The sequence below is a fragment of the Stegodyphus dumicola genome, chromosome 9, assembly GCF_044657685.1.
Source record: "Stegodyphus dumicola isolate Sdum_Otavi_A_Nest chromosome 9, ASM4465768v1".
NCBI classification, from domain to species: Eukaryota; Metazoa; Arthropoda; class Arachnida; order Araneae; family Eresidae; genus Stegodyphus; species Stegodyphus dumicola.
Genome location: NC_140776.1, coordinates 84175175 through 84312210, shown reverse-complemented (window position 1 = coordinate 84312210; position 137036 = coordinate 84175175). Strand labels below are relative to the sequence as shown.

General features: G+C 33.4%; 2 protein-coding genes across 3 annotated transcripts; one reads left to right on the top strand and one right to left on the bottom strand.

The window, feature by feature from the left end:
• Nucleotides 1–29813: 29813 nt before the first annotated feature.
• LOC118179475 (ubiquitin-conjugating enzyme E2 Q1) lies at nt 29814–122782 on the bottom strand. Of its 2 annotated transcripts, XM_085823704.1 has the most exons (10): nt 122382–122782; nt 104490–104594; nt 98278–98379; nt 94202–94287; nt 93734–93909; nt 87552–87703; nt 82905–83012; nt 67340–67435; nt 59320–59386; nt 29814–30382 (listed from the first exon to the last, which is right to left on the bottom strand). In XM_085823704.1, the coding sequence occupies exons 1-10, from the start codon at nt 122541–122543 to the stop codon at nt 30351–30353; spliced, it is 1086 nt and encodes a 361-aa protein (XP_085679830.1). In that variant the 5' UTR covers nt 122544–122782; the 3' UTR covers nt 29814–30350. The 2 variants fall into 2 exon arrangements, with proteins under 2 accessions (XP_085679830.1, XP_085679831.1); XM_085823705.1 differs by lacking the exon at nt 67340–67435.
• A 3564-nt stretch (nt 122783–126346) lies between these two features.
• On the top strand, nt 126347–128428 carry LOC146995401 (THAP domain-containing protein 10-like). The gene is made up of 2 exons (XM_085824528.1): nt 126347–126598; nt 128269–128428. The coding sequence occupies exons 1-2, from the start codon at nt 126446–126448 to the stop codon at nt 128314–128316; spliced, it is 201 nt and encodes a 66-aa protein (XP_085680654.1). The 5' UTR covers nt 126347–126445; the 3' UTR covers nt 128317–128428.
• Nucleotides 128429–137036: the final 8608 nt, after the last annotated feature.

The window sequence follows — 137036 nt, the reverse complement described above, 5'->3', positions numbered from 1 at the left end:
AACACACAGACATTCAGAAAGTAGAAAGGTCATGATAAAGAAAAGTCTGTTTGAACAGATGACAGTATGCAAGAGGGAAAAATGCTTTTCCGCATTGCAGATTGTGAAGGAGAAAGAATAAGAAAACGAGTTACATTATGAACTAACAAAAGATTCCTCACATTCAGTGTATTTTATAGCTACGTGTCCCCATCCACCACCCCAAAACTTTACTCTAGATTACAAAAGAAAAGAAAACAGAAGTCATATTATAATAAAACGGAAAAGAGTTATACTATAATAAAATTATCAAGAAAGCCTGTTGATCAAGAAATAGCCCAATGATCTCATAGTTAAATTCAGTTTCTTTTTTATTTTGGATATTTATGAACATGTCAAGTATATTCCTGTTGTCTGCGTATTAGTAAAAAGTGTCCAGTTTTTTTACATTTATGTATATATATAAATATAAAAAAACTGGACACTTTTTATATTTATCCTTATATATATAAGGATAATTTATAAACATATAATTTTTATAAAATATCAAAAGCTGTCTCTCCCCTCTCTTTTTTTGTCTGCTCACCTTCCTCAGAACTTTACACATATATATAACTTTGGTCTCTTTATAGCATAACACTAATAAAAAAAATTTAAAAAAAAAAAAAAAAAAAAGATTGGCCTCCCCATAACAGTTAGGAGAGGAGGAAAAAAACCACCATACTTATCTTAAAAGGAGTAATCTGTTTATTGAAATTTTTAATACAGAAAAACTTCTACTGCAAATAAGATGCCTGTTACATAAATTACTATTTTTTTAAAAATTTTTATTACTTGAAACAAGTGTGAAGAAACATGAACATTTTTAAACCCTTCAAAGGAGACCTCTTTAAGAATTTATAGTTTTCAGGAACTCGTATGCTGGCCAGAATAGAAAGAAATACCACGTGATGAAAACATTAGTTGCAAGCCTCGTGCACAGGCAATCAGTGAAATAAAAGCATATTTGTCTTGAATAATTACGTCTACTTTAAAAAATATGCGTACAAGATTCCACATGGCGTCAATTTAAGATGAAATAATATCATAGTAGATACTTCCTTCCTCCATATTTGGGCTTTGTCATTTTGAACAGCTTATTTTTAAATATAATATTTTATGTTTTACATATCCTTAATTTCAGAGCACAAATTCGTAAACTAGAAGGCCTATCGTAACTGCTTAGCTTAAAACTGTTTCGGGTATTAAACTGAAATCTGAGTACCAAAATCAGATTATAATTTTCATTTAAAATTTATGATTTTATAAGTCTTAAAATTCCTTTATAGTTCTTAAATTTTTAAATAGTTTTCAACATTTTAAAACTTTTATGGCAAACTCTTTGAGTTATTAAACTGCAATCTGAAGTTTTCAAATTGCAGTATTTCATTTGTGTTCATTTGTGTAATTAAACGTTACACATTCATTCAAGTTTGAGATGACGTCATTTACAGCAGGACTAGTATTTAAATAGCCAACTTAAATAAGAAAAGTATGTTTGAGACTAATTATTCAGAAATCTGGGAAATCGGATCTATTTAAACATCAAAAAAGAAATTATCAAATAAGCGTATGCTTTTTTAATAATTACTGAATGTTTAAATGCATAACGTAAAATAAATTCTTTATAACTTTCTCCTAAAAGCTTGCATAACATTTATACAGTCATTTAGAATTTTTCCATGTCAGGAAACTAAAGAAATCCGGAATGCTCTCGCCGGGATTCGAACTCCAGAACCTCCTGATTATGCATCGGACGTGCTTCCAATTACACCACGAAGTCATGCGGATAGGAGGGAGAAAATACCTAATGCATTTAACACTGCTTATCGGTAATTTTTGGAGAAATAAAATATTTGTAATATTACATTTTATGCAGATAAAAACTGTTTGGGCTTAACTGTAAGGAACTATCGCATTCCTCCATATATGTGCGCATGTTATGTAAATGGTTAACAAGTCAGCTTGCAGATGGAAGGTCCGTGTTCGAATTCTACCGAAAACGGCAAGTTGATTTTTCATGTTTATATACTTCCAAAAACCTAGTAAGCTCTTACATACTCACATGCTAAATGTAAAAGACTGGGAATATAAAAGAATATTAACATAAATATCAGATTTTGATCGTTATTTATATTAATATTTCATTTTACTTGGTTTCTCAAGGAGTATAAGAAATTATGTTTAGAGTACACAAACAAAATTTCTTTTCATTTTTTTTTTTTTTTTTTTATGTTCAACGTAATTTTTGTTTTACAAATACTAGAATAATTAGCAAAACTCTATTTTGAAGACCACCTAAGCCTGCGATGAGTAATACTAATCAATAACAAACGAACTAAAAAAATAATCTTCCGTTGAATGTTTTCCTTAATTCTGCTGTTAACAACGAGTTGGAAAATTAGCAGCACAAACGATTTCAATTGCAATTGTACACACATTATCCACATCTATCAGTTACGCTTTGAGTTGGTAGAATGAAGATCGCTCCGCTTCTCCGCACCAGTTAAAATCTTACTAGCTCGAAATAAGGCACCCGTTCTGCAGCTTCGAACTTCCGAGTAGACAAGGAGAGAAAATGTGTCAACGTAGCAAAATGCGCCAATGGCGAAACTCGGACGATTCTATTCTCAAAAAGAGTAAGTAATTCTACCCCAAAAGCAGGTACAGATGGACTGTTCCTATGTTAAAGACGTCGACGGAATATACTCTCGAAACTGATCGTCTTCATTATTGCTATGAATTGAACTGATAATTTGTTCTAAAATTAATTTTTTCAGGCTATAACAAGTGATAGTGTGTTTTAGCGTTGTTGTAAACTATATACCTGGGTTTTATATTGAATTGTATGCACACTATTTATTTTTTCTGTTAATCTAATTCCCCCTCAAGAGGAAGGCCAAAAAATTGAAGTTCGATCCTTCAGATTCTGTCTAAGAACAGAATAGAACGTTTTTAAATTACTTTAGTCCTACATCAGAGTTTCTCACATTCTTTTACGCTCTACAATCCAAAGGACTACGCATATATACAGATTATGATGCTCGCGCCATCCAAACAATATAGTTTTGACGCTGGCTGCCGTACCGCTGACCCCGAGTTCAAATCTCGGAGAAGATATAGAGAGGGCATTCGTAAATGTTTAGCGTCTGCGCGCCATAGGGGCACTCAAAATATACAGCAAGCCAAAAGTCTTTCAAATGGCTTAGTGGTAGAGGACGATTGGAACCCCTCCCCCCCCGCGTAATCTCCTTCCAAATTGGGCGGAACTGGGCAAAGTCGTAATATACAAGGCTCACGCCTACGACAGACGCAATCTTGCCCCTGCCACAATAAAATTTATGGGCTTGTCCTGATTAGGTCGGAAAGTGAGACCAGCCACAACAACGCGATATTCGTTATAACGACCGTTCCATTGCAATAACCGCAGCAAAATGTCTCCGTCTGATGAGAATATTAAATCAATTTTCATCATAGTGACCAATCGTTACAATGCCTTATTTCTTCAGGACGTGAAGGGTCGTTATAAAGAGCGTCAACTGTATTTTACTGTGTCATAAAAATATTTCAGGTCTCCACAAGTGACATGTAATGCTTGGATTGTTTTGCAGTTCCAGCCAAAACTATGAACGGTTTAGAGAAAAGTATTGCAAAAATTTACAGTTTAAGATAAGTTACATGGCACATAGAGCTCTGTAATGAGAATCGTAAAAGCTTCGAAAATACCGTCGTTTTGTCACACGAAAAAGCAGTCGAAAGCCTTGTAACTTAGCAATTTTTAGAATCATGAAATCGAACGAAAAAGTCCAACCGTGATACTGCGAGTTGAACTGGAACTCAAATCATTCGAAGAATACTTTTCGCAAGCTTTAATATGAAACGATGTCCACTTAACTACGGTATTTCGAATGTAAACAAACCCGTCTTGTAGCCAAATACCTCATAGATGAGTTTGTAGTGACATTAAGTTAATTGGAAAAGCCGGAGAGATGAAAAATTAGCAACGCCTTCGCCGGGAATCGAACCGCGGACCTCTGGTGTACCGGCCCAGCGTGCAGAACCACTACATCACGAAGGCATGCTAGTAAGGTGGGAGAGAAACCTTATATACTCCCCTTTCAAAGGGCGATTGGGGTTTTCAGGGGACCCACTCGCCAAATCTTGGGTGTGGAGAAACCTCATCCAACACCCAACCGAACTAAAGTTCGGACGCCACTATAGAGACATTAGATTAATTGGAAAAGCAGGAGAGATGAAAAATCATCAAATGCCTTCGCCAGGAATCGAACCGAGGACCTCTGGAATACCGGCCGAGCGTGGAGAAGCAAAAAAGTATTTTAATCCTAAAAGCTAGAATGTTTGCTTTGCTCTGTGACAGAAAGAATTATAAATCGTAATGCATCAAAATATCATAAAGAAATATACAAAACCATACATAGTAAATATAACATTTCACTCTTGAAAATCTCAAGCATAAAAAAAATATATATATACTCTAAAAAAGGGGGGACAAGAGTTCCCGCCCAAACTACAATCTCAGCCCATTGGCCTATGCAGATTAGATTGTTTTATTACCCACCTACGTCACACGACGAGAAAGAAGGTTGGTAGGAAACGAAGGGGATTTGCACCCTTTTCAAATCTTTTACGCGACGCAAAGGACGGCACCTCCCAGGTCAGTTTTTTCGTTTCTTTTGTTTTATGTTTTTGGTCCTAATAAGACCCAACGGCGTTTGTTTTCTTGCAAGTTTAATTGCATATTAATTTGATTACAGTACCATTATCTTTATAAAAGTTTTTTCTTCTTTAAGCTATGCAGGACCAGCCCGTACGTTATTGTATTTTTGACTAATAGTAGACCGCTATTTATTTTATTTTGATTTTAATTTTAAATTGCTCGGAGTTGCATTTACCTTTTTTAACACCTTAATGTGTTTTTCTGCGGACGCGTCGGGAAAAAGGAACAGAGAATTGAAGCTCCAAAAAAGATTTATTCGGGACAATTCATGTTTTTTTATAAAAAAATTTTAATCGTCAAACAAGAGCTTCAATGGTCTGTTTCGGGGAAACGCGTAATGGTATTTAGCCTAGTTCGACACTCAATCATTTTTCCCTTGAAAAGCCTGGTTGAGGGTACGAGTGTGTTAATTTACCATTTTCCGCTTTGTAATTATTGTATTTTTGTAATTTTGCAATTTATCTTTTCATTATAATTTTTGCATTTTATGTTTTAATATTTTTTCCGTCAATCTATTTTTATGTGTATTAACTTTTCACATATCACAACGGTCAGATTAGTTTTTTTCGTGCATTCGCATGTCTTCCAACATTAATTTTAAGAGTTTTTTCGCGTGTAAGCAGTTTTTTTCCAGATTAATATTTTTTATTTTTATTTATTTATTTTTTATTATTATTTTTTTTTTAATTTCTTCTTTGTTAATATTTTAGTAATACAGCCTTGAACTATTTCGTGGAGCTACAGCTCCTGGTAACTTTTTAGCAAGATCGCTGCAATGTTTCTACCTACTATTATTTCATATCTTTTTGCAGCATTATGCGCAAAAAATTTTTAAGACCAAATAGGTCTTACTAGTTAGCTTTACAATTTCTGTTTCAATTATATATATATATATCTTTTCAACAGGAAAGAATGTACAGTATGTACCAGTTTAAAGCATACAGTCAATCATAAAATTATTTAGATTACGGTACACGTGGGCTACCTGCCTAAGAGAAGGGATGCCTCCGTGGAGGGTCTTTTAAGTAGAAGCAGGTTCGCACTCATATTACGCAATGGAAGAAAATCAAGAAAACTCCCATGCAGCCAACCTGTTCGCCTATAAATAAAAAGTTTGAACCTGCGTTGAATTGTTAGTTTTCAGTTTTTTACACATTGTCGGCAAGTGGGACGGCACCAAATAAGGAAACTGCAGAAGATACTGCTTTTTGAATTGGCAAACTCCGGGAAATTTATTTTTAAACTTCAAATTTCACAGCAGTGGCAGATATTTTGTACTTGGCAGTTGCTGCATTAAAACACAAGATAATATTCTGAAAATTAGGAAAAGTTATTTCTTCTCTTTCTTCCCATCTCTCATAAATCATAAATTATAACTATCAACACAAAGTAACTTTTTAATTTAATCATCTTACTTTTTTATACGAAAAACTAAGCGGAATAATTAGTTCCGTTGTCGGTATAATGAAATATGTCATTTCTTTAGTTTTTATACAAATTTATATAACTACAGTCTCTTTAATAAAAGAAAGACCGTATTTGCTCGCATATTTTTGCTCGTTTACTTATATATTACCCTCATATCTTAATACAAAGCGGTGAATTTTTTTTAAATATTCACATAATCCCTTTCTTTAAAGGCGTTTAGAAAGCGAGCTTCTCTAAATTGTAAAATGGATTCGTCCACGTAGTGACTGTTTTCATCTGATTCGTGGATTTTGGGTGCATGGACTCTGATTGATGAAGCAGTTACAATGAGGAAATTCTAGAAAGCGGGAATATCTAATGCTATTGATCGTACTGAAGATCATTGCACGACAGACTGACAATGACTATGACGATGACAACAGTAAGGATGGCAAACTCTAACAGACACCACAGACAGAAATTCCAGCAGCACTGAATGTGATAAGGGCTAAGGAGTATCAATGGAGTAATAAAGAGCAAGCGAAATTCAAGATACGGAAAAGCAGAAATGAAAACGTCTTATTAGATATTTTAATGTTAATACTGGTATCCATTCTTATTTAAAAATAGGTTTCTTTTAAATAAATTAATATTGTGATAATTACCGGTAGTTTATACATCAATACTTTTCATATGTTACGTTCTCACTGTAACCATGCCCTTGGGAAAACAAATTATTCGCATAATTTTACCCTCCTGATTTTCGTACAATAAAATTAGTAAAAGAAAAGGGGGAGGGAATATACCTCCTGATTTTTGTACAATAAAATTAGTAAAAGAAAATGGGGAGGGAATATGCAAGCAAATACGGTATTAACATTTCTGTCTCAAATAACTCTTCCTTTAATGAACTATTCACGATTCAGATTTATAAAACTCAAAAGCAAAATGAGATTTTATACAAAATTCTCACTGCAATCATCAAAGCATATGATTATGTCGTAGATACCATGTTACAATTTCTGAAAATTGCTAAAGCGGAATACACTCGGCTCATTTACTCCAGCGTTTATACATCGTCACGAGAGTTGTGCGTGACTGACATAGAAGGTATCTAAAATACGAAAATTCTCGTGACCCTAGAAAGCTCCCGAAGGTCGATCATCTTCTGGCCGTGGGTTAGGTCGGCCTTGGAATCTTCTCCCAACCGTTATATGTAACCTTAGGTCTATTAATGGGTTGTATGTCGACCTTTACCTTGGAATAAAAGGCGCAGTCGGCCCCGAATCGACCTTCAAACCTTCATCGGCGACCTAGATTATAGGACGATCTGATTTTTCAAGCCGCGAGCAGCCGGGACTTGAGCTCGTTGGGAATGGTCCGTAACAAGCCCAAGGTATCTACATGCACCTCTGTATTAAACCTGAACTTGAGTGTCTACTTGATGATACAGCTTCCGCGTAAATTAAGTGGGCCGAGGAGATTTCACTTTCGCGATGGAAACCTATTTCCTACTTTTGTAGTAAAATTTCTAAACGTGACTGTTATCCCAGTTTGAGGTTAGGGTGTCTCCATCTGACGAAAAGGGGCTACGGGGCACTGGAAGATTTCAAAAAGATGTCACGATTATTCAAGGTATTTAGAACGGAGCAAAGAAAGACCTCAAATCTCAATTCAGTGAAATAGATCAGTTGTCCACCTAACTTATAATTAATGGAAACAAAAAGTTTCGAATATCTAAAAAAGAACTGATATTATTTTTGAATTATCGACCTCACTGTTCTAAATTCACATAGTACTAAATCAAAAAAGCATTTTAATACAGATTAAGGCAATGCGGAGGAAGTTACAACTGTTGAACACATGTACAAAGAAAAGAACTACGAGTTTTTACAGCTGAGTTAGAGTCCATTGGCTAAGCACCTACGGGCATCCAGATTTACATTATAAAAAACTATTGCATTATCATTTCGTCAAAAAATTTGATCAGCTCCAAACTTAACCCTACCAGCCACTTTCTTCTTCTGCATAACGAACTAGATAAAATATTTCTCAAAGCCATTCGACTCTCCTTCATCAATATAGCCATTACAAGAATTACTTCCCTAATGTCTTCCAGAGCCACGACCTCACAATGATATTAGATGTCATTGAGCTTATTATGGCATGAGAAAGGTCCAGAAAAGCACTTCCACTAACGAATAAACGTACCTAATGTATGATCATCATAAATCCTATATGCAATGATAGCCCATACCTTTCCTTACACAAAATTTCTAACAAAAACTGGTTATAACTATTGTTACTTCCTTTGATATTGGAGAAATAACATAGAAGTCAATACTGTTTCTTCAGTATAAAAGGAAGAATTAAAAACTTCCTTCTACATGTACAGAATTGAATAATGTAATATTTCTAAATTAAAAACATGCAAACCTCTGAGTTTTACTTACGGCATATTAAAAAGAGCATTTAAACGTAAAATCAATGCACAACTAATATAAAATTTACACCCTTGGATTTAATTTGGATCTCCAACCTTAAAACCATACATTTTTGCCTTAGCATTATGATGGAAACCCCATAGCCTGAGCGAGGGCCAAATAAACAATGCCACAAACGTAACATAATTAGACAAGAAATATATTCATAAATCCTGTATACAATGGTTAGCCCATACCTTTTTCTACCCAAAATTAGTATCCAAACCATTCTCTAACACAAAATTGATTAAATTTTAGGGCGCCAACAAATGACGCAATAAAATTCTTAAGTTAAAGCAAATTCATCAGTCTTTATTTATATATTTATATGAAACATACATATATACATAGTTATTCGCCCTTAAATCAACAGTGAAAATACTGACAAAGAATCTAGATTTTAAAATATGTATTTTTAGTCTGTTTTATATCATATATTTCCATTTTCTCCTACAACAATTAGCAACTAATTAAACAGGGAGCTGAACAAAAATCTAAAAGTTTAAATTGTGTTTTAAACATGCAATAACAAATTTGGAAATTACTTGGTGTAAACATTTGAACAGTAAACACGATTTGCTGCATTCATTACTAAGACACATATTAAATATGGATTCTATGATTTAAGGAATCGATTCTTCTTCAAGTGGCCGACATTGTGTTTTTACTGTCTTAACAACAAACAATGCATTATTCCACTAACACCGTACTTTTAGGCTGCAGAAAAAAAATGATTTTCTTATTTCCATCATACAGCCACTTATTCGTAATGCAGAACTAGCCATGACTTGCAAGAGGTTTTGTTAAATGGAACGGCAAGTTAATCTTAAATATTGAAATACACAGATAAAATTGCAAAATTCATCAAGTGAAAAATTATTATATTCTTGAATTTTGCATTACATCAATTAACAGTAGAAGTGCAGAGTTTTAAAACAAAATTATTTAATAGAATTGTGTGGGGTGGGGGGAAGTCCTGGGGTTATCAAAAGAAAATTGCTTGCAACCTTCTGTAGAGTTTTTAGAATCAATTACAGAATATGTTCAAAAAGATAACGTTAACTGCGACGCCAGAAAGGAATTCACGAAACGAATATTTCATTTGCCCACTGCAAATTTAATAATTCATAAATTCCCAATTAAATGTTGCTTACATTAGTAACAGAAAATTATTAAAATATCGTGTTGTTAAAAAATTATTTGTGAATTTTATTTGAAAATTTATTTACTTAAATTAAAATTAAATTGAAAAAAAATGTTAATTTTTTTAAATAAAATTTGCTTCACCATTTCATTTTCGAAACAGAGAGCTTTTTTGGACCAATGATTAATGCTTGTTATAAACAAATTTCTTACGCACATTTAACAAAAATGCTAATTATTCGTGCGGGAAATTTTTCAGTATAAATTATATTCAATCCGCTCAATCTATCCCATATATAATCATTAAACTCCTTGCTTGATCTTTTTTAATGATCTTTAAAAAAAAAAAAAGAGTCACAGGTTTCACTGCATAAGTAAACGGGGGGGGGGAAATCCGAAATGTTTCAGATTTTAAATTACGTCCAAAGGGGCGTTTTTTAACATTTTCATTTTGTATGTTACATTTATTTATTAAATATCACGTTCTTCGCATTTAAACCACAAAATTCAGTTCAATAGCAATAATATTGCAAAATAGTTTTAAAATGAGCATATCTTTAGAATTTCCGATACAGAGACTCACGCGCTGGAGATAAAAACGTTTTTTCTGTACAACGTTGCCATTGCTCGCTTTGAAATCCTTGAGTTTGTTAATCAAAAATTCGTTAAAGTTTTACAAAATAGGAAATCGATAATCAAACAAATTCCAAATTTCAAATTTGGTCTTCCACATGCCCATATTCGCAGGAGGATTACGTAATTCAAAATTTGATGGCTCAGTGTACCGTTGTTTTATATCGCAATGCGAGAAATATACATACATTTATGCAGATTTTTCATTATATAATTTTTTAAATATAACACAGGGCGATAATACTTTGTGGCAACAGTTTGAAAAGTGATTCGCCGTTTGTAGTGAATAGACGCAAAACCGTAAAACGAAAACAATAGTCATTCAGAGACAAAGCCCCTTTGGACTAAAAAGGAATTTTAGTACAGAAATGATTACTGTATCCCCGATCGTTGATTTCTTTTAGAAAACCAAACTGGGGGGGGGGAATCTGAAAGGTTTCAGATTTTAAATTAAGTCCAAAGGGGCGTTTTTTTTTTAACGTTTTGTGAGTTACCTTTATAACGTTTAACTTAATTAATCAATTCTTCAGGGCAAGTCGAGAACGATATCGCAATTTCTATTTAAAAAATTAAAAAAAAAAAAAAAAAAAAAAAAAACCGCAAATTTTGAAATTAAATATCTAGGCCAATTTAATCATTTAAAACACTTCTGCTAGTGATTGGTTTGGTTTGGTTTATTTAACTATGGTAAAGCACACTAGGGCTATCTGCCTAAGGGGAGGGATGCCTTCGTGGAGGACTTTCTAAGGCAAACTAGCTCGTATACACGTTACACATGGGGAAAACCACGAAAACGACCATGCGGCCAGCCTGTTCGCGGGATTCGAACCTCGGGCCGAACTACCAGTATTCAGCGACTTTAGCGCTCGGCCGCTGGTGGGCCTTCTGTTATTGAAGATAGGTGATAACGACCAATATATATACATACGCTTGGTATTACTGATTGCTACTAAAAAGAGAGGTACGTAACTAAATGTTTTAGCAGTCCCGTATACAAAATTGATCGTTTTAAGTCGGAAAATACATACATACATACGTATGTACAGATGTCAGGCTAAAAATTCATTTTGAATCCATTTTACAATCCGTTTTGGAATAAGTCCTTTATTCTGTCCGTACGTATAGACATCACGCGAAAAAATCGTCCAAATGGATTCGAGAACTGTCAAAATTGTATGTTATGTATTGTGCAACTGTGTGTACTTCCGTTGAAATATTGATACCTGAAATTTTTCGTGATTATCTTTCCTTTACTTCGTACAAGGAAAAGACAGGAATTTTAATACCAACATAACACAATTTACAGCAATGCGTTAAACTAAACAACCTCATTAAAGCGCATTTTCCCTTTGAATAGTAATTAAAAATAATATATGCGGAAGGACAGAAACACATCTGTTAAGAATTTTACAACGTACTGCCCCCTCCAAATTAAATGCGCACACATTGCAAACTGTTACTGTATACTAAAACCGTTAATGATTATTAGAAAATTTGCTTATTATTTGAATATTAAAATAAAATTTTTTGTTTAAATGTCTCTAGGAAAGGGAATAGTTAAATACATCAGTCGAAAAAGAGACAAAGAAGTAAATTTCCGTAGTTATTTGAAATTGTGAACTTCTTTTCTAAGCAACTATACTATTTACAATACTATGATGCACTTACAAGAATATTAATTATGCGATTTTTGAACTATTCAACAAAAATTAATGAAATTCGAGACTTATAGCAATCACATAATCATATAAATTGGTTCTTTTATGTCAAATAAATCTGAAATTTCAGCTAAAAACTAGACTATTTCGCCAAATATTAAATAGTGAAAGGGCATTGAAACGTATTAGAATATTTTTAGCGGAATGTGCAAATCGACGAGCACCATGAATGTCCTCCTGGCCTTGGAGTGGCGTTGAACTGCACTGAACTAGAAGGTCACCTAGGCGCGTCTTCTGAAACTGTATCAACAATTATTCGTGTTTATGAACTACACGGTCACCAGTCTTCAAATTTGGAGCTCTGGATATCGAACTGGACCATTTGGGGTCTACAGAAAAGCATTTCTGGGACACCGCACTACAAGAAGGACGCGAGGACACGGTAAAACACCGATATGTAAAAGCGGTCGGTTATCCGCATAAATGAGATCAAGGAAGAATAGAATAGCCAACAATTTTTGTTATCAAAAGCAAAATGAAGTCATTGTAACTACACTATTTTCACACCGCTTTCCGAAAGTAGTACGCAGGGACGTCGATAAGTATAGATCTGATAATCGAAGGTTTTTCGAAATATTTGAGGTCAGTGCTTGATAAAAATGATGTCAACAAGATAGTTATAGAAAAGCACTATTTAAACAAATAACTTTTTTCCCACATTAAGGTCTCCAGTTAAAAACGATTTGAAATGAATTACTTACTATACAAAATTTCTGTGTTAGTTTAAAATAAAACATTGTTATGCCTTAAAATAATTCTGAATTAACAATGAAGAATTTTATGCATTAATACATTTATTACATATTTACAAAAGCTTCTTTTAAAAGAAAAAAATTCTCTAAGTTTCCAAGTACATAAAACTTTATTTTAATACAAAAAATTTGAAAATTAAAATAAATTAATAATAATAATAACTGCGAAGATGATTAAAATAATGCAATGAACGAGAAGATTTATGTAAATGCGCATATCAGAAAGAGAAGTAAGAAATAATTTATCGAAATCTTTCTTAAATATTAAAAATTGACAATTTAATTCACTTAAAATACCAATAATTATTGATTACGAATACTAAATTTCCTCGTGAAACATACCTAGGATTTAAAATTAGCCCTCTTTTTTATAATTCTGATGAAATCAGAAAAGCGAAAACAATGCACAACGCACAAAATTTATATATATATGTTATTATTTCCACCGAAGAATGCTGAAAGAATCAAAATAATCAATTGTTCTTTAAGATAAGTTTTTATTAAAAAAAATGTAACATGAAAGGATAAGAATTATTTCCTTCTTCACACACACACACACACACACACACACGAAAAAAAAAAAAAAAAATTCCAAATTAAGGCTTCCAGATGCCCATATTCGGTGGAAGATTACGTTATTCAAATTTTGAGGGCTCTAAGTACCATTGTTTTATCACAATGGAAGAAACATACATACATTTATGCTGATTCTTCATTATTTTATTTCTTTAAATGTAACATAGGGAGAGAATATTTGGTGGCAACAACCTGAAAAGTGAATTGACGCAAAATGGCAAAACGAAATTAAGATTCTTTCTGGACAAATTATCCCTTCGGAATAAAATAAATAAATAAATAAAAATTTTAAAAAATCTGAAAGCGTTCAGATTTTACATTACGCCCATGTTTTGTATGTTACCTTTATTTATTGAATATCATATTCTTCGCGGTTAAACCATAAAATTCCGTTCGCAAAATAATTTTAAAATAAGTATATCGTTACAATTTCTGATACACAGTGTCGCACGTTGGAGATAAAAATGTTTCTCCCCCCCCCGTACAGTGCTGCCATTCCTTGCTTTGAAATCTTTAAGTTTCTTAATCAAAAATTCTTTGATGTCTGACAAAATATGAAATAGATCATAAAATAAATTCCAAATTAGGGCTTCCAGATGACCAAATTCGCTGGAGGATTACGTTATTCAAAATTTGATGGCTCTAAGTATCGTTGTTTTATCAAGATGCGAGAAACATACATATATTTACGTATATTCTTCATTACTTAATTTCTTTAAATATAATACTAGGGCTGTAATAGTTAGTGGCAACAGTTTGAAAAGTGAATCGATGCAAAATGCCAAAACGAAATAATTGTCCTTCTGGGCTAAAAATTGATGTTTATCATTTCCATCGTCATAAGAAGAATACTGAAAGAATCCAAATAATTAGTGAATCGTTCAGAAATGTTTTTATATATATATTTTTAATGTAATTTAAGAAAGAAGAACGAACTAAAAAAGACCTGTGCGGTCAAGAAAGGATAAGAATTACTTCCTAATTTATTTGAATGAAAAATTACAGCGGTTATCTTTTCAAAATTTCAGTATTCTAATATTCAATTTAAACTTTTTTCAACACGTTTTCACTGTTGCCAATGAAATGTTTCTATCTTTTCCTTCAAAATTTAAATGTTCGTTTATGAATCCCTATTTATGTTATCTTATTATTATTAAGGTTAGTTTATCTGAATATGCAAAGCACACAAGGTCTATTAAGGCGATGGGTGCCTTCGTGGAAAACGTTCTAAGGAAAACGTGCTTGTATTCACATTACACATAAAAAAAAACAACGGAAACTAACCACACAGACAGCCTGTTAGCCTGCGTTCGAACCCGAGATTAAATTTACAAGTATTCAGCAGCCTTTAAGCACTCTACCACTGATGAAAACATTCTTATTAAGTTCTTTTTTGTTCCGAAATGGCGAATTGAGGATATATCTTTTTCTTATGATGATTATTGGGACTATGCACATAACATACAGAAAGGACTGTGGCCACAGCCATTGACGATTGTCTGGAATGTCACAGGAAACTATAATTTTGATGGTGTAATGCACTTTTTAATAATTAAATACACTTCTTTTTTAATATTTTATTTATTTATTTTATTACAGATAACAGCCTTAGAAATGTCTGCATTTGCTCAAATGCTTGAGTGTAAAGTTCAAGAACAGTACTGAAAATTTAAATGATTAGAATAGGCACGGCGATTAAGCACATATAGTTTTGCCATTTTGAGAGGGAAGAGGAACAAATGCTATTGGAGTAGTGAGCCTGCTTCAGACAGTATTAATTATTTATTTCTCTTATCGTAATTGTTAGTGTTATTTTACACTTCTAATTAATCAAGGTAAAACAAAACTGCTTACCTTGTCCCAATGGGTTCTGCCAGGGCCACTGGTTGAAATTGATTTCCTCTTTCTATCTCCATAAATCCTTTGAAGGGAATAATCCATAAAGTGATAAATATATTCTTTACACAAACAATACTTTTATGAAGACGCAAACGGGTTACTGAATATTTATATAATAAAAAAAGGTTTAAATTTGGCACTACGCAGCCAGTGGCGTAAATAAGGGTATGCAAGGAATGCAGTCGCATAGGGGCCCGAAGGGTTAGGGGCCCATGAATGTCCTGCTGAACTACATTTACATATTTAAACTTAAAACACGAATAAAAATCATGTATTCGAGTAGTTTAGTGTACCAAAAAGTTTTCTTAAAAGTGTGTGTGTGTGTATGTGATTATGGGAAAGCCTCGAGGGCTATCTGCCTAAAGGGAAGAATGCCTTTGTGGAGCACTTTCTGAGGGAAAGTGACTCGTATACACGTTACGCATGGGGAAAACCACGAAAACGCCCATGCAGCCAGCCCGTTCGCGGGATTCGAACATCGGACCGAACTACAAGTGTTCAGCGACTTTACCGCTCTTTCTTAAAAGAAAGGAGGCAAAATTTTACCATACATATTTTCTAAAAGAATGGTATGTTCAAATAGTTTCCTTTATAAAATTTATGATGAAACTGTTTTATATTTAACAAACGTATCATTTACATTACAAAAGTTCTTATTTATGACTTGTATATTATTGCATAAGTCATGTTCGTAAGCTCAGTTGATCACAAAGCGCTATATATTAGTGCAATTTCCTTTTTGTACCTTTACCTATCATTTTGTCTGTCAGTTTATAACATAACCAGTTATTTACTAAAAACTTGGATTGGCGCAGATTTTATATAGAAATTCGAAATATACTTGCATGTAGAACCTACTGGATTTTACTTAAAAATCTCTGCAAATCTAGACTTTCTTCTCCTCTTTTTTTTAAACACAGTAAATTTAGTGGGGAAGGGGGCATGAAAACTTTTTGCACAGGGGCCCAAGACTTCTAGCTACGCCACTGTACGCAGCATGTGACTTCTCCGTTCCGAGTTCTCGTGCGATCTCTGAGCGAGAGTTCATAGTTCGAGATCATGTCACTCAGCCATCGGATCTCAGCAACAGTTGAGTTGCAACATCCTCCGTCCCCGAAGGACAATTGCTGTAATTGTCCTTATTACATTCCAGCTCCACTGGATATAGTAGTTTCACTAGTCTTTTAATCATATGGCCATTGGTCAAGCGGACAGCACAGGCTCTCACCTTGCCATCTTCTTCTAGGAAAGATTTCCATTATGATGCTCATTTTCCACATCAGACAGAAGATTCATTAGACAAAATTATTTCTTTCACAGTTGAGCAAAAAAGTTTTTTAATTTTATATTTTATTCATAGACTTCATTTTTAAATTGATAAACAATTTAATTGCATTAAAGTGTCACATATTTGTAACTTGATAAAAGTTTAGCACAAATTCAGTATGTATTTTAAAGTACTTCACAACATTTTCTGTTTCTTTCAGATTTAAAAAAAAAAAAAAAAAAAAAAAAAAAAAAAAAAAACTGTGTTAAAAATGTGTAAGTTTATATTTAATACAGTAGATAATAAACTGAAACCATAAAAACAAAACATTCAACAAGGTGACATATTTTTTCCTTTAAATAACAACAAATTAAAATAGTTAAATAATATATGGCTATTTCACAAAATATTTTATATGCGAATGTACTGTACATTATTTACATGAATAATATTATTAACATGCATTAGCGACATCTGACACATTCAAAACATCAGATGGCCTCCAATATTTTAAATCGAGTCCTTTATAACGGTACCAACATCATTATACTTAGGAAATAGAGCTGGTTAATTTTAACACCATTAAATGCTACAATGTATTACATGTTACAAATATAGATTACTGATTTCAAGAGAAGTTAAAATTTACTGTATTACCATGATTGTTATTAGTGATACTTTGATCCAGTATTTATGGTGTCACATACACTGAATGTGTACTCATAATTAAACAAGTTAATAATCATTACTGGATATCTAGTAATATAATTTCATCACTGTATATAACACGTAACAACTGCTAATGCCTAATTGAAACTTTCTAAATATTTTATGAAATAGATCTCCATTAGCTAAAGTATTTTTCAAAATATACTTCACTTGATAAAACATTCACTTCCCAGTGGCGAAAAAATTAACATACATACATATTAATAATACTTAGAAAAAACCCTTTAGCCAGGTATATATTTCATAGCAGCCATCCCTTGAATGCTTTTTTGAGGTAAACATTCAACTTGATTTGAAAAATATGTTACTTTTTAAAAAATTTTCTTTCTTCTCCTATCTTGATATATCTTCTACAACAGGGATTTTCAACCAAGGGAGCTTCAGGGGGAAGAACATGGTCAGCCTTTTATTTATATGTAAAGTATTTAGTTTTAGTTCATGAATATCAAAATCTACTTTTGTTCAAGTTTTGGCACTTATCAACATTTTCTACACGTGTTGTTTAATTTATAAAACAAGTTGAAACATAGTCTGAATCTAAATAAATGTATATGCATTTTTCAAGAGTTGGAGAGGGGGGAAGGATTTTCTAGCAGTGGCGAAAGAGATGCATGGGGCAGAATGAATAGGCTGTTTTATTATTTTTAATACATCTATGTTATAGTATTTATTATAATTAAAGCCATGCCTTTCAGATACTTTTATAATTGATGAATCAAAGTAATATCCTTTTAATCTTCATTCAAAAATCGTAAATACTGTATTTGCCAGCATATAAGACGCACTTTGTTTCCTAAATTTGGTCTCAAAAAAGTTACCTGCGTCTTATACGTGAAGGTAATTGCATTCAATAATTGTTTATTTGGCTTTTACGAAACGTGAGAACTAAAAGAAACCACGCTATTGAAACTTTTTTTTCCTTGTGTGTGGCCGTCTAAATAAGGGTGAGTCTTATATGCCGTCAAATACGGTAATTCATCTAAAATGTGTACGTAGGAAGTATTTTTGTGTTTTTTGTGAAAGGGTAGGCCATAAAGTACTGTACTTCCTTTGTATTCTCAGATTAGTCATGCTACAGTAACATTTATGTTCTCAAAACCTGTGCACCGTATTATCATTTTCCAGGTTACAACTTTAGTTTGACTAAAAAGAAAAATGAATTCATAAAAGTTTTATTGCACAGAACTTATAAGTTCACAAAATGTTGAGTAGATACTAAAAATTAAGAAGAGTTGAAAACAGCAAAAATAATACTATGCAACCAACTCCAGAAACCCCATGTTGGTGTTTAATGATCTTTTGCACATTTTGATTCATAAAGATTGGACAAGTTTCACAAAGATTTAAGAATATTTGCATAGACAGTTATGCCTGTATTAGCTAATTCTGTTTCAAAGTCATCAGACATCATGTCAGTAAGAACTGCATGTTACAATTCAGAAATATTCAAGAAACACAATTAGGTGTTTATCATGTTTCAAAATTAGCAAAGCTTTTCAATAAAAAAGAAATATTTAAAGTAAATTGCCAAGGGTTTCTTATTTCAACAATAATGCTTACTCACACGAATAAAGAAATAGCGGTACTGTTCTGTTATCGGGATCAAGTTCAGAAATGTATGTGTTCATTGTATGCATAAGTACAAAGATATCTGTGCATACAAATACACATATAAGCACATACATACCAACACACGTTCATATATTTCTAAATCCAGTCCCTTGATAACAGAACAGTACCAAAATAACTGTTCCTGCTTTTGCTCAGTAGCCGAGGAAGCGTATTCCTTGGATGTACGAATTGTAAACTTTTCTATACTTTACTTTTTATAGCTAATAAATAAAGCTTTTTTTTTTTTCAGATTTTCAATTTTTTCTTTTTCGCTTATAATTAAAAACAGATTTTAATAGCAGTAAACTGAAAATAAAAGAAGCAACGTACTGCTTTTTACAATAATGTACAAATAAAGCAGTAATTGGAAAATTCAGAACTATGGATTTTTACTTGACTCTTAATCTATACAATCCCCTCATGGTAATGGTAAAAAGCATGGAAAAAAAAGAGGGGAATGAGACTGTAAGCTGTTAAACTATTGGAGTTATAGAAAAGTATAGTTAGTTTTTTGCTAATGCGTGGGCCTTCAGCCCACTTCAGGATCAATATAGGGATCAAACCTTACTACTGCATCACATAACAACTATATCGTTGGAAATTTGGATCATTAGATATGTTTTGTATTTCCTAATTCGAATTACAGTATAGATATTTATAGGGCATTCAGTACGATTTGAGGTACATTATGAATGCAGGTGCTACCAGGATAAAAAAACATTTATATTTTCTGCTACGCTGATGACCACTACACATTTCAAGAGTAATATCAACATGGTAGTTACAGATATGGCACTGTTTGACTTTTGTTTTTACTTATCAGAGATTAGCAAATAAGGCATAGTTTGAAATTATTATACACATAATGTGATTTCAAAAAATTAAATTAGTAATTATTAAAAAGACACACAAATTCTGTTTCAAAAGCAAAACAACGTGAGTTGCTTATTACGTGAGTAAATTACAATGTGAGTAAATTATGAATTCCGAGTCTCAGTTTGGCCATGCTTGATCTGTACATAAAGTATATTGCATATAATTATAAAAAAAAACTTCTAAGAAACAGTATATTCTTAATTTGTTTTCAGAATATGTTCTGAAAATTATTCAGATTTTCGAAGTTTTCAAAAAAGAACACTTTTTTTTCACTTTCATACAATATATAAATTGCTATTTCAGTGTCGATGAAGTACAGTCAAAAGTCGTAAATTCGGACACCCATAATCCGGAATGATCTATAATCCAGACCTCAAAGCTACAAACTTTCTGCGCAAGCGTCGCTTTGACGCATACGCATAGGCGTTTACGTGCGCGCGTAAGACCTTTACGGCTGCGAATATGCTTGTGCGCATGCTCATAAAACGTTTCCACATGCGCGTTTAATGCATAACGGACGGTGTAAGCTAAGCTAAAATTATCTAATTCAGTTAATGTTGCAGATTGCGTTGTTCCTTAATCTTCGAATTAGATCCGTCTAAATCTTATTATTTTTTTGCAGACTGTTAGAGCACTTTTATAAAAGTAAGCTTAAACTTTCGATTATATCAAATAGAATTTCCGATATATATTTGTTAACATGTAAAGAATCTAAAGCGAAAGTATGTTTCGAAATCCGAAATCTGTTTATGAATTTCACGCTGCTCGGCGGGGGGAACGCCGCGGCGCGCAATGAATTGGAAGTTGATCTGTCAGCACTTTCCTTATCTTCAGGGCAGATGTTTTTATTTTATTTGGCTTATAATTCATTACCAAATGTAGTATTTCATCTCGATGTGCTCCGACTTTGATATGATTTAAAACAAGTTCCTCGTCATTATAATTCGCTTTCGATACTGAAGAAAGTGACAGAGGTTATTGAAAACGAAAAAATTTCGATTGACAAATTAGTCGGTATTCACGACACAGCAATTATAGGACTTGAACAGCGGAACTTTGCAACTAAACAAGAAATTACGTCTGTTTAATAGAATTAAAGAGAAAGTATTATCACATGAAACGAAGCAACTTAAACAACTTACATTGAAAGAAATGTTTAATAAAGTAAACAAATAAATATTAAGCTTTTTCTCTTTGCAAATTTTGATACCCTTTAGATCATAATTGTTCTTTATTTCATTAATTACGGTTTCATATTTTTAATTTTGTAATTTCTGCATGCCATCTTACCAGATTTAAACTGATGATCTATAATCCGGAAAAATCGATAATCCGGAATCGCCGAAGTCCCGACGAGTCCGGATTAATGTCTTTTGACTGTATCAGACTTTCAATACTCAGCTACATAAATTTCTATCCATAAAAAGTATTTTCTTACTTTTTCATCAGCAACTAATAACAGATTTTATTTTAGATATAAAAAATGCACTCAGATATATATGTTCTGCTTTACCACTCAGAAATAATACTTAAGGAATTTTGTGGCATGGGCTATACTTTCACATCATTGTGAGTTTTTTAACTTTTATAATATGATCACTTTTTATCTGGTTGCATGTGTAGTCTTCCTTTTATTTTTTGTTTATTATCTGTCTTTAAAATATATTGAACTAGCATTCTCTACAATGATAAATCTCTACAATGATTATGAAAATGAATATTTAGACAAAATAATGCATAAGACAATTAACATTATGTAACATTACAAAACTAATTCTAGAATGGCTACTATGTGGAAGGTTATCAAATACTGCATGTTTAAAGTAAAAAGTAGAAGCATATTTCTATTGTAGTTATATTTGAACTGAATAATATGAGATTATAGTATAGTTAGTTATACGACAATATCTGAAATAATATTTTCACAAGCATACACATAATGTTTCAATACTTGGGTTTTCAAAGCAGAAAAAGTTATAAAATAATACACATCCAGAAATAAGTGTCAAAAGTAGCTAGTTATCTGATACATACACTGAAGTGACAAAAGTCATGGGATAGCAATATGCAAATATACAGATAGCAGTAGTATCGCGTAGAAAATGTATAAATGCGAAGTGCTTTGGCAGGGCTTTCATTTGTGTTCAAATTATTCATGTGAAGAGGCTTTGACGTGATTATGGCCGCGCGACGAGAATTAACAGACTTTGAATTCGGAATGGTAGTTGGAGCTAGATGCATGGGTCATTCCATTTTGGGGGGGGGCCCACCAGCGGTCGAGCGGTAAAGTCGCTGAACACTGATAGTTCGGTCCGAGGTTCGAACCCCGCGAACGGGCTGGCTGCATGGGTGTTTTCGTGGTTTTCCCCATGTGTTACGTGTATACGATCCAGTTTCCTTTAGAAAGTCCTCCACGAAGGCATCCCTCCCCTTAGGCAGATAGCCCTAGTGTGCTTTGCCATAATTAAATACACCATTCCATTTTGGATATCGTTAGGGAATTGAACATTCCGAGATCCACAGTGTCAAGAGTATCTAATTTCAGGCATAACATCCCACCATGGACAGAGCAGTGGCCGACAACCTGCACTTAACGTCCGAGACCAGCGACGTCTGTCTAGAGTTGTCAATGTTCACAGAAAGCAAGCAACACTGCGTCAAATTACCACAGAAATCAATGTGGGACGTACGAGGGACGTGTCCCATAGGACAGTGCGGCAAAATTTGTCTTCCTTGGGCTATGCCAGCAGAAGACCGACTCGAGTGCCTTTACTGACAGCACGACATCGCCTGCAGCGACTCTCGTGAGCATATCAGTTGGTCTCTAAATGAATGGAAAACCGTGGCTTGGTCAGATGAGTCACGATTTCAGTTGGTAAGAGCTGATGGTAGGGTTCGAGTGTGGCGCAGACCCCACGAAGCCATGGACCCAAGTTGTCAACAAGGCACTGTTCAAGCTGGTGGTGGTTTCATAATGGTCTGGACTGTTTTTACATGGCATGGACTCGGTCCTCTGGTGCAACTGAACCGATCATTGACTGGAAATGGATACCTTCAGCTACTTGGAGATCACTTACAGCCATTCATGGACTTCACGTACTCAAACAACAATGGGATTTTTATGGATGACAATGCGCCATATCACCGGGCCACAATTGTTCGCGTTTGGTTAGAAGAGCATTCTGGACAATTCCAGCGAATGATCTGGCCACCTAGATCGCCCGACATGAATCCAATCGAACATTTAAGGGACATCATCGAGAGGTCAGTTCATGCCCAAAAACCTGCACCGTCAATACTTTCACAATTATGGACATCTATAGAGGCAGCATGGCTCAATATTCCTGCAGGGAATTCCAACGACTTGCTGAGTCCATGCCACGTCGAGTTGCTGCACTTCGCCGGGCATGAGGAGGAGGAACGACATGCCATGAGCCATGAGGAGGACCGACAAAATATTAGGAGGTATCCCATGACTTTTGTCACTTCAGTGTATGTAGATCATATCAGCAGGAATGTGATATATTAATACATATATAAAATCGGATCGAAAAGTAATTGCCCTGTGTTTTCGCAATAGACGCACATTACTCGACTTTTAATGCTAATTTAGCAACATAACAGAACAAAATTAGGAATCAGATACCAAACAAATATAAACACATCTTAATCCCGTTTTCCCCCATGTATTTTCCTTTTCTCCCTAGCACCTATTCCCCACATGATATTTACTTCCGTTGGCATAATGAAATGTCGCCCATATCCTTAAAGGAGCCAAGTTGGCGCAACCAAGGTTGTTCTCCGAACCTTATCCGGTATGTTATCTATCCTTTTGGCATCTTTTACCAAATCTTCACTTTCTATCAAAAATGTATCATTTGACCTATTTCGTATATATCACAATACACTGGTGTGCAAAAATTAAGGACGAGACGGTTTTTTCAATATAACTTTGTACAAAAGCTTTCCAAATCAACACATTTAATACCGTAAGATCCCCAATACGTAAGGACATGAGTAATGTAAGCAACACCTACTAAAAGAGAAATCAGAGGGATAAAAAGAAGCTTTATTGAAAAATTAGCATGGATTCCAATGCGACTGAAGGCCGAAACATCCCTGTGATGGGTGTCCAGCAAGAAACATCCGGTCTTTAATAGGGGATATGATCTTCCCTGACTGCTAGGCAGGTTTCACAGCGTCTGCCCATGCTGAGAATGAGGGTGTCAATGAGTTGTTGAGGCATTGCTGCCCATTCGTCTTGCAGCGCCAATCGAAGCTCCGGAATCGTTACTGGTGGTAAGGTACGAGCTGCCAAGCGTCTGCCTAGAAAATCCCATACATGCTCGATGGGATTGAGATCCGGAGATCGCGCCGGCCAATCCATACGTTCAATATCCTCACTCTCTAAGAGCTGTTCGGCAGCTATTGTGCGATGACATGGTGCATTGTTGTCCATGAAAAGGAACTAGGGACCCATAGCGCCTCTAAAAAGACGCACATATGGAAGAAGAATCTCGTTACAATAACGGGTCCCGTTGAATGAACCTGCGTCGAAGATGTGAAGGTCTGTACGACTACCAAGCATGATGCCTCCCCAAACGAGAACACCGCCACCTCCATACCTGCCCCTTTCAATGATGTTCGAGGGATGATTGCGGCTTTCCCGCTCTCTCCAGATGAGTATGCGATGAGAATCGCTACTCAGACTGAATCTGCTCTCATCTGTAAAGAGTACTCGTCCCCATTCATTGTCTCTCCAATTCCGGTGTTCTCGGCACCACAGAGAACGCCTTCTCTGATGGGCAGGCGTTAGAGGTACACACCGTACAGGATGTCGTGCAAACAGACCACCACCGTGCGATCTTCTGGCCACGGTAAAACGCGATATCGGTCGTCCATTCGCCTGTGTCGTGTGTCTAGCGATTTCTCCCGCTGTCTGCCGCCTGTTTCTTCTGGCCTGTAAGGCAATATACCGGTCATCTGCGGGTGTGGTTTCTCGTGGACGACCACTACTAAACCCCCGGATAGCTGTTCCTGTAGTTTAAAATTGTCTCCCAAGTCGTGAAACGATGCTGTGAGCAATTCCGAATTCTGCAGCCTCACTTGTCACACTGCGGCCTTCCTCCAACTTCCCAATGATTCGACCTCGGGTAAAAGCATACAGATGTCGTCTAACAGATTGATTATTCGCCATTTCTCGCTGAGGCAGCAACTCGGTGTGATTTTAACTGCTATACGGCGTGCAATCTCTTTGCCAGAAATACTGATCTTACACCGACAACATGCTTTATACTACTCAGACACTCCCCCATTACGTCTACCTGCATATCTGCGCATGTGCTACCATACATCACCTTACTTAATCTCCTGATTGGTATTTCTGTTCGCTCTGCCTCTTCGTTCAGCTGATATGCTAATTTTTCGACTTCGTCCTTAATTTTTGCACACCAGTGTACTTGAGAACAAATCTTGTAAAAAATCTTCTTCATTCCATACTTTTTGTAAAGTTGTTTCATTTGTTTTCCACTTCCGTATGTTAAATCCACCTTCTTTCAGTATGCGTTTAATATGTTTCGATTCCTCGAATCCTTCAGATTCTTCATCTGCTCCAGCGATTAAGTCATCAACATACATATTTTCAGTTAGCATGGAAAATACGTTTGGATACTGTCACTTGTGTCTTAACTGTGACTTGTATTTGTCAGCGTGTACATTAAGAGTTGCTCTAAGAAGAAACTGACTAAATGTTGCTCCAAAAATTACCCTTGTCATACAAGGAGCCTTTATTTTGGTTCCATTTAATTCACCATCCTTCCATAGAAACTTGACCGTGTTTCTGTCTTCATCAGCAAGATAAATCTACAAGAATGCTTGTTCGATGTCAGCTGTAAACGCAGTTCGATTTTGGCGGAACTTAAGGAGCAATTCGAGTATGTCTGGACACATCTTGGGACTTGAATGTAAAAATTCATTTAACGACAAGCAATTCTCCGCATGTTACGAAGCGTCCAAAACCACATGGAGTTTTGCAGTTTCCTTGTTTTCTTTTATAACGGCTTGATGTGACATAAAATACGTTTTTGGTCCAATTTCAATGTTAGTCTCTTCGGCGATTCCTTCTTTTAAGTACTTATCAATTACTTCGCGATATCTGTCATAGAACTGTTGATTATTCTGAAATCTAGGACTTAAACTCTTAAATCTAATTTTAGCAATCTCGAAGCTCGTTTGAATTATGATTCCAGGGAAGGCGAACAATATAACGATTGTTTTCAAATTTCACAGATCTTTTGAAATTATCGAAAACTAAATTATCTCCTAATTCCAGTTCTTTATCCGAATCGTAATTTATCCCAATAGATTCTTCAGCAAATTAGACAGTGATTTGTTCTGTGTATCTTTATTATTATGAACCACAACCTTCACAGTATTCACATTTAGTTGGTGAAATTCCGTAAGCCCTTTCTGGTCCAACCCAATTTTGTTTCAACTGCTAGTAAGCAATTAGTCTGTGAACCTTACCTGTAACTATTTTCCAATAAAAATCCGCTCCTATCAGCAAAGAAATTTTCGGCGTTTTATTCCCTTGTCCCCATTCATCGGAAAGTTGTATGCCCCGTTTTTTAAATAAGATTAACTATTTCATTTCTAGGGGAATGAATATGTGATCCATTAATGGCAGGAGTAATTAGTTTCTATTTTGATTTCATATCGATACTTCGAATTACGCAAAATCAGACCGGTTTTTTAACATTCTGCGCTTCAGATGTCGTGAACCGAAAAAAAATATTTTAATTTTTTCTTCTCCAATAACGGGGAGTTTTAATTTCTTACAGATGTCCTCTCTAATAAATGTTCGCTGCGATCCTAAATCAAACAGCACGCGAACGCTTTGCTGGCGCCAATTGTCTGTGTTTATAATTTCAGCTCGTGCTGTCAGAAGAAATGTATTATTTACTGCTGCGCAATTGGAAACAGAAGAGACTACTGCCCCTTGGACGGGCCTCTTGTCTGACGCGTTCGTTTCGTCAGAGTATCACTGTATGATGACGTCGATCACAAATACCATAAGTTAGTTTCGATTTGCAGTTCCTCACTAAATGATACCTTTTAAGACACACGAAACAATTTCCACTTCGCTTTAACGCTTCCTTTTTTCCTGGCACAGTCTTTTGACATGATTCTGACGTTTGATTTTCAGAACAGAATATACAGCTATTAGAAAGTGATGTGCTTAACACTGCCTGCTGAAGGAATTCTACTCTTATTATAATCCCTATTTCTTTCGTTGTCTTGAAAACGTTCTCGAAACTGCCGCTTGTTTTCAAAACGGGATTTCCAGTCAGTGACTTCAGAATCTGTTGACTTAATTAAAAATCTTGTACGTTCTCGACTTTCTATTTCTTTTCTTAGAAAATTTAGCAAATTCGTAATTATTGTCTGGTTATCATCTTCATATTTCCTATTAAATTCTAGTGCTAAATCATTCGGAATCACCTTTATTAATATCAGGTAGAATAAGGTACTGTACGTACATACAATAAGGTGACGTTACTGTACAAATCTGGTAATATATTACACGATTCTAATCCTGTAATTTGTACTTCCCAACGATCATATAATTTTGTCATATCGCAAGACCTTTTAACCGGAGTCAAGAGGTAATAAATTGTTCATGTGGGTATCTATTATTAGTTCTTTGCGTCCGAAACGATACTTTAATATTTTCACAGCCTTTTCGTAATTCTCCGCTGTTAATGTCAACCCTTCTATTGCAGTGTCTGCATCGGAAGTAAGAATTGACTTTAAATAATTACATTTATTTACTGCATGTAGACTTTCATTTTCATGTACAGCTGTCTCAAATCGTGCCCAAAACCCGGGCCAACTGCACACATCCTTTCCGAAAAATGTTTCCAGGGCCAATTTGGGGAATTTAATTATGTTTTGAGATTCAGTAACAGTTCTACATGAAGTAGAATTAACACTATATGGCTTAGCATCTAAATACCTTTTCGCGCATAATTTCCAAACAATAAATTTTACCCTTATACTCTTCTCTAGAAATTATTCAATCTTCTTAATGTGTTACATCAATTAAACTTTCAATATCATTATCTGCTAAGATTAGTTCTTCTTCTTTACTAATTAACTGAGCAACCGTTTCTTTAATTACATATTTATCTCCTTCATTAGCAATTTCTGTTTCTATCTTATTTATCAGCCTCGTAACTAGCAGATCGTTTCTAAATTTCTAATTCAACCCAGTGGTCCCACGTTATGGCGCCACAATATTAATTATTTATTTCGCATATCATTACTGTTAGTGTTATTTTACACTTCTAATTAATCAAGGTAAAACAAAACTGCTTACCTTGTCCCAATGGGTTTTGCCAGGGCCACTGGTTGAAATTGATCTCTTCTTCCCATCTCCATAAATCCTTTTCCCATAAAATGCTAAATACATTCTTTACACAAACATATTTTAATGAAGACGCAGGCAGGTTACAGAATATTTACATAATAAAAAGGGTTTAAATTTGGCACGACGCAGCGTGCGACTTCTCTGTTCCGAGTTTTCGTGAGCGATAGTTCATAGTTCGGGATAACGTCACTCAGCAACAGTTGAGTTGCAACAGGCACAACCACAGAATTAAAACGATAAGTGCTATCTTTACAAAATTTTACCCGTGTACTCCTCTAGACCTGATTAGGCTGCCCACCTTTTTTTTTTTTTTTTTTTCTGTTGAAATTCCAAGTCTAAAAAGGTAGCGTGCCAGAAAGGGTTAAGCCCTAACAATTTCAACTAAGAGATACAGTAAATTAGCCTAGAATATAGAGCTTAAGTTCATTTGAAATCATATGTCAATTACTTGAATGAAAATAAAGTTGCAATTAAAAGTAAACAAGAACAGTTATTACTTTTAATGAAACTATTTTTACCCAATACAGATCATTACATACTACAGCAAAACTATGTAAAGAATACAAAAACTATTTATTTTCCCTTTATAATTTTAAGAAAAAAAATGCAGTTTATACAATAACATTCAGCATAAAGATAATAAAAAATATTTTAAAAATAAATTTCATATTTTATTTTAGAAAGACTCATACAAAATTTAAAAAAAATCATTTTAGATAAAATTGTATCTAATAACGAAAATGAGATTCTTTCTGATTAACCGCCCCCCCCCTCCTGAAAAGCATTCATGAGCCAATGCATCAACAATCAACAAAATAGTAATGTAGCACCTCATGACACTGCCAAAATGTATTTATGTGGAAATTCAGGTATACGTAGGTGCGCAGCCCTCCAAATTTGACAAACATTGTAAAAAGGAGTGTTTACTTTTTTCATTGAATACCTTCCCCCTCCTTGTAACAAACTGCAATGGGACGATGGAGTTTACTAACTGACGAAAACGGAAGCATTGAACTTCTTCAGAAATATTTCATTTTGCCTAACAGTAGAAAATGTACAAATTCACATTCCATAAAAATGTACCTCTTAGATGATCGAATTTTATGGAAATGCAATGTGAAAAATTGCAAGCAATGCAGGATTAGAAGTTAGAATGCAGGATGCTGAATTTGTACAGTTCTCTGATGTTTTTCAAAGTGAAAACAGATAGCCATGTTCATGGACAGAGCAGCAGACAAAAATTATACAACTATTTATTGGAAAAACATTAGTATTTTATTTTTCATGTTTTTATGCTTTTTTAAAAATTTTTATTGACTGATTCTCTTTTATGGAATTCTTAGTGCACCGTTATTTTTAAAATAGTTGTTGCTTTTTGTGTATTAAGTACCAACTAGTATGTGGATAATCAGAAATTACCGAAAATTACGCACAGAAGCATATTAACTTCAAATGGGAGGGAGGGAGGCCATGACCTGAACAGTTAAGTACATGTAATTATATACAATTGAATTTATAAATAAGAAAAACAACACTTTTTAAAAGAGAAAACATTTTATTGAATATACACTGCATTATACTTTTAATGTGCCTGAAAAGTCAACTTTTTACAATGCACATTAAGACTTTTGGCAAATATGTTGCTTCTTTCTTATACAATATACAAGTATAACAAATCACAATATGAAACCTAAGACACTTGAAAAAAAAAATAATAATAAGTGCAATCAGAATGCAATTATAATTTATATTTAATTGGCATTGTTAAGAGGAACAAATCAATAATTTAGCCAAATAATTATATTTTAAATTCTGACTTTTGCTATGTTTCTTTGAAAAAAATCCTGGCTTTCTGCTACTTAGCATTACTTTATTGCAAACTACAACTGGCTTCATTGGATGAGTACTCTCATGTCCATCACAGGTGAACACATTGCTGCAGAAGTTAAGAGTGCCCATTAGAATAAGCACTTCTGAACAGTCCTCAGTATTAAAAAAGATGTCAAACGGAAGGACTAATGCTAAAGTTGCATGTTACAAAAAGTCCTGGCTTAATACATATATCTTCATTTTCAGCCATCTTCTTTCGGTGGAGTAAACCAACCTAAAATATAAATTGATTAAGGATTGAAATAATCATAAATCAATTCATAATTTTCTAATAAAATGAAAAAGTTTTATACAATATAAAAAAGGAGCCAGGTTTCTCAAATAACTTTTAATAAAACTACAGATGCTAAGCATTATGGCTATTGATATAAATGTTGTAATGATTGAATTATAAAATATAAAAAATTAAAATTTTAAAAATGCAAAGTTAATATACTAATCCACCTTTTCATTATCATTTGCAAATATTTAAGAAAAGATTTAGAAGTTTCAACATCTATGCACAGTAACAGTTCTATTATTTCACGAACAATCAGCTGAGGACAATATACCATTCTAACTTTAAACACAAATTTTTAAGCGATGTATATCCAGATTTAAAATTTTCAACATCTGGCATAAAAGAATTAATTCCAATACATTTCTTCCCAAGGTTTTCAAAGTTCTAGTAGCTTGGTATTTTCACGTTTCATTACATTTTCTTTGATAGATGATGCTATATTTGTTTTTTACCTTGCTCTGTCCATCAGTTTCTACATAAATACTTGTTGCTTCTCCCACATTTGTAATTCCCCCCCCCCCCTTAACTTTTGAAGAAAAGTAACCTATGTCTGATTGGCTGCCCTCAAAACCAACAGAATTTTATTCAAAATCTCATGCTGCATTTTTTGGCACAATTTTAAAATGATCTGAATGCATATTGCTGCATTCTACTTTAACCCTCTGAGCGTTATGACCGAGTTTATCCGGTCACCAGAAGTTTTGCTACTTGGCATATATTAGCTTACAATTTAAGATATTTTGCTTTCTTATACTTTCTTTAGTAATATAAATATCTTAATGAACGTAAGTTTATGAAAACACAGACTAAAATAAGTTATTATAAAAACTCAATTAATAAATGCTGTTTAAATACCTGTCTTCATGATGGATCTAAAATTCTGTACCGCTCAGAGGGTTAATAATGCTGTTGAAATACATATTGTTATGAAATGTAAAGGCGCGGTAAGATGGCTTCCCCGCAAAGCAGTTTTAGGGTTGCCATAAAATAGCAAGGATGGCAGGGTTGCCACATTTGGCAAGAAATCGCCCATTTGGCGACAAAATTGGCGATATACCATGGACGGTTGGAGAACCTTCTGGAACGAATTCTTACCGGTTTACCCCAGAATGTTACCGAACACAAGCCGAAAGCTATATAAACTCTGCTGGTCCGCAGTCAGTAAGTGTGTCTCCGAGAGTGTGCCTCGTCTAGCGAGCCGTGCGGAGTCGGTCGAGTTGACAGCCGGGCAACGAATGCCAACCTAAAATATAAATTGATTAAGTGCATCAAAGAGTCTCTTAGTGTATTGCGGTTAGTGCATCGTCGAGAGAGAGTGTTGAACTCCGGGAACGACTGAACCGAGAGTCAGGAGCTGTGCTCTGTGTGTCGTCAAGAGCATCGCGAGTTGTAGCGTGGAGTCTCGAAAGTAAATGGAGTTCTGAGAACGACCAAGCAGAGTCGGGTGCTTTGCAGGAAGCTGTCTCCACCGTGATAGCCTGACAACCTAAAGGCTGTGTCGCTGATCGTGTCAGCGTGTTTATAGTAGTTCATCGACGACTGTAAAACGTGTTTTGGGGCTGTCCTGACAATATTGTCTAAATAAAGTGTGTTTCGATACTTCATCAAGTGTCGTCGTTATTCACTCCAAATCTACAAACCCCATACAAACATGAAGGAAGAAAATAATGTAACAACTGGTGTCAGAAGTCAGAAAAAAAAAAAAAAATGCAACAATAGGCTTCATATGACACTCCTTTCAAAATTGTTTCCACTGTGGCTGGAGTGTTGCTTAGTTCAAAAGGCATTACATCAAACTTAAAACTTTTAGTCCTTGACTGGTAATAAATACAGTCTTCATCTGATCTACAGGATCTAGTTCCTTTGCCACTCTTCAAATCAGAATGGAAAATCGTTTGTTTCTTGCTAGTGTGATAGCTGTAGATTCTAGGCAAAGAGTAACTGTCTTTCTTTGTAATAGCATTTAGATATTTGCAGTGAGTAGAAAATCGTGCACAGCCCTTTTCTCTTATAAATTAAGGTGATGCAAAAAGACCAGATGAAGGCTCAATACTATTATTGTCCTACATCTCCTTCAGAAGTTGTTAACTTCCTCTTGTTTTGGCAAAAGGAAGGTACCAAGGAAATTGCTTAAAAGATGGATGGCTTTCAATGTTGTGTCACATTCATGCAACCAGTTTTACCAGAAAAAGTTGAAGAAACAACTGCTGTGTGATGGTTCATAATACACTCTTAGGAGGAGAAAAAAAAAAAAAAAAAAGGATGCACCAAGGAGTTATCCGAATGGGACGAAAATCGGTAAAAGTGATGTACATGTACAGAAAAACAAATTCTTGCAGTTTGAGAAAAATTGGATGATTCATTGAAGTGACAGAGCTTCACAAAGTGAAAAAGTCAGTAACACGTTTGTCCACCTCGGCCCTTATGCAAGCAGTTATTTGGCTTGGCATCGATTGATAGAGGTTGCGGATGTCCTCCTGATGGATATTGAACCAAATTCTATCCAAATGGCGCGTTAAATCGTTGACATCCTGAGCTGGTTGGAGGTCCCTGCCCATAATGCTCCAAACGTACTCAATAGGAGAGAGATCCGGCAACCTTGCTGGCCGAGGTATGTTTGGCAAGCACTAAGGCAAGCAGTAGAAACATGTGTAGTGTGGGAGCGGGCATTATCTTGCTGAAATATAAGCCCAGGGTGGCGTGACATGAAGGGCAACATGATGGGCTTTAGAACTTTGTCGATGTACCACTGTGCTGTAAGGTTGCGACAAATGACAACCAAAGGGGTCTTACTATGAAATGAAATGGCATCCCAGACCATCACTCCTGATTGTCGGCCTGTCTGCTGGAAGGCAGTCAGGTTGGTATCACACCGCTGTCCGGGGCATCTCCAGACTTGCCTTTGCTGGTCATCGGGGCTCAGTTCAAAGCAGGACTCATCACTGAAGACTATTCTACTCTAATCAGTGACATTCCAGTGTGAATGAGCCGACACCACTGCAAACAGATTTGATGCTGTACAGAGGTCAATGGTAGTCGGTGCAAGGGGCGCTGTTACCTCAGCCCCCTTTCTGTGAGCTGTCTATGAATGGTCCTTGCAGTCACTGAAGCACTAGTTGCATGTACAATCGATGATAATGATGCATCTGGGGCTTTGAGTGCCGCTCTGACGATTGCTCTGTTTTCATGTTCTGTCATTTCTCGAGGCCTACTGTTTCCTTCTTGACGCTGTGTGCAGCCATATTTCACCCATTTCTGCCAACATCGCCTAATAGTGACATCGCTCCTGCTCAAATGTCAAGCTACTCGCCGATAAAACCAACTGGCGTCTTTGAGCCAACTACATGACCTCTCTCAAATTCTGACATCTGCACATATCGTCCGTGCACCTGTATGCGAGGCATAGTTACTGTCTACCAGAGTACACGGAATGAAATTCGTGAAGAATTTATGACCAGGAATCGTAATTTCTCCTCTTAAATATCCTGCCAGTTGCGCAGATCAGATGCGCTGTAGCGACAATCATTCATTCATTGGCAGCCAAAATGTAAAATTTCGCATTTTCCGTCAAAACCTGTATGCATATCAGTTTTGTCTAATTTGCTTTATATCTGCTCGGTGCGTCGTTTTTTTTTTTTTTTTTTTTTTTTTTTTTTTTTTTTTTTGTCTAAGAGTGTAGAATGAATGCATACAGAACCAATGATAGCTTGATAAAATTAATTTTAACAAAAGAAACACTTTACAGTTCTGGATCTTTCCACAAAAAGATTCATACAGCTTTTTGCAGTATCATAATTAGCATTTGCAGTAATCAATAACAATCAGTAGTTACACTTCAGACTACTAAGAACGTTAAACACAATGCAATACAAAGTGCATCTAAAGGGCTGTTCACACTGGGGTTTATTTGAGCTATCGCAGACATCTAACACTACCGATGCTGCTTCACAATCAGTTTACCTTTATAGCAGAGAGAGTTGAAAAATCTAAATATAGATATAATGGAGCTACTCGACATATAGAACCGACTCCGCTAGCACAGATGAATCGCCCTTAAAAGGGCAAGCTCTCAGATCTCAATACTCAGAATTCAGCTCGGAATTAACAATAATAAAACTGATGCTGCCTCTGGTCTTAGATAGTTTCCCCACTACTACCGAGAAATCTCTCGTGCTCCTTCTCGAAAATACTGGAAGGCATATGAGGGCCAGATATAGTTGCAGTTAGTTACATAAACATTTATTCAATAACAATACCAATTACAATTATACAAAATGTCATTAAAGCGAAAGTGATCAGGACCACTGAACAGTATCCAAAAGAGGACTTTGTAGAAGCTGGTTCATCAGATGAAGACAAACAGTAATGGAGGCTCTGGAGGATTTGTGACAACTCGAGGTGATATTACTTATTAACACAAAATTCGCACTGGAGTCATAGACTCACTTGCAAGCTTCTGGCAACAGCGAAGACACTTGACATGTATAGATCCCTTCCCATTTCTGAGCAAGCAAAAGGAATCGTTGTCTTCTGTGACCGAAAGGCAGCTCTACAGGCAATCCTGGATTTGAAGCTCCCAGATCACCAACGGAATCCACTTTTGCCTAAACGAGTTTCAACAGATAAATAATGTCTGCATTCTTCAATGGTTGCCAGCACACTTCAACATCACAGGTAATGAGAATGCAGATACACTGGGAAAAGAGGCTCAATATCTCAACAGTAATAATAATGTAAATGTCCCCCTTTCAGATGCAAATGCCATGGCCAAATACAGATTCAAGGAACTTTCAATGGTGGTGTGGCTATAGCGAACGTGGTCAGAGTAGACACATCTTTTTCTCAGAACAGATAAAGGGTGCAGATAAATAAGTAAATAAATACTTTAAAAAATCAGAAATATAATTTAAAACAGTATTTTACACGGCAAATCTCTTTTAAGTGGGACAACTTTTTTTTACTGAAGTTTTCTGTTTTTGCACTCGATTATCAAATTACAAGGATAAATACATTTTTGCCAATCAAATTTAACTATTTATATTTAAATTGTTACGATATTATAGTGCAAATGCATTTTAAACATAGCAAAATGTAATAAAAATAAAAACCTTTAGAGAAATATTTAAAAATTAATAGTAACAGCATAATGAAGGGTATGAACAAATTTTAGGGATTTGTGTGGGAGTCAAATAAATATTAGAACAGGTGCAGTTGCCATAAAATTAATTAGTTTCATTAATGTAAGTAAAAATAAATACTAGAAGTAAAATATACAAAACAGATACAAGTAAATAAAAGAAAAACAAATACAAGTTAATAAATACTAACTAACTTTTATTATAAAGGCATAAATATCATTTACCATTGAATTTTGTCCAACCTAGTTACTAAACTTTATATATTTTAGAGATTTTTCTAAATTGTTTGATGTTTCGAATTCTTTCATCCAATTTTGCATATGCTTTTTTTCCTTTTTATTGCAGGGTCGCCTAATTCTCCGGCTTTCAAATTAAAGACACTTTTTGTGTTTCTTCTTTTAGTATTTTAACTAATTAGTGCACATTAGGCTGGTTTCTGACAGTGATTGCATTTAATTTGGAATAGCACCCTTTAACAGAATTATTTGTCCTATGACACTGTCCATATACGTTCCATACTTTAAGGGGCATATTTGGGTTGTTCATGCACTGCTCGACAAAATAATCCATGAATGTGGTAAGTTTGTCAATGCTAAAAGCTTTTCCCCATACAAAGCTCTAAGCATCATGTTTTCTATTGGAAAGTAAGCTAATGCAGAAATCATTCTACATACATTTCTTATATCTTTGTTCTCTTTATATTCCTTTACTAGACCCATTTCTTGTATCTTACGCCACAAACATTGATTAAAATGAAAGTCACAACCGGAAATAGTCAAACTGGGAAATTCCAACATACAGCTATTGATGGCTGCGGCTTCAAAATCCAATTTTGTAATGTCCGGCTTCTGTTTAGGACACCCAATGTTTCATTTCCAGAAACAATGCACTGGAAGTAAGTTGTTTGTCTCTTATCAGGCAGAAATGCAAAAAGTGCTGGATAAATGTTGGTCTCAGTTGATGTACTCCTTAAGTCGGCGTGTATTGCATACTTGCCAGCCTTACCTTACACATAAAAAACATTTTTATTATTTGCATCATTTAACCACTTGCGCTATGACTAAAATTCACGGTTGCGGTGTTGTGTGCTACAATATAACAAGCGGTAAAGTGTCTCATTTACGCCGCTCCGCATCTGCGAGTACAATCCAGATCTGTAACTCAAGAAATAAACAATCTCGTTGTTAGGCGGCGTGTGCACCATGTTATTTTCATTTTTGCGATAAATGCCTATCGACATGGTGTTCACATCACTCGCGGTTTGATACAAAAGCATCTCGACGTGTGTGGCAGGTCTTTTTAGCACAAGTGGTTAAGAAAACAAAAACAAACAAAAAAAAAAAAAAAAAAAAAAAGACCCTTTAATCATTTAATCAGTTTTTGTACATATGTTATGAACAGTGGCAGATTTTGCTTTTGTTAAGAAAGAAACTTCATAATTTTGTTCATAGCAATTGCCACGTAGGAATGTTTTCGCTAATAAAAATTTTTCTAATGTGTCATCACTAACATTAGATCTAAATTTAGTCCTCGTTTTTGGAACAAAACTGAAAATCCTCTCACACTCTGCATTACTATGGAGAACTGTCAAGATGGGCAACATAATTCAAGACAGTTCACTATATTTTAAAATTCCATCAGCACCTTTCAGTTTTCCAATTAAACTCCAGTGGATGTCAATCCTAGATGATTTTATAACTTCATCCAAGTTTTCTAATTGTAAACTGCAAAATTGCGACTGCAATATTTATCAGTGGCAACATCAATATCATCATCTTTCACAACTAAATGAAGTAACGCAGGAAATCTGTTCAAAAAGTACCTTATATCAGAAAAAAATGCATTTGCTAGAGCAGAAACATCAGCAACTTTAGCATGCAAAATCACTTCATCATTGACTGGAAATTTATGTGGTATATAATCACATGCTCAACAGAAGTAACTTCTAAGATGAAGATAAAACTTATTTTTGTCTTCTTCTCAAAGTTCTTCCACTACTTTTGTAGTTGCAGCTCCTATTACCAAATCATCTTTATTCTGATTTTCTATTTCACCATAAATCACACCATATATAGAATTACAAGGCAAAACACAGACTGGTTTTACAAACTTTGATAAAAATGTCTTAAAACACATCATAAGTCCTTGATTGCAAAACATGAATTTATGAAATTCTGCTTTGTAGAACCGTGTTAAAAACATCGAAAGATGTCAAAATGAATTGTAAAAAAAATCTGATGTGTACACCACATGACTTCCTTGTACGGAATATTAAATTATATGCTTTTTTTTTTCATTTCATTTAAACTTATGGGACTGAATTAAATCTACTTTGTTGACAGCGCATAAACCACAGTAGAATAAATGCAGTCTTTAAAATTCACTATATTTGTTTAGCATAGCCACACTCTGGTGCTAGGTTCACTTAATATTTCGTTCATATTATAACTCAGAATGCACAAAATTTACATCATTTGAAAAATTATCTAACTGTTACCACATGTTCTGTTCAAATACTATAATAAAGCTAGAACGAATATAAAAGAAATTAAGCAAACAAACAAAAAAAGAAACAGTTTTTCACAGACAATTGAGTATTTCTCATTCAATTAATTCAGTTCTCACTTTGCGACAAGGCAAAAATACATAAAAAAAAAATATCTGTATTAAAAATTGTGAAGTAAATCTTAAACACTTATTTCATCGAAAAAAATTCCAGAAAGGATCAGGCATGATTTAATTCACAATAATAAATGAATGTGTTATCTTTGTTGTTGCGAAGCTTAGTCTCTCTAGATAGGCAACAAATCTACTATTCTGCTGTTTCAAATGTAAACAAATATGTCCGCCATGTTATTTAAAACTTAACCGCACTTAAACAGCTTTTAAATTGCTGATAATTGTAAAAATATTGCTTCCAGATTTACGAAAGGCATAAAAACTTTAACTGGAAGATAAAAACAACATAATTCAATCATTTTTAAAGCAAAAAATGTACAATTTACAAACGTATAAAAGTAAAGAAACTGCGATCACTGAGCCGAGTAACAGAGTGAATATATATATACGAGGGCTATCCAGAAAGTAGATTACGTTTTGGAATAAAAAAATAAACAAAGTATATGAAACAAATTTTATTATATACAGATGAAAGCCACACTCAAATACTACTTTTCTACATAGTCACCATACAAATTAAGGCATTTATCGTAGCGATGTACGAGCTTGGAAATTCCTTCGTCGAAAAATTCGGCCGCCTGCGCCTTCAACCACTTCGTTACCTCTTCTTGTTTTTCGCTGATGATTTCGTGCAACAAACTTCGCGAAATTTGTGGAAAACTCAAAGAAAGTTCCGTTATTGTGAAATTTCGATTTTCACGGACTTTAGCATCGACTTTTTCGAGAAGTTCGGCGGTCACTATGCTTGGTCTCCCACTTCGATCTTCGTCGTGAACATTGGTTCGGCCATTTTGAAATCTTATGACCCACTGACGCACTCCACCTTCAGTGATAATGTTGTCCCCATACACTTCACGAAGCTGCCGATAGATTTCTATCGGTTTACAGTTTTTTGCAGTCAGAAACCTTATTACTGAGCGCACCTCGCGGGATTTTCAATTAACGCAGACATTTCAAACCGTCACAGTATCTGAACGGAGCACAGCACGAACCTCTCACTAGCACGGCTAGATGCAGACTGAGCTGCGCAACGCTCTGACCCCAAGATGGCCGCGCTAGCCCCGCCTCTAGCGGACACAGACGGAAACGTAATCTACTTCCTGGATGGCCCTCGTATAAATATATTTACATATGTTTGGTGTGGGCGATTGCAACCAAAATACGAGGTGCACATCTACATGTTATAGCAGTCCTATATACAAAATTTCAACGTTCTGAGGCTACTCGTTTTTGAGTTATGCGAGATACGTACGTACGTTCATACAGATGACATGAATAATTCTCTTCAGAATTCATTTTAAAGCAGTTTTATAATTTTTTTTGGAGGAAAAGAGTCTTTTATTCTGTCCTTACGCACAGATGTCATGTAAAAACATTGTTAAATTAAATTTCAATAGCGGTGAAAATGGATATTTTCGTTGAAATATGCTGCCTGAAACTTTTCGCGATTACAATACTTCTTTTTTACTTCGTACAAGGAAGTAAAAAAGCAAAAAGCTTTGTTAAGGTCCGAAGAAAAAAAAACATAAATATTTGTTCTTCACAAGATAAACCTAACAACAGTAATTGGAAACTGTTTCGTGTGTTGAGCATTTTTTTTATTTTGAGAAAAATTTATATCAGTTTTACGCTTATATTTTGCAGTATTATTTTGAGAACTGCCAGTTTAATTGCTTGAATGGTTCAGAAATTACTTTATTTTTCTCACCTATTTTTAACAATGGAAGTAGTAACTACATCTCCATTTACTTTAGGTATTTTATAACTTTCAGTAGAGTCTTATAGTAACTCTCGAAGCATATACTTCTTCTTTAAAAAATGCAAGAAGTGGGTTCCATTGATCGAGGATTCTAGAGAAGCATTTCTTTAAAGACAGCCAGCATGTACACACACGTTTCAAAATTTTTCTCATTTCAGCATTATGCAGCTGTTGGAACTGTTTCAATTTTTCCTTCGTTTTAGAACTCCTTTCAAGATAATATCAATAATAAATATCAGCAATGTGTTCATTTAAATTTATTCATAAAGAAGCTGCCCCTTTTTCAGCTGCTAAATTTAACAAATGACAGGTGCAGGAGTGTTTGTGGGATCCCAAAAAATCCTGAAACTTTTACAGACATACTACTGACATTTTGAAGTTTCGAGAAGGGGGGATAGAAATGAAAAATTACAATTATGAAGTATTGAATGACCTAATTATAAAAGTTCAATGAATTACTTTTTTTGCAAAATTAATAACCATAAATTTTCAAACATATAAACTACTACATTTTATGTAAATATTTTAAATTACCTGAATTAATTCTTTAAAACAAAATTATCTAATTTCTGCTGCTTTTTTTTATTTTCTGATGTTTGTGGGCTTGTCTTTCTTTTGTGGTAAACTTCATAATTGCAGGAAGGTTGACTTTTATTTTCCTCATTTACAGTTGAAGAAATTTCCTCGAGAACTGCACATGCAGAGGTAGAAGCAGTTTGCTTTTCTGCTACTGTAGAAGGTTTTTCAGAGATTTTTATAGGTTACTCATCTGAAATACATGTTTTTAAGTCCTCTTGATATGTTTTCCAACTTCTGTTCATATTCAGTAAGAGATCTTTGTGAATTGGATCAGTCACTGTATTTTTTTAGCCATATTTTTCACATGAGGTTTCTTTAGAAGCCATTAAATCATATTTAATAGTCTGCACTGCATCTAGGAAATCAATCTTAAGAGAGTAGTCTATAGTCAGTGACAAGTGTATCCATTAAGTTGAATGCACTTTCCACTAATGGGCCATGGAAGCAGCTAAGGCAGGCTTTGACCAATTTAGCCAATGTAGGATACTTATAATCATTTGTGAAATCATCTTTTAAATTAAAAACTTTAGACCAATATTTATCAATTGTACACTTGACTTGATTTCCACTTTCATCAGATGTGTAGAGCATTTCTTTGGTGATATCAATATCACTCTGGTATAACCTTATTTCAGCTTCTACTTTTGACTTTTCATTATCTCTAAAAATATGGGACATAAAAGATGATAATTTTTCAAAAAGCTAATATTGTACTGGTTTTACCTCTTAGCTCTGGATCTAATGCTGTAAAACTAATTAGATATGAATTTTTAAGGGGTAATTTCTGTTTCATATGCTGTGCTGTATTAGTATAAGCTTTCATCAGAGAAATTTGGAATTCTTTTGCTATTGGATGATTTTTTGATAATTTCTTCAGGAGAGTGGAAGCTTCTGCACCAGTAAATATTACTTTGCTAGGCAGATGGAATTCTGGATTTGTGACATCAACCTTTAATAAATCATTATAAGATGTGCACTCTTTATTTTCTGGCTTCATAAAAAAAGAGAAAAATTTTGCCATCAATTTATAAATACTGGAATGTATTAAATGCATTGGTTTTTTTGTTTCAAATAATTTAATATATGTGTTGAACTCTGGTAATACTGCTGAATATAATGCCATATGCAATGAAGTTTTTTTTGCATAACAAATAACCCATTTAGTATTCTTTTTTTCCAAGCTAAAGCATCCTTTGTGAGTTGTTGGGAATGAAAGCAAGAATACACCCCTTCAACAATTTTTTTCTGAGCTGCAGAAATATTTCTTTTATTGTATACAGTTTCAACATAAGAAAAATAATTCCCTTTATCAGTTTTATGCAAGTAGTGAAAATAAAATGCAATAAGAGCATCCCACAGATCTTTAATTCTTTCTAAAACACATACAATGTACACCCACCTATGGTCTGGTCTCTTCAAGAGCTTAAGTTTTTTAATGGCAAGGGATTCACAGATTTTGAAAAAATTTTCTCTTTTACTGCAGCTTTTCATATCAAAATAGATGTCATCAAACAAATCTTCTAAGTTAAGACATCTTCTAAGTTTTGTTCGGCGTGTTATTGTGTCTTAATTATAGAAGCCCCAAACAGGCTTACATTTTGCTTTCTTTTTTGCACGTGGTGTGGCCGCGATTTTGTGATTGTAGGAGTTTCGGTGAGTAAATTTTTGCAATTTTCAAGTTATGTTTATGTTTTGTACATTTGGATATTGTGCTTTGCCTGTCTGATTTCATGCATTTTGCTTACAAACGTTTTGTTTTCTATTCATTTCAGTGAGGGATTTTTCTACTGTTTTGTGTGTACTTTATTATTGCTCAGTTAATTTAGTTTGATTTTCTGCATTCTTTATCATGCCTTCATCCGTTAATTGTTTCACTAAATTACGTCTGAAACGGCAAAAGTTCCTGAATCATCTTGACTTTTTACTTAAATGTAAATGTAAAAAATTGATCCCCAATTTTATTCAAATCAAATCTAATCAAAAACCTTCGAGTCGCGTTTCAAGAATTCTGTTAAATTGCAAGCTTGCCTTACTTCGGTCCGTGATAAGGGATACACGTCAACAATTCTCCAAAATTGAACATGAACTCTATAAGCTTCATCTGGAACTCGCTAAATCATATCCAAAATTCACTGCCCTTGAACAAAAGTCTTGGTCTAGAACGGAGAATGCAGTTAACCGTCATAAAAACACCCTTGCAGTTAAATTCGAAAAACTTCCTTTACAGTCTTCCAGTTCAAGTAGTTCAAAAAATCTTCCCATTGTAAACATCAAGCCAATAGTTAATATTTCTAATGTTAGTCTTTCAGAAGAACAAGAGAGAATTCTAAAATATAATTTTAACTTCTCACAAACCTGTAAACCCTCGATTCCAAAGATTTTGGCTCCTATCGAAAAGGCTTTCAAGTTCAGTAAAGTTTCAGATTCACAGAAAGAAATGATTAGGCATCTTATCGCTCATAATGTGAAATTCAATAATAAACCTTTGAAATCAAATCTAACTGCGAGAGAAAGAGCTACAATTCGCGAAATTCATTCTAACCCGGATATTATCATTTCAAAGGCCGACAAAGGTGGCCAGATAGTCGTCATGGATAAGAACACTTACATCAATGGTGTCACTAAACTCTTAAACGAAGGACCATATAATCCGATCCCTAAAGATCCTTCACCTTCGGACTTATCCAAAATAAAAACTGCGATCAAATCTTCGCAAATCATTTCAAGCAACTTAAAACATTCGCTTATCCCATCTGTTGCGAATTGTGCCAGATTATATGCTCTTCCCAAAATTCATAAAAGTGGTATTCCTTTCCGCCCTATTGTATCAAATTTAGGTACTGCCTCGTATCCATTAGCTAAATATTTAGTTTCTAGATTTTCCACTCTATTAGACAATAACATTTACACCATAAAAAATTCAATAGAGTTTGTAAAAAAGGTTAAAAACATTTCTCCTAGTAATTTACTCATGGTTTCTTTTGATGTAAAATCATTATTCACCAATGTCCCAGTGGAGGGTGCATCTAGAAAAAAGACTTCGCGAATTTCAATTCTCTTGCTTCGAAATTGATGAGCTAATTTCTCTCACTCAACTCTGTTTGAAACAAACACATTTTGTTTTCCAAAATAAATATTACAAGCAAACTGAGGGATTAGCCATGGGAAGCCCCCTCAGTCCCATCCTGGCTGATATCTACATGCATTATTATGAATCAAAATTGTTTGAAACTTTAAACTTCCCGGCATGGTTCCGCTACGTAGACGATACTTTTACCCTGTTTGAAGGTAATAAAGATGATTTAAATAAAGTTCTTTCAACAATGAATTCTATTGATCCTGCTATTCAGTTCACTTTTGAACTTGAGACTTGCAATTCTCTTCCGTTTCTCGACATTCTGGTCACACGTAACACATCCAACTTCAGTACTACAGTTTACCGTAAACCTTCATCGGTTTGCCTTCCACCACACTTTAAATCATGTCATCCGACTAAACAAAAGTTAGCTTCATTTTATTCCTATGTTTTCCGTGCTCTTCAAGTTTGCTCCTCCAAACTAGCCCTTGATGAAGAACTAAATTATTTAAAAGCAATAGCTATTGACAGGGGCTTTTCACCCAATATTATTAATCAAGCAATTAAAAAATTCTCATCTCAACACACTAAAAGCCACACTCTTATTTTAGGAGATTATAAAAATTCTGTTGTCATTCCCTTCTTTCCATCAATTAGCTATAAAATTGCACATATTTTGCAGAAATTTAACTTTCGGGTTGTTTATTCTCCCATCAATAAAATTCCAACTTCTATACTCAAGGACCCCATTCCGGATATGAATTCCTGGGGTATTTATAGGATTCCTTGCCAGTGTGGTTTAATTTACATTGGCCAAACTAAGAGAGCCTTAAAATTTCGTGTCAAAGAACATGAGGCATATGTTAGAAAAAAGGAAACACAGAAGTCTTCTGTTGCTCAACATTGTTGGTCCGAAAATCACACTTTCAATTTTTCTGCTGCCAAAATTATTCAAAAAACATCTTCCATTGGAGAACTGGATTTTCTAGAGGCATTTCACATTCATAAAAATCTTTCTGTTCTAGTTAACGATCCTAATTCCAATCCAAATTTGCCTTCGGCTTTTAGAGAAATTATGTTTTAGTTCTGGTTTCGCCAACAGATGGCGCCACTTGCTTATTCTTGTCCAGGCTTTCTTATCTTATCTAAACATTATTTCCTATCTTGTTCATTTGCGGTTTTGCAGCTGAAGATGATGGTTCGGTAAAACCATCGAAACTAGTCCTGTGAAAATTTTGTAGGTATAACACTGATTTTTGTTGTTTGACTTCTGAATTTGTTGTTTGACTTCTGAAATCTTCTAAGTATCTATCAAAACATGAAGCAAATTTTTTTGCACAGTTATTAGCTGTGTGACATGTGTCACCATCAATATCTAATAAGTGAGGTGCTTTGTTTGATCGTAGTCTAGTTTCAACACCCTGTTTTTTTTCCACGCATGGTGTTACATGAGTCCATTAATACACTAATTAAGTTTGCCCATGGAATATTATTATCTTCAATAGTATTAACAACTGCTTTAAAAACAGCTTCTGAATTGCAAGATTCCATCTTTAGAGATGCAAAATGATGAACTACAACTTCATTTTGATTGTTGTCATAAAACTGCACCAATATTGCCAGTATACTTTCTTGAGCATTGCTAGTACTTTCATCCAAATTTAGAGAAAATGGAGTCTCCTTTAAAGTTTTAATGATATTTTCCTTAATAGTTTTTGCGAGCCCAAATTTCATCTTATAACATGTAAGAGTCCTGGACATTTCCAACGAGTTTAGTGCCGTCTGATCGCGGCTTAACTGTTTGCAGAGTTCAATTAAATTAGGAGCTACATTGAAAGAAAGAGAATTCTCGGCGATAAACGAAGTTATTAATAACTCTTGGTGTGTTAAATATTTGCATAATCGCCTGCAGTAACGGCAACCGCCGTCAATAAAAGGAGGTGCTTTTCTTAGTGGCACCGCATTTCATTTTAGTTCGAGCCAGAATAGACCTGCCCGGGTGAGAAGCCAGGGAATGAGAGATTCCGGTTCCTGTCTTGTTCCGGTTTCAGTCATGTTCCAGATCCAGTCCTGTTCCCGTCTTGTTCCGGTTCCAGTCCTGATCCAGTTCCAGTCCGGCCGTTTAAGTCCAAAACACGTAGGAGCTGAAGTCTGAATCCAGCGAATGGAGATATATGCCGAAAGGGCTATATGGATTTTGTCTTTTAAAAGAAAGTGTTCTTCACCATGCTGGCATAGCTGTTACTTTAAAGCATTTTGAATATTTCCACCTAAGATGTTAAGTTTTCGTTTATGATGTTAAGTTTTCATCATTGTTGAAGTTCCAGGTAAATAAACCTTTAAGTTTTAGACAAGGTTTTTGTGTTCTTCAGAAAATTTTAGATTCGAAGCCAGATATATGACATAGGATTTAACGGAAAAATCAACAGCATTCTTTTCTTGTCACTATATCCAATGGCCGAGCATCAGTCTCCAGTAAGTCATCAGTATTTTTTGAATTAGCATAATTACTTAAAGTCATTGAATGTCTAATGCACTTTGAATATTTTATGTGCGTCACAGTTTTAGAATGATATGTGAAAGCGTTGAATCTTCCCCACCATACTTCAGCAGTGAGTTACAAAAAGCACAATATGCTTGTCCAGCAACATTTATTTTCTTGCACCATGTGCCGATGGTATCCCCATTACCATCTCTCCGTTCAATCCAATTCCACCTAAATGCATTCCGGACACCTTCTTCTAATTGTATAATATCACTATTTATATCGAGAAATTTCATAGTGAAATTCTTTTGCGTACATAAATGAAAAAATATTTCAATAAACGAAAGAAAAATTTACACGTGCATCAATAAATGAAATGAAAAATTTACACGTTCATCAATAAATGAAATGAAAATTTTACACAGTGGAGAAAAAAAATTTGAGAAGCGATCAATGACAAATAGCTAATACGGCGAAAAATCCCCCTTCTCAACTTATTGGCGCGACGCCAGGAGAGATAAGACCTTTGAACCCAGAGTCACGTGATCGCACATCTGGTCGAACGAAGTCTCTCCCTTTTTTTTTCTGCCGCGCCTACTTGCCGAAAAGAATGCAGAAGAGAATGTCCGAGAACCGGGGGAATGAGTCATAACTCGCAATAAAGAAAGAACAAAAAAGAAGTTTTTCTCCCCTTTTCACGCATTATCACTGCCTTTGGAGAAAGAAAGGAAAAGTTTTCACCACACACACTGACCTTGCGTTTTCTGCTTTCAAAGCAAACAAAATTACCCAGATCAAAATAAATAATTCATTATTATTCCTAAATCCTTTTGAACGACGATCCCCGGAATTTCCGGGTATCGAAGTTCAAAATCCCCAGAATTCCGGGGTTTCCCCGGAGCACAAACACCCCTGCAGGTGCACCTCATAATCTGCAAATATGAAATTTTCTTCCTAAGATGCCTGCAACACCAGTCTTCAAGCCTACCATTACTGGTGCATTATTGGCACCAAGGGCTAAGCAATAATCCAGAGGGACTGCATTTTCTTTTAGTTTTAATAATTATGTAAAAAAGGTTAGCTTTAAATATGTTCTTGGCCCATAGATGGCGCCACTGTTTTTATATTCTTCTATAACTGTGCACTCCAATAAAACTTCACTTGTGTTCCAAACTCCCAACAGGTATGTTGTGTATTATTTATTCTCATGCATGCAAGTAACCACTCTCTGCTATATTGAGTTTCTAATAGGTTATGGGCCCAGGCCAGATTAAGAAATGAGGATAAATAATCTAGTGTCTAGTTAAGTTAGTTTGTTTATTTAATTCTATTTGTAAATTTTTAGAATTACTTTAACCAGAATTGACCACATGGTTATGTTAGGGTTAGCCATAGCACATGGTTGCAAAAGCTTAACTAGTACAAATATTTTTGACTGTTAATTATTTGGGCAAATGTTTCTTTGAGAATAAAATTAATTCAATAGAAAATTTATTTGAATTTATCTCAAATTATAATTTTTTTTTTTTTTTTTTTTTTTGACTTTTGCAGGTATGACCCCTTACGAAAAATGGTATGGGGATAAGCCAAATTTAGAATACTTGAGAGTATTTGGATGTCGTGCATTTGCTCACATTCCAAAGCAAAAACGTAAAAAGTGGGATATAAAAGCAAAGGAATTAATGCTTGTTGGGTACTGTCAGGATAGAAAAGGCTATCGATTAATAGATCCCAAAACTTATGAAATAATAAATGCACGAGATGTACAATTTTTGGAAAATGAAATGTACTACAAAAAGGCAAGTAATATGCCAAAATTCTATGATGAATCCTCATTCAGTGGGAGCGTGATTACGACATTTTCAGATACTGAGAATGCAATAGCTGATGATCAGAACGGTGAATTGGAAGGGATGGTTAATGATAATACTCAGTCTGATCATGAATTAGTTAATGCTAGTGTTAAATCTAATCACGATGAACATAATACTGCTCAAAATGATAGCCATGATAACAGTAGTGTAGTTGATGAGCTACCTACATTGACTAGAAACAGAAAACTTAGATTCCCAAATAGTTATACGGACTATGACACAGACGGGATGCCAGAAATGCCAAATTTAGATCGAATGTGCTTTGTTAAAGCTATGGCAGCAGCAACAAATGGTGTGTATTCTGAACCGAAAACCATTGATGAAGCATTAAGGGGCAATGATGCAAACCATTGGAAGGATTCTATATGGGAGACTATATTAGGCCATATTAAAAACAAAACATGGGAAATAACAGATAAACCTTATGATAAGAACATTGTAGATTGTAAATGGGTTTTCAAAATTAAATGTAATTCAGTAGGCAAGATTGAAAGATATAAAACACGTTTAGTTGCTAAGGGCTATTCTCAGATTGAGGGAATAGATTATACTGAAACATTTGCACCAGTTGTCCGATACGTAACATTAAGAGTTTTATTAGCTTATGCAGCTATATATGATTGGGAAATTGACCAAATGGATGCTGTAATGGCTTTTGTACAGGGAACTCTAAATGAAGGCATTTATATGAAAATTCCAGACGGTTTCAGTGAATTTTACAAGCAAAACTTAAAGGGAAACGTCCTAAAATTAAACAAAGCATTAGATGGTTTAAAGCAGAGTGGTAGACTATGGTACCAACTGTTAGAAAAGGGTTTAATAGAAATGGGACTGAGGCAAAGTTCTTTTGATAGTTGTGTCTATATTAAAATAAATGAAAATAAAGATCTTGTTATTGTTACTATTTATGTTGATGACTTACTCATTTTTAGTAATAACATAGAACTTAAAAATTGGGTAAAACAACAACTTAAAGAAAAATTTGAAATGAAAGACTTGGGACCAGCAAATTATTGCTTAGGAATTAAAATTGAACGAGATAGAACTAAAGGGTCCATTAGCCTTAGTCAAACTCAGTATGTAGAGAGTATGCTTTGCAAATATAATATGCATGAATCTCATGGTGTAAAAACACCATTAGACCAAAATCAAGTGTTATCTAAACTGCAGATACCAACTAGTAAGGAACAAAAGCTACCTGTTCCTTACCAGGCTGCCATTGGGAGTCTTCTTTATGCAGCTCAAGCAACACGGCCAGATATAACTTATGCTGTGAATTTCCTTAGCCAGTTCTCCAATAATCCGGCAAGGGTTCACTGGAATGCTGTCAAGCGCATCATGCGGTATCTTCGAGCCACTACAGATGCTACATTGTCTTTTTCAAAGGACCATAGTGCTGATGTCCTTGGTTACAGCGACTCAAACTATGGAGGTGATGCTGGGGATCGACGATCAACCACTGGATATGTTTTCCTCATCGGAGGTGGTGCAGTGTCATGGTGTAGTAAGCGTCAACCAAAAAAATGATGGGTTTAAAATGAAGACCAATGTAATTTAATGTTTTATTATATGTATGTGTGCTGATGTAATTTCTCATTGTATTTAATTAGGATGATATTTAAACCTAAAGTGGGAGTGTAAAAAAGGTTAGCTTTAAATATGTTCTTGGCCCATAGATGGCGCCACTGTTTTTATATTCTTCTATTACTGTGCACTCCAATAAAACTTCACTTGTGTTCCAAACTCCCAACAGGTATGTTGTGTATTATTTATTCTCATGCATGCAAGTAACCACTCTCTGCTATATTGAGTTTCTAATAAATTAGCGGTGCTATATTAACCCTTTAACTGCTTAAGACGTGTTTAAATGTTTTTGGAATTTCTTTAAAAATGCTTAAGACGTCTTTACACGAATTTCAAATCGCACGAAAAATGCTTAAGACGTGTATACACAAAGCCCAAATTTCGTGAAGATTGCTTAAGATGTGTTTAGACGACGCGATCTGGTCTTCCTTCCCCTACCTTTCTGCAGGTGGCTGTCAGTTGACACAAAGGTCTTAATAGGGTGTGAAGTCTCTTTGAAAAGAGCACTTTACGAAAAAGTCCTTAGAGTGAAGTATCATTGTCAGACAGCTGGTACGTATTATCTGTGTGTCGACTAAAAGTTTGCGAAAGAAGATAAATCGTTTTACAACTGTTTGCCTTGTGGTACTTTATACAAATGAAAGTCAAACAGGATCCGACGTTGTTATAGTACATTGCCGAATTTTAGTAGAAACAAGGAAAAATAAGAATTGTAACGGAGGACGCCTTTATGCCTGTATGTTATAGAATCAAATATTTTATTTTTGGATTGAAAAATGATTACAATTTCTGATTCGTCAGGAAAAAATATAAAATGTTGCAACCAGCTTGCTTGTTTGCTCTCGTATTTCAAATGCACGTTTTTATAATGTTATATTCTTCTTTTTACATTCTTAAATGTTAAAACTGTGCTTTCAGCATGCCTGAGTTTTGTACTCATATGTGTGGCTCTGAGCTCCGTAGAAATGGCGAACTGACATATAAAAATTATATGAATGTTGAAAGGAAGATATTCTACTCGAAACTTCAACTAAATGGAATAAATGAATACGTCGAAGGAATTTCTAGAAATATCAGTTTTAAAAATTTTTTTATTAAGATTTTAAATCCAAAATGTTTTAAATTCTAAAGAAAAAAATATGTATTCCTTGAAATATTTTTGGAAAGAAATCTATCGATATAAAATCTCTTAAAATTAATGGAGTGTAAATTAATTAAAACAGTTAGTGTACGGAAGGGTTAGATATACTCTGCACAAAAAATTACAGTCAGAAGATCAATTATTTAATGAATTAATTTAATTACATTAAAAGAATTTAAAATAAATTAACATCTGTCCAAATGTCAATGCTAACAGCAATAGCACGAATGAAAGTTATTCTTTAAATTCCGAACTTAATTCATCCGTTGGTACGCAATGATTGTGTCTTTGCGATAACTTTTCTTATAGATACTACAAAAGGCCACCAACGAAGTAGCGGTAAAATCGTTGAATACTAATAGTTTGAAGCGGGTTCAAATCCTGACAAATAGATTGCCTGCATAAAAGTTTTCGCGAATTTTTGCTGCCCATGTTTAATGTGAATATGAGCCAATTTCAGTTAGCTTTTCATGATGACGTGCTTGACTACGAGTCCTCGCTCGGGTTGTGTTTGGTTTGGCTTGTTAGATTATTAAGCACGTGAAGGCGATCTGTCTAAGGGGAGGTATGCTTTTGTGATAGATTTTCTAAGGGAAACAGTCTCGCACTACAAAAAGTTAAAACCATAAAAACGCCCATGCAATCAGCTTGTTCACAGGGGTTTGAATGCAGGTCAAACTACCAGTATGTTAAGAGAAGGGATTTCAAGAATGTTTAATTATTTTATTTAGTTTGTCATAAGCTAAATAAAATAATTAAACATTCTTGAAATCTCTTCACATTACTGAAATGGCAATAACATCGAATTATACTATGCTACCACTTTTCCTCTAACATGAAATTTTGAACTTTTCCGTTATCGGACAGCCCACCAGCGACTGAGCGGAGTCTAACGGAACAACTGGTGGTTCTGTCCGGGGTTCGAATCCCGGCAAACGGGCTGGTTGCCAGGATGATATTCTTAGTTTTCCATATGTGTAACATGTATTCAAGCCAATTTCCGTTAGGCAGTCCTCGAACGAAGGCATCCTTCACCTTAGGCAAATAACCATCGAGTACTTTGCCAGAATCAAATAAACCTTTATCCATAACATGCTTCAAATATTTTTTATGTTGAAAAGTGCATGCGCCAAAGTTGGCCCCCTTTGAATGAAATATGTTGTTTATTTTTTCTTTGTTTTTTTATAACAACAACGTTCTTGTTTTCAGAATCTGAATTATCAATAAAATTCTTTTAATAATAAGCGATTCTATTTTGTTTTTTGTTTAATGAAAAATTAATTTAAGCGACAAATTTCTTACATTTAGAAAAATTTTAGATTTTTGAAACGAGTTGCTGTCAAAAGCGCATCTTCTCGTTGCTGCATATATTTATTTAAAGCAAACTGCTTGGCGTGTGTGCTTTTATATTTGAAAAGATCCAGAGCATTTTCAACAGGGAAATAAAGTTATTAATTTTACTGAATTTTGTGGATTCTTTGTGTTTTGAGGTAAAAGTCAAACCATCAGATATGTGATAACCTTAAAATAAGGGTATATATAATCAGGATTTTGCGGCCAGACATTCCCAGCGAAATATATTACAAAAAATTATCTATGTAGAATTAATGTATATTCCGTTTAGTATTTGAATTTATCAGTGTTATTACACATCAGTTTATCAGTGTAAGTTATATCGAGATTTAATTGTGTTCGATATAAGAATTTTATTTGGTTTATATAAATCCGATTCGTTTAATAATATTATATTTATTAAATACTATTCATTAGGTTTCCAAATCTGTCAAACCCAATCAATGGCCTCCTGGCTAAGCTTTCTGATTATCGCTATTTCGACTCATATTCGAACCCAAACAAACAAACTGGTTGCATGGTTGAATTTTGTGATTTCCCCTATGTGTAACTTGAACATGAGTACGTTTTACTTAGAAGGTCGTCCATGGAGACATTCATTGCCTTCGGCTGATAGATCTCGTTTCCTTTGCCATACACAAAAAATCTAAAAAATTTTCAAAAAGACTAACAGATGCATATAAAAAAATAAAATTAAGTAAATGCATATAAATAAAAACTGAAGTAAATATATATAACGAAAAAAAATGAGGTAAAAACTAATTTTAAAAAATTTTTCAATTTAGTTTTTAAATTGCTTGTTTTCAAATTTTATTTCATTTTTATGTATGTACTAATATACAGTTTATGTGTGCGAAAGTGTGCTTGTTCGGCATATCCATATATACAGTCAAAAGTCGTTAATCCGGACTTGTCGGGACTTCAGCGATTCCGGATTATAGATCATAAGTTTAAATCTCGTAAGATGGCATGCAGAAATTCTAAAATTAAAAGTATGAAACCGTAATTTATGAAATAAAGAACAATTATGATCTAAAGGGTATCAAAATTTGCAAAAAGAAAAAGCTTAATATTTATTTGTTTACTTTATTAAACATTTCTTTCAATGTAAGTTGCTTCGTTTCATGTGATAATACTTTCTCTTTAATTCTATTAAACAGACATAATTTCTTGTTCAGTTACAAAGTTCCGCTGTTCAAGTCCTATAATTCCTGTGTCGAGAATACTGACTAATTTGTCAATCAAAATTTTTTCGTTTTCAATAACCTCTGTTACTTTCTTCGCTATCGGAAGCGAATTATAATGACGAGGAACTTGTTTTAAATCATATCAAAGACGGAGCACATCCAGATGAAATACTACATTTGATAAGGAATTATAAGCCAAATAAAATAAAAACATCTGCCCTGAAGATCAGGATAGTGCTGACGCATCAACTTCCAATTCATTACACGCCCGCCGCGGCGTTCCCCCTGCCGAGCAGCGTGAAATTGATAAACAGATTTCGAATTTCAAAACATACTTTCGCTTTAGATCCTCTACATATTATCAAATATATATCGGAAATTCTATTTGATATAATCGAAAGTTTAAACTTACTTTTATAAAATTGCTCTTACAGTCTGCAAAAAATAATAAGCCGGATCCAATTCGAAAATTAAGGAACAACGCAATCATCAACATTAACTGAAATAGATAATTATTTAGCTTATACGTCCATTATACATAAAACGCGCACGCAAAAACGTATTCTGCACTTGCGCACACTCATATGCACAGTCGTAAAAGGTCTTACGCGCACGCGTAAATGCCTATGCGCATGTGTCAACGCGGTGCATGCGCAGAAAGTTTTTAGTTTTGAGGTCCGGATTATAGATCATTCCGAATTATGGGTGTCCGAATTAACGACTTTTGACTGTATTAATTAAATAAATCTGATTTGAAAATGCATGCACTAACGCGCTATTCTCGTAATTTGAAAAACACTAAAGTATTGTCTGAGAAAAATATAAAGAAAATTAAATTTCGTCTCCTTACTCGGTGCTGTGTAAAAAATTTAAATACGCTTATTAATTTTTTTCTTCTTTATTAAAAACAAATTAGTTTATTTTCATCTACATATGAAAAATAACAAAATCTTGCTGTCAGACTGGAAATTCTTAAAAATATAAAACTCGTTTTTTTTCGAACAAAAGTTTCTGAGAAATTTCTCTAGGTCAGCAGGTAGTAATAGGACCACTGACTGCTTTGTTTGAAAAACCCGATGAAGTGGATGATTTTATACCCAAAAGGTTTTCTTTAACAAAGCAGATGCGGTCCAAATGGCTTTCCTGAGAAGCGTTTGTATTTGAATAGCTAGAACCTTGAGTTGGAAGACTTATTGCTCCCAAAGCAATCAGTCAGACAGCAATAAAATTTGTTATAGATATTTCTCTCTCTCTGTGAGTTCTTGAAATCTTGGAATGGGTGAAAGTTTATTTTGTTTTACATATATAAGGAAACTGCATGTAAAGCAAAATAATTCAAGGCACCTATTGTATGTTAATCATTGTACGTCCCCTCAGCTCTTCGGTTGGGTATTAAGAAAAGAAATTCCTATACTGCTTTTGTATTACTTGTATAGTGAAAGATTTGAAAAAAATAGCTTCATATGAAAAGTTTTTCTCTGATGAACGAATACAGCTGAAACATGTTTCTGTCTTCAAGTATATTCACAAAACATGAAATAGTATTTTATTCTTTTGTGTTGTATTGCATTTTTATGTTACTTCGTGGTAAATTTTTTGATTCTTAAATTTCTCTCTCTCTCTTTTCTTATAATACACAAGTACTCTTTCAAATATGGCTGACCTATGAACCTAAATTTTTATACTATAAAATTTTATATAAAAATTAGCCGTAATCATTAGACACAGCTTTGTGTATATTATATTCTTGAATACATGCCTGCAATTAATACTAAGAATACTACTGATACAATTCATGATATAATTAATAATGAAAATACTGTTTAAGCTAAAAACCGATTTGAATCTTTTTTTCATTATAGGGTAACATAAGCCAAACAATTTTCGTTAGAAATATACAATTATGCTAATTTGACACATCAGATAGAAAATATTTTATCGTCATCATTGGCTATGATAAAAATTTTTTACGCTCAAGATTTTGGATTATGATAAAGCACACAGGACCTATTTGTCTAAGAGAAAGGAAGTCTTCATGGTAGATTTTTTTTTTTTTTTTTTTGTGTGTGTGTGGGAAACAAACTGTTAATTCACAATCAATTGTACTTGTGAAAAACCCCTAAAACTCCCATGCAGCCGCTAGAATTTACAGATGCTCAGCTATCTTACCGCTTGGAGACTAGTTGGCTTTCTGAATTTACGCAATATCTATCTTAATTTGAATATCTGCGTAAAAAACGAGCAAAATAAAATGACATTGTAAATAGTTCATTTTACTGAAATCAAACTTTCTTTAAAAAAGGAAAATTAATTGTAAGGAATAAGATGGATGCATTTAATTAAACGGCGGGCAATAACAGCGCTGATCATATGTTTCGTATGGGAAATAATTTTCTTTGTGTTATCGTATAACGGAAAATATCCACGGATTATATTTTACAGTTTTTAAGAAGTCATGGGTTATCTGCTTTAAGAGAACACCTTCGTGGGTAATTTTCTAAATAAAATTGGCTTGAATTCACGTTACGCATCGAGAAAATCATAAAGACCAAAAGCAGCTAAACTGTTCGGTTGCCAACAACAAACTACCAACATCCAGCAATCTTATTCACTCAACTATAGTGAACTTAAATTAATGTTTGTATATTATTAGTAGTATTAAAATAACGAAAATATTTATTCTAATAAAAATTTTTGTTTGAATATCCTCCCTAGTAAGGTATTTCCTTTGGTTAGAGATTTGTCAATAATAAATGCTATGTTCAGACAAGACATTTATTTAGAGCATAATGCTTCAAAAATGTATGCTGGGATCCCTAGAAAAAAAATATCGCCGGAAAATACATCTCCGAAAAAATATTTAATTATTCATATTCTTATGATTAATTATTAAATAATTAATAGCTTTTATAATTATTAAATGCAATGCTTATTTATATTTTACCAAATGTACAGCAACACTCTTTCTTTACAAAAATACCATACTGAATAAATTATATTGTAAGCTAATAAGTAACAACATTGCTTTGTTTAATTAAGATACAATAACAAGCCGAACAAACATTAAATTGGAAGTCAAACAACAAAAATCACCGTTATATTTTCAAATTTTCAATCTAATTTTCATTATATCTTATCTCGTTCATTTGTGCTTTTGCAGCTGAGGATGATGGTTCGGAAAAAGCATCGAAACTAATCCTGTGAAAATTTGAAAATATAACGCTGATTTTTCCAAATTAATTGCTTTGTTTGTTACTAATATGTCTCATCTTTCCTATTTCAGATAAAGTTTACTAGTGTTTCTTGGACAGGAAAGCAAGAATTTTTAATTTGAATCAATAAATTTATGATATACTGAAAACGGTTTCAAGTTATAATTCCCTTTCTGAATATCTTGAATGTATATAAAAAAGTAAAATGCAAATTTAATATTAATATTATCACCCTTAAAAAACACCCAAATGTTTTGTTTATTACTCTTAAAACTACGTAATAATTAAGGCAAAAAGAAATTATTTAAAATAATTATTATTTGCATGCAGTTGAAGAATATAGGAAAATGCTGAAAGTTTTAAAGATTTTTAATTCCAAAAATACAGAAAATCGGAAATAATAAGAAATTTTTCAGCAATATCTCAGAAGGAATGAAAGTTGCATCAGATATTTGTCAGAATAGAATTTTAGTGATAGCAGTTTAATCAGTCTGCATTGAAATTCCAGTGATAATCAGTGACATACAGATTTAGGTTACTTAGGTTAAAAATGTGTAATAATTAAAAATTTAACCGGGTAAATTTTAAAACCAATTTATTTGAAAACTAGCAGCTTCGCTGCCAGCCTTCGTCTGGCTTTTAAATGTACTGGAAAAATTGCTGAAGGGAACACCAAACGTTAAATTTAAAAACTGCGTAGAATTTTACTCTGCAGAACAACTTCATAAAAAAAGTTATTACGTATAACAAAATAACAATGAAATAAGCAATATCCCTTAATACAAATATTAATTATCCTTATAAATAAATTAACCAACTTTCCTTTACAAAATCTTAACAACTCAAATGATACCATTTGGAGGAGGTACCAAAGGATATAATGATACCAAAGGAGGTTAAGAACTTTGTTTCCTAAAAAAATCAGTCAAAACTTTTCAATATCTTAAAAACAGTAAAATGAGTAATAAATAAAATAAAGGAATGCAAAAAAACAAAAAATTCTGAAAAGCAAAGTATAATTAATGATATTTTATCTTATATTTTCAAGGGAAAAAAATTACAATGAAATAAGCTATATCTCTTAATACAAATATTAATTATCCTAATTAAAAAATTAACCAACTTTCCGTTAAAGAAAAAAATGATGCAAAACTTTTCAATATCTTATAAACAGTGAAATAAGCAAAAAATAACATGAAAGCAACTCAAAAAACATAAAATTCCGCGCAGAATTTTACTCTGCAGAACAACTTATCAAAAAAAAAAAAAAAAAAAAAAAAAAAAAAAAAAAATCAATAAAAATGTATTATATTTATATCAAAATGACAATGAAATATGCCAATCTCTTAAAAACAGTGACATAAGAAATACAATGAAAAATTGTTGCCAAACCCATATTTCTAAAAGAATGAAACTATTCAAAATGATGCGATTTCATCAAAAATCTATCAACAACAATAAGACAGGAAAATTGTTGCCAAAATCACATTTTTAAAGATGTGAGAAGTGTACTCGAAAGCTTCATTTAAAAAAATCTTTTAAAAATACAAAATATTATCATTTTCCCAAAATTCTTTTTGTGAAAGCATTCGCAAGGACGAAAGTTTAACGTGTCCGAAAATCAAAGAAAAATAAACTGTACATTTTTAAAAATAATTTTCTTTAGAAAAAATCCCATTGAAAAAATGTTAAGCTCTCTTTTGTTAAATAAATTCATATTTAATCGATTTATTGAAACACGAAATTTATTTTAAGTTCGTAAAATAGCTAAGTGCCTACGTTTCATGACGATGTGAAAATGGAGTGTGTAGAGTAAAATCTCGCTTTCCTATAGCCCATATTGTCTATATGAGACAACTTTATTTTGATATTTTGTCCTTAGAACTTTGTTAATCACTCACCATGAAATCAGATAAGTTTTCTATACAACTGATGTACTATTCATTATATTGAATTATTTACAATATTTTTGCAAATACATTAGAGAATTTTATAAAACAAAATCATAATCAAAATCGCTATTGTAAGTTGAAAAAAAAAAAAAAAAAAAAAAAAAAAAAAAAAATCCATGATGTGATTGTGTAAATGCCAGTAAACTATAGAAACTGCAATTATCCACTCAACAGAGAATGTTTCTTTTATGTAAAAGTGTCCCCACTTTTCAATTAGCAAAACACTATCAAGGTTCTGTATGTAAACAAAACACACAACCTTTGGCTACCAAAGCTCGGCAGCACTGCAACAGGCACTGCGTGGACATGGCGTTCACCCAACAGAGAATGTTTCTTTTATGCGAAAGTGTGCCCACTTTTCAATTAGCAAACCACTATCAAGGTTCTGTATGTAAACAAAACAGACACCCTTTAGCTACCAAAGCTCGGCAGCACTGCATGGACATGGCGTCTTCTTTTATTCTTACCTTAAAATTAAAATTTCAAACTTTAAAAGCAAGTAATTTGGTCACTTTTTATCACATGGGAGTCAAATATTTTGTATTTTATTTTTTAAAATGAATATAAAACTTTTACAAAATATAATCAACTGCTCATGGAAACCACATAAAAATTAAATTTTGTAACATTTACAAAGTTTACTATCTATCTATTTAACAGTACCAAATCATTAATATCTACATCATTTAAAATATTTTTGTAACTGATGTCAGCGACCAATGGGCATGAAAATAAAGGCTGCATGAGGACTTTTTTGGAAACAGTGCATATTACATCAAAATAAAACACATTATTGAAAACTGTAGTATATTTTTTAATGTAAATGTAAAAAGATGACACTTATCTACTCACCATTTTTTTCATGAATTTGTACTAGAGATTTAAAAGATTGCTGTGCTCTTGCTAAACTGTACTGGCTCTAAAATGGAAAATGGAAAAATCGAAAACAAATCTGATTAAAAACAATTTATGACAGTGAGAGCAGATTCAAAAACATTTTTTTTATCCACCATAACCAGCATACTTAATCAGATAAAAAATCTTTTGCAATTATGTGAACTAATATATAAAATATCGTACATACAGATGAAGAGAAACAGTCAAAATTTTTGTCATAGAAAATTAAGTAGCATCATTATGACGATCATTATGACTATTAAGTAGCATCATTATAACTATTGACTTATCATAAATCAATGCAAGTTATGATCACAACATAATTTAAAAATCCAAGAGCACCAGAAGCAAGGTAAATATGACCCCTGAAACTAGTAAGTCATGAGCTTTTTGACACATTGATTTCCCCTTAAATTGCCGTGTATCAATACGACACACGCCTATAAGGTGGGTGGCTATCGCTCACAAATACAGCAACAGCCATTATCATGGGAAAATATGGGCACATGACCTACCAAACTGGACATGATCATGAACTATGGAGTCATTTAAGAAAGTGCTTATGTATGGAAGAGTGAAGATGAATTACCAGTTTCAGTAATCATACTTACCTTGTTTCTGGGGTTCCTGGATTTTAAAATTATGCAATTTACATACTTTAGTTATTCACAATGGTTTTACAAGCAGTTATGATATATTTCTTTAAACTGCAGTAAGCTAAATTTATATAAATCATAAAGTGGCTGCACTTTTCTCCATTGAGATTAATATAATTGCAAATATTAAATAGATAATTTATCTAGCATAGGCAGTTCTTCAGCAAATCTATTATGCAATCACATATAAGAAACCCTAGATTGCAGTTCAGATATAATTAGTTGTTCGACTGTTTACAAAATGGCTAAAATAATTTTTGAGCGATTTAAAATGGTCGACAGTTGATAAGAGATATGGTGGTTTCATCATCACAGAAATTCTTATTCTTAAGAATGTGCTTTTACTACTTCAAAGTTGTGTTGCTTGACCAATACTGGAGATGCTGGCACTTAATTTTGAAATATTTTTAAAGTCAATTCCTGACATAGTCAGAAAATAATAATAAAAAATTTATTCATGGTGCTGTAATGTCCACTAAAAGACTAATACATCATTGTGTAAAAATACATGCTAGAAAAATACCAAAATATAACAAATCTGCACCGTGAAAAAATTTCTTCATTTGTGATATAAATATAAAATTTTATTAACAATTTCTTTGAGTGAGCAAGCACCAAAAGCTATCAAGCTATAAAGAGGAATATCAGTATAAAATTTATAAAATGAATAAAATAAATCAAGCTATGAATATGCACTTCAAATTTTTTGAGAATCCGATTTTTAAGTCAAACACTTAATATCAATGCTCAGTTTTCTGTAAATTTTCAGTTCAAGAACAAAAAATTGGTAATAATCTCTTCTGAAAACACAATTCAAAAGAAAAATGCTTTCAAGCGTTTAAATCTTGAGTTATGTTTTCATGAATTTTTACAGTTTACATTTATTTAATGATTATGTTTCCTCTAGCACAGTGATTCCCAAAACGTTTTAGCACTGCAACTTAATCGTGATTTATTGAGACCCACAGCCATAAAAGTTGTTCTCAAGAAAAGAATGAGAAACACAATATACCTAAGGGGGAAAAAAAAAACTGCTGGTTATCATAAATTAAGGAAAAATCACAAAAATAGCGATAACTCTCTCAAAAATAAGCCAAACCGTGTAAAATTTGAATATGTTGCAGAGCACCTAAGTAAAACTGCGATATGCAAAATAAGTGCCGCTGCTTTCAGAATACGTCATCTGCGAGGAGCATAAAGGTCCATGTTTGAGAGGAAGCCCACATATTTCACTGTGACAGTGATATCAGAAATCTGAGATATCCAATTCGTAACAATGACCTCCAGGCATCATTTGCCTGCAGAACTGTCATGGAAAGCCATTGGGAAACTAGAGGCAAGACAAAGTGAAACAGAAGTAGCCAGATGGCTAAATGTGAGTCCTTCTGTGGTTCATAGACTTGGAGACAATTTCAAACCACAGATTCGGCAGCTAGAAGGTTCAACCAAGGACGGCCAACTACTACGACGAGCGCCGATGACCGATATTTGACATTATGTGCACGCAGGAATAGAACCGCTACTCCGACTCTTCTTAGATCCTCCCTTGCTGCAGCCACCGGAAGGTTCGTGTCAACGTCAACTGTGCATGTCATCACTAAGGTGGTCTGTATGCGAGGCAACCAGCCATTTGTGTGCCACTCACGTCACGCCATTGGAGGGACCGTTGGAAACGGTCGTGCCCGCGAGAAAAAGAAAAAAAAATTCTTTTTCTCATGATCTTTCAAAGAATTTACAAGTTCCCTGGTTTGATTTCCAATTATAAGATCATTGTCATCCTTTTGATTTGCCAAACTATTATAGGCAACACAAATCAACACACTGTTTTTTACAACGGACGGTTTTACAAACTTAGTATAAAGTTCTTTCAAAAGATCATTAAGAATTTGGAAAAGGTATACGCGTTATTTGATATGGAGAGAATCTAGAACCCGTTATCATCCGTCAAACATCCATGAAAGAGATGCATACGGAAGGGGAAGTGTCTGTATTTGGGGTGGACGCACAGACCTCCATGTCTTTCCAAGGGAAACCGTGAATGCTCAGATTTATAGAGATGACATTTTTTATGTTCATGTGCGCCCAAGAGGTGATGCTTTCCCGTTACAGGACGACAACGCAAGACCACACAGGGCTTGCATCGTAGATGATTATCTTAAACAGGAAACAATTATGCGCATGGAGTGGCCAGCTCAATCCCCGGACTTGAATCCTATCGAGCACGTTTGGGATGCTTTAGGGAGATGTCTAGCTGCTCTCAATCCGCCCCCTCAGACCCTTGCAGCGCTTGCAGCTGCTCTGCAAGAGCAATGGCTCTCGCTTCCTATGGAACTGATAGACCGCATAATTGAAAGCATCACACATCGCTGTATTGCTTCTAGAGGCAATCATATTCCATATTGAAGGTACTTTTCCTATAACAAACTGACACCTTCGATTTGTTCATTTTATACATGTGCTAGAATGTACATGTGCTAATTTCTATACTACCATATTTGTCTGGTAATTCTTTTTAATGTTATTTGATACCTTACTATGTGTTGTATATTGTGGGTAAGTTTCATTAAATTCTACATGTAACTTTTTCAGTAACTGTGATTTTTCCTTAATTTATGATAACCAGTGTAGTAATAATGGACCTAATAAAGAAGTATGTATAACAATTAAGAAGTAATTACAGACTTAAGTTATACATATTTATTTATTAAATGTTGTTAAATAATTTTAAATATTATAAAATAAAATTAAAAAAAAAAAAAAAACTTCAAAGCTTTTTTTTGATCTAACAAAGATTTTTCATGGCCCACTCATGATACACATTTTGGGAACCACTGCTCTAGTGGTTTAGCTACAGAACAAAATTTTCTTTATTACTATGAAATACACTTCCTATATTTTTTGATGATTTATTAGTAGTTATGCAACTTTTTAAAAAATATCCATCGAATATGGCTCAAAAATAATATATCTGTTTTTTAATGCTAGAAAAATTATATATATTAATACATCTTCTAGCTATCTTGACCTTTTGCATACCTGCCAACCTCTAAAGATAAAAATTCAGAAGATTTCTCCCCCAAATTCAGAAGAACACGAAGAATTAATATCATGCTTTGATATTAAAAAAAATAACAATTTATACAAATAGAAAAAAGAAAATTGCATTTACATTAGTAAATCTCAATTAAGTAGTAACTAAAAAAAATATTGCAATGAATTTAGAGTGCATTTTTTGGCTTTAGCCAAAAATTCTTTGGAAAATTTCCTGTCGTAACAATTAGTTTCCTCATAACATTTAGCAATTAAAATGTTTTCTAGAGTTTTTGGTGAAACTGAAGAACGAAACATAGTTTTGTTTTTCTTCACAACACTGAAGACTCTCTCGCACTCAGCATTACTGTGTGGAATTACGAGAATAGTACATAAAACTCTTGCTAGTCTATCATATTTTGGTGTTCCATCAGCTCTTTTTATTCTTTTTAAGGTACCAACGAGGACATCAAGTCTATCTTTTCCAGAACTGGCAAAGTCTTCAAACTGTGCAGCAGAAAATTGGTTCTGTAGTTCATCTAAAGCATCATCATGGCATTCATTTTCTTTAATTGTTAACAAAAATGGAAATTTATCAATAAAAAAACGAATCTTTTCAAAAGATGAATTTTCAATTTGTTTCAAATTTGCCACTTCAGCATTTAAAAGAACTTCATTTTGCAAAGGAAACTTCCTTACAATGTAATCACAGGCTCGGGAAAAGTACTTTCTAACACATTGAAAAAATTCTTTTTCTCATGATCTTTCAAAGAATTTACAAGTTCCCTGGTTTGATTTCCAATTATAAGATCATTGTCATCCTTTTGATTTGCCAAACTATTATAGGCAACACAAATCAACACACTGTTTTTTACAACGGACGGTTTTACAAACTTAGTATAAAGTTCTTTCAAAAGATCATTAAGAATTTGGAAAAGCAGGGGAGATTTTGGCAAAGCTGATTGTAGAAGGGTATTTACACTTTCAAAAATCTTAATGGTACTTAACACAAAACTACAATATGCTTTGTTCAAATCCGAAGAAAGAAGATAGAAAATCCTTTCCTCTCGGCTAATAGAAGACTGTTTCTTCTTCCCTTCAACTTCTTTAACAAAGTTGACCTTTGAGGAGTCTTCTAAGCATTTTCTTTTTAAAGGGCTTGATTCTGTGTGTTGGCTTTTCCCTTTTAAAGCATTTTGATTAGAAGCAAAGTTGGTTTTCGGAATCTTATATGCCAACAAATTTGATGGGATCTGTGGTTTCGTTTTGGTCTCTTCGTGGCAATATTTTAGCAATGCATCCCACTGTTCAATAAACCTTCCTAGCGCTCTGCCTAAGGATAACCATCTTGTGCATACATGTTTCAGAATTTTTCTCGTTTCACCAGAGCACAGTTCTTGGAAATTCTTTAGGTTTTCTTTCCTTTTTACACTTTTTTCCAGATAGAAAAGCACATCAATCAGAAGCTGGTCAATATTTAATGGTAAAGCAGCTGCAGCTTTTTCTGCTGCCAAATTAATTAAGTGGCATGGGCATCCAATAACATTTAATTCATTTTGTTCTTTTTTGAGGAAAAAGGCTACACAGGTTTTTGTCACCCACCATGACATGAGCATTATCTGCACCAAATGAAATGCAGTTTGATATTGGGATGTTAAGTTGTTTCAACTCATTAATTACCAAGGAGGCAATATTTCTCCCCGTAGCATCTCCATTTAACAATAGAAGATGCAAAAGACGAGTTTTCATTTCATTAGAAGCATCACAGAAATATGTGACAACGATGGGGTTAAGCTTCCAATTGCTGTCGTTGCTGCCATCGATTGACACCGAAGATGCTGAATTCTGGAGTGCAGCTATCGTTTTACTTTGTGCATCGCAAGCAATTTCGTTCACAATAGAAGATGTTTTTGTGCGAGCACAAGTATATTTCTGACCAATCTTGGAGTCGGGAAACATCCGTCTGAAAAGTTGACCGGCGTGATCGGCAGCGCTTAGCGGCACGTTGTGTTCGATGAGGAATGCAGTAAACAAACACTCTGCCAAAATGACATCGGCATCTGAATTCGTAGCCAAATTTGAAAAAAAAATCACCCACTTTCTTTGACGTTGTCAAAGCCTAAGCATTAACTTCATGCTTTTTAGACTTAACATGCTTCACAATGTCGCTTCTTCCACGTGACTTATTATGAAGTCACACACGCACATGTTGCAAAATGCATAGTTATTTCCTTTGAAGGATTCTTTAATTGTTGGAAATTCGGCTTTGTAGGCAGGCCGAAAATATTGAGAATACGGTTTTTTTGAACTCATTTCATAACAACGACGTATTAAGAAAATTCGTAGCACGTGGGGAAAAAAAAAAAAAAAAATAGAATGCGACAATCCACGCTTACTGAGTTATTACCTTGCTGCTGAAGCGAACGCAAAAAAAATAATCTGGCGCCCACAAAGAAAAGAGTGGGAGAAACAAGTTCAGCGCATTGGATTGGCTGGTTAAGCAGCGAGTTGGAAGAAACCGCAGGTTACTGGATTCGAAGTAGTCGGTAGTTGGCGGTAAAACACGATGCAATTGCCGATAATCGCTGAATTGGCGAAAAATTCTAAAATTTTGACAAAAATCACTAAAAACACTTGAAAAAGGAAAAAATCGTAAAAAATGGATTACGATCGTAAAATTGTAAAGACAAACGCATTTTCGTAAAAATTACGAAAAATTCGTAAAAGATGGCAGGTATGCTTTTGTCTACTAAATCATTGGCATTTTAAAACAAATGAAGTTTGAGAAAACAAAGTTCTCTAATTCTAAAAAATGCACACGCTAATCTGAATTTAATAACATGTATAAGCAAATAGAAAGAACTTGTCCCATCTCTTTGCAAGAATACATTAGTAATTACTTTGCTGTTATGACTTTCTCTTAATCTAGCCATTGGCATATGAAGTTCAATAATTCATTTGTCATTTTACTTCAAGAATTGAGCTTTGAGATTTAACCAACTGAGGATTTAAATCAATACAAGAAAATATGTGAAGAGGGAAGGTTTCACACTCTTAAAACATTTAATGAAAACTTATTATTTATTGGCAAGAGATCTTGAAATGACCATTGCTAATAATATTGAAAGCTTTTCTTTTACATTTAAGCTCTGTGAAAACTTCTAAAATGCTAACGTATTAGCAGAATTCCTTCTTGGTCAACCTGTGCATAGATAAATTTTAACCAAAATGCCAAATCTGAGGGGAAAAAAAAAAAAAAAAAAAACACCCTCAGATAATCTAAAACCTCGTGAATATTTATTAAATTTGATCAGCAGAAACTCTGGCTCCTTTTTCCTTTTTTTAAACAGAATGCAGCGATAATCATAATGTTATTACGAGAATTACCCCATCACTTTGGTCATTAATACGTTTAAGAGTATGTGAATAACTAAGGACAATGCCTTATATATTTAGGATGATCTTAATTTTTTACTTGAGTACAAAGCCCTAAGACTCCTCTTAGGAAGGAAAAAAAAAAAAAAAAAAAAAAAAAAGAGAGAGAGAGAGAGAGAGAGAGAGAAAGAATTTAATACGATCAAGGTTTTAAATAACAATATCCCACATTTAAAAATTAACCATAATTTAGAGAAATTCTATAATTCATAAGGTTTTATGATGGAATCTAGTGTATGAATTAACTTTTAAACATTTCTGTGAATGCAAATTTAAAATATATATAGAGAGAGATAGATAGATTAAACCAATAAACTAAAAAAAAATTAAAAAATATAGTTTTGTCACTTTCTTCAGCTGCTATATTAAATTTATTAAAACACACAGAAGACATGGTGTTGTTAAAATATGCTTATTATTATTCATCCTATTATTCTATTTTCTGACATGTGTGAAAAATTTCTCACAGTTAATAACACTGAGAAAAACTTTATTTAGAATAAATGTTTCCCTTTTTCTGGATTACTTTCAGTTAAAAAAAACTACATGCTACTTCATCATCAGATGTCCGACATTTTATACTACAACTGACTAATTAAATGCAAGATTAATCTGTCATTTCATTTTTCAATGATTTATCACCATTTTAAATATATCATTCTTAAGAACATTCTTTAGTCATAAATCAATGTACTGATACAATGATACAATGCATCTTTTTAATCCTTTTGCCATACGAAAAAAAATTATCATAAAACTTTAATATATATATATATATATATATATATAAAACAAACAACATAATACAAAAAAAAAAAAAAAAAGTTGCAAATTTCATTTAACATGAAAATTACTCTATTTCCTCCAAATTGTATGCGAGCTTTGCCTTTAACCAAAGTTGCAGCAATCTGAAGAATAATAGCTTCAACAGTGTAGGCACTACTCCAACCCTATAAAATTAGAAAGAAACTTTAAAAGCATAATTTTTTTCACATTATTAAAAAAAATTATACATATACAGTCAAAAGTCGTTAATCCGGACTCGTCGGGCGATTCCGGATTATAGATCATCAGTTTAAATCTCGTAAGATGGCATGCAGAAATTCTAAAATTAAAAATTTGAAACTGTAATTTATGAAATAAAGAACAATTATGATCTAAAGGGTATCAAAATTTACAAAAAAAAGCTTAATATTTTTTTGTTTACTTTATTAAACATTTCTTTCAATGTAAGTTGTTTAAGTTGCTTCGTTTCATGTGATAATACTTTCTCTTTAATTCTATTAAACAGACATAATTTCTTGTTTAGTTACAAAGTTCCACTGTTCAAGTCCTATAATTGCTGTGTCGTGAATACCGACTAACTTGTCAATCGAAATTTTTTCGTTTTCAATAACCTCTGTCATTTTCTTCACTATCGGAAGCGAATTATAATGACGAGGAACTTGTTTTAAATCATATCAAAGTCGGAGCGCATCGAGATGAAATACTACATTTGATAAGGAATTATAAGCCAAATAAAATAAAAACATCTGCCCTGAAGATAAGGATAGTGCTGACAGATCAACTTCCAATTCATTGCGCGCCGCGGCATTCCCCCTGCCGAGCAGCATGAAATTGATAAACAGATTTCGGATTTTGAAACATACTTTCGCTTTAGATCCTTTACATGTTAACAAATATATATCGGGAATTCTATTTGATATAATCGAAAGTTTAAGCTTACTTTTATAAAATTGCTCTAACAGTCTGCAAAAAATAATAAGCCAAATCTAATTCAAAGATTAAGGAACAACGCAATCTGCAACATTAACTGAATTAGATAATTTTAGCTTAGCTTACACCGTCCGTTATGCATTAAACGTGCATGTGTAAACGTTTTATGAGCATGCGCACAAGCATATTCGCAGCCGTAAAGGTCTTACGCGCGCACGTAAACACCTATGCGCATGTGTCAACAAGACGCTTGCGCAGAAAGTCTGTAGCTTTGAGGTCTGGATTATGGGTGTCCGAATTAACGACTTTTGACTGTACCTAGCAAACTGCCTGATTAAGATAAAATCTGATTGATAACAGCAAAGAAGAGACAAAAATGAAAAAGAGATTAAAATTAGATAACTGTCAAGCCCTTTTAAGAGTGAAAAATAATTACTTATGCACTATCCATAGCTAATTAGAGCAGTTATATGCATCAGCATATTCTAACTTAGCACAGACTCATATGAATGCCGAGTGCTATGCTGCAGAATTTTTACTACCAGGGAGTCTTTGAAATAGTTTAGCTAGTTCACAAAAATTGCAAACAACTGTAACCACATACTAATTCATTCTCATATGCATTCAACATGAAAAAGACCTCAACACAGGGTTTGTACACATTTCCGCACATGAAAATTAAGTATTTTTAAGGACCATCAATGAAACAATGTAAAAACATATCAGCAAAAATAGGATCTGAATAAAGTAAACCAATTATCTATACCCAAACTTCACTTTTTTAATACCACTTTGTAATTTGTAAGAATAAAATAAATCTGCAAGTAGGATGCATTGTTATTAAACCTAATATAATATTTAACTTAATTATAAAACAATTTCAAGAACAATATCAACTTCATAATTTTTTTCAATTAGCATTAAATTATAAAATTTCTTGAAACATTTATATTTTACACATATAATAATTATCCTACATATTTTAAAGAAGATTAGCGACTTTTTATTTAAATTTTACTAAAAGTTAGCTTTATACGGATTCTTTCTTTTATGTCTCATTCCATCATGTACTCGCTCAGTCAAAAGGTTTATGTAGATTTTAAGTCTAGCATAAGTTAAATTGAGAAGTAAAATAATATCAGCATGACTCATAATAGAAGCTTGATTGTTGCCTCTGGCTGCTTGCTTAGAGACAGAGACCCGCTGATCAGAAGAAATGTAAACATCTGACATTGCACTAGATGTGATAGGTTATTTTGTATTAAGTTTCATTAGTTATAAGGAATAAAGTTTTAATTTTTATATTTTTGTGTTGTATCTTACATCCACAAAGGATTAAGGAAAGGCAATAACTCAAAATGTAGAGATAACTCAGATAGCAAACAAGAAACAGTTACAAATAATTAAATTTTATGTAGTTAGATATACTTAAGTTGTAATAGATTTACATGGTTACAATTACATTTTTTTTATTCCTAAAAAATGTTCATAAAAAGACACTAAGAACATTTTACAGCAGTTATAATTTATTGCATTGATTCTAAAATGATATTCATGTACTTATATAGTAAAAGCTACAAAATGTTTATGTCTTGTAGCAACAACAAATATTAATGCATCTTTTTAATTTGAGAATTTTCCAGATATTTAATTTCCTCTCTTTAGCATCTTTCCTAAATTTATTTATTTCAGCGTCAGTGTAAGCTGAATTTTTAGAATTTAGTGAAGCATCAAGCAGCAAAATCTAGAGATGACAAAATTTTAGAATTTAGGGCAAGCACTGCACTGACATACAAGATGAATCTTTCAATAAAATGTTTCAATTTCTTTTCTTTCTTCAATACTTGTATTTTGCAGAAAGATAAGAAATAAGGGGAAGATTATAAAGACTTCTTCGATCAAAAGAAGAAAATCCATTTTTTTATTGTTCTTTCAGAAATTCTTCAAAAGATAAGAAATTCATCACAAATTTTCTATGAAACACATCCACTATGTGTTAATACCATGAAAGCATTTTTCAGGAACTGTAGGTCTATAAATCTTGTCTTTTAATCCTTCTAAGACTTCCAAGATGCTAGGTTTAAAATCCCTACAAACTCTGGAATAATGAAAAGCTGGATTTGGGGGGTGGGGATCATAAAAGAAAAGTGTAAAGTGAATTCTCAAGAGGCAAGTGATACACATTTTAAATATTTTGACACATTTACATGGGAAAACAACTTTTATAATGAAAAAATATGAAAGAAGGTGAATGATATTAATTTTAAAATAATTACAGTAACTTTATTGTTTTATTCTAAAAAGTGTTTTGTAAACTGTGCTTCAAATTTATAATACTTATTATTTTGTTTATTTTTTTAAATTCAAAACATTTTTAAGTCATAAAAATGAAGAGTAATGTCAGTTTAAAAGAAGGCTGGAGAAATGTTTTATTTTAATATATGTTAAAGTATGTTTATTTTATAATGTTAATATAATATTTCATAAATACAAGGCGATTCTAAATTGTTTTTACAAATTAAGAGGAGTGATAGTACCCATCCAGACAAGCAATAATTGCCATAGCTCGCACTTCACCGTGAGAGGCAGAAAAGAGGAATATTAGAATTCCAGCCTGAACTTACAATAGTGTTGGGAAAGCAAATGAATGAGACCAAAAGTTGTGCAATCAGATTTATTGTTTAGCGGAAAACTCGCAGAAAGTGCTCAAAATGCTGCACACTTGACATCTGTGAACGAATGACTGGATCGCCCTCTCAAAGATTCCTGGTGTCATCTTAATTTTGTCTGCGACAACAATGATTCTCTCCGTAAGATCTTCAGCTTCCATAGGCATCTTGTACACTAAAGATTTCAAGAGCCTCCAGAAGAAAAGTCCAGTGGGTTGAGGTCCGGTGAGCAAGGAGGCCAAGCCACAGGTCCGCCACGCCTGATCCATCGCGCAGGATATTTAACATTCAAAATGTTACTGACCATGACAGAAATATGTGCTGAGGCTCCATCATGCATAAACCAAATGTTTCTCTGGTTGGAAAACACAACCTCCTGCAATAAACTGGGAAGCACTTCTTCCAAGAAGGATATGGTATATTGCACTGGTCAAACGGTTAGGCACGATGCAAGGGCCTACCAGGTAATCACCTAGAATACCTGCCCAGATGTTCACGGAAAATTTCTGCTGCTGTTTATGAGGAGCACTGCAGTGGGGATTGCTATCAGATCAAACGTGTTGATTGTGCCTGAAAATGCCTTCTCTGCTGAATGTTGCCTTATCACTAAATAATAATAATATTAATACAGGAAAATATGCATCGTTATTCCTCATTCCAAGCATACGCTGCACAAAGTCTGCCTGGCAGATTGTGTCCAAAGAATATACTTTTTGCATGTGGTACGGGTGCATGCGTTCCTTGTGTAAAATACATGACACCGCTGCCTGAGAAATACTCATTTCATAAGCCACCGCTCATGTACTTGAATTCACTTGATACAATGTACTTGATTGAACTGCTTCAAATCTAGTCAAAACTCGCTCTTCCCTTTCTTGCGTTTGTGCATTTCGTGAACGTTCTGCATTGCTTTTTGAAATGGCAAAAGAGCCTGTTTCTCGCAGTCTTCAATCAACACTGGAAAAGGTTGGAAACCGCTGTTAGTACAACCTTCATGTCCATTTCCTTTTGCTTCGACGTATGAAGTAAATATCTGCCAACTTCTCGTATGTGTACTCCACCACAGCATTCACAAAAGGTTTCCGACGATGTTATCACGGTAAAGCAATGATATTGTGCCGTTTTCAAGGACACCATTTGCTCTGATTGGCTTTCTCCAATATCAACTAAGAGCAAAATGCTGATGCTTCTCAGTGTTAATTTGCATATCGTTAACTCTTGATAGTCTTAGGAGATAGTTTCCTTGTTCTTCCTCGATGCATTTTATCTTTCCTATCTCTCAGAGTGAAATGCGACACTACATTCTATGGAAATTTTTGCTCGTCTGGATGGGTATTATAAACCTGTATAATATTATTTATAATTTACTTCTTAAACATAATTTTATTATATTATCATTATTTTTATGATATTTATCAAGATTATTATGTTTGTAAAAAAATCGTCCACGAAAAGATTTTGTATACAAACTAATCTGGAAATCGCCCAAATGTTGATAATTGCCAAATTTAATGCCACATAATAAAAGAACATATTTCAAAAAGGAAAAATTTTTTTGATGTAATAGTTTTAAAATTCTTCACTCGGGGGGGGGGATTACTTCGAAATACTAATGTTTCAGTTGAAGCATTTCAAAGGATAAAATTAGTAAAAAAAGGGAGAAAAATATGCAACTACTTTCAGCAAATTAAACCAGCTAAATTGAAAACTATAATTATTCATTTATTTAAAAAATAAACAACTTCACATATAGTCAATTGCAGTACCACACTTTTTACTACAGTGACTGCCAAAAACAGTTTTGTACAAATATGATATCAGAAATGGAATTAAAATCCGCCGAACCTTACCACTTACTTAGAAGGGAATATTAATCTTTTATTGAAATACAATATTCTGTCAATTCCATGCTGCTAAATTCTGCTTTCAAAGTGTTGTCGCAAGATAACTCTATAAGATTCTCTTCTTCCATGAAATCATATTTAGATGGAGCACTAGTGCTCGGATCTTAAATCCATACAAACATAATGTGCCTTTCAAACATGGTTTTTATATCTTGAGAAAGATCAAGTTCATCTGACATTAAGATCTGCTGCAACACTAAAAAACAAGCTTTGCCTGCATCATCATTTTCCTTCTTAATTAATATATATATATATTTTTAAAGCAGAAATCTTTACTAATGACTTCAAAAGGTGCATGTTTTCTCTCCAGAGAAAGATTAGGAGGATTCAGCTTTTCAAAAATCTCACATACATATGCCAGTTTTAAAAAATCAGCATCAACAAAATCTTCTGCATCTTTGTGCCCTTCCACTTTAGGGGCAATAAAAATTTCTTGCCTCAATTCAAAGACACATGATAAAACAATACCGCGTAAGAGCCATCATACACTATTATAGTACAACAAAGGGAAGTACCTGGCTCTTATATTCTCACACTTTAAAAAAAAAAAAAAAAAAAAAAAAAAAAAAACTAGCTATGAAGCTTTTGATAATTTATAAATTTTATGACATTCACCACATAGTCTAACACCTGATTCAGTGCAGGGGACTCGGGATGTTTTGATGCTTGCGCTTCTCCATGAATAATGGAATGGGTCTACAATGGATTTAGTGATTTGCTTCAAATAAATGCTTATAATCCTCCACAGCAGCCAGACATGGAGTGAGCTCCATCAATAAAGACACCAATGCATTTAGGTCAATTTAAATTATTATTAGATATGAATGTCAAAAAGCTTGGAAAGCTACTGAGCCTTCGCTCTTACAGTGATATTTTTATATACACACACACACAAAAAAAGTCTTTTTAATATTTTACCATCTATAAACCATACAAAGCATCCAAATAAGCATCCTTATTATTATCCGCAATTTCATCTAGCTGCAATCCCAATTTCACTCCTTTAATTTTTTCAACTAATTCATTGTTGACGTCATATCTTGTATTCTCCATCTAATTGAATAGGACAAAGGCAGTTTTAAAAGCAGCTCCCCAGCATTCACGATTCTGTAAGCCACCTTGTAAGATTCCTGCAAAGTGTTTTGGTATTGACGCAGTGATAAAAAACACATTTTTTTTTCCGCTTCAATTCGTCTAACTTCCTGCTCCCTGCCAAAGAAAACAAGTTGCTAATAATGCTGCAATGATTAGCTTCTAAATAGTGTTTCTGTTTACTTTGAAGAATACAGTCCACTGCCAAAACTTTCATACATAATACACATTGTCGTCTCTCTTCACCACGTAATTTCTCTTAACTCTTTGTAGCACGGTTTGCCCCGTCTGGGGAAACCTAAAGATTTTCTTTTATACGCACAGAAAAACTGAATGAAAAGGATTTATAGGTTACAGTGAACATTCTTCATTTATGGTAGACTGCAGCCCAACACAAACCAGTCCATATACTTTAGCCATGCTTGGTTTTTAAAGACCCTAATTTTTCAAAATAATCTTCCAGAATTTTTGGGGGGATACAAAAGAAATTGTTTGAAAAGAAATTTCTATGTTATTTTCTTGGCTGTATGCTAAATCTCCTTATTCTATATTAGCTTTAAATTTTTACCTTGAAATCTTGCCTAAAATTGAACGGCAAACATCTGGTGTGCCCAGAGTTGGATCACTGAAACACTAGGACCAGACCAACAACTATACCTTTGTTTCACTGCAGTTCTCCAGTGAGCTCATTCACAATAGAAAGGAGAATCCACATCTGTGCTTCATTTCCTGTTTTTTCGGTCCAAAGGGGCAATTTGCCCTGAAGTGCCATTAATTTCATTTTGGCATTTTGCGTTGAAAAGTTTAAAAGGCTGTATTACTTTTTAAATTATTGCCACCGTATATTATTGTCCTGTCTTATATTTAAAGAAATTAAATAATGAAGAATCTGCATAAATGTACGTATATTTCTCACATTGTGATAAAACAACGGTACTTAGAGCCATCAAAATTTGAATAACGTAATCTTCCATAGAATATGGGCATGTGGAAGCCATAATTTGAATTTTTTTTTATTATAGACTTCAGATTTTGTAACACTTCAATGAATTTTTGATTAAAAAACTAAATGATTTCAAAATGAGCAATGGCAACACTGTACGAAAATTACTTCAAATTTTTTTTTTTCCAATCGAGGCAGCGCCTTGTACCTAGAACTTGAATATCCACCACTTATTTTAAGAAGTAGGAAAGACTTCAAACATTAACCCAACAAACATGTATTTATCAATACATTGCCAAAAAATAATCTTTCAAATTAATTCACACTCAAAATGACAGTCGGGGTGTGGAAAGACAGAAACGTCAGATAAGTAAAATTAAGGATATTTGGCTGGTTTTGGTTGAAATTAAAGACCAAAAATTATTTTAAGAAAACCTAAGGACCGTATGAAACCCGTTAAACCCTATGCAGCATGCAAACAATCCCTCTGTACACGGAGAAAAATTATACAAAGGATTTATAGGTTACTCTGAACCTTCTTTATTTATACTAGATGGCAGCATATCACAAACCAGTCCATATATTTCAGCCATGTTTAGTTTCTAAAGACCCTCATTTTTCAAAGAAATCTTCCAGATTTTTTTTAGGATATAAAGGGAATTGTTTGAAAAGAAATTTCTATGTTATTTTGTTGGCTGTATGCTAAACTCCTTATTCTATATTAGTTTTAAATTTTTACCTCGAAATCTCACCTAAAATTGAACGGCGAACATCAGGTGTGCCCAGAGTGGGCTCACTGAGAGACTAGGACAAAACCAACAACTGTATCCTTGTTTTTCTGGAGCTCATTCACAACAGAAAGGTGGGTCCACATTTGTGTTTCCTGTTTTTTCTTTCTTATTTTCTCCTTTCTTGGAAGGGAGGTTTGATTATTAACTAAGAAATTGTTGGGGTGATTTTCTGAAGCTCAGGGGTAATTTTATTAGTTAAGCAGTTCTGTTTTGCTCTTTCGCGTTCGTTCAAAAAAGTTTTGCTTGTGCCGTGTTTAATAGTTTGAAGTTGTTGCTGTTTATTTAATTTTATTTTATAGTTTATAATTTCAAATTGTAGATATAATATTAGTTTATTTTTTCAGACTTTTAATTATTTTTCAAATGGATCGGAGAAGGCTGACCATTTCCGAAGCACTGAAAGTGCTACACGAATTGCTTTCAGATAGTGAATCTGATGCGGATCCTGGTACATGTGCAAAACATGCAATATTAGGTTCAGCTTTTTCAAAGGTGGTGTTACTTTCTTTGAAAAGTACCACCATGAAAAAAATAGATGAAAGTGTAAATTTGAAATGTATATATCATATACCCAAATTACTTTTTTCCATTCATACACATGTAATCATCATATAAACGAGAAGAACATTTTTAGGGGGTTGAAGGGTAGCAATCCTCCCCATGGCACACCCTGGATAATGCTAAATCTGCTACAGTATTCAGAATTAATTTTTTTTAAATCTCTTTTACGCGCTTCCCAGCAATGCTCGTTTCAGCTTTATCAAAAGTGAAATTATTCCATACAATCAGTTAACACTATTAAAAACAGCAATTAATTTTGCTTATTTTAAAGGGTAAAAAAGAAACTTTGCGGGAAAACAGGAAAATAATTCAATAAAGAAAATAATAATAAAACTACATACATGCAAAAAATTTTTAGTATCATAATACTCATAAAAAAAAATTATGTTTAGGCTAGTGAAATAAAAATAGCTTTAAAACTTATATTTAATCTTAATAATATTGCAAACAAGGCGGGATGGATGTAAAAAAGGTAAATTGGAAAGAATTATATCACGAAGATGTAGGCATCCCTTTCCATGCAGATTATTCTCCTTTCTCATTCAAAACGTAATTTTTATTTATGATCAGACAATATAAATAAATAATAAAAAAAAAAAAAAAAAAAAAAAAAAAAATGAAATGAAAAAAATATCCAAAACTATTTCCTATATAATTACACAATGCTGGTATTAAATACAAGATGCCAAATTTGTTTTTAAGCTCTGAAACTCACAATATCAATGTTTACAAAAATAGTAAGCACACAAAAAAAAATTTAAATAACGTGAGTGAGTGAGTGATTATGGCGCAAAAACCAGAGATGATTATGACGCGCCAAACACAAGGTGGGATGATTACAATTGATGTCATTAAAATTCAATAAATAAAAACAAGTAGATAAATGTATCAAATCCAGAGGATGAAATCATATAAACACAAGTTAAAAGCACATATTAAAATTCAAGACACAGTCTTCAAAATAAATTACATTAGGTAATAAAAGCCAATCTCTTTTAAATAATAAAATAAATTACAATTGACCTCTCTTCCGATTAAACGGTCGAGAGGTAAGTCACAGCTATTAAAATATTTCTGGCGAAGACTATTAAAACATGGACACTCAATTAAAATATGACGAACAGATAAACAAACATTACAGTTAAAACAAACAGGCTCATTTTCAGCTTTGAGAAGATAGTTATGTGTGACTCTAGTGTGACCTATTCTGAGGCGAGTCAAAAGAACGTCTTCCTTACGATTTCCAGCAAAATCCCAATGTTCAATTCTAGGCTTGACGTTTCTCAACTTGTTGTGATGCTGAACATCCCAAATTTGTTGCCATTTTTTCCGCATCTTTCCCTTGATTACACAGCAGATGTCTCTAAAAGGAATAAGGCGAGTGGACGGTTCAACAGCAGATTTTGCCGCGATGTCTGCAAGCTCGTTTCCCTTTATTCCCGTATGCCCGGGAACCCAGCAGTACAGGATTTCATATCCTCGTATCGTTAAATTTCTATGAATTTTGAGAACATCCACTACCACAGGATTCTGAGTGTTGGGAAAAGCTTCCAAGGATTTAAGAGCACTATACGAGTCTGTATAAACTATGAACTTTTTGTGGCAGAGCTTTGAGATGTAAAAAAGACCGTAATATATTGCGGATAGTTCAGATGTTAGGACTGAGAAAGCATGGTGCAGGCATCTGCTCTCAATGTAATCTTCAAATACAAAAGCCATCCAGACATGATCATTTGACTTTGATCCATCTGTGTATATCGGATGATAACTGCTATATTTGTGCCTGTGCTCAGCGAAAAGTTGTCTGTAAACGATCTCGTTGAGATAGAGTATTAAAATATTGCAAAAGGGACAATTGCTCACGCCTCAGATAAAGTGATGGTTCGTTAGAGTCAACATATAGGCTCTGCACAGGAGAAGTCCTGAAAGCTCCTGAACAAATCCGCAGACCTTGATGGTGAACAGGATCCAGTTTTAACAAAACAGATGACCGAGCGGATCCATAAACAACTGAGCCATAGTCCAGTCTAGAGCGGATAAGCGCTCTGTAAATGCGAAGCATGGACCAACGCTCTGCACCCCAGGAGGTGTTCGCCAACAATTTTAAAATATTTAGTGTTTTTAGACACTTTTCTCAGGTTTAAAACATGAGAAAGGAAAGTCATTTTCGGTCGAACGTCACTCCTACAAATTTTACTTCAGGCGCAACTGGAATAATTGTACCATTCAAATATAACTCAGGTTCAGGATGGAGACCACGCTTCCTACAAAAGTGCACGCACACAGTTTTCTGTTTCGAAAATGTAAATCCCTGTTTGTCTGACCATTCTTGGATCTTATTCAGAGCCATCTGCAGTTGCCTCTCTACATATCTCATGTCTGCTCCTCGACAGCTAATCTGCAGATCATCAACATATAGAGATCCCAAGATGGTGGGAGGAAGTTCTTTTAATACAGAATTTATTTTTAAACTGAACAGCGTTACACTAAGCACACAGCCTTGAGGCACACCCTCTTCCTGTTGAAAAACATCCGAAAAAACAGAGCCAATCCTTACTTGAAAAGTTCTAGCGTTCAAGAAATTCTGTATGAAAATTGGTAGGTTGCCGCGCGAGCCACTCTCGTGAAGATCCCGGAGTATACCGTATCTCCATGCCTTATCATAAGCTTTCTCAATGTCGAAGAATATTGAGACAAGGTGACTTCTTCTGACAAAGGCTTTTCGAATAGATGTCTCTAATAGAAGCATATTGTCTACGGTCGTTCTCCCCTTTCGAAAACCGCTCTGATAAGGCGATATAATATTATTCTTTTCCAAGAAGTAGACTAGGCGGCTGTTTACCATCTTTTCAAACAGTTTGCAAACACAACTGGTAAGGGCAATTGGCCGATAGTTCGAGGGATTCCTCGGATCTTTCCCTGGCTTTGCAATAGGAATGACAACAGCTCTCCTCCATGCACTGGGAAAAGTACGCTCCTTCCACACTCTATTGTAAAGTGTGAGAAGGGCACTCAGTGACTTATAGGATAGATGCTTTAGCATTTCATAATACACGCCATCTAGACCAGGACAAGACCTATGTGTCTGCAACAAAGCTCTCCTTAATTCAACCATAGTAAAGTCTCTATTGTACGGCTCAGATTTGGAAGAGTTGAATGCGATGGGATTTATTTCAGAGTGTTGCTTGATAGAGAGAAATGCAGGTGAATAGTTTCTGCTTGAAGAAACGGCAGCAAATGTTTCACCAATAGTATTTGCAATTTCTTCTATGGAGCTAATCACTCGGCCATCTTTTTCCAGAAAGGAAAGTGAGTGGTCTTTATTAATTCCGCATGCTTTTCGAACTCTTTCCCAAACCCGCTTACTAGGCGTAGAGGATGTTATTGAGGACACATGTGAAATCCAGGAATCCCTCTGGCTCTGCCTTCTTAATTTTCGTGCATTTGCTTTGGCTCTTTTAAAGGCTATGAGGTTTCGCAGAGTCGGATATCTACGAAAAATGCCCCATGCTTTTTTCTGTTTTTTCAGTGCTTCATGACAGTCGCGATTCCACCATGGTTTTGAATATTTTAGTAGTTTTCCTGATGTTCTAGGAATGGAGAGCATAGCTGCCTGAATAATAGTATTAGTAACAGCTTCAACAGCGTCATCGATATGCCCATCTTCTACCATTTGATGTGTGAGCTCTGCAATGGAAGAGAAGAGTTCCCAGTCTGCCCTGTCCAGAATAAACCGAGGGAGTCTCGTCATGGGATTTGCTCCTCTTCGTGCAAGAGACACAAAAATGGGATAATGATCACTGTTGTAAAGATCTTTTCCCACATTAAAAGAGCGAAAAGGCAACAGAGATGGTGAACAGATGGCAAGGTCGAGAGCGTGGAATGTCCTTGAAGGCTCATGGAAGTACGTATCCTGCCCATTATTTAGGAGACAAAGGCTATGATCTTCGATCATCTGCTCAATTTGTCTTCCTCGGCAATTTTTATCTTTACTACCCCAGAGCGGACTATGGCCGTTAAAATCTCCTATTATGATGAAAGGCTCAGGCAGCTGCTCTAAAAGACCATTTAAATCTTGCTGATCAATATGCTCATTTGGAGGCAAATACAGAGAAACGACTGTAACAACAATATCAAAATTTGTTTGAGTAGCGACAACTTGGAGGGATGTCGTCAAAGAAAGCACATTTGAGGGATAATCCAGTGAGGTGAGGAGACCTACACCTCCACTGGCACGTTCACCTGCAACGTTATCTTTCCTGACGAAGGAAAACCTCCGAAGTTTTGCCTGTTGTTCTGGTTTTAGATTTGTTTCCTGTATTGCGAAGCATACAGGATGATAAGCATTGATTATGGCTTTGATGTCGAGCAAATTTCGGTGGAAACCGCGACAGTTCCATGAGACGAGGGTGGCCATTATGATTGATGTTTGTTGTTCCTGTGTTCCTTTTTAGTTTTGCGCGGAAGCAGATGATCGGGAACTTCTAGACCGTCTTCCACTTCCATACTGTCTGAATCTGCAGATTCAGAAATAATTTTATTTGCAGAACTATTGCTGGGACTTCTATTTTTGATTTCTATTATTGGAGGCACAGTTTTGGGTTTGCTCGGGATTGCTATTTCTTTATTTTGTATGGTATGTGTTGGATTTTCTTTGTTCTTGCTTGCAGGCTGCTGGTTTTTATTTGGTGGAGTCTGTGTACTTATGGAAGTTTGGGTGGCTATTGTGCAGGTTGATTTCACGGCATTGGCATATGATTTGTTTGATATAGGCTGTGTGCTTTGAACTTGTCTTCTGGCTTCGGCATACGAAATGTTCCTGGAAACTTTTATGGTCTGCACTTCCTTTTCTAATTTCCATTTGGGACAGGAATGAGAAAAAGCTGGATGGTTGCCCTTGCAATTTATACACAGTGCTGCAGCGGTGCAATTTTCGCTATCGTGGCCAACCGACGAGCATCGAGCGCACGTCAGGGTCCCACGACAGGACATCTTGGAATGGCCAAAACGCTGGCACTGGAAGCATCGCATGGGGTTTGGAATATAAGGCCTTACGGGGCAGTTAAGATATCCAGCCTTAATATTTTTCGGCAGATCAGGCGAGTTGAAGGTCAGGATCACGTGTTTAGTGTCAGTCAACTGACTTTCCTTACGCATCTTGATCTGCCTAGCACCACAGACTTTTTGGTCAGCTAACTCGGAAACGAACTCTTCTTCTGAAACGCACAGAAGGTCGATTTCCGAGATCACACCTCTACAATAATTCAGAGTTTTAAGCGCTGACACAGTTATAGCTACATTTCCAAGTTTGGTTTGTGACAAAAGGGAAGCAGATTGGGTTGGCGAGACAGTATCTATAAGCAGGTCTCCAGAACGGAGACGCTTTATATTCTTTGGTTCACCTATGCAAGAACGGATATATTTGCTTACAACGAAAGGGGACATCTTTTGCAGTTCGCCGGAGGGACTCGAGACAACAAGGAAGCGTGGATTATCAGTGATTACTTTGGCATTTGCATCGGTACGTATTTTCTTAGTAAGAGATTTATCAATTATTTCAATACTTTGGTCGTTTTCATTTGATTTGAGAAGAAACATAGAAGACATATTTAAGAAAGAAAAGATTCGGGTCCGACGGCCCCGCCCACCACGGAGCCCAACAAGGGAACACAGATTCCTGTGTTAGGGCTAGCCGGACCTATACGCAAACTGAAGCCCCACAGTCGGCTTTCCCGAAAGCAGGTACTCCCGAGAGCTTGACCCCAAGCCACTGCCCAAGGACTAGTCACCAGCCGATTGACACCCGTGAGGACGACTAAGGTGCCTCCCGTTTAGCTGAAGCAGAGGCCAAAGCAGTGTGTTGGGGACAGTACCTCGCCCCTCAACTACCAGGACCCTCCTTTCCAGCGACACGGGTCTCCACGCACGGCAAACACGTGGGCAGTTTTCTCGCCACTCGAAAACTAGAAACAAGGTCTGTTCCAGCCTCTCGTGACGAGCCCCAAACTCCGTAGAGAGAAACCACAAGGGAAAAGGGAAGGGAAAAAGTTCCAGCCAAGAGGAGAGGAGACGGAAAAGAGGATAGATCACTGGGGCTCCAGGATCGTGACACCCGTCTCACCAAGAAGATGATCCCCTGAAGGGCTAGGGTACCTCGGGATTGCCACACCCGTACTCACAAAAGTGAGCCCCTGAGGGCTTTAAATAACGTGAAGGAAAACATTGGGATGTTCAGATGCAATGAAAAACTCAGAGTAAAACTACTCATGAAAATTAGCCTCATCATCAACTTGTACTTTTTTTTAATGTAAAGAAAAATATTTATGAGTATTTTTGAAGTATATTTGAAGATGTCTAGTATTTTTGAAGATGTGCAATATTTTTGGATTATGCACCTTGGAAAATGCAAATTTTGAAATTTTCTAGTCCAGTTATAATAAATTCACTTTAGATATTACTTATTTTTAAGTAACCCAATTTTTTTACTATGATGCAAGGAAAAAAAAAATACTCAGCATATTGTAATAGTATATTCTACCACACATTTTTCATATCAAAAGGTTTTACAGTTAGTACAGTAAAACACACATCCAGAACTATCTTTGAAAGAAAATATAAAGTACTAAGTAAAAGCTGAAAATCTATGTTATTTAGATAAATACTATCATTTGAATTTAAAAATTAAATAGAGAGACTTAAAAACGTCTATCTTTTTAACTCTCAAATCAGATAACTTAAAATACCTGTTTTGTGAGCAATTCCATACAAATAGCACCACCTCCAAGGACATAACCACCAGTTATCATTGGATGGACAACACGAATAAATGGTGGCTCAAATGGATATGCTTCCTGAAAAAGAATATTAGAATATATTTTCCAAAGAAATTACATTATTGAGAGATAGCAGCATTAAAAAATGGCTAAGTTCTTAGCCTTTAATGCTAAAAACTTGAATGTAAAAATTAACTAACAAAGTAAATTTATGATAATATATTGCTGATGTTTAGAACAATTTTGCACTTTTATCCTACAAGAATTCTTGTAAAGCTTGAACTTTAAAAAAAAAAAAAAAAAAAATCTAAAACGTCATACGGGAATAAGTTCACCTTACTTTTTAAACACGCATTAATATTTGATAAGGAATGAGAAATATATGGTTTATAAATCTCTTACTGAGGCAAGACAAGTAAAATTAAGTTACAAAACCAATTTTGTTTCTCGATGTAAATTTTGCACAAAAGTTAAATGAGCTTCTATTTCACCAACTAAATATAACTATGGTATGAGGTTACTTCGAACAGATGTTAGCTTTTGATGTAAAAACAACACAATTTAATACAAAATTAACTAAGCTGTTTTATCACATGGTGAAACTCGGATTTGGAATGCTTAATTTCCTGTAACCCCTCTGGCAAAACCCCCACATATTAACTGTCTGCGTACGGCGCCCACGATTTTCACAGTATATGAAATCCATCTCGTTATCCGGGTCATGCAAAAGTAGCATGTGAAAGTAAAGTAGTACTGCTGTTTCTTCACAGTCTAAGCATGATTGACACTGCTGCTTCTTTCATTGTGCAATGATAAGAAAACAGTAAATATGCTTAGTTCTTTTCATGATGAGTTCCCTATATAAGTTTATTCAAGGATAACAAAAGAAAACTAAAGCCAAAAGTGATTTATGATTATAACTTTACAATGCATGGTGTCCGCAGATGTGATCAGGAGATGTTGTACTACCCTAATACCAGAAAACAACTTCATAAATATTACAAGAAAATATTTTTCTATATACTGGATCAAGCAATGTGGAATTTGTATATAATATACAGAAAAATAACAAACACATAAAAATCCTTTCTTGATGGTAATCGAGAATCTTGAGAGTCGAGAGAATGTGAGAGGTTAAGAATGTTTCTGAATTATATGTATATATATATCTATATAGTGTAGTAATAAAAGAATTTATAAAACGTTAAGAGTTATCATGCAGAATGAAAAGTAATCGAAACTTACCACTAACCATCCTGACAAGACCTAATAACAAACCAGAAGAGGGATTATAATAAGGATTAACTTCCCCATCGAATGACTTGCATATTGTGAGCGTGGATTTGAATGCATGAACTGTAGAATAATTATATTGAAATACCTTTGATAATTCTAACAGAGTACAGAATTTAGAAGTATATTATTAGTTAATATCATGGATGAGTAAGCTTTAGATGAAGCAAAAATTAAAACGCAAAACTCTAAGAAGGTTAACAACATAAGTAATTAATAGAATATCTGAAGTATTGAAACAGGATATTGTAGATACAAAATCATTAGAAGAATGCAAGATGAATCTACAAGAAAAAGCAGATGAGATATTTGAGTTAGATCTAGAAATTGAGGATTTAATTCCTGAACTATCTGATTTCAAAACAGAAGTTGAGAATAATCAGGAATATCGAGAGCGCATTATTTACATGAAAGCAAAAGTCAAGAATTCAGATAGAAATAAGGCAGATTTGTAGTTGAAGAATAATTCTTCATTTATTTCGAATAGTGAACCAGGAAAACAGAGAATAAATCTTAGAAAAAAATTAAATAAAGGTAATTTAGAAAAGTTTCAGGAACTTTGTTTGTATTTGAAGGAAGCAATAATCAACGACAGTGAAAGTGAACCGATTGAATGTTTGATAGACACAGGAAGCAGTCTTAGTCTAATAAAATCTTCAGTATTTTCGAAATTACGACTGCCAATACAAATGGAAACAAAAAAATTGTTTGGAATTGGGAATGTGAAGCGCATCTACAGTGCCCTTGAGTAAGGTTCAGGTTTCACTTCGAATCCACAAAATCCAAACAACTGCGAATTTGTTTATCATAAATGATGAGGCACAGCCGAAATACCTAATTATTGGGAGAGATATTTTAAATGATCAGATGTTGGCTAATGGGGAAATAAGGGATACGTTTGACATGTGGTATGCTAATAAAATTCCATTCGCGCAATTGATAAACGAAATGGAGCATAAACACATTAAGTTATATTCTGAGAAACCAATAGAAATAAAAAACAACACGATAAACATTGTGCATTCTGTAACCCCAGATATAAATAATGGACTAATTTTATTTCAAAACAAACATGAAAGTCCAGATTCAGTAAATGGAAGTTACTGATGGTTGGGAAATATCCCGTTGCTGTGGTTTAATTCAAGAATATCATTTTGAGATAAAGCACAGGTCTGGAAAAAGACTGTCTCATGTTGATGCTTTGAGTAGAGGTCCTATATCAGAAGCTGATGACACGATAGGTGAAAATTTGGAAGTTTGCCAGTCCTTAACCGAAGAAGAGCAAATACAACATACAATACTAATGATACAACATGCTGACCAAGAACTGAAAAGAATTATCAACATTTTCAAGAAGAAACAAGAAAAACAAATAATTAGGAAGTACGTATTTAAAAAGAATAGGCTGTTTTGGAAAACCACAGTGGATGGAAAAGAGAGACTACTTTATGTGATTCCTAAAAGCGTGAGAAAGAGACGTCATACACCAATATTTGAAAAAGGAGAAATCATTGTAACGAGCTGTGTTCCTAAAGCTACAGGTCAACCTACCAAAACACAGCCAAAATAACGAAGAACATTTATGATAACAGAACTATTACCTAGTGATACCTACAGAATAACACAACTAGAAGTGAAGAATCGAGGTAGCTACTTCTCTACCACGGCTCTTGTGAGTCAACTGAAACTATGGAGGTGCGACCCCAGCTCTGACGACAATCAAGATACTGACCAGTTATCACGTTCAATTCCTCGACGGAACCCACGAAGATCTGTTCGGACTCTTCACTGCGATTAAGGCAAGATATTTCCCTTTTTTATGTTTATCTACACGTTTGCTAAAAGAGACTATGAACTTTTGAACGTTAGATTGAAAGACTTATTTTTGGATTTATCATTTTACGACTGATATAATACATGAGTTATTTCAGATTATGTTATAAATTTAGTAATGATTTATGGAAAGTTTTGATTATTATGCTAATGTATTAAAAATATGTGAATTTATATATGTGAAAATATGTGAGTAAGTTTATTATCATAGCAAATTTTAGTAGTATAATGCGTAGTCTTCTTAGTGTATCAGTAATTTGTATGTTAAATAATGTGTGTACGAGTCAAAGTAGAGAAAAAAATGTATTAATTAGAAAATTAATTTGTATTCACAACAATCGGGATGACTGTCAGGTCACTAAAACCAAATGTAAACAGCCCCGATAGAGAATGCACGATGGTAATCGAGAATCGGAGAGAGGAAAGAAGATGAGCATGGTTAAGAATATTCCTGAATTATATGTATATATGAATTATATATATGCATATATTTAGTATAGTAATTAAAGAATTTATGTAAGTGTAGTAATAACTTGTTAAGAGTTATGCTGCAGAATGAAAAAGTAATCGAAACTTACCACAAACCATCCTGACAAGATCTGATAACAATAGTAATATAAAATAACAAAACTGGCTTGTATTTCCGGAACAGAATGTATCAAAATCGAGCAGTACGCGGAGAAAAGTTTCCAACACACACATTCTTTTTAGAGATCCAATTTGCTGAATCACATTTTTAAAAATTTTCATCTTTTTCAGTGCAGGCAAGCTTGTGTTTAGGTGCTACAGCACTTTTAATTTGGATATCATACACAGCATATACTGTTTTTCAAAATGATAATTTTCACAAATTCTGTGATGATTTCGAAGTTAGGCACAAGTTGTTTACAAAGCATATTGAAAGTTATTTAATGCCTCTCTTTATAAACTTACAATAATAAATGGTACTGTTTCCTTCCAGGGTATAGTTTACCTACCTAATCTGTATGAAGTACATATTGCACAATCTTTAGAAATTCCTTACAGATCTAATAATATTTTATGCAATAATATTAAATGCAAAATAACAAAAAAAATTTATACAACAAAAATACATTTTGATGTTCCCGTGTTCATAAGCAATTTTTGGTTGTTGAGCTGATAAAGTACCTTAAACCTTTATTACAGGTTTCAAGAATAGCATAAATGTTACCTGGCAAAAGCGGGCACAAGCAACAATGCTATGTGATACAGACTATTTCATTTCAACATAAAAATAATCCATTCCCCTTTCCATTTTTTAAGTTATTAAGTCACATAAAGTGATACTAAAAATTTTATTAATTTGATATAAAATTAAAATTCAATTTCAATAACTTAAACAATTTTGAACATCAATGTAATTTATACATTTCGTAGAAGTAAATAGAAAACTCAAACAATTGTTTTTGTATGATTTGATTTGATTTTTTTAAGGAATAGTTAGATAAAAGAATAAAAAATTAAAAATACCTTGAACATAATATTTAATAAAATGCTATCTTTTCCCTCTTTATCTTTCAGAAGATTTAAATCATTGTGAAGTGGACTATCTGGGTCAACTTTCAATAATTTCACATTCCATTCATAGAGACTATCATTTACAAGCTCCACAGTGAATACTCCTAGAGAAACAATACATAAAAAATTATCCAAGGTAGAAACTTTTACACAGGATTAAATGATTCACAACACTTTTATATAAAGCTTCACTGTTATTGCAAAAGACCACTTGATTTCTCTCATAAAAGCTCATCAAGTATCTTTTTAAGTTGGAATAACATAACTCAGAGAGATTTCCGATTTACATGCTTTTCCAACATCTTGAACCCCTCCACAAATAAATAAATAAATAAATAAATAATAAAACATGTTCTATAGCAACATAAAGGAAATTTACATATACTCAGATTTGTTTTTTTACACACATGCACATAAAAAAACTAGCCGTCTTCAGTTTTTATTAAATGATATGCTTCAATTTACAGATGGCCTTTTTTGGTATTTGCAGTAACAATGACAACATCTTTCAATAAAACCAAGATACTGCTAATGCAGATGTTTAGATCTGGCTTGCTTCATTGCTGAAAAAAATCGCGAAAACATAAACATGTTATAAACGAAATGATGTACGAATTTTCATGCAAGATAAATATAGTACTGCATTGTAACATTCCCCTTCTCTGAACAACACTTGGTCACCCGCCCTAAAAGGGACAGACAACCCTCTTCTCGCCTCAGCCGGAAGAGGGGAGTAGATTTTCCCTCTGGTTGCAGGTGGGGGTAAAAAGAGATTGAGATGTAAAAGAGCGGACGCTGGTTTGCGCACTCTACTGTAATGAAAACGTATTTCAAAGTTTTTCTAAAATGTAATCCGTACACATAGTTGTATATACCATCAAAAGTCTTTAATCCGGACATTCAAAATCCGGAATGATCTATAATCCGGACCTCAAAGCTAAAAACTTTCTGCGCATGCGTAAACGCATAGTGCTAAAATTATCTAATTATCTATTTCAGTAAATGTTGCAAATTGTGTTGTTCCTTAATTTTCAAATTGGGTCCAGCTTATTATTTTTTGCAGACTGTTAGAGCAATTTTATAAAAGTAAGCTTGAACTTTCGATTATTTCAAAAAGAATTTCCGATTCTGGGGCTGCCAAAGGATCTACAAAACGAAAGCATGTTTTGATGTCCGTCAAAAAAAGTGGAACTGCTGCAAAAAATGGATAAAGGCATATCCTTTGGGGGGGGAGTCGCAGCACGCAATGAACTGGAAGTTGATCTGTTAGCACTATCCTTATCTTCAGGGCAGGTGTTTTTATTTTATTCGGCTTATAATTTCTTACTAAATGTAGTTTTTCATCTCGATGTACTTCGTCTTTGATATGATTTAAATCAAATTCCTCGTCATTATAAATATCATGAATACACATCAAATAGTTTTCTGGTTGCAATTTTCTAATTTCGACTATGCATAATGTATGCTTTACGCATGCGTTGAAAGAAATATTTAATAAAGTAAACAAATACATATTAAGCTTTTTTTTTAATTTTGGTACCCTTTAGATCATAATTGCTCTTTATTTCATAAATTACGATTACATATTTTTAATTTATAATTTCTGCATGCCATCTTGCCAGATTTAAATTGATGATCTATAATCCGGAAAAACCGAAGTCCTGACGAGTCCGGATTAAAGACTTTTGACTGTAGAAGTAAGTATTTAGCCTACAACAGGTCTTGTTTATTTGAAGGAAATACAACTATGGTACAACGGGTAGCAGCAGCAGTGGGATTTTAAAAAGGCCCGCTAGTCAAACGAAGAAGTGATGCTTGAATTCGACACAGTTGAGTAGAATCATCCTGATTCTATGAGGTTTGCAGTTTTGAATTAAACATCTTGATTCAGTGAAGTTTTGACAGCACCTTCATGATTCTGTGCTGTTTAGAAATCTGCTCAAGTTCGGATGTTGATCTACATAAGTCGACGGAACCAAAATCATCCTGATTTTTGTGTTCTTGTAATCATAAGAATTCCAGTTTTTTCGTTTGATCTAAGTGATATTTTAGAGAACCGCCACGGTTCTGCACAACAAGTTTTTTTCATCAAAAATCATCCTGATTTTTGTGTTGTAATCATACAAATTCCAGTTTCTTCATTTGATCTAAGCAATATTTTAGAGAACCACCACAGTTTTGCACAACAAGTTTTCTTCATAAAAAATCATCCTGATTTTTAAGTTATAACGTAAAAGTTCCATGTTGTGAAGGAAGTCAGTACGTTCTACAAAAGTTGATCACATTAATTCTGTGCTTGTGGGAATCTTGTGATTCCGAAGATCGTATAGAATAGATATAGTGTCAGTGAATCTTCATCTAACAAGTCATCAAACGGGGTAAGTATCTTGATTTTTACATTAAGGCAGTGACTTATCCTAAGTAGTTGATTTTGTTAAAAGTTGATACATTGTCTTCCTTGTCATGCATTTTAACTCATGTGTATGTTATGGTGTTAGTTCCTAATGATTACTCATAACAAATAGCATAATTGTTGAAATAAATGCAATAGCATAGAAAATACTGAAAATCTTTTTACTGTTATCCGTTGGTCATGTTTTAACATTTTTGAATGTAAAATCCAACAAAAATTAACTATGTTTGGAATTAATGTATATTAATTTTATTGTTATTTAACAGTATATGAATTATTGACAATTTTATATTGGTTTTTTTAATATATCAGAAAACACATCAGCACTACTGTAGTTGTGAAAACTGAGATTTGCTAAATTAAGTACAGTTGAAATTTATTTAATTGGATTGTTATTTTTGAAAAAATTCAGAATACAAAATTCCAGTCGAGAAATTACGGGCCGATTTAAAGCAGCGAGGAGACTCATCGACTTCACCGAAAATGAGAGTTAATCATGTGACAAACTATATAGCTTTTCCGAGAACTTCTATACGAGCGATCATAGCCCAGTGGTAAAGAGCGGAGCAAGTTTTCTCCGTAGATCGAGATTGTGGGTTCGATCCCCCAACTTAATTTTGGACTTTCTGCACCTGCAAGGACCTTTTTTTTTTCGTTTCTCCTAAATTTGAACTGCATGACTTAAAAGTCACTTTTTATTTTTTCGCCTATGGGTGTGATATTTGTTGAATTTTGTTGGAAAATATGACCTATCGTAACCCTTTTTCTGCATCCTCTCTCCTCCTTGAAATAATTCTAACTTTTACATAAGGTTTAGTTCTTATTTTAAAGAGATATAGCAATTACTTCTACTTCATTTTTTCACTGCCACTGTGTGTATTAAGAACATACTGTTACAGCCTAATTAAGATGCAAAAACAAAACTTGATGTTACGTCATCTGGAAAGCTGAGTCGTGTCCATAGCTGACTGGTTGCCGTGAGATGACGTCATGTCTACTTCAGGTATAAGTGTCTCGTGTCGCTCTGGCTTATTCCTTCTGGTTCCAGTTGCATTGCTCCTTGGTGTGCTGTTTCCAGCCCCTGTTGCAAGACAATATTGCGATGCATGCTATCCAGCGATAAGTGCAGTGGTTCTGGTCCAAAGATGACTTTTCCTGGATTCTGAAAAGCGGCTATGATGTGAGGGACTGCCGTGGATGGCATCCTGTTTCTACGGTTCGGCGGCAATAGATTCCAACCTGTGATTTCTGGTGAGCAACTGCCGTGGGCGGCATCTTTACTACAAGTGTTTCTCCAGGATTAGCGGCGATGTTTTTCCAAGCTGTGATCTCTCGTGTGTGACTACTGTGAGCGGCTTTTGCCAGTTTAACTGCACTCAAGGATTTAGTTTCATTTTTCAGGTGCCTTCCTGACCACAAAGCATGGACTTATTGATAGTGAATTTCATAATAACCGTGTAGTTTCTGTTCTGTGATATGTTTTTCGCATATTGAATGCCAGTATTTAAAGATCAGGTAAAATATTTACTGTATCATTAATAGTGTAATATTCTTTAAAGGAAAAAGGGTTTAAAGAATAGTCAACTAAGTGTAATCTGACAACGATAATGTTACACTCTTTAAGTTTCTGATATTGATCAAATTTATTTATTGTATTTTTATATATATTGTTAATAAATTGGTTAAGTTTAAAACTTTTGTCTTCAACGTCTGCACAGTATATAACCTTAGGGAGCTCTATTGCTACTTCTGCTAAATGTTTTTATAACTTTAAATTTTGCTTTTGCATCAAATTTTAACACCATTCTTTTTATTTTTCGAATGGTTGTTGGCACGTGTTTTAGATCTACTGGTGAAAACTTAAGTAGCGGCTTACCAGCTGAAAAGAAGTTACAAGTCACAAACTCAGTTTTGTGTTAATTGAGTTTTGCAAAAACAAATTACAGCCCAATTTTAATACAATATTGCTAAATTTTATTAGCTGATTAACTGATAGCGTCATATGATCATAGTTTTATGTTTATGTACTTTATGATAGTTTTACGGTATTAGTTATTTAATTATGCTGATATTAGTTTATTAATGTTCAATAAACATACTACTTAAGACCTTTGGGCTTTTATGATACAGTCAAAAGTCTAATCAGGACTTGTCGGGACTTCGGCGATTCCAGATTATCGATTTTTCCGGATTATAGATCATCAGTTTAAATCTGGTAAGATGGCATGCAGAAATTATAAAATTAAAAATATGAAACCGTAATTTATGAAATAAAGAACAATAATGTCGAAAGGAGTTTCCAATTCTGGAGCTGCCAAAGGATTTGCAAAGCGAAACCATGTTTCGATGTCTGTTAAACAAAAAGTGGAATTGCTGCAAAAAATGGATAAAGGCATATCCATCTCAAAATTATGCGAGGAGTATGGCATTGGAAAGTCAACTGTATATGACATTAGAAAAAAAAAAACTTTTTGAATTTTTTGTAGAAGCAACTTAAGTATTGTACTACTGTTTTTGGGTGGAAGCTTGGAGGTCCAGATATTAGATCATTCTGGATATTGGGCATCAAAATTTTGGACCTTGTAACTGTAATAATGAAAATGAAGAAGAGTATGCAAAACATTAAAAAAAAGGTACAATCATCTATCACCAAATTATATTTGTGATTTTTTACGAAATATTCTGCCTTTGCTTTTAACAGCAAACATTGATTTGCAACCTTATATACATAAAACAAGAAAAGAACTTTCTGAAATTTTAAGGGTAAGATTTGTAAAACCATCAGGAATTTCTCAAGATGCAGATGTCATTCTATATTTTCCATTTCAAAAGAGCAATAAACGAAAAGAAGATGAAAATTAAGTAATTGGTGCAAGAACAAGGTCATATTTTAAAAATCCCTAACTAAAATAAAATTACTTTAAAATTCAGTAGAAGAACCCCTTTTTTGTAACTACATGCTTATATATTATAGATATATCTCCTTTAAATGATAAATTTTTAAGACATTAACTTGGGCACTGGGCACAAAGCTCGGAGTGACCGCTTCGGTGGGCAACTAACAGCCGACTCAGAACTGGCACGGACTAAGGGAATCTGACTGTCTAATTAAAACATTAACTTGGGATTTACAGCTTCAATTTTTCGTCCATTCATTTCATGATACTTTTCCATCTGTTATTAATGAAAAACAGCTTGATCTTTTGGCATCTTGACTACTATTCGATCTATTAGTATCTTGAGTATTCTAAGTATCAAGAGGGTAATTTAAAAGAAGCTGAAGATTAGAATATTGACATAACATGGGCAGAAACTGCAAAATTAAAAAGAAAGGGGGAAAAGGTTTCTGAACATTTTCCAGAAAAACATCTTGAAAGTGAAAAATAAAATAGACTAAAATTTACAGAACACAACTAGAAATTAGTTGATTAAACGATAGTCAACCCCTCTTCAAAAAGTTGGACACAAACACATTTGATGACAATGACCCAAACCCATCAGTCATTTATTTGTTTCATTACTGAAAGCATGGCACACTTCTTACAAAAATTAAAAGAGGGGAGAAAGACATACAGAAACAACCAAGCCTTACGTAGGATTTCATTCCATATCCCAAAGTACAGAACAGCAATTAAGCTCTGCTAGCTACTGGCCACCCAGGACAACAAAGACATTAATATATAGACTAAAATAATTTATAAAATTTATGAAAAAGCAATACCTTTTTTAAAGCTTTCAGAACGATAAACTTCACGTAATTCTTTCATTAAACGATCAGTTGCTTGTACGGAACCTGAAACAGAGCCTCTTAGATAATCTTGACGCTGATTTTGGCGTAGCCTTTCAAGTGTGGCCGTGTGCTCACTGCTAATTCCCTCATCTTTGCTTTTTTCAGGACTGAAAAATAATTTGTGACTAAATGTTCACATATTAAACACTTGATATACATTTTATCTGGTACTCTTCTGTTATCGGGACTGGATTCAGAAATGAGTGTACATATGCATATAGTTATATACATATTCATTTATGTGTGTGTGTGCACATACATACATTTCTGAATCCGGTCCCAATAACAGAAGAAATATTAATAAATTTTCATCATTAAATCTATCAAAATAGTTGAAACTTCTGAACTCCTGGTTTTATATAACTGAAAAATATTACAGCCAAAACTGTGAATAGTTACCTAGTGTCTTCTTCCATCTCAATGTGAATATCATCTTCAGTCTCTTCATCGTCTTCTGAATTACTTTCTAATTCATCTTCAGATATCTACAGAGGAAATTAAGAAAGTATTTTGTATTTTTTTCTTATAGTTTCTAAAGCACAAATCCTGAAGCAGAAATTTTACTTTAAAATTAATATTTGAGATCTACTCATTTTTTAAACACTCAAGTATTAATAAAAATAAAATTTAGTAGATTCCTAGCACATAACCTAAAAGGTTAATGATATGCCAAATATATTACTAAATGACAGGATAAAATTCTAAAAACAACTAAAATAATAGACTTATGACATTTTATTATGTTATGAAAAAAAGAGGGGACAAAGGAACAAAGTTATACAATCAGCTAAAATCACAGACTAATCAGTACTGATTAATTGTAACAATAAAGAGATGCATTGAATTTCCAAAATCGGTTTAAATATAAAAATTAATAAAAATGAGCAGGGTGCTGTGCAAGCCACTTGCGTACTTCATGCAAAATGACATACCTCATGCTTTTGAATGTTAAAAAAGAGAAATGTTGGATAGTTTCTTTAGACAAATGCTTTGCAGATACCATTCTTATAAGGCTAATGTTATAGAATTGCTGCCACAATTCTTTTCCAAGTAACAGACTATGTAGCAGTTTACCATTTCTCCCCCCCCAAAAAAAACAGCTCACAAATGCAACTCATTTTTTATTCAAAGTGCAATAGGCCCACACAGGGATGTTTTGAGTATTTCTACAGGCTTAGCTATGGGAATGACAACAGCTTTCTTCCATGCACTGGAAATATGCTCCTTCCATACTTAATTATAAAAATCCAACATGGAAACAACATGACTTCATTATACAGCCTATTAAATTATGCACACTTTTTGTTACACTTCGAATAAACCTATTTCCTCAAATTATTTTAACTTTCTTAAGGCAAGTTTAAAATAAATGATAATCTGCAAATTTTGAAATTAGATATCCTGATCAATTTTTTTCGTATGAGAGTCAAATTTCTTCCAATTTTATTTTTACATAACTATTCTATTTATGAGATCACATTAAAACATAGATTTCATTATTTGTCATTTTTTTTATTTGGCATTGGCAAAGCATGAAAATTTCTGAAATTCTGCAATTTAAAACATTTCTGTAATTAGAAGTATACTACACTGAACAACTGCAAAAATAAATGCCAGGCAAGGACTTCCCAGGTAAGGGCTGGGGGTGGCTATACATTATATATACTATATATATATATATATATACATTTGGTACTACTGATTGCAATGGGAGATGCACCACTATCTAGATGTTACAGCAGTTCCATACACAAAATTTCAATGTTCTACAGAGAATTGTCTTTGTGTTGTGAGAGATACATGCATATGTATGCACAGACATCATCGCACTTCTGAATCCAATCCATTTTGAGAAAACAGAATCATTTATTCTGTTTGTATGTACAGAAGTCACACGCACACACACACACACACACACAAAAAAAAAAAAAAAAAAAAAAAAAAAACATTCAAATAGACTTGTAAATTGTCTAAATAGATATTTCCATTGAAATATGATACCCAAAATTTTAAGCTATTACAATACTTCCTTTTATCTCATACAAAGGGCCCACCAGCGGCGGAGCGGTAAAGTCTCTGAACACTGGTAGTTCGGTCCGAGGTTCGAATCCCGCAAACGGGCTGGCTGCATGGGTGTTTTCGTGGTTTTCCCCATATGTAACGTGTATACGAGCCAGTTTCCCTTAGAAAGTCCTCCACGAAGGCATCCCCTCCCTTAGGCAGATAGCCCTAGTGTGCTTTGCCATAATTAAATATACACATACATATCTCATACAAAGAAGTAAAATGCAAGAAGGGCAGCCACTGACCCACAGGAGAGATGCTTTACCATTTCATAACAGACACCATCTGAACCTGTGTTAGACCTACATGTCTGTAATAAAACTCTTCTTTAGTTAAAAAGTTCTAAAAATGCCATTACATAGCTCCAAGTTGGAAAGGTTCAAGGCCATTGGAATTTTTTTAGAGTATAACTTGGGGGGGGGGGTAAGTAGTACACAATGGGTAGTTTCCTGCCACTAGAAATTGCAGCAAATATCTCACAAACAGCATTTACTATTTCATCTATGGTGTTATTCATTCGTTCATCTCTTTACAGAAACAAAAGTGAGTGGTTATATATTCTGCACACACCCATACTCTCTTACTAATTGTAGAGGGTTTTATTGACGACACATAAGGATATCCCCAAATCCCTCTTGCTTTTCCGTTTTACTGCATTTGCTATGGCTTTTTCTCTACTGTTTCAATGATTCCTATAACTCATAATTCTACCATGATTTTTGAATGTTTTGAGAGCCTTGCTGATGTCAAATGTATAGAAAGTATAATTACCTAAAAAATTATACCTTCAAGGGCTTTTACTGCATCATTACTAGGCACATTGTTTACCATTTTTTTCTGTGAACTCTGCAAGGGTTAAGAAATCCCAGTCTGCCCTATCAAGTCTTAACATGGTATTCTATTCTTCTCTTGCAAGCAAAACAAAAACTGGAAAAGGGTTGCCACTGTAAAGAACATTTTCAATACTAAATGTACAAAAAGGCGAGAGAGATCATGAACATAATTCCCTGGAAAAAAAAGCCCATTAGATGAAAGCGTATATAACAGAGACCCACAAAAATAACCCCACTATGGTAACTGCTCATATGAAAATACCTGTATGGATGAAAGCACACAGAGATAAAAGCTCAAACAAATACAAGGACACGTGATTTCTATCAATATAAAATGTATTTATGATTTAATTGTAATGAAGTATCTGAGTGAATTTTTATTAAGTTAGAAACTTATTAGCTTTTCTACTCTCTGGTTAAGCAGTTAGCTATTATGTTTTGATGATAAATCTGAAACTTTTACTTATTTATTTATTACTTTCTATTTTCATTTACTTATTTTGCATGTGTATGAAATCAAAAAATATCTCTGTGAAGTTCATGAAAAGTTATTTTTAACGTTATATAGTTTAGAATAATTAATTATACCTATGTTTCAATAATAAAAAATGGAGATGTTATGCCTATATCAAAAAAGAAATCATTTATTTTCTTTTGCAAAAATTCCTTTCATTTTAAAGAGAAATTGTCATTTTATCTCTCATTTTATTTCATTTCTCAATGTAACATTGCAGAGACAGACTATATATAAGCTTGTATGAAGTGTAAATTTGCTGTCAAACATCCAGCACGAGGGGCTTGGACTTTATCTTTGAATTACTGTGCCGAAAGTGATAATTTCCAAGAAACTAAGGTGCGCAAAATGACTTTCTGTTTCCTCGGGCTAAATCTGTCTATAGTACAATTTTTTCTAGCTTGCACTTCAATGATAATGACCATTCCAAGAGATCGTTTTTATTGGAAACACACAACTACTGTTTTCTACCTTTAACCTGCATCTCAAAAGTGACTCTGTTACGAAATTAGTTGAGAATTTCAGCTCTTGTAGACAGAACTGGATTTCATCTTTCTATCTATATTTCTAGCTTATTTCATCTTTCCCTTTCAATATAATTTGAAGTAAGTGATTATGCATTATGTCAAAGAAATTTATATAATAAGAATGTACTTTACTTATTTAGTAAGTACCAGAAAAAAGACCTTTTACAAGAAAAGTGCACATTTTAAAATCAAATTTAAGACAAAAAATCTAAAAAATTTATTAGTTCTTTAAACATGCTTCATATATTTAAGAATTTACAAATATTTCTTTAATCCTATTCCACTACATTTTTTGCTAAATCTGTGTGAACTATATATATGAGTAAGACTGGTAGTTTAAATGACACTGAATTGCACATTTGTATATTCCGAGTACAAACTCCCATATCTGACTCATAAAAAATATTGGGAGGGAAGTGGAGGTTAGACATGAAAAATAAAATTAATAAAGTTCTTAATTACATAATAGCAGATGATTTTAAAAATGCAAACAATAGTTCTAAGCATATTTATTGTAAGGAAAGTTAAACTGCATACCTGTGCAACTACAGTGGGCTGTAGATTATTTAACTCTATAGGTTCTTGTATGTTATGTAGCCTGCAAAGTTCACTGACCAGTAGTTTCACTTGCTGAAGAACCTACAAATGAGCAAAAAATTTTAGCAATCACATGCAATAATAAAAATCATTAAATTTTATCCATCCCAATTATTAGCCAAATTTAGTACTAAGCAAACTGATATTTAAAGTAATGTATACAGCCAGATTTCAATAAAGTGGAACCGAAGGGAGCAATTAAAAGATTTAGTCAAGAAAACTTCAGGAAAATTGTGCTTTAAAAAATACCTATGATTCCATGCAAATATTCATATACAGTGACACCTCAAGTACATATCATTAATCTGTTCTAGATCCTCGATTATATACCAAGCAAACTTTAACAGTAAGAAATAAATGGAAAGCAAGTAATCCATTCTTATAAAAAATCCTATTATTATTATAACATTTTTTAATACCAAATGCAGCGAATGAAAATATACCATAAATAAACATTATCCTGTCATCCAGATCAAAAGGAATTTTTCAACATGCCCTAACATCTCTAATCTCTTTGTTTGGCAATCGATTTCAACCCCTTCACAACATTAGCCAATATAATAGCGTCTCTGGTTATTATATTGTATACATTCATAGAGACCAATGTACTCAACATATGGTACGCAATAGCGAAGTCCAAGCTATGTATGCCTTCTTCAAACTTTTTAGCAATCTCTTTTTTTCACCACCATAGTGATGCTAACAATTTTTTTTCACTGCTTGTCTTTTCTTGTTAGCTTTTTTTTTCCATCGTTTATTAATTTCCAAAAAATTAAAAAGGGATGAGGATAACAAATCAAATGAAAATTCAGAGTTTAACAGTAGGTTTTTTTACTTAATATTAGAAACATGTGTACAGATGCTCATGGGGGAGTCATAGCATTGTCTCAAAAGAAGCAAACAGTTGTATACCGATGAGTCATCAAACTTGAGTCTTATTCCAAACAAATGTCATAATCAAAAAAAAATTTTTTGTGCACAAGCAGGAAAAATTCCAAGACGGACATATGTCAAAGTGGATGTATATTACGGTTCCATGTATATTTAATAAAGCAATAACTGCATATAATAATGATATTTTATATATATAAAAATGATGAAAGTAATTAAAACCAAGAATTCTTTTATATTTAGTCCAAAAAATTTTCTACACAACAGAATGAAATCACATGGTTCTGAACAAGAATTAGATAGCCCTATTCAATTAAAATAAATATAGTTAATGAAATATTTCTTTTCATCTGCTAACATTACTTTATCTTTTAACCTTTTAACTGTCAAGTTGTTTTGATGATTTGGGTGCATAAATTGTCAATTTTTTTTAATTCCAAAAATGAAAGTTTGCCTCGCAATCAAAAAAAAAAAAAAAAAAAAAAAAAAACTGTGCACTTTGAACTTTAACATCTATTCTTTGAAACCTTCACTAAAGTCCTGCCATCTGTTGAATTGAAGCCGAAATAAACTTCTCATGATATATATTCAAGTATAATAATATGATGCACTCAAAAAAAATTAGCCCAAGTAATGTTCGGGCTTGACATTTTGGAATACCAGTGCTGTGCCCGAGGTTATTTCGGGCGTGACGGTTAAAAGGTTAACAAGAATACTACAAGAGAACACTTGTAATTCAATTGCCCTCTGAAAAACGTTTAGCATTGATAATATTTCAGTTAAATTAAATAAAAGAAAAGAAATTCAAGCATGTCAAGTAAAAGTAACATTTATTTTCAGTAAATTTCACTGAAGACAGTTTTCAAAGAAATTTCAAATTACTGAAATTAATTTTGGTTCTAACATATGCAGTAACTACAAATTAATCCATCCCAATTTTATGCATGCCTTTCCTCGCAGTTCTTAAAAACTTTAAGGATTGGGCATTTTACACTGTATTTCTTCCATGAGAGAGAGAGAGATTTTTTACTTCTGCATACTTTTTTAACCTATTTATAAATTATCAATCCAAAGCAAAATTTAAACTTTAGTTTGCAACACGCACATTTTATTTGGTTATTTCCCCTTTCTGTCCTAAAAATAGTAATTACTTATAATAAATCTCTCTAAAGTGCATCATTTCAAAATTAATCTATGTTTTATGATTCTTGCATAACATTAGATATGCAGACCTTTACATAAATGCTTCAGTAAATAACTTTCTTACATACAGGCAATGTCAATGAGAAAGTTCGGCACTGAAACTACCTTAAGCTTTCATCTTGAACACACTGTGTTCCTGCTCTTGCTTGCTGCCCTGTTACCTCTCTATCATCAACAGTATTCTCATAAGATGCTGAAGAGATACAGATATGATCAAGAACAAATGGGCAGACTGATAAGCCCATTTATGATGTATAATTTATACTAAATATGTACAGCTCAAGAACAATATAAAACCACAACTGCTAACATCTTTTCAGTACCAAGTTTCACCTCTTCGTAAGTCAAATTCTCCACTCCATTCTGACATCAACTTCTACATCATTATATACATACGGGAACATTTTATGCAAATTATTTAGAAGAACATGCATTAGTAAGAAAGAATATCAAAAAGCTTTCTCTTATGGCACTACACTATTCATAGTAAGCAAAAGCCTGGCTACTGATTTTATTATTCTATTTCAACTTCTTGTAACAAAATTTACAATGTAACGTGACTCTGTTTATGTGAATAAAACGTAAATTTAGTAAAGTATCTGATAAACAGTTCACATACTCATGATAAAAGCTGAGAGCAGTTCCCTTTAATATCCTTTCTCAGCCCCCTCTTATGATCAAAATATAAATATTCACTCACTGAAATTCCAACTAAAATATCCATCACTTCCACTATATTAGTTTCAAATTTTATACCTAAATGACAAATACGTCAAGAAATTTTGGAAAGATGTAAAAATAAATGTGTAATACAAAAAATGACGATGCTATGCTTCACTGGTTTCCTAAGCCCGAAAACTAAAGGAAAAAAGTTGTGCCATCTGCATTTTGTTCTTGAATATTAAATGCATAAAGATTATTATTGCAGTGACTCAACACTTTTATTATTCATGGAAATTAAACTTGAAGGCATTAAAAATTTGGCTCAAGTTAAAACTCAACTATCAACAGAGTAGAATAATATGCAGAGCTCAAAGGTCAGTTAAAGCAAGGGTTAGTATCTACATTTTCATTGTATGCCCATGAAGATAAAAGTCCATTATTAATGTTAAAATAACTGGAACTCATGATCTGTCTTTTAAATTTCAAGAATGCTCAAGACCAAACATCAAGACAGCAGACACTCCAGGAATATGATTTCTCTATCAGTCCTTGGAAGGGAATATTACATGGAAACACTGATGCCCTGTCTAGAAGACTGTGCCCATAAAGTTGCCAATATTGTTCCAGAGTCAAATGGAAACATGAGCTGCTTAATCAGGTCGTACATCGAGTTATGAATTCAACATCGTCTGACACAGACCCATGGAGTGATGAAGAAATTAGGAGAGACCAGCTGGAAGATGGTGACATTAAACCCATAATTAAAATAATGGAATCTTTAAACAGAAAACCTACCAGGCAGGATGTTTCAATCTGTAGTCCTACAACAAAACCACACTGGGTTCTGGGGGACACAATCCATATTAGAAATGGCATCTTGTACCGGAAGTTCGAATAAAATGATGGAAATGTATTTCGATGTCAGCTGGTACTTCCAAGATCCCAGACGTCCTTAAAGAATTATACTGCAGTCCAAAAGGAAGCTACTTCAGAATAATAAAGACTTTGCACAGAGTTCAAGAGTGCTTCTACTGGAGCAATGCACAGGCTAACATGCAAAAGTGGTGCCAATCGTATATCTGTGCGGGTCGGCTTTCTGTAAATGTGGCTTCTTGTGCGAGAACTGTACTGCCCAGGAAGTGGAGTTGGGAAGGGGGCAATGTTACAAATTTTGTATTTAAGTAAATAATTTTATGTGAAATTGTAGGTTCCCCCCTTTTGTGTAACATGACATGAAAATCTAAAGTGGCAGTGCTTTCATGGAAATGTAAGAATATAGGAGGAAGTCTATTTAACACTAAGAAAATTGTCATCTCTTTAGTTTTGCTAGATATTGCCAAGTTGGCATTGGTTTTGTCGATTAATTTTTGTCACCAAATTTGGTGAGAAATTGTCAAATGTTGCCAAACTCGATGATGTTTTGGTTCTCTCTCTGTATTGCTGTAATGTGTGTTGTAACTCCTATTAATTTCATAAGTAGCTGTAACTGTATCCAGCCCTCACAGACCTTACAGTAATTACGGAAAGTACTAAAGATTTTTCTTTGGCCTGGTGAAAACTATATATGAGGGTAAGTTGAAAAATAAGTTTTCTCTGTCGACTGTGGTCAGAGTTGTGTATGAAAGTCAAAAAATAGAATGAGACATTAAAGATATGACATACCTTTATTTTATTATTCTCGTACGAGTACGTTGAGACATTTGTTATATCGCTTGATAAGCTTCAAAAAGTCCTCCAAGAAAAATTCACGCTTTGCATATTGAATAAGCGTTGAACGGCTATGGGCGAATAGCGACACAGCAGGAATTTCACGCCAGAATCGAAGGTCGCATCTATGAAGTGGAAACATCTGTCATCACCTGTCCGAAAGAAGTTCAAAACAACTCCCTCTGCAGGTAAAGTGCTCCTCACAGTTTTCTGGGACGCCCAAGGAGTTTTGTTGCTGGACTTTTTGGAAGTTGGAACCATCAATGCTACGTGCTACTGTGACACCCTGTCGAAATTGAAAGAGGCGATTCGGAAAAAGCGGCCTGGCCTTCTCACATCTGGCGTTCTGCTGTTGGATGACAATGCCAGACCACATTCGGCGACGGCAACGCAAAACCATATTCCATATTGCAACTCTTGGTTGGGAGCGCCTACACCATCCGCCATACAGTCCTGATCTCGCACCAAGCGACTTCCATCTGTTTCCGGCTTTGAAGAAAAATCTCGGGGGAAGGCACTTTGGAAGCAATACTGAAGTGAAACAAGATGTTCAACGCTTCTTCCACATGCAAAGCCCCGATTTTTTCCTGGAGGGCTTTTTGAAGCTTATCAAGCGATATGACAAATGTCTCAATGTACTTGGTACCTATGTGGAAAAATAAAGGTATGTCATATCTTTAATGTCTCATTCTATTTTTTGACTTTCATACACAACTCTGACCACAGTCGACAGGGGAAACTTATTTTTCAACTTACCCTCGTAAGAACTGGAAAGAGCACCTTCTCTCAGCTGCTAATTCAAAGTATCCAAGAGAGCTTCAACTTTTAGATGCGCTTTGCATTGCGGTGTGTTTAACATTTTTAGTAGTTTGAAGAGTAACTACTGATCTGTGACATTATGAAGAGCTGTATGGCTATTTTTGTTGAAAGTTCGAGAGCTGTGAAGTGCTTCTTTTGGCAAAATAAATTTTATCAAGCTTTTATTAATTCTGTGCACATTAATCTATTATAAATGGGTATACATACAATATATTTAGTCCAATTCCTTAAAGAACTAAGAGTTCACTGAGTGAAAGGATGTAACACTCCCAGGTGGCTGGCCACGACAGGGTGCAGCTTTCTGATTTAGTTTCCCACTTATTCTTTTTTCTTTCTGGTTAACAGATTTTGATAAAGACTGACAAAAGATGATATATTCTGGTATAAGAAAATGTATCGTGAATATACTCTGTGTGATAAATAAATGAACTAATTGACAAAAGAAGTTCAGAGAAAAAGTCTGGGTAAAATGAAGTAAGCAAAGTTTCTTACTAAATAAAATACAAAGAACATTATGAATTTAAAGCTATTGTTAGATGTTGAAGGTATAACTAAGTATATAGAACAAATAAAAGTTTACAAAAATTTACACACACACACACACACACACATATAAAACAAAATCTCTGATATAATATATATAAAACAAAATCTCTGATATAATATATATAAAACATACCGTATCCACAGAAATAAAAGCCATTTAACACAGATTAGCAATTTAATACCGTATCTAATAATTAAGAAAACAGTGTAAAATATGCAATAATATAAAACTCCACTGAGAACAATTTTTTTTTTTTTTTTTAACGAGAATTTACCAATTATATTCAATAAGTCTGCTCAATATCCAGAAGCTAAAATCTTACCAAATTATCTCGCCCAGATGTGTTGGTTAATATTTGAACAGCACTTGTAATACAGGGATCTTCTGTTTCAGCAAACCACACTGGAGGAGTTGAAGGGTATGTTTCCTTTAAAATTTACAAAAACTAAAATTAAAACTGTGCCAAGAGAAAAATAACATTATGATCTAACAGCACTATGTAACTATATGATATACCGTACAATTTCGATAATCCACACACCTTAGGTCCACGTACTGATTAAATTAACGAATTTTGTGGAGTCTCGTGTGCAAGTTTAATTTACATTTCTTCCTTTCTACCACTGTGGATTGCTTGTGCCAAAATAACTAATTAGAATTCACCTTTATCTCTAGAATTATTAATTCAGATTTACTAAAAATAAAACGGTTGATCTTTGAATTATGGTAACTTGGCGATTTTTTGGCGAAAATTTGGCGACCAACTCTGCTACAGCAACCTTCTATTTTTTTTTCGTCACCATTTTGTCTTCACGAAGTAAAGACATGTTTCTTTTCTTTTTATTTACTGAACACTTTTTCCAACAATCTACTAGCCGAATTACACTTATGCTAGAAATTTTATCTAACAAAACTGCTTAATCATGACAAATATTAACTGCAAAATTGGGAAAAAGTGCACAATCACAAACTCCTTGCGCATTTTTCAGAATAGCACATACACATAAATCATTTACATGTGACTTATTTTTACTTAAAAAAACATCCCAGAATTGCACAAAAATGGCATTGCACACACTCTTAACTTTATCCATCTGCACTGCTATTTTCTTATAAATTACAAAAATTTGCACGAAAATGCAAAAAAAATTCTGTGAATCTTTAAACTCAGTAAAAAGCACATATATGAAATTACCTGAACGCGAAAAAATATATACCCTTTCCAAGAATAAACATTTCCACATATAAAATAAATAAAATATCCAAAAACTTTTACCTCTAAATTATCTATTATATTATACACGTCACCAACGAATTCATACCGCAAACATTACAAATGGTTACAAATACTTAGTGTCAAATATTTAAATTATTTCCAAACACATTTACTTCAACTGAAACGTATACCAAATTCCTACAAACATAAAATTCACAAAAATAACTATCATTTAATTAAAATATCACTAAACCATGTACACGTCGACTTATTTTTACTTAAAAAAACATCCCAGAATTGTACAAAAATGGCATTGCGCACACTCTTCACTATATCCATGTACACTGCTTTTTTCTCTTAAATAAGAAAAATTTCACAAAAATGCATGAAAATACTCAACGCATTCTACTCAAACGTATTCCAAAATAGTACAAACATATAACTCACAAAATCACGATCATTAAATTAAAATATAATTAAATTAAAAAACACTACTTAAAATATAAATAAGCACATACATTTAATTAATAAAAATTAGATTACAATCCTAATTACTTTTAACTAAATCATTGTTAATAACAATTTTCCAATAATATCATATTAATTTATTTACTCCTTACATTTAGAACAATGCATAAAAATAATATCCTCAAACGATTAAAAATACTAACTTACCTAATCTTCAGAATCTTCATTACGTGGCACGCACACTTCCACTATTTCACACAACACACAATGAAGCTTAATACAAAATAATATAGTACTACAGTTTTCCAAATTCCCCCCCCTTTTCCGATTAAAGAACTGCAATTCGTCCATTAATGTCACATGACACATCTCATGATCTCTCATTTCCCTCACACAAAATAATGCGTAATCGGAACTGAGTACTTCTCACATTATTACCAAAGTCCTAGGTAGTAACCTTTATTGCCTCCAAAATGTCGCCAAACTACTAGTTACCATATTCCAAAAATCAGCCAACAAAACTACTATATTTTCTAAATTTAAATACCCCCCCCCTCAAAAAAAAGTCAGTGCAAGGGGAAATGAAGCAAATAGATAAAATACGAAACTATTTTTAAGTAGTAAAAGAAGTTTTTTGTGAAGATGACTCAAAGAATTTTACATAACCACGTCTCGCATCCACACACACACACACACACACACACACAAAAAAAAAAAAAAAAAAAAAAATTCAAAAATAATTTTTATGTATAAGAGAAATAGTAAATAACAACACTTACAAAATCCCAAACAAATATGACTTCTGTAAACTAAATTCCTACGCTAATTCTATTTCGTACAGATGTAACTGGATTAATTAGACTACAAAAAGTACAGTACAAAGCCCGTAATCCGGACTCGTTGGGACTTCAGAGATTCCGGATTATTAATCATCAATTTAAATCTGGTAAGATGACATGCAGAAATTATAGAATTAAAAATATGAAACCATAACTTATGAAATAAAGAGCAATTATGATCTAAAGAGTATCAAAATTTACACACACACACAAAAAAAAAAAGTTTAATATTTATTTGTTTACTTTATTAAACATTTCTTTCAATGTAAATTGTTTAAACTGCTTCGTTTTTTTTTTTTTTTTTTTTGTGCTAATACTTTCTCTTTAATTCTATAAAGAGACACAATTTCTTGTTCAGTTACAAAGTTCCACTGTTCAAGTCCTGTAACTGCTGTGTCGAGAATACAGAATAACTTATCAATTGAAATTTTTTCGTTTTCTATAAGAGAAGAATAATACGGATACATTATCTTTCACTAAAACTTTAAGTGAAGCATGCGCCGAACAGTTGTCAACAGTCAGGACTATTTTTGAGTCATCAGGTAAGCGAACCGAATTCAAATGTCGCCGAGCCTTGGGTATAAAATGCTCTAACAGTCTGCAAAAAACAATAAGTCGGATCCAATTAGAAGATTAAGGAACAGCGCAATCTGCAACATTAACTGAAATGCCTTAGAATCAGTAAAGATAATTTTAGCCTAGCTTTAACCGTCAGTTATACATTAAATGCGCATGTGTAAAGCATACACACAATAAAAAATGTTTGTGGCTTTGAGGTCCGGATTATAGATCATTCTGGATAATGGACATCCAGATTACAGACACTTTGCACTGTATTAGAAATGAAATTTTGGATTTACAAAAATTTCTCTTATTAAGCTTATTCTTTCTTTAAAATGATTTCTATTTTTAAAAGTATAAATTCTCAACATTTACCCCATAATTTTAAAATTATACAAACTAATTCTAATTGATATTCAGAGGTAGCAAAACATGCAAACAAAAGGAAAAGTGATTTGGATTGGAAGCAAAATATGAAGGTATTCTGGTATCAGGACTAGATTCAGAAGTGTATGTATGTATATACGCGTGTATTCTGGACCCAGTCATGATAACAGAACAGTACCAATATGAATTCAATCCACGTAATTTTTTCAAAAGGAGTGGAGAACCTTTTTACCATGAGAGGCCATATTTAAATCAGGCAGTGATAAAGGAGACCGCATATGTTGATATACCTGTAAATGGGACTTGTGAAATTATAGATTTTGCATAGTTTTATAACTTTATTGCATCATATAAAAATAACGAAAAAATATGAAGTCGTTTATTAAAATAAAAATTTACAATACAAAATACTTTTGTATTCACATAAAGCTAATAATGTCACATAATAACATTGATGTTTTTTTAACAAACAGCTACATATATTGAAATATTGTTTTAAGTAAAAATAAGAATTTTCAATAAATTTATTACATTATAAAGAAAAGCAACAGAAAAGTAATGGTGACTAGAAAAAAAGCCCCCATTGTGATAATAGCCCACGCCACAAATACCCACACCGATGAAAGTGCACATTGATAGCAGCTTACATAGATAAAAAGCTGATAAAAAAACCCACACTGATAAAAATCCCACATACTGACAAAAACCCAAACTGATATATATGCTACATTAAAATTAATATCCTCCCTTTTTTAGCTGTACAAAGTAGATTCATGAAAAAAATAAAATTGAACAATAAATTTAAGTAGCGGAACACATTTTAAACCCTATATATATATATATATATATATATACAGAGAGTGAGAGAGAGAAAGAATCAATCAAAATAATGTAATTAAAAACATATACATGTACATGGAACTTTTTTATTATATTTACACGACAAAGGGTAGTGCCTCGAATCATATTGTTCGACATAGGGAGCATTTGAATCATATTGTTCGACATAGGGAGCCAGTAAATGCTCCCTATGTCGAACAATAAGTCCGACAAAGGGAGGTCTGAATTTAACAATTCAGAAAATTTTGCATATGATGAATTTAATATGGAGGATTAAAGCCGAACATTTATTTCAACGAAAAAGATAAAGGTACTGTGTTCTATAATGATTAAGAAAATATTTATGTGCACTTATCACAAGTACTGTTTTAATAGTGAATTAAAAGCACGGTTTCATATAATTTAGTTAAATTTGATTTTATTGGGTCAGTCCATAAATTTGTGTGCATTTTTTGGTAAATTTTTAAATAGTATAAAAAACACAATTTAACATTTTAATCAATTATATATTTTCCTCCATTATCTATAATGTCTCGCCATCTTACAAGAAGCTTTTTTATGCCATTGCTGTAGAAAGACTCTGGTTTTGATGCAAAGTTCATTGTGTACATCCTGTTTAGAATTTAATTTTTTCCCCAGTAAAAAAATTTGTAAGGAACAAAATAAGTGAAAATCACTTGGGGCAATATCTGGGAAGTAAGCAGGATGTGGCAAAAGCTCCCAATTAAATGCACTAATTTTTTGCAGCGTTGTTCAAATCGTATGCAGTCTAGCGCTGTCATGATGAAACAACATTTTCTTGATATTCACCAGTCGTGGGTATTTTTTGATCAACTCCGAGTTTAGACGACAAAGTTGTTTACTATAAACTTCTGAATTAATCGTTTGATTTGGATCTAACAGTTCAAAACATCCTGGACTGGATTCATCATCAATGCTGCGTTTTCCAACTTAAATTTTTTTAAACCATTTCTGGGCAGTCCTTACACTAATAGTGTGTTCACCATGTACACTATTAATTTTTGTCGCTGCAAACCTCGCAGATTCATCCACATGAAAATAAAAAATGTAGCACAGCACATTTGTACTGATTATCTCTATTCATCTTTTATGGGTACTAAAATGCATTCGATATTTACGAAAGTTGGTGATGAACTGAATAATATGTTAGTCAAATGATGACAAGTTTCAACCGGTTCAAAATTGTACTGTTTTAGTAAATGCTTCATAGTGAATTCCACACATACTCTTAAAGTGCACGAACTTATGGAGTGACCCTGTATATAAATTAATTTCAATCCCACAATCACAAAGTGACATTTAAGGATTTTGAACCCACAGCTCACATCAACATTATCGAAGGTACATAAGGTGTAACAAGAAGGGATTTTCGAAAAAAAATGCCACCGACAGTCCGCAACTGCGGAGGCTATTTTTTTCTTCTTACTTTTGGGAATTTATGTGGTGACGGCAATATTCAGTTCAGATAATAAAAAGGAGCTTGATTAGCTCCGCGATTCTTACTTTGAACTGACCCAGTCCCGTAGGCGGTCGGTTAGTGTACTTATAGTTTTTTGATTGAGCTCTGCTTTGATTTTTGAGTGACCCTTTGGGTTACACGGAAAGTATGTCCTTTTTTAGGGCTGTTAATACAGACGATAAAGCAAGTGACTGCACGGACTCAGGACTCTCGACACCATCCACATCGAAACGCGAAGAATTCTTGAAGGATCCCAGACTCGGAGAAAAGGTGAAAGGAAAATAAGATAATGCTGTATCGGAGATGGAAATTGCGAAGGAGGAAGGAACCCAAGAGAAAAAATTTCATGGATACAAGATCAGAAAATCAACATGTTCCTTACTGCCATCATATCCTGTATTGGGAAGATCAGAGCGGCAAAAAACTCAGCAGAAAAACTACAAATTGGATTTCAAGCAGCAATGTTACTGTTAAAATTTTCAGAATCTGATGAATAGATTCAGAATTAGAGACTTTCAGAATCTGATGACTTTGTCATTTCTTAAGCAGTTTACCTGCGTCTCCAGAGTTGGTATACGAATGGCTCATCATCGCAACATCTTGTGAGAATACCATAGTTTTGGAATTCTCTGCCTACTTCATCATGTTATGATAGGAACGTCATGCTAATTCGCAATGTGTTACATTCAGGATGAGGCCTTTAGCCTAGGTGCCTGTAAACATGTGCTTCGCACCTGAAAATTCAGATAATTTCAAACAGTTTTTAGATACTGTTAAGGAATAGTGTATGCCACATACCCAAGACACAGAAATTTCTAAATAAGGTAAGTCGATATTTCTTTTTTCAACTGCACAGATTAGATAGCACATATTTCTACTCTTATATTATTTCCTTGTTTGATTTCAAATGCAGTTTATTGAGATTATATATATATATATATATATTGTTTTAATAATGTTTTATTGCATTAAGTTTTGAACACCATTTTATTTGGGAAAGCATTACACATAAACAAGAATGTCATCAAAAAATTGTTTCCAAATTTTTTTTCGTTTTAATTATATTTTATCGCATAATGTTTTGGTAAAAGTATATTTTAGGGTACCCCTTGACGATTTTTGGCGTTATTTGTTATTTTTGCTTTCACTACACAAAGCCAAAATAACAAGACGAAGAATTGCACAAACTCGGTATCCATGTACACATCAACCTATTTTCACTTTAAAATAATTTCCAAAATTGCACAAAAATGGCATTGTGCACTCCCTTTATCCATGTACCCATTGACCTATTTCCACTTAAAAAAACATCACAGAATTGCACAAACTAGGCTTTGCTCACTCCCTTGAGTTTGTACATGTATACATCAATATATTTTAACTTAAAAAGTCAAAGGAGCACCCAATTCTACAGTAGCGGCAAAAAAAAAAACATAATCTCAATAAACTACATTTTAAACCAAACAATATACAGTCAAAAGTCGTTAATCCGGACTCATCGGGACTTCGGCGATTCCGGATTATCGATTTTTCCAGATTATAGATCATCAGTTTAAATTTCGTAAGATGGCATGCAGAAATTCTAAAATTAAAAATATGAAACCGTAATTTATGAAATAAAGAACAATTATGATCTAAAGGGTATCAAAATTTACAAAAAAAAAAAAAAAAAAAAAGCTTAATATTTATTTACTTTATTAAACATTTCTTTCAATGTAAGTTGTTTAAGTTGCTTCGCTTTATGTGATAATACTTTCTCTTTAATTCTATAAACAGACATAATTTCTTGTTCAGTTACAAAGTTCTGCTGTTCAAGTCCCGTTAATTGCTGTGCCGAGAATACCGACAAACTTGTCAATCGAAATTTTTTCGTTTTCACTAACTTCTCTGTCACATTCTTCATGTCTTTATCCATTTTTTGCAGCAATTCCATTTTTTGTTTGTTGGACATCGAAACATACTTTCGTTTTGTAGATCCTTTGGAAGTTCCAGCATCGGAAATTCTATTTGACATAATCGAAAGTTCAAGTTTACTTTTATAAAATTGCTCTTACAGTCTGCAAAAAATAATAAGCGCGATCCAATTCGAAGATTAAGGAACAACGCAATAACATTAACTGAAATAGATAATTAGATAATTTTAGCTTACACCATCCGTTATACATTAAACGCGCAGGCGAAAACGTATTCTGCACTTGCGCACACGCATATGCGCAGTAGTCAAGGTCTTACGCGCACACGTAAAACGCCTGTGCACATGTGCCAACGTGGCGCATGTGCAGAAAGTTTTTAGCTTTGAGGTCCGGATTATAGATCATTCCGGATTATGGGTGTCCGAATTAACGACTTTTGACTGTAATAACATAAAAAAGGAAAAATCTGTTATGCATTTAAGCATTACACAAAGCAAATATCCACTTACCTCTGTGGCACACAAAATTCCCTAACAGCATCCAAAAACTTCCTAAAATTACCTGAACTAGAATTCGTATATCGGCGTCGCCACATAAATTATCAAAAATAAGAGTAAAAAATATCCTACGCATTCCGGACTGTCCAGAAAATGGTTACTAAGTAAATCTTCATTTACACACCAGTCAATTAATGCACTTTTCTCCTTTTGGTCCAAATCATACAGGAACATCAAATTAATCTTACTACATTCAGCCATTCTACTATCTTAACAATGAAACAAGCAATGTACTTCCTAACCAAACACATCCTTTTGTGACGCCACATCACAAAAGCCCTTACAAAACATCACATGATTCAAAATTTCCCAGAATAATGCAAATGATTACGTCATTATAAGGTTTCCATAACATTCAACTACTTAGGTTACCATAACCGAAACAACAACTTGGCGATAAATGAAACAACTTCGTAATAATCCAAGGGGTACCCTAAAGTCAACTGTAACCAATGTTTTGGACACCATTTTTACTTGGGAGGGCGTTTACACGTAACCAGAATGTCACCAAAAAATCGTCAATTTTCACAAAGGATAATCGTGAAATATATTTTTTCTCCAGAGGCACACAGTCCTTGGAGTCAGCAAGTTGAAATCTAAAAAGATGAGGGCTAATCTTTGGAATATGGTAACAGGTAGTTTGGTGACATTTTGGAGGCGATAAAGGTTACTACCTAGGACTTTGGGAATAATGTGAGAAGTACTCAGTTCCGATTACGCATTATTTTGTGTGAGGGAAATGAAAGATCATGAGATATGTCATGTGACATTAATGGACGAATTACAATTCTTTAATCGGAAAAGGGGGTAAAAATTTGGAAACATATCTGTAGTACTATATTATTTTGTATTAAGCTTCATTGTGTGTTGTGTGAAAGAGTGTTGATTAATTTTTGGATCGCATGGCGCTATCTAAAGTGAATTCTAAATTTTTAATGCGTTTATCTGATAATTCAAAAAAATTGGTTGAATGGTGTATGAGTGTAGGATTAATTGCGGATAAGTATGAATGTCCAACATGTGGGAATGAAATGAGATTGTGTGAAAGGAAGGATATTACAGATAAGTTTGAATGGCGGTGCAAGAAATCTGGTGAAAATGGACATTTTGTGAAACGGAGTGTAAGGAAGGGTACATGGTTTGCTGAAAGTTGTTTGAGTATGGGGGAAATTTTATTAATTTCTTATTAGTGGGTGAATAGAATGCCAGTTGACTACTGGATTATTTAATCTATAAGAAAAGTTTATCCACCACATAATCAAGATTCTGAAGAAGATTAGGTAAGTTAATATTTTTAATTATTTGAGGATATTATTTTTATGCATTGTTCTAAATGTAAGGAGTAAATAAAGTAATATGGTATTATTGGAAAATTGTTATTAGCAATGATTTAGTTTAAAGTAATTAGGATTGTAAGCTAATTTTTATTAATTTAATGTATGTGCTTATTTATATTTTAAGTAGTGTTTTTTAATTTAATTATATTTTAATTAAATGATAGTTATTTTGTGAATTATATGTTTGCAGGAATTTGGTATACGTTTCAGTGGAAGTAAACGTGCATGGCAATAATTTAAGTATTTGACACTAAATATTTGCAACCATTTTTAATGTTTGCGGTATAAATTCGTTGGTGACGTTTATAATATAATAGATAATTTAGAGGTAAAAGTTTTTGGATATTTTATTTATTTTATACGTGCAAATGTTCATCCTTGTAAAGGGTATATACTTTTTCGCGATCAGCTAATTTCATATATGTTCTTTTTACCAGATTTAATGATTCACAAAATTTTCATGCATTTTCATGAAATTTTTCTAATTTATGAGAAAAAAGCAGTGTACATGGATATAGCGAAGAGTGTGCGCAATGCCATTTTTGTGCAATTCTGGGATGTTTTTTTAAGTAAAAATAAGCTAACGTGTACATGGTTTAGTTATATTTTAATTAAATGATAGTTATTTTGTGAATTTTATGTTTGTAGCAATTTGGTATATGTTTCAGTTGAAGTAAACGTGCATGGAAATAATTTAAATATTTGACACTAAGTATTTGTAACCATTTTTAATATTTTTTTATGAATTCGTTGGTGACATTTATAATAGATAATTTAGAGGTAAAAGTTTTTGGATATTTTATTTATATTATACGTGGAAATGTTCATCCTTGGATAGGGTATATAATTTTTCGTGATCAGGTAATTTCATATACGTATGTGCTTTTTACCGAGTTTAAAGATTCACAAAATTTTCCTGCATTTTCGTGCAAATTTTTGTAATTTATGAGAAAATAGCAGTGCAGATGGATAAAGTTAAGAGTGTGTGCAATGCCATTTTTGTGCAACTCTGGGATGTTTTTTTAAGTAAAAATAAGTCGACGTGTACATGGTTTATGTGTATATGCGATTCTGAAAAACGCGGCAAGGAGTTTGCGATTCTGCACTTTTTCCCAATTTGGCAGTTAATATTTGTCATGATTAAGCAGTTTTGTTCCATAAAATTTCTAGCATAAGTGTAATTCGGATAGCAGATTGTTGGAAAAAGTGTTCAGTAAATAAAAAGAAAAGAAACATGTCTTTACTTCGTGAAGACAAAATGGCGGCGAAAAAAAAATAGAGGGTTGCTGTAGCAGAGTTAGTCGCCAAATTTTCGCCAAAAAATCGCCGAGTTACCATAATATAAAGATTAACAAAAAGATCCTATAAGTAATCACATTGCATCATGAATCCAAAGCAAGCCAAATCAATAGCTCTTGGCAGAGAAACAGAGAACTGTTTGTCCAATAAGAAGTACCAATTCTTCACAGTTGCAACATCCCTGTAATGACAGAATCTGGCCTCATGAATGCACTCTCTAATAACCTGTCTGGAGTTTCTAAGAGGAACATGTAATTCAAGGTTGGTTAAAACTACTACCCACCTTAGAGAGTGCATCTGCTTGCTCATTGCCAAGACTGGTAATCCACTGCAAGACAACATCCCTTCCTGACTCAATTAGAGAGCTAATCCATAACTTGCACTCAAACGCAGTGGATGTAAGGTTAATATTATAACCTGTAATAGTTTGTCTGATTTTAAAGTGAATAGCAATAACGTTAGTATGCTGTCAAGTTCCCAGGTGGAACAGATTACAAGATGCAAGAGTAAATTGCTAATGAAGAAGTCTGTCTAGATTTTTGATTTAGTTTTTAATTTCAGATAGTTTAAATTGCTACATTTTTTTTACCAGATCCACCATATACGACAACTGGAAATTTGTCAGAACTCGGCTCATTTGAAAAAGGGTTAAATTTTTTTCAGAATATCAGTTCTAATGAGTAATGTATTCTAGCTATAAGCCAAGGAATAAAAAAAATTATTAGTTTGCTATGAAGGAAGGCTGATCTTTGGAATATGGTAACAGGTAGTTTGGCGACATTTTGGAGGCAATAAAGGTTACTACCTAGGACTTTGGGAATAATGTGAGAAGTACTCAGTTCCGATTACGCATTATTTTGTGTGAGGAAAATGAGAGATCATGAGATATGTCATGTGACATTAACGGACGAATCACTGTTCTTTAATTGGAAAAGGGTGTAAATTTGTTAAAATATCTGCTGTACAGCATTAGTTTCATTCTATGTTCTGTGAAACAGTGTTGTTTAATATTTCGATCCCCTGGCCCTATATAAAGTAAATCCGAAATTTTGATTCAGTTTATGTGTAATTGAAAAAATTGCTTAATTGCGGATAAGTATGAATGTCCAACATGTGGGTATGAAATGAGATTGCGTGAAAGGAAGGCGTTAGTTTGAATGGCGTTAGATAAGTTTGAATGGCGGTGCAAGAAATTTGGTGAAAATGGACATTTTGTGATCCGCCATGCACTCAAGATTCTGTAGAAGATTAGGTAAGTTAGTATTTTTAATTATTTGAGGATATTATTTTTATGCTTTGTTCTAAATGTTAGGAGTAAATAAATTAATTTAGTATTATTGGAAAATTGTTATTAGGAATGATTTTGTTTAAAGTAATTAGGATTGTAAGCTATTTTTTATTAATTTAATGTATGTGCTTATTTACATTTTAAGTAGTGTTTTTTAATTTAATTATATTTTAATTTAATGATCCTGATTTTGAGAGTTATATGTTTGTAGTATTTTGGAATACGTTTGAGTAGAAGTAAATGTTCATGGAAAGAATTCAAGTATTTGACACTAAGTATTTGGAACCATTTTTAATGCTTGCATTAGAAATTGGTAGGTGAGGTTTATAATAGATAATTTAGAGGGAAAAGTTTTTGGATATTTTATTTATTTTATACGTGCAAATGTTCATCCTTAGAAAGGGTATATACTTTTTTCAGGTAATTTCATATATGTCCTTTTTACCGAATTTAAAGATTCACAAAATTTTCATGCATTTTCGTGAAATATTTCGAATTTATGACAAAAAAGCAGTGTACATGGATATAGTGAAGAGTGTGCGCAATGCCATTTTTGTGCAATTCTGGGATGTTTTTTTAAGTAAAAATAAGTCGATGTGTACATTGTTTAATTATATTTTAATTAAATGATAGTTATTTTGTGAATTATATGTTTGTAGCAATTTGGTAAACGTGTCAGTGGAAGTAAACGTGCATGGAAATAATTTTAATATTTGAGATTAAGTATTTGTAACCATTTTTAATGTTTTGTTATAGATTCGTTGGTGACGTTTATAATAGATAATTTAGAGGTAAAAATTTTTGGATATTTTATTTATTTCATACGTGCAAATGTTCATCTTTGGAAAGGGTATATACATTTTCGCGATCAGGTAATTTCATATGTCCTTTTTACCGAATTTAAAGATTCACAAAGTTTTCATGCATTTTCATTAAATTTTTCTAATTTATGAGAAAAAAGCAGTGTACATGGATATAGTGAAGAGTGTGCGCAATGCCATTTTTGTGCAATTTTGGGATTTTTTTTAAGTAAAAATAAGTCAACGTGTACACGGTTTAATTATGTTTTAATTAAAGGTTGATCTTTACAATATGGTAACTGGTAGTTTGGCGACATTTTAGAGGCGATAAAGGTTACTACCTGGGACTTTGGTAATAATGTGAGAAGTACTCAGTTCCGATTACGCATTATTTTGTGTGGGGGAAATGAGAGATCATGGGATATGTCATGTGATATTAATGGACAAATTACGTTTCTTTAATCGGAAAAGGGGGGGCGGGGAATTTGGACAAGTATCTGTGGATGTATATTATTTTGTATTAAGCTTCATTGTGTGTTGTGTGAAGTAGGGTTGAATAATTTTGGGATTGTATGGCGCTGTCTAAAGTGAATTGTAGATGTGATAAAGAGAGTTTTTCTTTTATCAAATTCGGAAAAAAAAATCGTTCAGTAATTTTATTGAATCCATAATAAAAGTGTATCCACCATGTAAGGAAGATTCGGAAGAAGATTAGGTAAGTTAGACTTTGTTAAGAATGTGAGTAGTATTCAGTTCTGATTACGCATTATTTTGTGTGAGGGAAATGAGAGATCATGGGATATGTCATGTGATATTAATGGACGAATTACTGTTCTTTAATCGGGAAATAATCTGGCAATTTTGTATTTGGCTTTATTCTGTGTTGTGTGAAATAAGGTTTGTGAATTTTTGGATCCCATGGCCATAACTAAAGTGAATTCGAAATGGGTATTTAGTGGTATTGAAAAGGATAGTAATAAATGTTTTTTAAGGTTGTGCGAGAGAGAAATAAAGATGTTTTATTATGTTATTTATTTTACCTGGTATCTTGCTTTGAAAGATAAGTATGATTTTAAAGATTCTGAAACAGAAGGAAGAAAAGTGTATCCGCCAGGTAATCAAGATTCTGAAGAAGATTAGGTAAGTTAGTATTTTTAATTATTTGAGGATATTATTTTTATGCATTGTTGTAAATGTAAGATGGAAAGGAATTTGGTATTATTGGGAAAATTGTTATTAGCAATGATTTAGTTTAAAGTAATTAGGATTGTAAGGTAATTTTTATTAATTTAATGTATGTGCTCATTTATATTTTAAGTAGTGTTTTTGAATTTAATTATATTTTAATGAAATGATAGTTATTTTGTGAATTTTATGCTTGTAGGAATTTGGTATACGTTTAAGTTGAAATAAACGTGCATGGAAATAATTTAAATATTTGATACTAAGTATTTGTAATGCTTGCGGTATGAATTCGTTGGTGACGTGTATAATGTAATAGATGATTTAGAGGTAAAAGTTTTTGGATATTTTATTTATTTTATATGTGGAAATGTTCATATTTGTAAAGGGTAAATACTTTTTCGCGATCAGGTAATTTCATATATGTTCTTTTTACCGGGTTTAAAGATTGAGAAAATTGCCATGTATTTTCGTGAAATTTGTCTAATTTATGAGAAAAAAAGCAGTGTACATGGATATAGTGAAGAGTGTGCGCAATGCCATTTTTGTGCAATTCTGGGATGTTTTTTTAAGTAAAAATAAGTCGGCGTGTACATGGTTTATGTGTATTTGTTATTTTGAAAAATGCGTAAGGAGGATGGTATTGTGCAGTTTTTCCTAATTTTGCAGTGAATATTTGTCATGATTAAGTAGTTTTGTTTGATAAAATTTCTAGCATAAGTGTAATTCGGCTAGTAGATTGTTGGAAGAAGTGTTCAGGAGATAAAAGGAAAAGAAACATGTCTTTACTTCGTGAAGACAAAATGGCGGCGGGGAAAAAAAATAGAGGGTTGCTGTAGGAGAGTTAGTCACCAAATTTTCGCCAAAAAATCGCCAAGTTACCATAATGTAAAGATCAACCTAATTAAATGATAGTTATTTTGTGAATTATATGTTTGTAGCAATTTGGTATATGTTTGAGTGGAAGTAAAAGTGCATGGAAATAATTTAAATATTTGACACTAAGTATTTGTAACCATTTTTAATATTTTTTTATGAATTCGTTGGTGACGTTTATAATAGATAATTTAGAGTTAAAAGTTCTTGGATATTTTATTTATATTATAAGTGGAAATGTTCATCCTTGGATAGGGTATATAATTTTTCGTGATCAGGTAATTTCATATACGTATGTGCTTTTTACCGAGTTTAAAGATTCACAAAATTTTCCTGCATTTTCGTGCAAATTTTTGTAATTTATGTGAAAATAGCAGTTTAGATGGATAAAGTGAAGAGTGTGCGCAATGCCATTTTTGTGGAATTATGGGATGTTTTTTTAAGTAAAAATAAGTCAACGTGTACATGGTTACTGTGTATGTGCGATTTTGAAAAATGCGGCAAGGATTTTGCGATTCTGCACTTTTCCCAATTTTGCAGTTAATATTTGTCATGATTAAGTAGTTTCGTTCCATAAAATTTCTAGCATAAGTGTAATTCGGCTAGTAGATTGTTGGAAAAAGTATTGAGTAAATAAAAAGAAAAGAAACATGTCTTTACTTCGTGAAGACAAAATAGCGGCGGAAAAAAAAAAAAAGCAGAGGGTTGCTGTAGCAGAGTTGGTCGCCAAATTTTCGCAAAAAAGTCGCCAAGTTACCGTAATTCAAAGATTAACCTGAAGGAATTATATTTGATTAAAAAGTCGGCTAATCTTTGGAATATGGTAACAGGTAGTTTGGCGACGGTTTGGTAAGGCAATAAAGGTTACTAGCTAGCACTTTAACAGTGTACATGGATAAAGTCAAGAGTGTGTGGAATGCCATTTTTGTGCAATTCTGAGATATTTTTTTTAAGTGAAAATAGGTCGACGTGTACAAGGATACCGTGTATGTGCAATTCTTAAAAACGCGGCAAGCAGTGGGTGATTCTGAACTTTCTCCAAATTTCGCACCTAATCTTCATCATGATTAAACACTTTTGTTCCATAAAAGTTCTAGCATAAGTGTAGTTTGGCTAGCAGATTGTTGGAAAAAAATATTGAGTAAAAAAAAAAAAAAAAAAAAAAAAAAAAAAAAAAAAAAACCATGCCTTTACTTCGTGAAAACAAAATGGTGTCCAAAAAAAATTAACAGGTTGCTGTAGCAGGGTTGGTCGCCAAATTTTCCCCAAAAAATCGGCAAGTTACCATCCAAAGATTAACGAAAAAGTCAATGAGCTGTTACACAGTTTATTTTTTTGAAGCTACAGGCATCAAAATAACTCCATTTAAGTAACACATTTATTTTAATATTATTTATTAATATGTGGAAAACTGCATTCTTCATAATATACTATTCTTCTATATAATTAAACTTCATGTGTAATTAAGTACAGAGATCCTGATTTACATTTTATTAATCTCACCTATCATGTAATTTTGGGATCCTGCAGTACTGCACATATACATTTTGCAATTCACTGAAGAAAGCATGTACATTAAAAGACAGCATAATACACATTAAAAGATTTTTACGCCACTAGATGGAGCAATGTGTTCTTGCTAAACAAAACCTTTTAGGTGCTTAGACTATCAAAAATCTAAATCAATGAATGCTTTTAACTTTTTATATTTTGTTAACGTCTCTGTAATATATAAATGGCAAAATGCTTACATGCAGATAGATAAATCTAAAAAATTTAGAATAAACAAATTTAAAAACAAAAAAAATTAGAATAAACTACTTAATAACTAATTACAAATTGCTAACAACAAATACCAATCTTATCAATTTTGAAATTTGGTCAAGACATTAAGCAGATTTAAGATTATATTACATATATAAATGAATATGAATGATATATATAAATGAAAATTCATGCATAATTTATTCACAGAAAATTTACAGATTTTAAAAATTTGATGATACACTTTATAAGTAATTCTGGTACTCTTCTATTGTGAATGCATTCAGAAATATATGTATATGCGTATATACATATACATGTATAAATAAACACATACCTACATGCATGCATATACATTTCTGAATCCAGTCCCCCTGGTAACAGAACAGCACCTAATTCTTCATGCTTTTATATACAAATACTCTTAAATATGGTTTAATGTTGATCTAAATTTAAATTATTCTTATTTATAGTCCCAAACAATAGTAAATGACACCTTAGCAAGTAATGGGAGGGGGAAGACAAGATATTTCCATATTAAAACTGCATGACTACTACACATCTCTGTGACTCTTTTTTAGTAAACAACAAAAACAAATTTACAGCTGAATTATTTTCCTAATAAATATCAGTGTTTTTGTTTTTGATTATTTACACAAGTAATAACAATAGTAATTAAAAAACACTGTTTAAAAATTGTCATGCACTAACACTAAATATTTACATTCATTCTCAATAATGAAACTATAAGTTTTGCAGCATCAATAATTAGCATGGCATACAACTTGAGATAAAATTTTGCATAAGAATGAAAAAAAAAAAAAGATAGAAATAATGGAATTATAAGCGTAGCGACTTGACTGTATGCAAAATTCAGTGCATGTTTGGGTTTATATTTTAATTTATCCTGACGTAATCGTTAGTTAATAAAAAAAAAAAGATTACTTCTACATAGTTTTACAAGAATAATCAAAGGCTTTTTGAGTAAATAAATGGAGAATGTGTACTTTCTACAGAAATTTGGCATTTTTCCTTATGAGGTTATCGTTAATTCCATATTAGGTTGAAATAAAGTCAGCTGACCTCTTTGGTTTTCCCTTCATTGCAGCAACAAAACGAAAACAGATCTAAACACAAAAATACATTTAAGAGCCCGAAACTTGCAACTAATGGAAATGTTAGTAATTTGCATGCTTTGTTTACGTTTGTAATGTATCAAAACAATTAGGGGTGTTGTAGAACCTAAAAAAGTCAATAAAACGAATTTTATTGTATAATTTACGATTATAGGCATAATAAGTCTTTCGATATGCTTCGAAATACTAAGAGGATGAGAAGCAAGACCGATTAAAAAGAAGACTAAAAATGAAAACAATATTAATTATTATTATTAAGATAACTACTTACGGTTATATTGGCATGGATTTCATACTTTTTTCCATTACGACTTATGAATCTACACGTCAGTTCATCAACAGATGCAGCAGTTATTTGAAATAATTCATGACCTTTTGAGAAAAGAGCTTCTAAGGTTTTAATATCTTGTTTCAAATTATTTAGACACGCCATATCATATATAGGTAGAGAGGAACATTAATCACAATACGAAGTAATTAGCAGTGCAGACGCAATGTCTTCTTTCAAACAACTTCCAATATTCACTGAAAGTGTGTGGTACGAAGGAACCATAATTTCAACATACTTCAAGCGAAACTAAGCGTTGTCACAATTCTTTTATCGCGTTCAAAGTACTAAATAACCATCGTCTATCACTACAATATGGCGGCACACATCATAATTCACATGGAGCATGCGCGTTATCGTCGTTTAGTAAACAATAAAACTTTTCTTCTTAGCAACACCTTCAAGGCTATTCGGCCTTTGGTTATTCTTCGGAGAACAGCCTGATTGCGCCAACTTGGCTCCTTTAAGGATATGGGCGACATTTCATTATGCCAACGGAAGTAAATATCATGTAAGGAGTAGGAGCTAGGGAGAAGAGGAAAATATATTTGGAAAAGCGGGATTAAGATGTGTTTGTTTGTTTGGTACTGATTGCAAATTTGGGTCTAAATTAGCATTAAAAGTCAAGTAATGTGCATTTATGACACAAACGCAGGGCAATTACACTTTGGATCCCATTTTATATATGCATTAATATATCACATTCCTGCTGAAAACCCAAGTATTGAAACATTATATGTATGCCTCTGAAAATATTGTTTCAGATGAAATAAAATCTGTTATTAGTTGCTGATGAATTTTTTTTCTTTTTCTTTTATGGATACAATTTTATGTAGCTGAGTAGCAATATATATATTTTATGAAAGTAAAAAAAAAAAAAAGTGTTATTTTTAAAAACTTCAAAAATCTGAATAATTTTTAGAACATATTCTGTAAATAAATTAAAAATATACCTTTTCTTCGAAGTTATTTTGTATGTACAGTTATGTATAGTTCAAGCATGGCCAAACCTAGACTCGGAATTCATAATTCACTCACATTGTAATGGAGTAATTTTGCTTTTGAAACATAATTTTCATTTGAAACAGAATTTGTGTGATGAGATGTCTTTCTAATACCTACTAATTTAATTTTTTGAAATCACATTGTGTATAATAATTTCAAACTATGCCTTATTTGCTAATCTATGTTCTAAATCCATCTTCAAGGCAAATAGTATAAACACAAAGATAAGGAAATGGATAAGGTTCGGAGAACAGCTTTAACGCTAAAAAGGGGAGAAACAGCTTATTATGGTAGAACATGTTATGGTTGTCATCTGATGACGTACTTCCTGTAGGAGGCTAGCTTGATACTTTTTCCCTGCTAAGGGATTATCCGTAGCAGCAGATCGGGATACGTATTCGGAAAAAATTATTATGTTTGCTGTTTGCTTATCAAGCAAAGAGTATTAAATTACAAATAGAACGTAATTGAATAAAATATAAAATATTGATAATATATGTAAAAATAAGTGTCTTGCACCTTTAAATATTTATTTATTGCTTTATTTTCTGTTTTCATTTGCTTCGTTATGCTTCCCTGTACTCATCGATGTTCAAACAGGGTTTATTCTATAACTTTTTAGTATTTGTTTTATGTGCATTGATTGCAAGTAATCTGTAAACATTTTCGGTTTCGAGGACCGTAAAAAATTGCAGCGAAAATGTACGCGCAAAAGCGCCAAATCTAGCAAACGCGCCCATTTAACAGCGCGCCAAAGCTAGCGTACCCGCTGATTTCAGATTGTGTAAGTTTATATAGTTCTATATTTCTTAAGACACGATTGAAATACTTATTTAATTTTTAAATCCTCTTTTGATATCCTATGGATTTAACAATTTGGGAATTGCCCATGACAAAAAGTCGGCAATAGAATTTTGGGTAAAGTGCAGAATCACCCACTGCTTGACGCGTTTTTAAGAAGTGCACATACTCGGTATCCATGTGCACATCGACCTATTTTCAGTTAAAAAGTAAAAGAAAATTGGCAAAAAATTCAATTGTTTTTACCGTTGTAAAAAGCGACAAACAAATAAGTGAGCAATTCTGCACTTTACCGAGAATATTTTCAAAGAAAAGGCATCGTTCATTATAGAAAATTACGTTTGAACAACCAATGAGATGAAATTATGCTTTAGCGATAAGTCGGTAGCGAAATAGCGATGCATCCATTCAGTTATGTTTAGAAATTTTTATATAAATTATAATAATGATCTGAAACAGTTATTTACTCTTCTGCTTCCATTCAGTCATGTTTAGCCTTTTTCATATAAATTATAATAATAAAAAAGTATTATATGAAATTAACCTTTCATCTAAATTAAAACATCAATCTTAGATAGTTATTTACTATATACTTTCTTTCTTGCCGTAAGTATTAGGGTTGCCGCACTTATTTTTGGCAGCTTTGGCTTCAACAATAGTTTGGCAATTTTTTACGGTCTCGAAACCGAATAGTAATTCTTGCAATGTGTGCTTTCATATCGTAGTGCAATAAAATAAGTCAATGTCTGCTTTCATATCATATTCATAGTTATGTACAGGCGCTATAGTCCTTACAAAATGGCGCGTGTCCATTATATATAGTCCTTACAAAAGTCCTTACAAAAATCCGAACCCTCTAAATTTGCGTCTATAAAATTGTCTCAAAGTAAGTGCTGCATTTGTGGAAAGTAAAAACTGAGAATAAAAATCTAATATGCAGCGTGACATCCCTTGTAATACATTGTGTAATTTTACTGATGTCGATCTTCTAAACTGCATCGAAAGTTATTTTGATTCCACCGACTTGAAATGTAGCAAATAATTTGGGACAAAACTTTCGACCATAGTGTAGCAACTAGTTTGGGAAGGAGGGAATATAATATTTTGAGACTGCTAATGTTGAATACCAAGTATTTCAATATCATTGACAGCATATTTTAAAAAATAAAGCCATATTCCCTAAAACAAAAAGTATTACCTCTATTAATTACACATATATATAAGGATTCAACATAAATCTCTATTACTTCAAGTGCAACCACAAAACACTTAACCAGGTAGACACAAATTCATGCACATCATTAAAATGAGATATGCGCTTCAAAATTTTGAAGCTAGTACAGACAGCATTCAGATGTTTCTGGATCGAAGATAACAAATACGAGAGTTAAAAGTAATAATATATATATATTCATATATATATATATTGAATCCATTTAAATTCAATTAAAATTTAAGAATGCATCCGCGTATATATTTTATACGAAATGCTAACATATATATGTATATATAATAGGTTAAAATATCATTTATGCAGAAAACAGAGATTATTTCCAGTATGATAAAAAAAATTATGATATTTTTATTTGAGGAAGACGAAAAAATGACATGAAGCTGAACACACGTACACACACATATTCAGAAGCTTGTTTATATAAAAAAAGCTGAGGGAAAGAAACATATCAAAAGAATTTTAAAGCTTTAAAAATTTACGTGATGATGGCTTTTCTTTAAGAAATTTTGTATTATGTATTTGTATTAAATCTGTATTACATGAAACTGATGGAACAGATATCCAACAGTTATATGTTGGCAATACTAATTATTTAAATACAATCGTAAAAATTTTTGTAAAAGGGAAAAAAACTTTGCAGTATAGCACGTAACAATATACCATCCTATGTTACTATTAGTTACAACGTTAATATATAACGTTATATATAACGTTACGTTAATATATAACGTTTTAATAAAATATACTTTTTGTTAATAACAAGCCACATTACTAATAGAGAGCACAAAAAGTGTAGGAGAATGCGAGCGTCAGTTAGTGATGAATTTCGCGAAAGCCACTGAAAACTGGGAACTAAGGCTCCTATATACCAGGCTGAATCATCAGGCATTCGCTATCCCAAGTGGGAGATTAAATGGCGGCTGTGTAGTTACGGTGCAACAATTTTTTGTGTTTTTTTTTGTGTAAAATGGGCGGATGTGCAGCTATTAATTGTTCAAATCATTCACGGAAAGGTCATACATTGGTAAAATTTCCTAAAAATGAAGAAAGAAGAAAAATATGGGTAAATAATTGCCGAAGAGACAATTGGAAACCTGGTCCAAGCGCTGAAATTTGCTTAGTAAGTATAATGTTAATTACGCCTTGATTTAGAGTTTATATCTTCTCTGATGTTTATAATGTGTAAGTAAAGTGAAATTCTTGTGTACAATAACCTAAGTATCTGCTAATTTCTGTAATAATAGCTATAATTAAATTAGTCTAGGGTTAATGTACCCGTCGCCAAACATCGCCAATGTGGATGTTTTGAATGTGGAAAAGAAATTTCTCTTCTAATATAAAGCGCAAATTTTGTTTTCCTGTGCTAATTGTGGAAATTATACTAATGTAACATGAAAATCATTAGCATATTGAAATTTATTAAAAAACAAATCATAATTTGGAAAGTCAAGATAAAATCTGAATGTTTGCTAAAGATATATGTAACATTATACTATAGTTGCAATATCGTTGGAATGATATATAATTTTTTTCTTTATTTTATAATCACTATTGTTAAAAAGTTAGATGAGTTTTTTATGCACGGTGCCCACTAATGTTTCTTGGTTAAAATAACTTCCAGAATTTTGACATTGACATCTGAAGTCAATAGAATAAATTGAATAGTATGAGACAAAATATATATAATCTGACTTCAATAATTGCAAGTACCATATATTTATAATCACAGTATTATACAATTTGGCAATGGAGTAAAGATTTAGAAATGAATGCAGAACATTCAAATAAGCACAGAAAACTTGTGAAACTGCATGTGTATTTTTCAAAAGTAATTGTAGTGTTTAATGCATGCATAACAATCAAATAAATCTGCCTATAATGATGAATTTCAAAGGCCAAGCCAAAATCCTTTCATGAATTTGATACTTCTAAAGAATGTGATCTCGTCAAATTAAATCCTCATGACATTGATAAACAGTTATTACTGATATGTGTTACAAAGCAGATTTTTATACATGATAAATAATATTTTCTGAAGCGTTATTTTGTGTTGTCATCTCTAAATAAGAAATTGCCTACAAATTCAGAAAGCTACTGAACTACGTTCTAGAGTTTTTAATAACTTTAATTGGATATGTCTGTGGGGATGTAATTTAAAAAATTGTCGTTTAAACTGGCCTTGATGCTTTTTAAAATGCATGTTGGCACTGTGCTTCGAAATTAGGCCTATGTTTTGAATGATTAGAGAATTAAAAATTAAATATTTCAATTAAAGCAATAAACATTACTACAATTATAACAAGAATCATAGTCTGCTCTAATTATAAATGTATTTATCGGCCTAGTATCTTAAAAGTTGGGTGAAGTGAACTCATATTTTCTTATCTATTGTAAGAGCACTATAGCAAGAAATATAAAGTTTTATTTTAGTTGTTTTTAATTTTATAGCAAAAGACTACTTCATTTAATTTTTGGATAATGTTCTAAAGAACACTTTAAATTATAGGCAAAAAATAAATATTGGATAATTAAATTCTGCCCAAGCTTACAAGATGCTGCTGCTGATATGTTAGACATGGTTTGTTTATTGTTTCAGTTTTTTATAATACTGGGCCTAATTTAATTACCTGCATATTTATTTATTGCCTATACTTACTTACAGTTCATGCTTGCTGCCTTTGGCACAACCTCACTGTGTGAAACACTTTTCTCACATTTCTTTCGTGTGGTTTGTTTTTTGTACTTTTATTTATTTTGTATACTTTTTTTTATTACTTTATGTATTTACAGGATCATTTTGAGGAATCTCAATTTGAGTCACTATGCAAAGATAGTTAAAAACTAAGAAAAACTGCAGTACCAACACTCTTTAGCATTCCAAATCCACCACCATCTGTAACTGACAAGAGGATAAGAGAAGTAAGATGTCCTAAGCCAAATACTGAAGTGGTAAATTATTTAATATTCTCCAAAAAATTGTTGAAAAAATCATTGTTATTACAAATATATTAATTCAGTCAACCATTGTTTAAAAAAATAATCACAGCATAACATGTTTACTATTTCTTTTTGAATTTAGGAAACTCTACCTGGTTCAAATGAAGAGTTGTTAAAAAAAATAGAATTCCTTGAGCAACAGCTTCAAGAAAAAGATGCAAAATTGACATCATTTTTGTCCGATGAGCAAGTAGGAACCCTTGCTGTGCAGTCAAAAAGGAACTGGTCAGAAAAGTCCATTATAAAAGGACTGAAGATGCGATTTGCTTTGAGCAAACATGGATATAATTACCTCAGAAGTACTGGATATCCAGCACCATCGTACAGTACCTTGAACAGGAGGATTAGGGACATAAAAATTAATTTCGGCATTTTAGAAAATTTGTTTTTTTTCCTCAAGACAAAAGTTCATTCATTGGATGCTCTTGATAGGAACTGCTGCCTTTTAGTTGACGAAATGGAAATAGCTTCATATCAAGATTTTGATACATCGTCTAAGTCATTCATTGGAAATGTTACGTTAGGAAGCTAAGCATTACACTATTGTAATGCTTAGAGGCCTTAAAACATCATGGAAACAGATTGTTGCCAATGAATTAACAGGGCCTTCAACATCAGGTTCTGACATGAAAGATCTAATTCATAGAACTGTAGTAGCAGCTACAGAAATAGGTTTAACTGTAAGAGCCTCTGTTTCAGATATGGGAAGCAATAACAGAGCAATGTGGTCGTCATTGGATGTGTCTGTCTCTAGGAGAGATAGGAAGACAAATTACAACATTGGAGGACCTGATGTTTTCATTCACAGTATTGCAGATGTACCACATCTCATTAAAAATATGAGAAATACATTTCTTTCAAGTATTATAATATTACCAGAGGAATTTCGCCACCAGCATGCCTTGCCATCGAGGATAGTATCTTCAGTGTATGTGAAACGACTCTGGTCAAGTGAGATAGAAGCAGATGCTGCCCTGAGATCTGTACATCACTTGAACAGAGTTCATCTCTTCCCAACACACTTTTCCTCGATGAATGGGGCATCTGCTGTGCAATTGTTTTCTGTAAAAACAGCTGCTGCTATTGAAAAAGCAGGTATTTTACACCAAGTTGCAAAAGAAGCATTAACTTCTGCATGGTGGCTGAGACTTGTAGCAGAATGGTTTACAATTATGACTACAAGGCATCCAAAAAAAGGCATCACTATCAAAAGTCAAGATGAGAAATTTAATATTTTATTGAAATTCATTCATGTGACTGAAACTGTTCAGTTTGGGAAAGCATGGAAGCCATTTCAAACTGGCATTATTATGAGCACATTGAGTGTTGTGAAACTCTCAAAAGAATTATTTTCCGAGGGGTTTACATTTTTCTTACCAGGCAGGTTGACACAAGATGCGCTGGAAAATGCCTTTTCACAGATTAGACGAAAGTTGGGTGCAAAGCCTACTGCTTTGCAAGCCAAGAGAGCACTGAAATTGGTGTGCCTATCACAGTTCATTTCAGATATCAATAATCCAAATTATTGTTCTGAAAGTGACCACAGCCTCTTTAATGCTTCTGAATTAGAGGTTGCTATCAGAAAGGAGGTCTTGCATCCTATCTCCAATTCTGTAGTGCCATCTACCTCTTCTGCAGTGGCAGTGAAACGTCGCTTGCCCCCAGCTGTGGAAGAAAATGATATACATTACATCGCAGGAGCCATATATAATAAGTTGTTGAAAAAAAAAGCATATGTGAAAATTGTAAAACAGCTATGACCATTTCAGAGGACATGCTGGAACCTGACATACCCGAGCATCGCACAATTCTTACAAAACATAGCAATAAAGGTGGACTGAAGGTCATCTCTTCAGGAATGTATCAAATATGTAGGGAAGCTGAACGAGAATTTCAAAAATGTAAAGATGTACTCCTTCGTTTACAATCAGCCATCACAAAAGAATTAGTTGAAAGAATAATTGATAAATGTACGCATGTGGCCATGCCAGAATGCTGTAATCTTAAGAAAGTAATTATTGATAATTTTTTTATTACTAGATGCAAAGGCCTTACACAGCATCTTATCAACAAAAGAGCCCATAACGTTTCATATTCATCAACATCGGCCAATAAGAAACAAAAAGTAAAATAATTTTAGAAGGTATGTATGTTTTATATTAAATAATTTATGTGTTTTATGTAATATGTATTACTTTTTCCTAGGCTACGAGTATATAAATTTCTGTGTTTGATGTTATATATGTTACTTTCTGCTAGGCTATGAGTATATTATTATGGTATTATTTTCTTGTTTCTAATATATAGAAATATAGCATATTTTCCAGTATAAAATTTCAGTTCAGTTTTACTTAAAAGTATGGGAAAGCAGATTTGTTTCATGCATGATCTTTATAATACTGGTATGAAATGAATGAATTTTAATCTGTAAATAATTTTTTGTTAATATTGAAATGTGTTTCCTTGGGTACATTTTTAGGCACTTGTTGATCATGTCAGACAACATGCAATAGAAAAAAGATGTCCGTGTGCGTAAATTTTTCATTGTGTTACTTCATTTTATCTAAATTTCAAGGATAATTCTTTTCATTTTTATATGGCATGTTATTAGTATAAAGGCTAGTGAAAATAAATTGGTATGTGTATCTGTTTTTGAAGTGTAATGCTTAAATAAAAAGATGGTGTGTGTTTCTTCATTTAAATAAAATTTCAAAGATAGTATTTTTCAGCGTTGTACTGTTTGTTATTTCTCAATGTAAAGGGTAACAAGGGGAAAAAAACTGGTATGGTACATCTGTTTTTTAAGCATGATAATTTTATTTATTTCTTTAGTGATGCATATATATATAGAGAGAGAAGGTATTTGGTCCAACTGAAGTTATAATAAATCTAATTTTACTAGATCTCTCCCTCCCCTCAGGTGTAGAAAATTTTCAAATGCAGAAAGTTTATTTGCAGAATTAATTCATTTCTGATAAACTTATTATCATTAATTTTTTATATACCATGTTATTAAGTTACACGTATGACTACTGTGTAATAAACTTGTATTTAGGGCAAAAAATTAACTGTTTTGCAGCTGGTGACTAATATCATATGCTTCTAAGAATATTACTTTAACTTTTTTCATAACTTTTGTATTTCAGGAACATGAAACTGTTATTTTGATATACTTAAATAATAAAAGTGTGTATCTGAATCAATTAATGGATACAAATATTTTACAGTTATTTTTAGAAGATATTTGCCATATCGCTTCTAATAATTCATAAAGTATATTAAAATATAGGTAAATAATTTGGTGCAGAATTCAAATTTAGGGTTTGAAATATAGTGAATCATGAGACTAAATGATTTTTATTGTCATGATTTGCCTGGGCTTAAGAATGTACTTTTCGCCCGGTGGAAATTGTCATCAAACTGTCCTGAACAGGCTTTTTGTTGATAATAACTTCCAGGCTTATCAGTACCTCCTTTTGAGTGGAGGGTATACAAATATAGTACCCAATTTAAATTACATTGTGATTGTAATAATATTGTGGTATTAAATAAGTGATTATAATTACAATTTAGATAACTGCTTTGTAATTATATTACATTGTATCTGTGAACTCTTAATTTCATTACTTTATGCAATTATGTTGTAAGTGCATAATCTAATTGCAATAATATAATCTATTCACAATTACAAAATAATTATAAATGCAGTTACATCTTAAATAGAGGCCATTTTAATACTTTTAAATTTTTGCAAGATAACTTCCCATTAAGGTTCATTTGGAGGAAACTATGCAAATACTAAAAAAGAAGTTATGTTAAATTTACATATTTTGTACAGTAGTTTCTTGTTATAATGCTGTTCAATATATCTTCAATACTTTTGTAAATTTAACGACATTCTTTGCAATTACTGTGGGGCTTTAAAAAGAAGTTTCTTAGTTAGGCTTTCTAATAAGAATGTGTTAAAAATTAAGTATTATGTATAATAACTAACAATTAAAAAAACTTGACTGCATGAAAATGCTGTTGCTGTGTAAAATAAAAAATAAGCTTTCTTTTATGCTTTGAAATGAATTACATGTGGTTAAGTCGTCCTTTTACAATTTAAGAATGTGGTTAACACACATTCTTAAATTGGACAGGTTTTATCTAAATTATTAGTATAAAATATATAAACTATGAATTATTTTGTAACATAACTCAAATTACAAAATTCATTCTATATACGTTCAAATTTATTATCTTTTATGGAATAACTGTTTTTTAATTTAGGTAAAAATTGGATTTTTAGAAGTATTACAAATACAATGCAACACAAAGGTGATCTGATTGGAGAGGAAGGACTTTTTATTACGGTTTCTAGTTCGTATTTATATTACATTTGGTGAAAGTCATCCAAAACACAGAATGCTGTACTTTCTTCTTCCATATATGTTATGAAATATTTCACACATTTAAAAGAAAGTGTTTCTTCAGAGTCTTGCACAATTATTTCCATATACCTCAGACTAAAATGACAACATATTCTTAAGTTATTTTTTTAGTATGAATTTACAGTGTTTTTATAGAAATTTTTGTTAAAATGTCATTAAGATAAATTTATTTGCACACTCTACGCTTTAACTATTTCCCCATTTGACACCATTGAAAGTTTTTATTCATATCTTATTTATTTTAGTCTGCTAACGAAACTGAAACATCTAAAGAATAAGTTATTTTGAATATGTTTACAAAATATACGCGAAATTTTTATTTAAGTGAAAACGTCTATATACTATTCGAGAATTAATTAATTATCCGAAAAGTTTATGTGCGCTGAATGCCGCGCGTCTATAAAATAAATCTTTAAAAAAAAACAGCAGACATTCAGCCAGCGTGTGCGATAAACGCGCCAAAATTGGTAGCGCGTTCCCTCCCTCGCCAAGAGAGAAAAGTTGGTGATTCAGCCTGGTTTAGAGGAGCCTTACTGGGAACCGGAATTTCGTTCAGTTTGGCCAATTGGTCTTAGCCGCCCGTGGTCAATTATTATAGGCGCTGCGATCACGAAAGCTGGAGGCAGTGTCTAAACATAGCTCCGAAATTTTTAAATAAGTGTTTCAAGAAATGTTTTCAACTCTCTTAAAAAAAGTGTAATGCATCTTTCCTATGCAATGTCTCATCCATCAAATTGAAAAAGAAAACATCGTTTCTTCGAAACTTCAAATTGTTTGCTTCACTTGTTCGCTGTTCACTATCAACACCAGAAATCCAAAAGAAACCCTGGCACGGAATATCCAGGTAAGTAACATTATGTTCTCTATACAATATCTTATTCTCTATCACTAAAGTGCCATTGAATTTCTTTATTTATTATTTTCATAAGATTCTAGCATTATACAATAGTTAGTAATAGTAGCAAGTGATGTGGTTCTTTTCTTCGTAACTATTCCATAGAGACGCCACATTCCTTATCAGTAGTCCGTTCTTATCAGCAATTCATACCCTTCTGAGGCCCCTCCTTTCGTGCTTAGGAATTTCTTGAGAGGCAAAAATGGGGATCTCTTGACCATCGATGAGTACAGATTGTGATTTTTGTAACTAAGATCCTCGACTTTTTTTCTTCAGGTCTCATACTTAGAATTACGAGCAAATATAAATACAGTGTGACGGAATTTGTTAAACTTGTACTATAATAAATTACAACGGTTAACTTAATAAATTACTTTTATATTTAACTAATATTTAAGAAAAACATACTGTATAATTTATTTTTGCTGAATTGCTCTCACACTGTGGGCCCTAGTCTGGACACCGTCGAGATGGAAGAACGGATTGTTTTTTGCGATCTACTCGACAGAGAGCGAGTCTGGTGTCATCGTCTCGATCATTACAGAGATCGACGCGTCGGAAATTTTTCCGTCAGCTGGATAGCTGCCGTTTACGTTTCTGACTGTTGTTTTAGAGCTAAAGTGAGGACGGCGGATAGTTTCTGGAAGTGTACTTAATGGATATTTTAAATTCTTAAGATTTGCGAAAAACTCGAAAATTTCGCTATAGAAATAACGCATTTGATGCTGACGATTCTAGGTTATTTATGTATTCTACAGTAGCAATTCCTTAATTAAATCTTAGTAAAAATAATATATTGGGTGTTTTCCTATTTCACATATAAAGAAGGAGTGCACACTTTTAATTTAAAATTTTAATTTTTCAACTAATGTATATATCAATGTACAGTCGGTCACAAAAGTATTCGAACACCGGTACCCTATCAGAAAATGACAAGATGGCGTTCTTTTTTCTCTTTCTCTCTGTGTGTCGTGTTATTCCATCCTAGGTTTTCTTCTCCCCCCATCTTGGAAAAAACTGGAAAAAATTGGTCACGATCTCTTTTTGAATGGGGAGATGCCATTTTGAGCAAAAGCTGACGACCCTATCTTGGAGAATGAACATGACCGCTCTACACATCCTTTCACACTCTCTCTCTCTTTGAATTGGGAAGCCATTTCGGGAAAAAGCAGATGACCCTATCTTGGAGAATGGAAATGAACGCTTCTCCCTCTCTCTTTGAAATGGGAAGCCATTTTGGGACCCTCTATTCTTGGGGAGGGAGAAAACTGAAGTCTGCATTTCGCTGTCTCTGAATGCGGAAAGCCATTTTGGGAAAAGCGGACCCTCTTCTTCTGATCTTGGAGAACTGGAAATGAACGCCCTACACGATCTCTCTTTGAATTCAGAAGGTATTTTGGAACCTTCTAATGTTGGAAAACTGAAATGAACGCTCTACGCATTTTCTCTCTCTCTCTCTTTGAGATGAGTAGCCATTTTGGAGGATTCTCCACCACCATCCTAACCTTGGAAAACTGAAATGAACGATCTACACCTTCGCTCTCTCTCTTCCTCTGAAATGGGTAGCCATTTGAAAACTCCCTAACTTTGGAAAAAACAGAAATGACCGCTCTACACCATCTCTCTTTGAAAATGGGGGGTGTCATTTTGAGACCTCCCTCCCCTAAACTTGAAAAAAAACTGAAATGAACGCTCTACACTTTCTCTCTTTGGACATGGGTAGCCCTTTGGGGACCCTCTCCTCTTGGTAGAAAAAAAAGAACTGAAGTGAAGGCTCTACACAATCTCTCTTGGAATAGGATCCATATTTCGGAAAACGTGGATCACCTCATGCTGGAAAACTGAAGTGAACCACCAAGATTGGACTCTATATAATATTTTTTTTAATTGACATCATGACCCTCCTCCAATTTGTTATTAAAAAAAATTGTTTTTTTTTGTTTTGGTTTTTATCCCATTTCCGATGTGATTTCAGAAATGCAATTCCATAACAGTTCAATTTCATTCGAGGTTAACTGATCTAAACAGTCTTTGACCCACCCATCCGTATGATTATTATCTTCTTCTTCCTGTTGCATCAAATTTTGTAAGTCCATATAATCATTCCATACGGGAAGGGCTGGATCCTCACAAGGCTGTCTTGAAACACTTGGAGTCTCTTTGGGATGAGTGGAGGGATCTAGGATGTCTGGACCCGGCTGCGATTCTACCTCCATGATTTCTGGACCCGTTGGAACTTGTGGACCCGGCTGAAATTCTACCTCTACGATTTCTGGACCCGTTGGAACTTGTGGACCGGGCTGTGATTCTGCCTCCATGATTTCTGGACCTGTTGGAACTTGTGGACCCGGCTGACATTCTACCTCTACGATGTCGGGACTCGTTGAAGCTTGTGGACCCGTCTGACATTCTACCTCTACGATGTCGGGACAGGTTGGAGGAGGAGAAGAAGAAGAAGAGGATACTGGAAGAGGTTCTGTCTGTGAGGAGTCCGAAAGAGGTTGCCTGTTTGAACAAGTCGGGGAAGAAGAAGAAGAAGCTTCTGGGTTCTGAAGCGGATCTTGCACGCCAGGTAGGTTCCGGTACGTCGACCGTTTTTTAAGAGGTAATTTTTTTTCTTCCTCCTCATCTTCAATCGTGATGACTTCAATTTCATTCCGTTGCCAAGTCGATTTTGTTTCGGGCCATGACGGTTTGGTCCAGCTCCTCTTATCATCTAAGGAAGGGATGGGTAAAGGTGGCGGAGGGTTCTCTTCTTCTTGAAACACCATCGGCGATTGGAAAGAAATCTCCTTTTTCAATTGTTTCCAAAGCGAGTACAAGCACCGATCGACGAGAAAGAGACTCTTCTGGGTTGTGACGATGAGATATTGCGTTTTCGGGGGAACGACATAGTTTTGAAAAGGTCTTAGAATATATTTCTTATATTTCATCCTGTCGCTGACTTTAAAGCTTCTTTCCTTCAGATTGGGGAACGATGATTCGTAATAGGCGAGAGGAGCGGCTGTGGTCTGAACAATATGAACTTCGTCTTCAGCCGTCGTTCTCACTCCAAACGTAAAATATCGTTTCGTGAGAAAAATATTCTTCCACCGAAAACTCGTGCGCGGATCCGTATATCGCCGGTCTCTTTGAATGGGCCGTCTCAAAGCTCGATCCATCCGATTCCAAGAGAAGGTAGGCCTACCAGCGGCCGAGCGGTAAAGTCGCTGAACACTGGTAGTTCGGTCCGA

Coding starts and splice junctions, on each gene's coding strand:
- LOC146995401 (XM_085824528.1), top strand. CDS start 126,446: ATGGGCGGATGTGCAGCTATTAATTGTTCAAATCATTCACGGAAAGGT. Junction 126,599..128,268: donor CAAGCGCTGAAATTTGCTTA/GTAAGTATAATG, acceptor ATGTATTTACAG/GATCATTTTGAGGAATCTCA.
- LOC118179475 (XM_085823704.1), bottom strand. CDS start 122,543: ATGGCGTGTCTAAATAATTTGAAACAAGATATTAAAACCTTAGAAGCT. Junction 94,288..98,277: donor AGCCCACTGTAGTTGCACAG/GTATGCAGTTTA, acceptor TTTCCTCTGTAG/ATATCTGAAGATGAATTAGA. Junction 30,383..59,319: donor ACAAATTCATGAAAAAAATG/GTGAGTAGATAA, acceptor TTTATATTTTAG/GTTGGTTTACTCCACCGAAA.